Source organism: Mobula hypostoma, chromosome 9 (genome assembly GCF_963921235.1).
Source record: "Mobula hypostoma chromosome 9, sMobHyp1.1, whole genome shotgun sequence".
Taxonomy (NCBI): Eukaryota; Metazoa; Chordata; class Chondrichthyes; order Myliobatiformes; family Myliobatidae; genus Mobula; species Mobula hypostoma.
This window is the reverse complement of record NC_086105.1, coordinates 123,098,457-123,242,635: the sequence shown is the minus strand read 5'-3', so window position 1 is coordinate 123,242,635 and position 144,179 is coordinate 123,098,457. Positions and strand designations below refer to the sequence as shown.

At 41.8% G+C, this 144,179-nt stretch overlaps 1 protein-coding gene across 2 annotated transcripts; it reads right to left on the bottom strand.

Moving 5' to 3' along the window:
* Positions 1-70,298: 70,298 nt before the first annotated feature.
* clec19a (C-type lectin domain containing 19A) lies at positions 70,299-127,964 on the bottom strand. 2 transcript variants are annotated; one of them, XM_063057459.1, is made up of 6 exons: positions 119,875-119,929; positions 110,855-110,936; positions 107,184-107,361; positions 99,594-99,687; positions 95,342-95,474; positions 70,299-73,459 (listed from the first exon to the last, which is right to left on the bottom strand). In XM_063057459.1, the coding sequence occupies exons 2-6, from the start codon at positions 110,880-110,882 to the stop codon at positions 73,380-73,382; spliced, it is 513 nt and encodes a 170-aa protein (XP_062913529.1). In that variant the 5' UTR covers positions 110,883-110,936; positions 119,875-119,929; the 3' UTR covers positions 70,299-73,379. The 2 variants fall into 2 exon arrangements, with proteins under 2 accessions (XP_062913529.1, XP_062913528.1); XM_063057458.1 differs by lacking the exons at positions 110,855-110,936; positions 119,875-119,929 and adding an exon at positions 127,792-127,964.
* Between the last annotated feature and the right edge of the window lie 16,215 nt (positions 127,965-144,179).

Below are 144,179 nucleotides of genomic sequence, written 5' to 3'. Positions count from 1 at the left end.
AATGTATTTCTCAGGTTGTAGATTGGCAATGGGATTTATGCTCATTGCCAGATCCCCTGATAAGGCTTTTGTGTAACTTTCCATACCACTGTATTGCTGAAGTACTGGAAGGAGTGACACATACAGGCCAGACCTGGTAAGATCAATAGCTTTCCCTATCCAAAACACATAAGGAATTTTTTGGGACAATGCAGCATTCTTGGTCACTTTTATTTTTGGATTTGTTAAATACAAATGATCAAGTTTTACCCTGCTAAATAGACTAGAGATATAATCTTGAGTTGTTCATTGTTAAAATTATAGGCTGAAGTTCCAAAGAAACTAGCTCTCCAGTTTGTTAGTAGTCTTTAAATTCTCCGGCAGATTGCTTCATGGGATATTCTGCCTTTGGGGTAAGCGGAGGGGTGAGACAAGATGGAAGAACCTTAAATCAAGTATAGCAGAGACTGTAATTGGTCTTGTTGTGATGTAAGAATCTGATAGTCATTTATACAAGAGTGAGTAGTATACAATATATACTGGCTAAAACAATCATGTTCTATAAAAGATGCTTCAAGCACACTTAACAGCAATTTGACAAAATGGCAAGAAAGGAAAAGGGAATAAAGGAAATGGCCTATTTGCCTACAATTTTCACTGGCTGTCCACGGTTCTGGAGATTCTTTGTTAGCTGCAACTCGTATTTTCACAATTAGTACACAGTTTACTAGATAAGGCAAAAGGAAAAGGAAAGTTGTTTGGTTATCTCAATCAAGAGAAGTCAAATGCAATCAACAGAAAAGGTTTATACGGTCGTTGAAGAGTAGGTAAGGATCAAAATAATTCAAAACTAATTTCTCCTTTTTGTGAATATGGTATTGACAGGAATACAGACAGGAAGTACGTGTGTGAGGCCGGTGTTCTGTGCTGGGTGTCAGATGTGGGAAGTCCTGGAGTCTCCCAGCCTCCCGGATGGCTACATCTGCAACAGGTATGTCGAGCTGCAGCTCCTTAAGGACCACGTTAGGGAACTGGAGATGCAGCTCGATGACTTTTGTCTGGTCAGGGAGAGTAACGAGGTGATAGATAGGACCTATACGCAGGTAGTCACACCGGGGCCTGGGGAGACAGATAAGTGGGTAACATTCAGGGGAGGGAAGAGCAGGAGTCAGATGCTAGAGAATACCCCTGTGGCTGTACCCCTTGACAATAAGTACTCCTGCTTGAGTACTGTTGGCGGGGGGGGGGGACAGCCTACCTGGGGGAAGCAATAGTGGCTGTGCTTCTGGCACAGAGTCTGGCCCTGTGGCTCAGAAGGGTAGGGAAAGGAAGAGGATGGCAGCAGTAATAGGGGACTATAGTCAGGGGGTCAGATAGGTGATTCTGTGGAAAGAAACATGGATGGTAGTTTGCCTCCCAGGTGCCAGGGTTCAAGATGTTTCTAATCGCGTCCACGATATCCTGAAGTGGGAAGGAGAACAGCCAGAGATCGTGGTACATATTAGTACCAACGACATATGTAGGAAAAGGGAGGAGGTCCTGAAAACAGACTACAGGGAGTTAGGAAGGAAGTTGAGAAGCAGGATCACCAAGGTAGTAATCTTGGGATTACTGCCTGTGCCACATGACAGTGTGTGTAGGAATAGAATGAGGTGGAGGATAAATGCGTGGCTGAGGGATTGGAGCAGGAGTCAGGGATTCAGATTCCTGGATCATTGGGACCTCTTCTGGGGCAGGTGTGACCCAGAATTCCACTTGAATTTGAGGGGGACCAATATCCTGGCGGGGAGGATTGCTAAGGCTATTGGGGAGAGATTAAAGTAGAATTGCTGGGGGGTGGGAACCGAACTGAAGAGACGGAGGAAGAGGCGGTTGGCTCACAAATAGGGAAAGCTTGGAGATAGTGCGAGAGAGAGGATAGGTAGGTAATAGAGATGTGACGTGCTCAGACCGATGGTTTGAGATGTGTCTATTTTAATACAAGGAGTATTATGAACAAAGCGGATGAGCTTAGAGCGTGGATCAGTACTTGGAGCTATGATGTGGCCATTACAGAGACTTGGATGGCTCAGGGGCAGGAATGGTTACTTCGAGTGCCAGACTTTAGATGTTTCAGAAAGGACAAGGAGGAAGGCAAAAGAGGTGGGGGCATGGCACTGTTAATCAGAGATAGTGTCACGGCTGCAGAAAAGGAGGAAGACATGGTGGGATTGTCTACTGAGTCTCTGTGGGTGGAAGTTAAGAACAGGAAGGGGTCAATAACTTTACTGGGTGTTTTTTATAGACCACCCAACAGTAACAGGGGCATCGAGGAGCGGATAGGGAGACAGATTCTGGAAAGGTGTAATAATAACAGGGTTGTTGTGATGGGAGATTTTAATTTCCCAAATATCAATTGGCATGTCCTTAGACCGAGGGGTTTAGATGGGGTGGAGTTTGTTAGGTGTATTCAGGAAGGTTTCTTGACACAATATGTAGATAAGCCTACAAGAGGAGAGGCTGTACTTGATTTGGTATTGGGAAATGAACCTGGTCAGGTGTCAGATCTCTCAGTGGGAGAGCATTTTGGAGATGGTGATCACAATTCTATCTCCTTTAACATAGCATTGAAGAGGGATAGGAACAGACCAGTTAGGAAAGCGTTTAATTGAAGTAAGAGGAAATATGAGGCTATCAGGCAGGAACTTGGAAGCATAAACTGGGAACAGATGTTCTCAGGGAAATGTACAGAAGAAATGTGGCAAATGTTCAGGGGATATTGCGTGGAGTTCTGTATAGGTACATTCCAATGAGACGGAAAGGATGGGAGGGTACAGGAACAATGGTGTACAAAGGCTGTTGTAAATCTAGTCAAGAAGAAAAAAAAAGCTTACAAAAGGTTCAAAAATGAAGTAATGATAGAGATCTAGAAGATTATAAGGCTAGCAGGAAGGAGCTTAAGAAAAAAATTAGGAGAGCAGAAGAGGTCATGAGAAGACTTTGGCGGACAGGATTAGGGAAAATCCCAAGGCCTCTACAAGTATGTGAAGAGCAAGAGGATAAGACATGAGAGAATAGGACCGATCAAGTATGACAGTAGAAAAGTGTGTATGGAACCGGAGGAGATAGCAGAGGTACTTAATGAATACTTTGCTTCAGTATTCACTATGGAATAGGATTTTGGCGATTGTAGGGATGACTTACAGCGGACTGAAAAGCTTGAGCATGTACATATTAAGAAAGAGGATGTGCTGGAGCTTTTGGAAAGCATCAAGTTAGATAAGTCACCTGGACGGGATGAGATATACCCCAGGCTATTGTGGGAGGTGAGGGAGGAGATTGCCGAGCCTCTGGCAATGATTTTTGCATCATCAATTGGGATGAGAGAGGTTCCGGAGGATTGGAGGGTTGTGGATGTTGTTCCCTTATTCAAGAAAGGGAGTAGAGACAGTCAAGGAAATTATAGACCAGTGAGTCTTACTTCAGTGGTTGATAAATTGATGGAGAAGATCCTGAAAGGCAGGATTTATGAACATTTGGAGAGGCATAATATGATTGGGAATAGTCAGTATTGCTTTGTCAAAGGCAGGTCATGTCTTATGAGCCTGATTGAATTTTTTGAGGATGTGACTAAACTCACTGATGAAAGAAGAGCAGTAGATGTCGTGTATATGGATTTCAACAAGACATTTGATAAAGTACCCCATGCAAGGCTTATTGAGGAAGTAAGGAGGCATGGGATCCAAGGGGACATTGCTTTGTGGATCCAGAACTAGCTTGCCCACAGAAGGTAGAGAGTGGTTGTAGATGGGTCATATTCTGCATGGAGGCCGGTGACCAGTGGTGTGCCTCAGGGATCTGTTCTAGGACCCCTACTCTTCGTGATTATTATAAATGACCTGGATGAGGAAGTGGAGGGATGGGTTAGTAAATTTGCTGATGACACAAAGATTGGGGGTGTTGTGGATAGTGTGGTGTGCTGTCGGAGGTTACAGTAGGACATAGGATGCAAAACTGGGCTGAGAAGTGACAGATGGAGTTCAACCCAGGTAGGTGTGAGGTGGTTCATTTTGGTAGGTCAAATATGATGGCAGAATATAGCATTAATGGTAAGACTTTTGGCAGTGTGGAGGATCAGGGGGATCTTGGGGTCCGAGTCTACACGGCACTCAAAGCTGCTGCGCAGGTTGACTGTGTGGTTAAGAAGGCATACAGTGCATTGGCCTTCATCAATCATGGGATGGTGTTTTAAGAACCACGAGGTAATGTTGCATCTATATAGCACCTTGGTCAGATCCCACTTGGAGTACTGTACTCAGATCTGGTCACCTCACTGCAGGAAGAATGTGGAAACCATAGAAAGGTTGCAGAGGAGATTTACAGGGATGTTGCCTGGATTGGGGAGCATGCCTTATGAGAATAGGTTGAGTGAACTCGGCCTTTTTTCCTTGGAGTGACGGAGGATGAAAGGTGACCTGATAGAGGTGTAAAAGATGATGAGAGGCATTGATCATGTGGATAGTCAGAGGCTTTTTCCCAGGGCTGAAATAGTTAGCCTGAGAGGGCACAGTTTTAAGGTGCTTTGAAGTAGGTACAGAGGAGATGTCATGGGTAAGTTTTTAATGCAGAGAGTGGTGAGTGCATGGAATGAGCTGCTGGCGACAGTGGTGGAGGCGGATATGATCGAGTCTTTTAAGAGACTCCTGGACAGGTACACGGAGCTCTGAAAAATAGAACCCTATGTAATTTCTAAGGTAAGGACATGTTGGGCACAGCTTTGTGGGCCAAAGGGCCTGTATTGTGCTGCAGGTTTTCTATGTTTCTAAGAACAATGCAATTAAAATACACACTCATTCTGATTCCCAGAATCAAAAATTCGTCAAAATAGCCCTTAATTTACAGCCAGGGGACCAATTTTGAGTCATTTATCGCAAGTGTTTATTGTAGGAGGTTTCTTAGCTGAAGCATAAGCAAAAAAGCATAATTGATTTCCTGTGGTGTACTGAAAGTGCTTAATGACAAGGGGTAGGCTGCCCAAGATGCTTTAGTTAGTTTTTAATGAACTGGAAATTCCAACTGGACCCCTGCTCTCGTCTGTTCGTGAAACAGCTGGGGATTAGACGAGGGCCAAAGGTCTTGGAATTAAAAATTACTGAACAAACTAACTGTAATAACTTCAAAGAAATTGCACATCAAATCTGGCAAGTTCCAAAATAACTACACAAAGGAAAATCAATCATGGAGGTTGAAATACTAAAATAATGTGGATTAGACATAAAAAAATTTATCTTGTATTGATGCCTGAAATGCACATGAATGCCCAAATAGATCAATTGTTGATTTAAGTGATCTGCTTCTACACATTTGTAATACATGCTAGTCTTAGTCAATACCTCACTCCTTTTTAAACATGGTAATATTTGTCTTTGTAAAATAAAGACTGGAAATATTTAGTTTCCATTGAATGGGAGTTTTAATTATGGAGTTAGCATATGTGATTCAAGCAGATGACATCACATAAATTGTAGTGATTGTTGTTTGATTTGAAGAATGTGGAGATGAGATTTTGCTACAAAGTAGATATAAAAGTCAACCCTCAAAGTTTCTGATAGTAATTGTAAAGTCCCAAATACCTGTCAGTTGCCCTTTATTATGTCCTTGTTGAGGAAACATGATTAAAGCAAAGACAAAATATGTAATGATTTTCACAACTTCCTATTTATTCAAAAACACCACTGCTTGTCTTACTTTCAATGGCTACTATCCTCTACTACCAGCACTTGAGATAAATAATTTAATTAGATAATTTGACCTAGTGGACAGCTGAGAGACGAATGTTGCCCAGGATGAGAAATCTTACTTTTTTAACATAATTTAGTATTTTATTTTAAATTTAATCCTGGATTTTTTAAATAATGATCTTTCTAATAGAGAACATCTCTATTGTAATAATCCAAAGTGTTATTTTAAATATTTAATAGCAACGTTCGATAGTTTCATACCTGAAAAGACAAGTGTTCTATCTGTAACCACAATATAAAACTGCTGCTCATTCTCCGAAGCAGTGCAGGCCTTTTGCTTTCAATCATTCAAGAATTTTCCTGTAGTTTTAATTTTTTAGAAATTAAACTGAACAGTGTGGGATTTTTTTGAACTCATTTAAGGTTATTTGACCTTCATTTTTCCCACATATTGTTAACATATTCCCAGCTTTAATCAATTTCAGGGCATAATCATGTGATATGACAGCATCTTTACTCACTTATTAAATCATATTAATAATCTGTGATTCTGCGATGACCACAGTATGGGGTTTAACATACAAAGGGAACTGCAGCTAAGAACTAAAATTCTTTGAGTGAAAGACACGAAGACCTCTGGACTGAGAATGCCGGAAAGGTCAGATTATTACATGCTTTCAGATGTGCTGTCACAGCTCATTGGAAACGCTCCACTGAATCTGTAGAACTGCAGCTTCATTTATTTTAACCTCAGAATAAATTATGGTTCCCTGATAGAATCACGATTTCTTAACTTGTTGATCGCCATGACAAGCATTGATAGTTTCATTATTTTAAATTGCTGTCATTATTTTAAACTCTTTAAAACAAATTCCTGAATTTTGTTTTCATTATAGTGAAGGATATTAACGTCAGTCCTTCTCGTCACAAGAAAACAAGCAGATGATCTTTCGTATCATAATTACGTCTTCTCTGAATTTCTAAAGAAATTCCTGATATGATTTGAAGTGTTCCAGAAATTAAGTAGGCAAGAGACTATAGCTGCTTTGAACATCTTCTGTGCCTGAATGCTTATTTTTTGATATTTGTTCTTTTCAATTGATACAGCTTATTTATAACAGGTGGAAACAGAAACTCTGGGAATGCTCGCAGTTCAGGCAGCATCTGTAGAAAAAGAAATAGAGTTAACATTTCAATTACAGTCAGTGCTGATGAGGGACCTTTGACCTGAGGTGCTGTATGTTTCCAGCTTTTCTGATGTTATTTTAAATTTCTAGCATCTGTAGGTTTTTCAATTTTTGATCACTGTCTGTTTACTCTTGGTTAAGGTATAACAGATTGTTCCTCAATTAGCAGCCAGATGTCATGAGTTAGAATGCAACCATGGCAGACTGTGAAACTGAATTCAATAAATCTGAGAACGTGTGGCAGAATGATTCGCAGAAAGTTTAAGTTGGATAAAGTTTGAATGTAAGAAATAGTTAAGAGACAAAACAGCATAAAAACTAGAAGACATGAACTGCAAATGATTTGTGAGGCACTGCTCTGAAAGCTTGAAGGAGATCTGAGACAGGAATGAAGGAAACAGGAAACCTGTGTAAGGGTTTTTTTCTTTTATGTTACTGCGTAGGCTAATCAAAATATCTCCTTTGTTATGTTCACTGCTGAGAAAGTTCTCTCTCTAGCAGCTTGTTTGGGTTATAAAGAGAATTGTATTCATTTGCTAACCAATTGGGATAGATGTTATTCTTTCTTGTGTGTCTGTGAGCTATTGTGTTGTGCAGGCTTTGGTGCAGAAGGCGCGATGGGGACAGAGAGAGTGGACGCGATGCTGTAAGCTGGCCGATGGGAACGGACCCCGAGCGGGAGTTTGAGGCCCAGGGTCTTCGGCGAGGAGGGGAGACGAAGACAGACTCATGTGGAGCGTCTGGTCGACCACCGTGTTTGGTCCCAGGCAGCGGGTCGAGGTGGTCGAATGGTGGAAAGAAGACTCCGTTAATTGAGCTCCAACTGTTGTGCACGAAGTGGTTGAACTTTGATAAGTTTGGCTCCTTTTACTTTCCTTTTATATTTTATCTCTGTTAATTACATAGTTCCAGTAATATCTATAAATTGTAATCATTTAATCGCATATGGTGTACTGTCTGTTATTTGGCGGGCCGGGTACAGCATCCACACAAACTTGATTATCCAGTTTGGCGGGGCCGAAGGCTGCTCCCCCCTCGACAAAAGCGAGCTGAGAGAGCCTGAGGCTGACTGGAGGGGCTACACCTAGAATCAAATTCAGTGGTCCAAGAGAGGAGATCATCAGACTGACCCTGAACATGTAGAATCACGGAGTCAAGGAAGCATAGCAGAAACAAGCCCTTTGACCGTGCAAGTCATCAAATACCTACCCTCATTTACCAACCCTTCCTCTGTACTATCCATGCCTTGATGACTCGTGCTTATTTAAGTTCTGTTTAAATGTTGTGAGAGCAACCTTTTACGTAAGCAGCACATTCCAGACTTCCGAGTGACACACACAAAATGCTGGAGGAACTCAGCAGATCAGGCAGCATCTGTGGAGAGGAATAAGCTGTCAACATATAGGGCCAATCCCTCTGCCCTCTCCAAACCTCATACTCCTGACCCAAAACCTCAGTCCTTTAGCTTTCAGATCTTTAACTACGGGGAAAAGTTTCCTACTATCCATTCTATCTACGCCCCTCATTATTTTGTACACCTCTATTAGATACTCCATCAGCCTCCTTGACACAAAGGAAAATAAACCCAGTCTTCTCATAAATGAAACACTCCATCCAGCCGTCATCCTGGTTAATCACCTAATCACCTCTGCATCCTCTGCAGTGCAATCACATCCTCCCCACAGCATGGCAACCAGTACCCCAGCTATAACCAAACCAATGTTTTATGAAGTGGGACGATAATGTCCCTGTTCTTATATTTTCAGTTCTGAAAAATGAAAATGTGTATCCTGTATACTTTCATTAACTCTTATCTAGCTGTCTGCCACCTTCAGCTATCCCTGGAATTGTATACAAAGGTGTCTCTACCATTTATTCATTGTGTATGCGGGAGGTCGAAGTGTTCGGCAGAGATGGTGCTTGGTACTCAGTGTCGGAGGGCTGATCAGAGCTTGAAGTTTTCGGACGACTCAGAGTCGGACTGTGGTCGGGCATGGCAGGGAGAGTTTTCTTCCTTCTCTCGTCTGCATGAGATGTTGGACATTCGAGAGACTTTGAACTTTTTTTACTGTGCCATGGCCTGTTCTACATCAAGTTATGGTATTGTTGCACTATTGTAACTATATGTTATAATGTGGTTTTGTCAGTTTTTCAGTCTTGGTCTGTCCTGAGTTTCTGTGTTATCACACTGGAGGAATATTGTACCGTTTCTTAATGCATGCATTACTAAATGACAATAAAAGAGGACTGCGTGTCCTTATAATCTAATCTAATCTACTTTATTATCTGCCAAGCTGGAGCAGGTTTGGGGAAAGAGGGAGAATAGATTTGGGAACATGATTTTGAAACCCACACTAGGAAATTTCTTCCTTCTAGCCTGAGCAAGTAGCTCATCTGAACTTCAATCACTCCACGACATTTTAATACCAGTAAGAAAGAGTGCTGGAAGCCATATGAACTTTCACCCTGCAATGCAGTTAGACCCGGGTGTTAGCAGAAGGAATGTCGGCAGTGGACGGCAGTGAGAACTGATGTCGCCTTTCTTGCTGAACACAGACTTTCATCGAAAAGGATTGTGGATCAGAGAATGTAACTTAAACATCTGTGTTTCCTGTCTCATTAAACTTGCAAGCATCTCTCGACTGCGTGAATATAGTAAATTTTGTTTAATTGGGCAATCGGTTAATTGAGACAGTCGCTTATTTGGGCCAACCCTTAAAGAACAAAAAATAATTGAGAAAATAGCTGAGATTACCTTCATTTATTTGGGACTCCGTGCTGCCTAATTGGGACAGGAGACTTGCTGAGCTGTTTCTAACTAACAACAGTCGCGTGCGCTTGTGTGAGCATTAAACATTACACCATGCTTAGAGCGAACAGTTTTTAAATAGCTTCATTTGCGTGTGTTTGTGGTCAAAAAGCAGTGATATCTGTCACTGATAGTTCGTCAGAAATAATCAGTAAGACAATTCAGGACTGTTTTGCTCACTGTGGTTTCAAGCATTCAGGCTTGGAAATGCCAGAAATGGCTGGGAGAGAAAATGAAATGATTTCTCTACTTAAGATTTCACTTCCCTAGCACCCTGAAGGTTAACTTGCAGGTAGAGTCGGTGGTGAGGAAGGCAAATGCAATGTTAGCATTCATTTCAAGAGACTAGCATGTAAGAATAGAGATGTGATGCTAAGCATTTATTAGACACTGGTGAGGCCTCACCTTGAGTATTGTGAACAGTTTTAGTCTCCTTATCTAAGAAAAGTTGTGCTGGCATTGGAGAGCATCCAAAGGAGGTTCACAAGGATGATACCAGGAATGGAAGGGTTATCATATGAGGAACGTTTGATGGTTCTGGGTTTGTACTCACTGGAATTCAGAAGAATGAGGGGACATCTCATTGAAACCTTTCTAATGTTGAAAGGCCTAAACAGAGGAGAGGTGGAAAGGATGTTTCCCATGGTGGAGGAATCTAGGACAAGGGGGCATAACCTCAGGACGGAGGGTCATCCATTTAAAACAGATGCGGAGAGACTTCTTCAGCCAGAGAATTTGTGGAATTTGTTACCACATGCAGTTGTGGAGGCCAGGTTGTTGGGTGAGATTGATAGGTTCTTGATTGGCCACAACATCAAAAGTTACGGGGAAAAGGTTGGGAAGTGGTATTGAGGAAGGGAGAAAAGGATTAGCCATGACTGAATGGCGGAACAGACTTGATGGGCTATATGGCCTAATTCTGCTCCTATGTCTTATGGTCTTGTATGAATATAGAGTCTTGAAATCATACAACAGTGAGCCAGGTCCTTTGCCACCTTGCCTATGCTAATCATCTAGTACCCATTTACTAGAATTTGGTATGTATTCTTTGGAAGGAGCAAAATAGATGACCTTCAATTGAATCACCTGTGATAACTATCACTATTGACCACAGCCTATCATCATAGTCAGATGTGGGAAGAGATCTGTGAATCCCAAGAAAAATGAAAATGCTGAATGATAATTTTTGGACTTTGATATCAAAGATCTGATGAATTTTGAGGTACTTACATCATTGTGTCTTACACTTAGAGCCACTTAGCATTTCTTTGCATCATGAATCAGATCTGTAAATCAAGCTTTCCATGATCTGTTGAGTTTACATGTTGAATGGATGAATTTTCCAAATAAATGTGTAGAACAGCCTTTGTAAACAGATTGTCAGAGCACACTTCACTGTCTAGTCATATAGTCCTTAATTAATCAAATGAAAATAATAGTGAAGGAAATAATGTGGATGAGGCAATAACTTTAAAACGAATATTTATTAAACGGCCGGAAGATTTTTGGTGTGTAATCTGGACATTGTGATTACAGGTCTGAAATCACTTTTAATTCCAGAAATATTATATGCCAAGGATGTAGTCTAGTGTTCACTTCCCTTCTTTGGTTTTGTTTGGTTGGCATTTGAAAACACAAATGGTCAGGATGCTGTTATATGGACTTGATTTGTATTGACATCCACTTCAATAGATAAATGATCACAATATAATCAAGAGAGGTTTTATTGAATTGCAATCAACCAGTTATAATGAAAGACTGCAATGTAGTCAACAGGTATCTAAAGTAACATGCATAACTATTATTTAGAAACAACATCATAAGTTACATTGAGAAGTGAAACAATTCCACAATGCAAGGCATTCTCAAATTTTTATCACAAAGAAATGTAATGAAATACTTACAATAAGATTTAATGGAATCGTCATAACAGTCCCAATCACAAGGTCTCACATGTCTGGTATTATTGCTGGGAAATCAGTGCTAATTATTTCAGTGCGGAGCAGTGGAAAAACAACTTGTCAGTGGTGGTGACATGACTGCTGCTTCTGTGCAGAGCCATCCAGCAATTAAGATATTTTTAAAGTTTCAAGTTCAAAGTAAATTTATCAGCAAAGTATATACACTGTATGTCACCAGATACCATCCTCGGATTCATTTTCTTGCAAGCATTCACAGTAAATAGAAGAAACTCAATAAAATCAATGAAAACAACTAGGAAGCTGCGTAGCTTGAGTGGTTGATGGTTGGGTTGAATTGTTCTCTGATCTTGGCAATTCACTTGAAAACGTTTTGTCACCATATGAGGAGACATCATCAGTGTGCTGTTAATTTGCGGTGTGTCCTCCGAATGCTTGGCCTTTGTATAGTTATCAATCCGCTAAATGGTCATCATTAGGGAAACTCAATAGTGACGTAGGGAGGAGATCTCATTGCTGATTGGACGCCCACGAGATCAACAACGCACCAACCAAGAAGTGACCAAATGGGTTATCCTTCCATACATTTGAAATATCTTGGAAATGACAGCCCGACTGCTCCAAGAACAAAAGATTTCAGTCACGCATAAGCCAACAGCAACATTGAGGAGAGTACATTGAACAGCAAAAGAACGAACCAAGCTATTGGTCAAGACCAATGTGGTCTACAAAATACAATGATAAGTATACAAAAGCTAAGTATTTGGAGGACACACCACAATTAACAGCACACTGATGATGTCTCCTCCTATGGTGACATAATGCTTGCATATGAATTACCAAGATCGGAGAACAACTCAACTTAACCAGACCCAACAGGAGGGACAAACAACCAATGTGCAAAAGACAACAAATTGAGCAAGATCAAAAATAAAGAAAATAATAATAATAACTTAATTAATAGATATAGCCATTCCAAACACACATAGCTTACAGAAATCAATCAGTAAAAAGCACCAGAAATATGCTGAATTAAAAGAGGAAATTGAAAGACTATGGAATATGAACAAGGTATACATTGTCCCAATAGTAATATCTACAACTGTTGTCATCCCAAAGTCATTAAACCATAGCATTAAACAATTAGGGCTACACAATAATATCTATGTAAATCTTCAGAAAGCCACAATACTAAACACTACTAGTAAAGTCCAGAAGTTCCTAGCGATTGAGGAATGAGCATGTTTGGCTATGCCTGTATCTCAGGTTTTAACAGCTTGAGCTGAGAAAAAATGAATAAAAAAAATAATAATAAATAAGCAATAAATATCAAGAACATGAGATGAAGAGTCCTTGAAGGTGAGTCCATAGATTGTGGGAACTGTTCAGTGAAGGGGGCGAGTGAAGTTGTCCACTTTGGTTCAGGAGACCGATGGTTGAGCGGTAATAACTGTTCCTAAACCTGCTGTGGGAGTTCTGAGGCTCCTGTACCTTCTTCCTGATGTCAGATGTGAGAAGAGAGCATGGCCTGGATGATGGGGGTGTGGGGTCCTGGATGACGGATTCTGTTTTCCTGCGACTGCACTCTGTTTAGCTGTACTCAATGACAGGAGGGCTTTACCCATGATGGACAGGGCCATATCCACTACTTTATGTAGGCTTTTCCGTTCAAGGGATTTTGTGCTTCCATACCAGGCTATGATGCAACCAGTCAATATACTCTCCATCACATATCTATAGAAGTTTGTCAGTGTTTTAGATGACATGCAAAATTTTTGCAGACTTCTAAAAAGTAGAGGCACTGCTGTGCTTTCTTCATAATGGCATTTACGTGCTGGATCCAGGACAGGCCCTCTGAAATGATAACGCCGAAGTATTTAAAGTTGCTGACTCTCTCCACCTCTGATTCCCCGATGAAGTCTGGCTCATGGACCCCCAGTATTGTCCTCCTGAAGTCATCTCATTGGTTTGCTGACATTGTGTAAAAAGAAGGTTGTTGTTGTGGTACCATTCAGCCAGATTTTCAATCTCCCTCCTATATGTTGATTTGTCTTCACCTTTGATTTGGGAAATGATAGTGGTGTCATCAGCAAACTTCAATATGACATTGGAGCTCTGGATAGCCTCACAGTCATAAGTTAAAAGCAAGTAGAGTAAGGGGCTTTATACTTACAAAGTGCTGTTAGAGATTGTGGAAGAGATGTTGTTGCTAATCTGAAATGACAGGGATCTGCAAGTGAGGAAATTGAGGATCCAGTCACACAAGGATGTATTGAGTCCTAGGCAGAAAAAAACTGAACTGCAAAAGGACTTGGGAGTCCTTGTGCAAGATTCCCTAAAGGTTGATCTGCTGGCTGAGTATGTGGTAAAGAAGGTAAGTGCAATGTCAGCATTCATATCAAAAGGACAAGAAAATAAATGCAAAGGTGCAATGTTGATACTTTATAAAACATGGGTGAGGCCTCACTGGGAGTATTGTGAGAAGTTTTGGGCCCCTTAAAAAAAGTTTTTTTCAGAAAAATAAAAAGCGCAAGAGAGGCGAGAGTAAATATTGGAACACTGGAAAATGATGCTGGAGAGATAGCAACAGGAGACAAGGAAATGGCAGAGGTAATGAATAAATATTTTGCAATTTTATTCACTGTGGAAAACTCTAGTAGTATGCCAGAAGTTCGAAAGTATCAAGGGACATAAGTGAGCGGAATTGCTAATATTAAGGAAATGGTGCTTGGGAAACTTAAAGATCTGAAGGTAGATAACTCATCTGGACCATATGGACTACACTTCAGGTTTCAAAAGAGGTAGCTGAAGAGATTGTGGAGGCATTAGTAATGATATTTCAAGAATCAATAGATTCTGGCTTGGTTCCAGAGGACAGGAAAATTGCAAATGGTTCTCCACTGGGAGGGAGGCAAAAGAAAGAAAATTACAGGCCATTTAGCCTGAACTCAGTGGTTGGGAACATGTTGGAGTCAACTGTTAAGGATGTGGATTCAAGGTACTTGGAGGAACATGACAAAAAGGCCAAAGTCAGCATCATTTCCTTAAGGAAAGCCCCTGCCTGATAAATCTGTTGAAATTCTTTGAAGAAATGACAAGCAGTATAGACAAAGGAGAATTGGCAGGTGTTGTGTATTTGAATTTGCAAAAGTCCTTTGATAAGGTGCAGCACATGAGGCTGCTAAACAAGATAAAAGTCTAGAGTATCACAGGAAAGATCAGAGCAATGGCTGATTGGCAAGAGGCAAAGAGTGGGAATAAAGGGATCCTTTTCAGATTGGCTGCCAATGACTCTTGGTGTTTGACTATTGTGTTGGGACTGCTTCATTTTATGTTGAATGTCAATGATTTGGATGCTGAACTTGATGGCCTTGTGGCCACATTTGCAGATAATACAGAGATAGGTGGAGGGACAGGTAGTGTTGAGGAAGTAAAGAGGCTGTTAAAAATACTTAGAGTGATTGAGAGAATGGTGAAAGAGGTGACAGATGGAATACCGTGTTGGGAAGTGTATGGTTATGTACTTTTGTAGAAAGAGTAAAAGTATAGACTATTTTCTAAACGGGCAGAAAATTCAAAAATCTGAGATGTGAAGGGATTTGGCAGTCCTTGTGCAGGATTCCCTAAGGGTTAATTTGCAGGTTGAGTCAGCGGTGAAGAAGGCGAATGCAACATTAGCATTAATTTCAAGAGGACTAGAAAATAAAAGCAAGGGAGGCAATTAAGGACCTAGGGCAGCCCTTGAGATTGCAGGAAGAAAGTGTAAAGTCCTCAAAGATAGCACCAAAGCCAGAATTGAACACAGACTGTTGTAGCTCAGAGGAAGCAGTACTAACTTCTACACCACTGTGCTGCCTTTTATCTCTGACAGTTTCAGAAGCCAAGTAGCACAGATCTGGACAAGTACAAATACAGTTCTAGTTTTGTGGGCCCTGCAGCGGTGCAGAATATATGATGATTTCCTGTAGAGGAAGTTTAGTTTGCAGGTCATATTTCACATTTCAGTGTTGCCTCACAACAAATTGGACAAAGTAACCAAAGCCAAGCCAATCATCATTTGTGGGTTCGTGTTCCAAATGCAAACACGTCCATACATTACTCCAGCTTCAAAACACCTTAATGGAATTGCAGTCAATGAAAATGTAATTTTCATATTAATTTTGAAGTATAAATACCCAGAATTTGTCTGTTGTTTCCAAAGACAAATTGGTTAAACAGCTAAAGTACCAGTAATTCAATAGGTCATGAGACTGTGCACTACTGGGAGGTCCTTGTATACTCAAAGGCTTACCTCATCTGCATGACTAGTGCAGAGTGCACAAAGGAAATTAGATAAGTTTTAGAATTGAACTGGGATTGGGTGTGTAGGGTGGTAGGATTGGATAGGAAGAAATATGGGGAGGTTGGGTTTCATGGTAAGGGTTGGTGATCTGCTCTGGTTAATGCATGGACAAGGTGCTGGGGATTGTAGGATTAGGATCGATAACTGAGTGGAATCTTAAGGTAGACTAGGGGTAGAATCAAAGGTTGGGGTTGTTGAGATTGGTAGCTGGAGGTTGACCATATGCTTGAAGAAGTGAGCGTGATTTGGGGTTGCTATTTCTCGTTGACATTGCATGCTACCAGTGGTGTAGGTGGCGCTGCCAGTGGTCACACAGCCTCTGATAGGCAATTGAGCTCTCTGTTGTTAGCTTGGTGGCACCGGTGGTTTGGTTCAGTCAGTGATTATGATCTTGCCTGAGGCTAGTGGTCTTTGGATGTGTCAGTTGTAGCAGGGAGTGATTAGTAGTCAAGGGGAAGCCCAATTATTCAGCAAGAACTGCAGGTTGTGCTGGAGATCTGTGACTGGAGTGACAGGAGAGTTGAGGATATTAGTTTTAGGGAGGGTGTGCACTAGAGGAGAGTCAGATTAGGACATAACTTAAAGGAGGCCTAAGAAGCCCCTTGACCTCATATAATGCAGAAGGTGCAACTATTTGCAGATTACACACATGACTGAAACCTTTAGCGGTGGGGCCAGGAGTATGTTGTATATTATTGTTCAACACTGTGCATCTCCTTTGGCCCTTCAATCATTGTTATGCCTAGCACATGGAAGGTTCTAGTTAGAATCACAGATATTATACAACTGGCATGAAGTCCTCAATTTTGTATCTTGTTTGCTTTTCCATTGTATAGATTGTATAGCTCACAAAAATATGGAACTGCATGAACCTAATTCTAGGCAGTGAAATCGTGCTCTTGTAAGCTGCATGAAAATGCTTCCCCACTCAAGAATATTCATTGGTGGGATGTTTCCATATCATTGTTCGTCTATAGTCCTACAGACTAAACCTACTCAGAAAGTTAGTTCAGTCCTAGGAATACTCTAAGGTGTGAAAAATATGAACTGCAATCTGCCACTGGAAGTTAACTTTGTCAAGAATGAAATTTCATTCTTTCATATTGTAATTATTGCTGGAGATTAATAAAAGTAAGTTACATATTTATATTTTATATGCTATTTAAAATCTCCTTATTCTTAATCCAGCCATCCATTTCTCCTTATTTTTCTTTTCCTTTATCTGATTTGATGCTGGATACACGGAACTAATTTACACATCCTGATTCAGACACTGTGTTGTTGATTAACAAAACACCACATTAATTGGTTACAAAGACATGGGTGCTTGTCCTGTTCATTTGGTTCTACACAGTATGAATCGCTAAATTGCAGCAGATTTTAGTGCAGAACATCAGAGAAATTAAATAAGAAATACATAGAAAAGTGAGAAATAACTCAAAAATTAGATACAAATTTTGCCTTGAAAAAGTTAAAATGGCACACATACTCCAGGCTGATAATGCATTCCATTGGGCAATGTGAGCAACTCAACAGATAATTGTAATATCTGTGAGTATTAGTCATCCTCTCCTGGCTTTAGTATTGCAGCAAATTACACAATGAGATTTCTAAACTCAATGCAAATCGAAATTATGTTATCTGACCTGTCAAGCAAAAAGAGGCTTAATTAACTATGAAAATTAACCCGGTACTTACAATTATATAGTCAGTATGTTATTTAGAGTATCACCAAACTGCAGGAAGGATATGGAAGTTTTGAGGAGCATGCGGAACAGACTGGCCCGGATTTTGCTTGGACCAGGATGTATTAGCCAGAAGAGAGATTGGATAAGCTTAGATTGCTTTCTCTGGAGCATTAGAAGCTGAGGGCAACCTTGCAGACGTATTTGAAAAGCATAAAAGGCAGAAGTTGAGGTAATAAGCTTTTTTTTTAAACCTAGAATGAAAATATGAAATGCTAGAAGGCAGAGGTTTAAAGAGGATGGGCGAAACATCTAAAGAAGACTTTTTAAGGCAAACCTTTTGATACAGGAAGTGATACGTGGCTGCAGTGTGCTGACGGAGGAGATGGTGGAAGCAAATGCAATAACACTATTTAAGAGGCATTTAGGCAGGCACATGAACAGGCAGGGAATAGAGGGATATCAACATACAGCAGATAGTTTATCAGTAGAATAGTGTCATAAGATATCGGAGCAGAATCAGGCCATTCAGCCCATCGAATCTGTTCCACCATTTCATCATGGCTGATTCATTTCCCTCTCAGCCCCAGTCTCCTGCCTTGTCCCTGTTCATGCCCTGTCTCATCAAGAGCCTACTAACATCCATCTTAAATACACCCAATGACCTGGCTTCCACAGCTGCCTGTGGCAATGAATTCCACAGATTCACCACACTCATGATAAAGAACTTCATCCTTGTCCCCATTCTAAATGAACATCCCTCTATTCTGGGGCTGTGCCCTCTGGTCCTGGACTCCCCCACCATAGGAAACATCCTCTCCACATCCACTCTACCTAGGTCTTTCAACTTTCGATACGTTTCAATGATCTCCCCCACCTCTCCCCACAATTCTCCTAAACTCCAGCAAGGAAAGGCCCAAAGCCATCAGTCGCTTCTCATACGATAAGCTTTTCATTCCAGGAATCATTCTCCTGAACCACCTCTGAAACCTCTCCAATGTCAGCACATCCTTCCTTAAATAAGGGTCCCACAACTGCTTATGATACTCTAAAGGAGGCTTCACCAGTGCCTTAAAAGGCTGCAGCATCTCACCTTCACTCTTATATTCTAGTCCTCTTGAAATGAATGCGAACATTGCACTTGCCTTCCTCACCACCGACTCAACCTGCAAATTCACCTTGAAGGAATCCTGCGGGAGGACTCCCAAGTCCCCTTGCACCACAACTTTTGAATTTTCTCCCCATTTAGAAAATAGCCTATGCTTTTATTCCTATTACCAAAGCGCATGACCATACACTTCCGGGTACTGTATTCCATCTGCCACTTCTTTTCCCATTCTCCCAATCTGTCTGAGTCCTTCTGCAGACTCCCTGTTTCCTCAACACTACCTGCCCCTCCACCTATCTTTGTATCATCTGCAAACTTGGCCACAAAGCCATCAATTCCATCATCCAAATCATTGACATACAACGCAAAATGAAGCGGTCCCAACACTGACCCCCGCATAACAACAGTAGTCACTGGCAGCCAATCAGAAAAGGTTCCCTTTATTCCCACGCTTTGTGTCCTGCCAATCAGCCAATGCTCTATCGTGCTAGTTTCTTTCCTGTAATACCATGGGCTCCAGTCTTGATAAGCTGCCTTATTATGGTCAACACAGACACAGTGGGCAGATAAATGTATTTCTGTGCTATTCTGTGTTCTACAGTGCTGTGCAAAGGTCTGAGGAACTTATATATAGTTAGGGAGCCTAAGACTTTTGCATGGTACTGTAGAAATGTTATGTATTACACTGTACTGCTACTGCAAAAAAACAAATTTCACGACATATGTGCGTGATGTTAAACCTGATTCTGATATGGGTCTTCATTGTGTACTGAGAGTGGGAAGGGAGCAGGGAAAGAGGAATCAAGGATGGGAAAAGGAGAAGGGAGAAGTAAGAGATGGGTGTATCTGCACCCACACCATCCCATGATCCCAGCACTCCTTCTCTGCCATCTGTCCCACACCCCTCCCACGACACTCCACCCTTACCATTCCCAACATCCTTTCCTTCCACCAGATTTACAAACCCACTCTCCACTCCATATGGACAGGTACAGTACTATGCAAAAGTCTTAGGCACTCTAGCAATATATATGTGCCTAAGACTTTTGCACAGTACTGCATATTCTGTGTATTAGTACCGCATGTTTGATACACATGTGGTTTTCACGATAGTCCTGAACAAATTCTTTCCCCAAAGAAAAGGCATAATTGAATGCTATGTAAACAATAATGCACATACACTCAGTGACCACTTTATTAGTTATATCTGTACATCTGGTCATGAATGCAAATGTCTAAGCAGCCAATCACGTGGCCGTAACTCGAAGTATAAATGCATGCAAGCTTGGTCAAGTGGTTCAATTGTTGCTCAGACCAAACTTTCGAATGGGGAAGAAATATGATCTAAGTGATTGTGACTGGAATGATTGTTGGTGCCAGATTGGGTGATTTGAGTATCTCAGAAACTGTTGATTTCCTGGGATTTTCACGCACAGCAGTCTCTAGAGCTTACAGAGAATGGTGGAAAATTTTTTTAAAAATGTCCAGTGAGCAGCAGTACTGTGGGCGGGAACACATTGTTAATGAGAGAGGTCAGAGGAGCATGGCCAGACTGGTTCAAGCTGACAGGAAGGTGACAGTAACTCAAATAACTTTGTGTTACAACAATGGTTTACTGAAGAGCATCTCTGAATGCACAACATGTTGAACCTTGAAGTGGACGGGCTACAGCAACAGAAGACCACAAACATACCTAATAAAGTGGCATTGATTGTATATTCCAGCTGCCTATTTATTAAATCGTCTTCGAGTGGAAATTTCTGCTTCTATGATACGGAGAAGACATTTAAAAAATCCTTCAATTAAAGTAAATGAGAAGCCCAATTTGTCTCGGAAATCAAGACAGTAGAGAACAGTTGATGTTTTGACTATATAAAAGATATAGTTCAGGAAGTCAAAATGCTTCACTAATCTATATTCCCCTGCTAAAACTTAAATGATTTTCTACAATATTAAATTGGAATTTGTGACATGAATGATTAATATTAATTTAGAAAAATAAAGCATGCCTTGTAAATCGTCGTTTTATGTCTGCAGCGATAATGTAGCGCAAGTGTAAGGTAAGTGAAAATGTTGATTCAAAATAAGAATTACCTTTTGTTACTGCTGCGAGACTTGATATTTTCTTTATTGATGAATGTAGACTTTCATCATAAGGGCTGCAGATCCCAACAAAACAATTTTCATCGTTCTTTGAGTTGTAATCAAAACAGCTGTAAGTGAAGAAAGTTCATGAGGGAGCGATCTATGCATTTCCCTCCCAAGTGGGGTAGTATTCCTGTTATATTCATGTTCTGTCTCCTTTAATTGGAATAAGTGCCAGGTTTTAAAAGGAGTGGTATTTCCATAAAACAGAATAATTTGATAGGTTAATACAAAATTATATGTTAAATATTTTTCATTTAAAGGGAATATTGAACAAATTTTAAAAACAGATTTTAAAAAAGTCACAGGTTGACAGGGTCATAAAGAGAGTTTTTGGTATATTTGACTCCATAAGTTGGGAGCGCAGGAGTTGGGATATTGTGTTGAAGTTATATAAGACGGTGATGAGACCTAATTTGGAGTAGCGTGTGCAGTTCTTGTCACCTACCTACAGGAAAGATTTCAATGAGATTGAAAGAAAACAAAGAAAATTTACAAGGATGTTGCCAGGACTTGACATGAGTTGAGGGGAAAGTTTGAGTAGGTTCGGACTTCATTCCCTGGAGCGTAGGAGAATGAGGGGAGATTTCATAGAGGTATACAAATTTGTAGGGTATATAGATAGATAAATGCTAGCAGGCTTTTTCCACTGAGCTTGGGTGAGACTAGAACTAGAGGTGAAATTTTTGAGGGGAACACAAGGGGGAACTTCTTCACTAAGAGGGTGATGAAAGTGTGGAATGAGCTGCCAGTGGAGGTGGTGGATGCGGGTTCGATTTCAAAACTTAAGAGAATTTTTGATAGGTGTATGAATGGGAGGGTTATGGACAGCTATGGTCCTGGTGCGGGTCGATAGGACTACGCAGAATAATAGGTTGGCATGGACTAGATGGGCCAAAAGTCTCTAAATTGCCTTCTTAGATCCATTTGAAATCAGAATGATATTTAAAAACAATAAATAATTTTGATTTACAATGCACAATGAAAGAAAATATGAACTACAAATTCAAAGCGGTGACAAATAATTTGCAAAAAAAATTCAAATCTATTTAAAGGTACAAAGAAAATTATTCCTTAAGTACTGTATAAACAATTTTCATCAACAATTTTGGAGTGTAAATAAATAGTCCAACTTTTCACTACTTCATTGCTTTTTCACTTTTCAATGTGATGGGTGGGTTTGGTGCGATGATATCAGCTTCTCAACATCAGGCTAAATGTCACTCAGAGGGAGTCTCAGATCCCCATGTTCAGTAGTTTGCAATCTGTTCCATTGCTTTAATAGAAGATGGGCAACTGCACTGAAACCATGCTTCACTAAATATGATGTTGGAAAAAATAGCATGGCCATTTTCCACAGTGCAGGATAGTGTTCAAAGATTTCTTTCTGCAAACAAAAGTCTTGAAATGACTTTTTGAACCTCGGCTGCAGCTCAAAGTCATTTTGTAGTGAGATCAGTTCTTCCTTCATCCTTCCTGTAATTCATCATTAAGAGTGTTCAGGAATGGATTTATTATCCAATCTGGAATTTGGATCAAGAGAAGATCCTGAAATCTCTCTGACATGTCTTCATGCAGCTCACACAGGTGGGCACAGTACACTTGTTCATAATTACGTATTCTTTCTTTCTCTTCCAAATCAGAGAGACTCGGAAACTGGTAAGGGCCACAACGGCCAATGTTGCACTTACACAGGGTTAACTTGGACAGAAATGTGGAGATGATTGTTTGACTTTGATAAGATTCACATCATTTCCTTGCAATTGAAGATTGATTTCATTAAACCTTTTGAATAATTCTGACAAATAAGCAATGTCGTACCTAATATTCGTAAGTTGGTTACTGAATGAAGTATTTGAGTCTCCAAATAATTTTCAAAGGTTCAAAGGTCGAATTTAATGTCAGAGAAATGTATACAATATACATCCTGAAATGCTTTCTCTTCATAAACATCCACAAAAACAGAGAAGTGGCCCCAAAGAATGAACGACAGTTAAACGTGAGAACCCCAAAGTCCCCCCAGCTCCCCGCTCCCGCGTGTAAGCGGCAGCAAGCAACGATCCTCCCTGCCCCCACCAGCAAAGAAAAGGCGCAACGCTACCGTCACCGAGCCCAAGCGTGTGCTAAGCAATAGCAAAGACACAGACCAAAGTAACCACAAACGCTTCACATTTCACCCGCCATTCGACAACCACGTAATTTTATCACAGTTTCAAAAAATGCATAAAACATCTCAAGCATTTTCCTTTTGAGAGCCATTTGACTTCTGTGTGCAAAAGCAAGTGTTCAAACATTTCATCATTCACAATTCAAAGCTCTTGAAGTAGTTGAGAATTGAGAGCATGGGACTTGATTTTATTTACCTCTGTGTATTTAATGATTTGTGCAGCTGAACACTTAGGTTTTTTGTGACACGATGTTGTAATAACCCCTTGGTAGTGACCTGTCATTGATGGTGCCCCATCTGTTGCACAAGCAGGAGGGTTGGTGAGCAGAATGTTCTTCTCTTTGAAAGATTTCTTGACAGCCCAAAACATTGACTCTCTCTTCATATTTGCTTCTAGTTCTTTTGCAAATAACAACTCTTGAACCATGCTTTCATCTTTTATGAAGCAAACACAACCAAGAAGCAAAGATTAGTTGCCTAGCAAAGCTGATTCATCCAACTGCTGAGCAAATTTTGTTGTTCTAAATGTGTTACACAATGTATTTTCCACATTCTCAGACATTTCACTGAACAGAGTTGTCGCTGAGTGGAATTGCTTTAATTAATTAGTTGGGGTGACTTATGCAAAACCGTACTCAGAAGCTCCCTTACTGCTGGCAGAATCAGTTCTTCTCTAATTGTATGGGGATCTCCAGATTTAGCAATGAGCAAGTCTTGTATGAAGCATGTAAACCATCACTGTTTTGTTGTGAAGTGCTGTCAAACATGTTTTGAAGTGTTTTCCATTTCTGAAAGTTTTCACAGTGACTGAAAAAAGCCAAGTCTTGTTTGCTTAGGGTGTATTCTCTTCATACGTTCAAGGCCTCATTTGAATAAACCTTTTCACACAACAGAGACATTGGTGCTGGTATCAATCCATATTTCAGATACTCCACACATTATATTGTCCATGCTTATTTTTTGTTTGATCTTCTGCCATTTTCATTATGGATTAACAACCACAGTTTAAGTCCAACCTCAAGTGCTGTGATCAATAAAGGGGAAAGTTATGACGTTATCATAGCTCAGGTAAAACCTGACTCTCTGCCTGTAGGTACATAGAGTGGGGCAGCGATATCTGAGTTGGGCCTTGGGCTAGCGAAATAAGGTCAAAACCATTTGAAAGGGCAGATTCTGAACTGTATTCCATTGAATACCATACCCTTATTCACAGGAAATGAGTCACCCATGATTAGAGCATGGGGATCATACTTGCTAACACTGTACAGGCCCAGAAATAACACAATTTCTTCAGTCCAGATTCTCATGATATACCAAAGACAGAAGTATCACATTGCTTTTCAACAACTATAACATGCTTCAAGCAAGGTCTAAGAGAACAGTGTGTTAGAACGGTAATTATGTAACCATTGTAATCTATTATGAGGCACTGAGGATTAAGTGCTTATAATAAGTAATTCATTTCTTAAATTAAGCTTGTAATCCCTCATGTGCCCCTCCAACCTCAGTGCCCTTCCCCATCCCCCCCCCTTAATCTTTATTGGCCCCTTAGAAACTCCCACCACCCCTAGGGGGGATGATATCACACTCACTTTGGGAACCACTGATTTAAATATAGATAGACTGATAGATTAATTTACAGCTGACACAATAATTGGTGGAGTTGTTGTTAGTAAGGAAGGTTGTCAAAGGATACAGCAAGATGTGGACCAGATGAAAGTATGGGTAAAGAAACAGCAGATGGAGTTTAATCCAGACAAGTCTGAGGTGTTGCACTTTGGGCAGTCAAATGTCAGAGGTATATAGTAACTGGCAGAACCACAGATGTAGAGGAGCATTCACATAAAGAACGATCATGGGGTGCAAGTGCGTAGTCCCTGAAAGCAGCAACATAAGTAGACAGAGTGTTAAAAAAAAAGGCTTATGGCATACTTGCCTTCTTCAGTCAGAGTATTGTGTACAAAACTCAGGAAGTCATGTTGCAGCTGTATGTTTAGGAAACATTTGGTATATTGTGTTCAGTTCTTGCTACTAGATTACAAGAAGAATGTGGAGGCTTTAGAGAGGGTGCTGAAAGTGTTAACCACGATGTTAACTGAAGAAGCTAACTCCTAGCTGATCTCCTACGCCTCCACCAACCTTTTCATTCTGGCATTTTCCCTCTTCCTTCTCAGTCCTGAAGAAGGGTCTTGGCCCAAAATATTGATAGTTTATTCTATTTTGTTATGTCAAATATCTCTGCATAAGTGGGACTTTCTGGTGGCCAAACATTAAATTCTGATCCCTATTCCCATTCCGATGTGTTGGTCCATGGCCTACTCCTGTGCCAAGATGAGGCCGCCCTCAGGGTGGAGTACAAAACCTTATACATTATACCAACACCTTATACCAACATGATGGCACGAACAACAATTTCTCCTTCTGGTAAACAAATCCCCATTCCCCTCCTCCTTCCCTTTCTCCTATGGTCCACTCTCCTCTCCTATCAGAAACCTTCTTCTCTAGCTCTTGACCTTTCCCACTCACTTGGCTTCACCTATCACCTTCTAGCCAGCTTCCTTCCCTCCCTCCCCCCCACCAACCTTTTTATTCTGGCACCTTCCTCTTCCTTCTCAGTCCTGAAGGAGGATCTTGGCCCAAAATGTTGACTGTTTATTAATTTCCACAGATGAACATAGAACATAGAAATCCACAGCACATTACAGGCCCTTCTGCCCACAATGTTTTGTCGACCACGTAACCTACTCTAGAAACTACCTAGAATTTCCCTACCACATAGCCCTCTATTTTTCTAAGCTCCATGTACCTACCTAAGAGTCTCTTAAAAGACCCTATTGTATCTGTCTCTACCACTGTTGTGGGCAGTGTTTTGCATGCGCCCACCACTCTCTGGGTGAAAAACTTACCTCTGACATCCCCCCTTGTACCTACTTCCAAGCACTTTAAAACTATGCCTCCTCTTGTTAGCCCATTTCAGCCCTGGAAAAAAGCCTCTGGCTATCTACACGATCAATGCCCCTCATCATCTTATATGCCTCTATCAGGTCACCTCTCATCCTCCGTCGCTCGAAGGAGAAAAGGCCAAGTTCACTCAACCTATTTTTATAAGGCATGCTCTCCAATCCACGCAACATCTTTGTAAATCTTCTCTGCACTCTCTCTATAGTATCCACATCCTTCCTGCAGTGAGGTGACCAGAACTGAACACCGTACTCCAAATGGGGTCTGCCATGACACCACATGCCTTCTTAACAACCCTGTCAACCTGTACACCAGCTTTGAGTGTCCCATGGACATTAACTCCAAGGTCTCACTGTCCCTCCACGCTACCAAGAGATGCTGCCTGACCTGCTGAGTCATAAGGAGAAGTTGGTCAAACTTGGATGTTTTCTCTGAAGTGTAGACTAATGGGAAACCTGATGAAATATGTAAGTGTAAAATTATAAGAAGCATTGAAAGGGAGGATAGTCAAAGATGTCAATGTCAATAGCAAGAAGGAATAGATTTAAAGTGTGAGTGGGAAGGTTTAAAAGAGATTTTCAAAGTGATTTTTATTTACATAAGGAGTGGTAGATGTCTTGCATCTGTTGCCTGGTATGGAGGTGGAAGCAGATACTTATGAGATATTCAAATAGGCATATGAATGGACATGTAATAGAGGGGAAAAGACCATGTGCACTTCAAATTGGCATCATGCATCATGCTATTCTATTCTATGTTCTATGTTTTAATGTACAATGAATCATTTAAAAAGGGCTATAATCATTTATAGCTATACTGCTTATGCACCACCATATGCTGAACATATGTAAAGGACAAAATATCTTCATTCAGTCATAGAATCTATGGTTGAAAATGTGACCTCATCTTAACATCCATTTCATGCAATAAGAAGAAGCAATAACACTTCTGAAGAGCTGCTTGCTGGACGTCAGCCAATCAAGTCACAACATTTTAAACAGCCCATGGTTTGAGCCAAGAAGTGAAATAGCCTAAATCCCCAAAGTAAATATTGTGAGCTTCAATAGCAATTTAAATATTCAAAGCTAACGAACACATCTGAACTTCATGACACTCACTTAATGTTGTCACTTGAGTTATGGGGCCATGTGATATATTTTCAATCATTCCACAGGATACTCATTAAAATACATATTAATTTTCTAAATTTGTTTGGTCAAATGTGCAAGAAGATTGTACTTAATGAGTAAGTCCAGTAGTAGGGGAATGTTGTATTAGAATTTTGTGTTGGTATTCACAGTCATATAGCGTAATCTGTAAAATAAATTTCCACAGTCAGGTGTGGGTTAAATTTCACCATTAAGTAATACTATTATTGACTGCAAAAGTGTCAGTATTTCTCGAGTCATTCTTATAGCATCAGCAAAAGCATGACTGCAGCTGGTCTCTCCAGGCATTCTTAATTTATTTTCCTTTTGTCTTCCTAAGGAAATATATATAGTTTAAACACAATGAATTTCAAGATCTTCTGTGCCTTGTTGAAATGAAATTGCTGTATGCTTGAGCTGAGTTTGGACTCAACCTCCCTAACTAATACCCTGGTGAATGACATCATCCCAGGGACTTCAGATGCAAAAAAAAATTGGATGACTAGAGAAAATGTATAAGAAAATTAAACAATAGTAATTTTTATTCCACATAGCGTAGTAAGGAAAATGATTTCTGTTTATACGTTCAAGAGGAACAATGAAATTCAGCATTAATTTGATTGTCTCCTAGGGCACAGTGGGATGGATTTAGGTTTGCTGTATCCAACCTCCCTGGGAAATAAATACAAGGCAGCTGGATTGCTAGATTGGAAACTAATAACTTCAGGAGTTCTTGGATGTTACCTAATAAAGCATAAATACATGTGCAGATTGAAGGCTGAGTATAGGATCCCAGCTAATGCTTGTTTCATATAATTATTCTGAGTATTCAGTAAAAGACCTTCAAAAGGCACCTTGAAGAATAGCTAGGAATCTTTTCAAGACTTGAAGCTGCAGTAATCCTTCATGTACAACAAAATGAGTCTTTTTTACTGGTTTGTTCTCATCGGCCTCACACTGCCTCCCACTTCCATTTCCCTTCCCTGACTACTTGTTTGTCAAGTTCAATGCCAAAGGTGAATCTAACTGGCCCCCAAGCCTTTGGGGTCCAGTGTGAACAATCTATAGCTTGATTATGCAAAGAAGCCACATCATTGGGGCCTTTACAGAAACCTGCTGAACTAAAGGACACATAAACTGACAAGGAACGGCCTGATTCACTCCTAGAGTTGTCACTGAAGTGCAGTGACTAAATTGTATATTCTTTGTGCTCCTCAGTTGACCGCAGACCTTCCACAGAACTTTGAATTGCACTTAATACTCCAAATCACTGACTCTTTTGCATCTGCATTCAGAGATTTGGAAACAAAAGTGGTTCACAGCCTGGGAGGATCCAAAGCAGAACTTGAGTTCTGCCAAGTCTCTGTAGTTATTTGGAAGCCAGTTAGCCATTGTGTTTTGGTATTGCAATAGAGCAGGCATTTTGACATGCTGAAGAATCCCTCACAATTAGACTCACAATTAAGTTGGAAGGAAAAAGTCTACAAGAGGACAGGTGTGAAATTTCCTGTTGATATTTTTTAAGTTTGAAAAGCAGGATATTCGATCTTGCCAGCATTAATCTAAACTTCAATCAAACTGCAGGTGATGTGGATTCTGGATTGGAGTTCAGCTGCAGTGTCCACAAAACTGACCAGCTACTCTGTAATTAGACACACTTCCTTGATGTCATGTGTTGGAAATGAACTCCATGTTGTTCCCCTTGATGGTGAGGTTTCCCGAATAATTTCACATATTCACTTATCTGTGCAAAGTCCTCTTTAGCAAAACCTATAGCTTGGCTTTGTAATGACGACCCAGAAAAGAGGAATTCAGAAAATGCAGTATCCATCATCAAGGAACCCCCACCACAGTAGTCATAGTCATAGTCATAATTTATTGATCCCGGGGGAAATTGGTTTTCATTACAGTTGCACCATAAATAATAAATAGTAATAGAACCATAAATAGTTAAATAGTAATATGTAAATTATGCCAGTAAATTATGAAATAAGTCCAGGGCCAGCCTATTGGCTCAGGGTGTCTGACCCTCCAAGGGAGGAGTTGTAAAGTTTGATGGTCACAGGCAGGAATGACTTCCTATGACGCTCTGTGTTGCATCTTGGTGGAATGAGTCTCTGGCTGAATGTACTCCTGTGCCCATCCAGTACATTATGTAGTGGATGGGAGACATTGACCAAGATGGCATGCAACTTAGACAGCGTCCTCTTTTCAGACACCACCGTGAGAGAGTCCAGTTCCATCCCCACTACATCACTGGCCTTATGAATAAATTTGTTGACTCTGTTGGTGTCTGCTACCCTCAGCCTGCTGCCCCAGCACACAACAATAAACATGATCACACTGGCCACCACAGACTCATAGAACATCCTCAGCATTGTCTGGCAGATGTTAAAGGACCTCAGTCTCCTCAGGAAATAGAGACGGCTCTGACCCTTCTTGTAGACAGATAATTCTGCTCACACCATGTTACAAAGTTTCCTACTGTAGCCCTGTACTCAGCCTCATCTCCCTTGCTGATGCATCCAACTATGGCAGAGTCATCCGAAAACTTTTGAAGATGACAAGACTCTGTGCAGTAGTTGAAGTCCGAGGTGTAAATGGTGAAGAGAAAGGGAGACAAGACAGTTCCCTGTGGAGCCCCAGTGCTGCTGATCACTCTGTCGGACACACAGTGTTACAAGCACACGTACTGTGGTCTGCCAGTCAGGTAATCAAGAATCCATGACACCAGGGAAGCATCCACTTGCATCGCTGTCAGCTTCTCCCCCAGCAGAGCAGGGCGGATGGTGTTGAACGCACTGGAGAAGTCAAAAAACATGACCCTCACAGTGCTCGCTGGCTTGTAGACACGGTTCAGCAGGTAGAAGATGGCATCCTCAACTCCTAGTCGGGGCTGGTAGGTGAACTGGAGGGGAACATTGTAGTCATTGAGGCCGCTGGGGCATGGCATCTTCGGCACAGGGACGAGGCAGGACGTCTTCCAAAGTACAGGAACCCTCCGAAGCCTCAGGCTCAGGTTGAAGACATGGCGAAGTACTCCACATAGCTCCACCATCCAGGCCATGCTGTCTTCTGACTATTACCACCAGGCAGGAGGTTCACGAGCCTTAGGTTTCAGGCCACCAGGTTCAGGAACAATTATTATCCTACAGCCATTAAGCTCCTGAACCAGCATGGATAACTCCACTCACCTCAACACTGAACTGATTCCACAGCCTATGGACTTTACAACTCAAGTTCTCGATATTATTTATTATTTTTCTATTTATTCTTATAAATACTTTTTTAAAATTTGCACAATTTGTTGTCCTTTGCACATAGGTTGTTTAGTCTGTCTTGGTGTGTAGTTTTTCAAGGATTCTACTGTATTTCTTTGTATCTACTGTGAATGCCCACAAGAAAATGAATCTCAGGTGGCATATGGTGACATATATGTACTTTGATTACAAGGTTACTTTGAACTTTGAAATTTGAACTGTTAGCTAAACTACCATTGGAGGAAATTAAACTGAACCATCTCACTCATTCTGGGGGAAAATGGATGTTCTGTGATGTTAGTCTAGAAACAGCCTAAATGGCAAACTGTTTTCAGTGATCATCTTGGATTGCTATGACGATTGTGTACAATGGTCATTTTTTAAACAAGTAAAGTAATTTAACTTTTAGCAAAAATTGATCTAATACAATTCACTTCCATAATTTTTATCTCAATATTAACTTATCTGAATATTAATGCAATGCATTACTGATGAAAAAGAACAATTACACATTGCCAAAATGTAGCAGGAGCAAATTAATTTTGTAATATAAATCAAGACTAGTAAATTCAGTCCAATTACTCTCAGGTCTTCAATCTATCAAGTCCAAAGGCAGAATACTAGTGTTTACCACTTGTTAATTTAAATGTTAAAAGCTCATATAGTATAAATCCAGATGATATTTAATTTCCAATTTTTCCAGCAGCAACCTAATGAGTTTTTGTGATGGGATATTTTTTATTCAGATCATGGTTTACATTCTTGTTCTTTAAACGCCTTTTTCAGCAGGTCACAATGAGCTCCAATCTTCATCACTTGTTTATCCGCAATCAAGTTTCCCTCATCAGAAAGCAAAATAATTAAAATCAACAAAGCTCTTTATCCAAATAAATTATTGTACCAAACCACAGCGTTAGCAGCCTTGAGGCTGCAATCAGTCGGTGAAATCATTCAGTCGATACGACCAGAATTACCTATCAGCAGTGAAGATAGAGTAGGTGGAAATACCCAGTTTGAGTCACTTTTAACATTCCATGATAACATCAGTGCTAAAAGGGCACAGCACTTTCCTTTCAATTTTATCTTGAAATAATTCCTCTGAAATATTCCTTTAGTAACCATATGTATGTCAGTCAGTCTTAGAGCAAAACTGATGGGTAAGACCAAAAGACCATAAAACACAGGAGCAGAGTTAGGCCATTCAGCCCATCAAGTCTTCTCTGTTATTCCATCATGGCTGATCCCGGATCCCACTCAACTCCATATATCTGCCTTCTCGCCATTTCCTTTAATGCCCTGACCAATCAGGAAACTATCAACTTCTGCTTTAAGTATACCCACGTACTTGGCTTCCACTGCAGTCTGTGGCTGAGCATTCCACAGATTTACTACACTCTGGCTGAAAAAAAATTACTCCTTACCTCTATTCGAAAAGGTCACCCCTCAATTTTGAGCCTGTGCCTTCTAGTTCTGGATATCTGCACCATAGGAAACATCCTCTCCACATCCACCTTATCTAGTCTTTTCAACGTTTGGTAGGTTTCAATGAAATCCCCTAGCATTCTACTAAATTTCGGAGATTACAAGCCTAAAGATGCCAAATGCTCGTCATATGTTAACCCCTTCATTCCTGGAATCATTCTCATGAACCTCCTCTGGACTCTCTCCAATGACAATGCATCCTTTCTGAGATATGGGGCCCAAAACGGTTGACAATACTCCAAGTGTGGCCTGACTAGTGTCTTGTAAAGCCTCAGCATTATCTCCTTGTAGACTCCAACACTTCCCCAACCACTGAGGTTAGGCCTATAATTTCCTTTCTTTTGCTTTCCTCCCTTCTCAAAGAATGGAGTGACATTTGCAATTTTCCAGTCCTCCAAGACCATGCCAGAATCAAGTGATTCCTGAAAGACCATGACCAATGCATCCATTATCTCTTCAGCAACCTCTCTCAGGACTCTGGGATGTAGTCCATCTAGTCCAGGTGACATATCCACCTTAAGACCTTTGGGCTTGCCTAGCATTTTTTCATTTGTAATAGCAATGGAACTCACTCCTGCTCACTGACACTCATGGACCTCACCACACTACTAGCGTTTTCCACAGTAAAGGCTGATGCAAAGTACTCATTAAGTTCATCTGCCATTTCTTTGTCCCCCATTACTACCTCACCAGCATCATTTTCCAGTGGTCCAATATCAGAATCAGAATCAGGTTTATTATCACCGGCATGTGAAGTGAAACTTGTTAACTTAGCAGCAGCAGTTCAATGCAATACATAATCTAGCAGAGAATAATAATAATAATAATAACTAAAATAAAAATAATAACAAATAAACAAGTAAATCAATTACATATATTGAATAGATTTTTAAAAACGTGCAAAAACAGAAATACTGTATATCTTAAAAAAAGTGAGGTGGTGTCCAAAGATTCAATGTCCATTTAGGAATCAGATGGCAGAGGGGAAGAAGCTGTTCCTGAATCACTGAGTGTGTGCCTTCAGGCTTCTGTACCTCCTACCTGATGGTAACAGTGAGAAAAGGCCATACCCTGGGTGCTGGAGGTCCTTAATAATGGATGCTGCCTTTCTGGGTACTTTGTAGGCTAGTACCCAAGATGGAGCTGACTAGATTTACAACCTTCTGCAGCTTCTTTCAGTCCTGTCCAATATCAATTCTCACCTCCCTTTTACTCCTTATATAACTGAAAAATACCTTTAGTATCCTGCTTTATATTATTGGCGAGGTTGCCCTCATATTTAATCTTTTCCTTTCTTATAGTTGCCTTTTGTTGGATTTTAAAAGCTTCCCAATTATCCAGCTTCCCACTCACTTTTGCTACCTTATATGCCCTTTCCCTGGCTTCTACGCAGTCTTTAACTTCCTTTGTCAACCATGGTTGCCTACCCCTGCCAATTGAGAACTTCTTCCTCTGTGGAACATATCTATCGTGCGCCTTGTGAACTATCCCCAGAAACTTCAACCATCTCTGCTCTGTCATCAACCCCGCCAATATCCTCCTCCAATCCACCTGGGCAAGCTCCTCTCTCATGCCTTTCCAACTCCCTTTATTCCATTGTGATACCGATAATTGTGACTTGTGCTTCTCCCTCTCAAATTGCAGTATGAATTCAATCATATTATGATCACTGCATCTCAAGGGGTTCTTTATGTTAAGCTCCCTAATAAGATCTGGGTTATTACACAACACCCAATCTAAGACAGCCTTTCCCCTCATAGGCTCAAGCACAAACTGCTCTAAAAAGCCATCTTGTAGGCATTTAACAAATTGGTTGAATACAAAGTAAATCTGGCTTCACTGATTAACAGATTAGCATTTTGTCAGTGGATTAAATGTTCAGGATTCAAGATACAAGATTGTTTAATATCATTTGCAGCACTCAAGTGTAAAAGATAGATAGATACTTTATTAATCTCAAAGGAAATTACAGTGTCACAGTAGCATTACAAGTGCACAGATATAAATATTAGAAGAGAAGTAGAAAGAATAAAAAATAAGTTATTACAAACAGTCTAACAGTAGTGGGTCATCACTTCCCCAGCAATAGGTTGATGCATAGATCCTAATGGCTGAGCGTAAGAATGACCTTATAGTGTGCTCTTTTGAGCAAAGAAGTTGTCTTAGTCTATTGCTAAACGTATTCTTCTGTTAAGCCAAGGTGGCATGCAGAGGGTAAGAAATATTGTCCAGAATTACTAGGATTTTCAGTAGGGTCCTTTGTTCTACCACAGCCTCCAGTATGTTCAGTTTGACTCATATAACAGCCAGCCTTTCTGATCAGTTTTATTGAGCCTGTTGGCATCACCTGCATTGATACCACTGCTCCAGTACACCACCGCATAGAAAATTGTACTGTGACAACAGATTGGTAGAACATGTGAAGGAGAGGCCTGCGTACTCCAAAGGACCTCAGTCTCCTCAGGAAGTAGAGGCAACTCTGGTCCTTCTTGTACACGCCCTCTGTGTTGGTGCTCCACTCAAGTCTGTCATCCAGGTTCACCCCCAGGTACTTGTAGGCCCTCGCTACATCCACGTCTTCACCATTAATAGTAACAGGGAGCAATGCAGGTTTAGTCTTCCTAAAGTCCATCATAATCTCCTTTGTCTTACTAATGTTGAACTGCAAATGATTCAGCTTACTCCATTTGACAAAGTCCTCCACCAGGGCCCTGTATTCATGCTCCCATGCAAAACGAATGAAATAATTGAATAAAATTAATGTTGAACCAGATAAGGCAGCATCTGTCTTTCTTTTTGGATCTCAGCCCTTGGTCATTCAACCAGGAAGTTGATAGCAAGGAGTATGAGGAACCAGCACATTATCTTGTCAGTATCTGCAAGAGCAAATTATTCCTGGCTAGGTCAACAGAGCTCTTGACTGCATCTCACTCCTCTGCTCTCACCCCTTCTCTTCCAGGACAGAGCAAGAATAGTCCTCATCCTCTGTCCCACCAGTCTCTACATTTAATGGATCATCCTTTGCAAAGTTCTGCCAACTTCAATGAGATTCTGCCACTAGAAATGTCTTACCACTCCTGTCACCTTTCCGTATTATAACTCCCTGCTCTGATCTTCCACCTCTGTCAAACAGTCAACTGCATACTGCGCTTCTCCAGGAAACTTCAGGAGATGGACCACCTATCCCTTTACCTCTTCCTTTTCCACTGTCTGTGGACCCAAAGATACCCTCAGGTGAAGCTGTGATTTAGTTGCAATTCTTTCAGTCTGTTGTACTACACTCAGGGCTCAAAATATCCATATTGAATATCCAAGCTCAATTATAGGTCTGTTTTGCAGAGTACCCACATGGACAACCCTGACCTTCATGTTGCTTTCAGCATTAGTTTTCCATACCAGTCCATTCTGGCTAATCTGGTTACAGCATCTTGCACTGCTATGGAAAGGCCTATTTAAGTTTGAGGAACAGAACTCGTGGTTCTTCTGGGTGTGGGCAGCCCTACAGACTCAATAGTGAATTTTCAATCTTTGGGTATTTCTTTTCTCTATCTGTATCAGAACTGGCCATTTCTGCTGTAGTTCATCCTTTTGTAATATAGGATCAGTCTCTCTTCACTTGCAGGGCCTGACCTGTGAGCCATCCTTTACATCTTCTGCACTTTACAACTTTTACTTCCCTTTCTTTGAGTTCTCTCTCTCTAACTGCCCTCATTTCACTGTGTTTATGTTCTTCACTCTAGCTTCCCTCACTAACCTATCCACCAGATTACTTTGCATACGGTTTACTCCCACAGCAGCCCTGGCCTTATTCTCTAAGAGATATCCTTTTTGTCTCAGCCATCCCTCCCCCAATCTCTCTGTAATTTAAAGCTAACTTCTTTTCTCTATTTCCCAGTCTGACAAATGTTTACAGTTTCTCTTTCTGCAGATGTTCGACCTGCTGAGCGTTTCGGCATTTTCTGTTCTCCCAACATCTGCAGTTTTTCTGATTTTCACCAATTTGACTCCCTGGGGCAAGAGTGTAGGACATCTATATGCTGGTGATCTATCCTGCTGTGAAAAGTGCAACAGCAATGAGCATGTATGTACATATAAGCAATTGATGCCTGTACATGGTGACTGTTCAAGTTTTAGCAAAGACTTCATTGTACTTACGTGGCAAATACAATTAGAGCAATATTTTCTGCATGATCAAAGACTTGGTCAACTGTACCAATACCAAATACATCAAGGAGACTTATATATTATAATAACTATCATATGTTTGACTAAAGTAATTTTGCAAGGAGTAAATTCTTCTGGTGACCTAATACTTTTTACAGTCTTAAGATCAGTTAATTAAGAAATATCCAGCATTACGTAGCTTTTCACAATGTTCCAAATATTTCATAAAATTTCTCAACTCTCTTGCTGAACAGCATACAAACTTCCTGGAATTTACCAACTATTGCAAAGTTATTCCAATTAAGTGCTAATCAAAATGTCATAACTGCTTCACTCACATAATGACTTTTTGTTCCAGCAAAGCTGGAACTTGCCAATTCTTGAAAATAAAAATGTCAGCATCAATTAATAATCCACAAATTGCCAGAGGTCCAAAAAGAAAAGAACTAGAAATAAAACCAGCTTGGATTCCAAATATTTTAAATACATCATTCCTAAAACTTGTTTTTGCCGATACCAATAGAGAAGTTGTACAGTATTCAGCAAATCTAAAATAATTTTAACTCACTTACAGGAATCTCCCATTTAGGGATATTCACATTTTGCTGCATTTGCTGGATTGCTTGTAAAGCTGGAAACACAAGAGACTGTGGATATTGGATTCTGGAGTAACAAGCAATCTGCTGGAGGAATTCAGTGGGTCAAGCCGCAACTGAGAGGAAAGGAGTTGCCAACATTTTCGAGTCAAAACCCTGCACTGGGACTGAAAGTTCATGATACGCTGGTGGCGGGACTTATCAACAACAACGATGAGTTGGCATAGAGAGAGGAGGTGGAAGAGCTAGAGGTCTATTGCCAGGTAAATAACTTCCTCCTTAATGTCAGCAAGTCAAAGGAGATGGCTATCGACTTCAGGAGAACTCGCACCGCTCACATCCCCCTTTACATTGGCAGCACATTTGTGGAAATTCCAAACAGTTTCAAACTCCTGGGAGTGCTCATCACACGTAACCTCTCATGGTCCCAGAACACATCCTACACAGTCAAGAAAGGTCACCAACACCTCTACCTTCAGAGGAGGCTGAAAGGAGTTGGACTATACACATCTATATTCATGCAACACACATCAAAGTTGCTGGTGAACGCAGTAGGTCAGGCAGCATCTCTAGGAAGAGGTACAGTCATTTTACAGATGCGCAGTAGAGAGAATCCCAATAAGCTGCCTCTCTGCATGGTATAGAAACTGCACTACAGTAGAGAGGAAGGCGCTACAATGGGTAGTCAAAACTACCCAATGCACCACTAGCACCAACCTACCCACCATCAAGGATATATATACAGAAAGGAGCTGGAAAAGGGAGAAGGCTACGTAGCATCCACAACAGGATCATATGACTCAAGAGCAATTACTTCCCCCAAGCAGTAAGGCTGATCAACACCTCGACCTACTAAATCTACCATTACTTTATTATTTCCCATATGTCACCATAATTCACGGTGTGAGCAGAATTATCTGCAGCTTAACGTGAAAAAGACTAAGGAGCTGATGGTAGACCTGAGGAGAGTTAAGGTACCGGTGACCCCTGTTTCCATCCAGGAGGTCAGTGTGGACATGGTGGAGGATTACAAATACCTGGGGATATGAATTGACAATAAACTGGACTGTTCAAAGAACACTGAGGCTGTCTACAAGAAGGGTCAGAGCCGTCTCTATTTCCTGAGGAGACTGAGGTCCTTTAACATCTGCCAGATGATGTTGAGGATGTTCTACGAGTCTGTGGTGGCCAGTGTGATCATGTTTGCTGTTGTGTGCTGGGGCAGCAGGCTGAGGGTAGCAGACACCAACAGAATCAACAAACCCATCCGTAAGGCCAGTGATGTTGTGGGGATGGAACTGGACACTCTCACAGTGGTATCTGAAAAGAGGATGCTGTCTAAGTTGCATACCATCTTGGTCAATGTTTCCCATCCACTACATAATGTACTGGGTGAGCACAGGAGTACATTCAGCCAGAGACTCATTCCTCCAAGATGCAGCACAGAACGTCATAGGAAGTCATTCCTAGCTGTGACCATCAAACTTTACAACTCCTCCCTTGGAGGGTCAGACACACTGAGCCAATAGGCTGGTCCTGGACTTATTTCATAATTTACTGGCATAACTTACATATTACTATTTAACTATTATGGTTCTATTGCTATTTATTATTTATGGTGCAACTGTAATGAAAACTAATTTCCCCCAGGATCAATAAAGTATGACTATGACTATGACCCTATGTACAGCCCAGCATCACTTTATGAACAATCAATCTACATATATATGTTATCTTATATATTTATACTTATTGTTTTTATTGATATCATTATTACTATTATTATTGTGTTCTTTATTTTTTGTGCTTTATCATGCTGTATTAGATCCAGAGTAACAATTATTTCATTCTTCTTACGCTTGTCTACAGGAAATGACATTGAACAATATTGAATCTTGACTGCAGATCTTCTGTGGGACTTGGAACCCATAAGACCATAAGACATAGGAGCAGAATTAGGCCATTCAGCTCATTGAGTCTTCTCCACAGTTCCATCATCTATTATTATCCTTCTCAATCTCACAGGAAACAGATCATCCTTACTAGCGACAATAGTAAAGTTAGCCCGGTTCATGTCTCTGATTGATATGCACGGTCAATAAACATTTCAAATAAAACATTTTGGATTTCTTTTATTAATTACAGATTGAAACTCAATTAATTTGCTTAACTGGAACTAAAACTTACTATGATCTCTACTATCATGTGCCGAAAGAATTAACTAATAAGAATGTTTGTTAAAATATCTAAATTACTTGTCTTTGAGCACTTATTCATGATTTTCCATTTTGCAAAATGGAAGATGTAACGTCAACCATAGTAGGCTACAGGGCTGAAAGGGTGTAGTTCCTTTTGAAGTTGAACTTTATAAATCTACTCCTTTTCATGCACAGATGAAAACGTATAAAGTATCTTGCACCCTGTGGTCATGACCTTTCTGAAAATAACGTGTAACTCACAGGAATTTCAGAGTTAATTGTGGGGCAATAATAGGTTTGCAGAGTCACAATTCTTTACAAAATAGACACATTACATCTGAAACTGTATGTGGCTTTCTATTTCCTACTGTGGGACAAATCTTCAGGTTAGTGTCAGTGCAGGAAGCCGATAGTCTGAGAATCACATGGTTTTCCCAAAGATAAACAAAAGAGGATTAACATAGCACATATACCATAATGGGGAAAGGATTGAAATAGAATATCAAGTGTTAAGTATTCAAAAGCTGGCTAAAAAAAAAAGAATACTCTCTGAATATTTAGCTTGTTCATATGAATTTAATTTACGTATTTAGAGATACAGCATGGAACAGGCCCTTCTGGGCTTTTGAGCCGTATCACCCAGCATCCCACCTATTTAACCTTAGCCTAATGACAGGACAATTTACAATGACCCACAGGACCATAAGACCACCACTAACTGGTATGCCCCTGAATAGTGGAAGGAAGTTGGAGCACCTGGAGGAAGCTCACGCAGTTCATGGGGAGAACATACAAACTCATTACAGATGCCACTGGAATTAAACTCGAAACTTCGATACCCTTCGCTGTCGTAGTGTAGTGCTAACCACTATGCCACTGCGATGCCCTAAATGTGAAATTTCCAATTTAAATCGGTGAGTAGCATCACATTGCACAAAATTAGTACATAGATTTATTGGAAGATCCAACACCTCAGTAGCTTGGTGAGATTTAGAATTTTCTGTGAATTTTCCTTACAGCAAGCAAATTACTGAGTAGCAGTGGGGGAAATATCAGTTAAACAGAAACAAAAAGGAAAAAAGATAAAGAGAAGAAGAGGCACCCATGTTAATATCTCCGAAGGCAAGCTTTCTGCGGGAAATGCCAATTAGGATGTTACAGAGGTGCTGAATATCCTGCTTCAGGTTCTTTTCCATTATCCTGACCTCTTCAAGTGACATGATTAAAGCGACAACAATGTGTAACTCATTCAGAAACAGCTCCGTGGATTAACTCCACCCATAGTCAACGGAATCTCTGTGCTCAAGTTTGTTCACCGTGACCTGTGATGGTAATTAGAGAACACAGACTCGTTTTTTATATAAACGTCATTTCTATTCCCGCACTCAGAATGCAGATTCTCTTTGATTATTTCGCATTAATCCAAGACTGGCAACCGCAGAATTACAAATGCTTGAAATAGAATTGCATGTGGGAAATCTTTACACAAACAAAGTAAGGGCATTTTCATTATAAAAAAGTCCCTAAACAAACTTGATTGAATTTCAAATTTACTTGCAGTGTAGTATTTGTTTTGAAACCTTTTACCGAAAGCTTTCTGGAGGCTTTAAGGCTGCAATCCTACCACACATTAAATTAATTTTTAATATCAGTTAATGAATGAAGGAGAATGCAACTCGCATGAATCATAAAAATAGCAAATGCAAACTTTCTTTGCAAGGAACTTTTTCTCAAAACAGTACACATAAGATGCTGGAGGAACTCAGCAGGTCCGGCAGCATCTATGGAAATTAAAAAAGCAGTCAATGTTTCAGGTCAAGACCCTTCTGAGCCCTGAAGAATGGCCTTGGCCCGAAATGTCGACCGTATATTCATTTCCATAGATGTATCCCGACCTGCTGAGTTCCTCCAGCATTTTGTGTGTGTTGCTTTGGATTTCCAGCATCTGCAGACTCCCTCAGGTTTATAACTATTTCTTAAAATTATTTTTAAGCTCTTGTTTTTTTTTTCTCTCCCAGCCCCATAATCTTACCAATATTCTAAAACACATACACTCTTCCACCTCTGGCCAATATTAATTGTTTCACTACTGGTGTCTGATTCCTAAAGTCTTCATACATCATTTTAGCTCTTTGCCTCTCTTTCTTCCTGAAGATCATCTTAAAACCCACTTTTGTGGCTATGGTTTAGATCGCTGGTCCCATTATCTCCTAATAGCTCAAAGTTAAATTTTGTCACCATTGCTCGTTTGAAGTGTCATGGATTGCTCACTCTATAGAGAACTTGACGTATAAATGAAAGAACTGAAGAGTAAAATTGTCAGTACCAGATTTCTTAATTAAAAACACTCAGAAAACCAGATGAAGCAGCATCTGTGGAGAGAGAGAGAGACAGAGACACACACACACACACAGAGTTAATATTTCATGTCAGTGGCTCTTCATTGGAACTGGAAGTGTCTGAAAATAAACATGTTTTAGGTTACAGAGAGGTGGAGGGGTGCAGAGTACAAAAGAAATGCCTATGTTTGAGTGAAGGTCAAAGTTGTCAAGATGCCATATATTTAATCATGCGTAATCTTTCTGCAGGTGTGTAGGTAGAGGAAATAAACCAATTATGCGCTGGAACTGTGAGATGCAGAACACTTCAAATGCAGGAAACTTAAATGAAAAGAATGTTGGAAATACTCATCAGATCAGGTAGTATCTACAGTGAGAGGAGCTGAACTAATGCCATCAATTTGTAGCATTAATTAAGTTACCAACCGACAGCATTAACTCATTTTTAATTTCCCCAAACACACTACTTAATTGATGAGCATTCCTAGCAATCTCTTACGAACCTTATTTCAGACTCCCTATAACTCAAGGAACGCACAAGAATTTTGGAATGTGCTCACAAGAACAGCAGTGGTAGACACAGCTTAGGCCCTTGGCTCCTTACACAGTTGATCTTGTACCTCAGCAGCACTGTCCCATATGCAGTTCACATCCCTCGATTTCCACTGGATTCACTAAATATTCAATAATCTAGCAATCTCTTTCATGAATGTACTCAGAAATTGAACCTCCACGCCTGTCTGATTGGTGGAGAATTCTGAAGATTTACCCTTTGGGTGGACATTTCTTCTCAACTCAGGTACAAAGGGTGACTGGATTCAGGATGATGAAGGTTAGGGTTGAAGAGGTATGATTAGAGTTGAAACAGATTATGGTTCATAAGGAGGAATTACAATTTATGAAGTTAGAAAACAGTTAATTTGGCTGGATGATGGTTGCTGAGCTGGATTAGGGTTAATGAAATGTTGTTAAGGTTAAATAAAACATGGTTAATATTATAGTGTTCCAGGAATGTGTTCAATTTTCCAGCCACTGACAGTTAATTACCCACACATGGCAATGGTCAGGGGAAAAATCATAACAGGTTCTTTTTCCATTTTCTTTGAATACTTCTGTTTATTTTATGATTTTTTTGGACATAACAGACAAAGCAGTTCTGATGAACAGACACAATTCATCCAAACAATGAAGTAGGTGAAAGTCAAAAGCTGCAGGTGGAGGAAACCTGAAACAAAAGCAGACAATATTGGGAAGGTTGGCAGATGTTCCACGTTGATAACTTTTCATCAAATGCAGCAAAGGTTAGAAGTCAGAGCAACACACACAAAATGCTGGAGGATCTCAGGAGGTCAGGCAGCATCTATGGAAATGACAGCTGACGTTTCGGACTGAGACCCTTCGTTAGGAGGGTCTCAACTAGGTTAGAAATGAAAGAAGTTTAAAGTAAGCAGATGGCAAAAACGAAAGGGAAGTGGTGGAGGTGGAGAGAGATTGAAAGACGGAGAAGCTTATGTCGTTAGTCAGAAGAGAGTAGTGACGGTTTGTTGATCCCATTATCTTATGTGCTTCTATTTACATCTCTTTTGCATGGATCAGGTATGGCTAAAGCCTTCACCACTCTGTCTCAGCTAGTACCACCACATATTGTCTCATTCAGTCCCTTGATTGTTCATACTACTTGTAGAGAGAATTTCCAGTATATCCTGTTTTTAGTTAAGGGAGTATCTATTCACTTCCAATTGGCTAGGAGTTATTACATTGTAAGGAAGGTGGGATTGGTGGATACTGTTAGGAGCACTGGGTGGGGTAGTTAGAAGAAGGTAGTTGAATGATGAAACCTTTCCCCAAGGCCACAGGTTTTGGTGAGGAGCAAATGGATGAGACAGGATTTGAGTGAAAGTGATGAGGTCACTTATTATTTCTGATCAGGCTCCATGAAGATGCAGTTAGACTTTGCAAAGGTGCTCCGAAAATTCTGAGGCTGTGCCTTCTGGGGACCTAGATTCCACCACTATAGGAAACATCCTCTCCACACCCATGCATGGAGGATACAATGCACAGCATTGCAAGAGATTGCAGAGAGTTGTATGCTTCAACACAGGTAGCACACTCCCCACCACTGAGGACAATTTCAAGAGGTGATGCCTCAAGGAGGAGGCATCCATCATTAAGGACCCTCACCATATGTGACATGCCCACTTCTCCTACCATCAGGGAGAAAACACAGGAACCTGAAGATCCACACTCAACATTTTACAGGAATACCTTCTTCCCCTCTGCCATCACATTTCTGAACAGATCATAAACCCAAGAACACTACATCATTATTTCTCTTTTGCACTATTTATCACTTTATTGTAATTTATAGTAATTTGTTATGCCTGCACTGCACTGCTGCCACAGAACAACAAGTTTCACAACATGTGTCAGTGACAATAAACCTGATTCTGATTCACAAGTTGCACTAGCATCTGTCCCCTTTTGGGGACTTCAGTTTAAGTAAGAGCCTATATTGAGTTTGAAGTACATATAGTTTTCTTCACACAAGCTTTAGACAAATACTGTAACTAAATAAGATCTATGCCGTAGAGTCATGGAGTACAGCACAGAAACATCTGGTCCATGCCGAAACCACTTAAACTGCCTACTCCCAGTGACCAAAGCCCTCCATACCCCTACTATCCATGTACCTATCCAACGTTGAAATCAAGGTCACATGCACCACCTGTGCTGGCAACTCATTCCACACTCTCATGACCCTCTGAGTGACTAAGTATCTCCTCATGTTCCCCTTGAACTTCTCAACTGTCATCCTTAACCCATGACCACTGGGTGTAGTCCCACCCAACCCCAGTGGAAAACGCCTGCTTGCATTTACCCAAACTATACCCTTCATAACCCTATGATTAAGTTTTTCACATTTCAAAATCCTATCCATACCATCAATAATTTACAGAATTCTTTTTACAATTTAATTGCTAAAGATAGTGTTTAGTGAAGTATGGATAAATATGAAAATACAGGCTTCATTAAGGAGTGCACTGAAAAATAACTATTTAAATCTATCAATGCTAATTTTGATAAAGTGAAGATATTGTTTTACCAACTGCAAAGGTGCATATCCCGCCTACTCCCACCCACTTCCCTTCTTAGCTCTTCTCAAAAAAAATCCAAAATGTTAGTACCAATTAAAATCTCCATGTGGAAATTCACCTATTTAAATAACAGATAGAGGGTTTTCATGCAAACGTATTAATCATTAATTACTATCCAATGCCTTGATTCCTGAGCTTGTAATATAGGTGATGCTTTGGGGGGGGGGTGCGGGGGATGGGTGGCGTGGTTGACAGCCTGCCCCTGCATTTCTAATGACCAGTACTGCTTATTGTTCTTGCATTAAAATGCTTTTGTGGGAATATAAGACATAGGAGCAGAATCAGGCCATTTGGCCCATCAAGTCTGCTCCACCATTCAGTCATAGCTGATCCTTCTTTTCTCCTCCTCAACCCCATTTCCCAGCCTTTTCCCCGTAACCTTTTGATGCCATGTCCGATCAAGAACCTACCAATCTCCGCCTTAAAATACACCCAATGACCTGCCCTCCGCAGCTGCATGAGGCAACAAATTCACCACCGTCTGGCTAAAGCAATTTCTCCACATCTCTGCTTTGAATGGACACCTCTCCATCCTGAGGCTGTACCCTCTTGTCCTAGACTCTCCCACCATGAGAAACATCCTTTCCACATCTCTGTCTAGGCCCTTCAATATTCGAAAGGTTTCAATGAGTTCCCCCCTCATCCTTCTGAATTCTAGCGAATACTGACCCAGAGCCATCAAACATTCCCCGTATGATAACCCTTTCATTCCTGGAATCGTCCTTGTGAACCTCCTCTGGACCCTCCCCAATCTCTTCTAAGATGAGGAGCCCAAAACAGTACACAGTACTGAAAGTGAGACATCACCAGTGCCTTATAAAACCTCAGCATCACATCCCTGATCTTGTATTCTAGACCTCTTGAAATGAATGCTAACATTGCATTTGCCTTCCTCACCACCGACTCAACCTGCAAGTTAACCTTTAGGGTATTCTGCACAAGGACTCCCAAGTTCCTTTGCATCTCAGATTTTTGGATATTCTCCCCATTCAGAAAATAGTTTGGACATTTATTTCTACTACCAAAGTGCATGACCATGCATTTTCCAACATTATATTTCATTTGCCACTTTCTTGCCCACTCTCCTAATCTGTCTAAGTCCTTCTGCATCCTACTTCTTTCCTCAACACTAACTGCCCCTCCACCAGTCTTCATATCATCTGTAAATTTGGCAACAAAGCCATCTATTTCATCATCTAAATCACTTATATACAACATAAAAAGCAGTGGTCTCAACACCAACCCCTGCGGAACACTACTAGTCACTAGCAGCCAACCAGACAAGGATCCTTTTATTCCCACTCACTGCCTTCTTCCAATCAGCCAATGCCCTAACTATCTTAGTAACTTTCCTGTAATACCTTGGGCTCCTAACTTGGCAAGTAGCCTCATGTGTGGCACCTTGTCAAAGGCCTTCTGGAAGTCCAGATATACAACATCCACTGCATTCCCTTTAGCTATCCTACTTGTAATCTCCTCAACAGGTTCATCAGGCAAGATTTTTCCTTAAGGAAACCATGCTGACTTTGTACTATCTTGTCCTGTGTCACCAAGTACTCCATCACCTCATCCTTAACAATTGACTCTAACATCTTCCCAACCACTGAGGTCAGGCTAACTGGTCTATAATTTCCTTTCTGTTGCCTTCATCCTTTCTTAAAGAGTGGAGTGACATTTGTGATTTTCCAGTCCTCTGGCACCATGCCAAAGTCCAATGATTTTTGAAAGATCATTTCCAATGCTGCCACAATCTCTAATGCTACCTCTTTCAGAACCCTTGGGTGCAGTTCATCTCATCCGGGTGACTTATGTACTTCTAGGTCTTTCAGCTTTTTGACCTTCTCCCTTGTAATATTAACTATCTACTTCTCTTCCTTCACACACTATAACATCTGGCACATTGCTAGTGTCTTCCACAGTGAAGACTGATACCAAATACTCATTTAGTTCACCTGCCATCTCCTTGTCCCTTGTTAGTATTTTTCCAGCCTCACTTTCTAGCCGTCCTATATCCACTCACATTTCTCTTTTATTTTTAACATACTTGAAAAAGCTTTTATATCCACTTTGATATTATTTGCTAGCTTGCTTTCATATTTTATCTTTTTCCTTCTAACGATTCTTTTAGTTGTTTTCTGTAGGTTTTAAAAACTTCCCAATCCTCTATCTTCCCACTAATTTTTGGCTTGTTGTATGCCCTCTCTTGTTTTTACATTAGCTTTGACTTCCCTTGTCAGCCACGGTTGTACAAAGTTTGTACTATTTCGCCATTTGAGTCTTTCTTCATTTTTGGAATACACATGTCCTGCACCTTCCTCATTTTCCCCAGAAACACACACCATTGCTGCTCTGCTGACATCCCTGCCAGCAGCTCCTTCCAATTTACTTTGGCCAACCCCTCTCTTCTATCACAGTAAGTTCCCTTACTCCACTGAAATATTGCTATGTCAAACTTTACTTTCTCCCTATCAATCACATTGTGATCTCTGGTTCCTAAGGGTTCTTTTACCTTAAGCTCACGAATCACCTCCAGTTCATTGCATAACACCCAATCCAGTACAGATGATCCCCTAGTAGGCTCAATGACAAACTGCTCTAGAAAGCCATCTTTTAGGCATTCAACAAACTCACTCTCTTGAGATCCATTACCAACCTGATTTTCCCAATCCACTTATTATGTTCCAGTTCATTTATTGTTACTTCTTAGCTTGGGTTATACAGTTATTTGCTTGTGTATTTGTGGCTCGCCTTAACTGTAACCGGGGTGTGTGATGGTCACCTCCCTGGTCTGCATGACACTGGTTGAGTTCTCTCTCTGGGTGATGGTGCCGAGTCTGTTTTGGTGTGTATCGCAATAAAAACTGTTGTTGAGTTAAAGAGCTTCCTCTTTTGTCATTATGGCCCAAATGCTCACCACATTGGTGTCAGGTGTGAGATCCGAAAATGACAACGAGATTGAAGAACTACGACGTCGGATAGAGCACCTTAAAACTCGGGGAATGAGTTGAGGGACCAAGCAGTATGCCTCCCCCGCACCAGGCTCATGAAGGTGGGACCCGGAGGGAGAACCTGGTAACCGAGCCTGTGCCTTCCCAGGGAAACCGGCCGGGGCGAGTGTACCCAGGATCCCCAACCCAGGGGACACGGCGGAACGTATACTCACACCGGGGAACCCAAGACGCCGCAGGCACGGGAGGATGGGCTCCATGGCAGACGCCGCCGGAGCATGAGGAAGACCTACGGGTTTCGACAATTAGCGCTACCAGGTCCACCTTGAAGTTCCCCAGATACAACGGTACCAGCCGCCTGGGGCAAGTCAACCTTGCCGCATGGCACAACGGATGGGGCCACACCGAGACGGCGGTGCGCCTTTCCCTGGCACTGGAGGGAGATGCCCTGCGCGCCCTCCTCGACCTAACACCGGCGGAGCAGCGTGACTACAGGGCGCTGGAGCGGCGTTTCCAGCGGAGGCCGTGAGCGGAAGCAATGAGGGAAGAACTGTGCAGCAGACGGCGCCGTATGGGAGAAAACTCGAGGGCGCTTGCAGCAGATTTCCGCCACTGTACTCGGCGTGTTCACCCCGAGAACAGCCTGCCCTCCACGCCTTTGTAAAGGCGCTGATGCCGGAGCGCCTTGGGCAACATGTTCGCCTGACGTCGCCATCATCGCTGGCCGAGGCGGAGTGGGCAGAAGCAATTTTAGCCCCCAAAGTGTTCCAGCGTCGCCCCGCACGCAGCGAGCCCAGGCTTGCGTCACCGAAGGTGAGGAGGAGCCCGTGAGGCAGGTCCGACCATCGCCATGCCGACCTTGCCGCGGGCCACGAAACCATCACTGCTAGGGGTGTGGCGAGGCAGGCCATTTGGCCCGGGATTGCCCCGCATCGGCACGGTGGCACCACGCCACAGCTCAGAGCAGCAATCAGGGAACGCTAAGCGGGCAGTGCCACCCGAGGCCTGCAGCAGAATCCCCCCTGTTGTCGTCCCTGCGGGTGGGCCGTTTGGGTGAAGAGCATGGCATCAGTTTCCGTGCGGGAACACAGTGGAGCACGAGGTGTGGCTCGCCGACATCCGAGAGTCGTCCTGCAGCGCTGGGCTAGACCTGCAGTCCCGCTGGGCGGCCCACGTGGAATGCCGGGGGCAACACTCCACCTCGGTGCTGAAGCCTGTGGCTCTCTGGCTGGGCAGCTCCAGAAAGCAGATCAGGCAGAAGCAGCAACAACCACCATCAGTCTCAGAGCAGCCCGCGGCGGCCCAACGCAACACAGCTGAACCACGGGCAAGCGACGGTGACAGCCGGCGACCACCTCCCCACCAGGGACCAGCAGCTGCGCAGCGAACAGGTGGGCGATTGTGTGCTGGCCCGGGTGAGGGAATGGCTGAGTGTGGGGCGACGGTGGGAGTGGGCAGAGGTCTCCGCCCTGGACCCAGAGACCAAGGCCCTATACTCGCAGTGGGCAACGGTGGAGGTGCGCGACGGGTTGCTGATCCGGCGGTGGCAGAATCTCTTGTGGCTGGTGGTCCCCCGGGGGCTCCGCACCACCGTGCTGCGGTCGGTGCACGGCCTGGTGGGGGCCGGCCATCTCCGAGTGGCAAAGACGTTGGGCAGGCTGCCTGAAGGCTTCTACTGGTCTGGGTCCAGGCAGGATGTGGAGCTGTGAAGGAGCAGGGCCGACAGTCTGGGATGCCAATGCAGAAGGACATGGTGGGGGCCTCAGTATGACTCTACCGCTCCTCCCACAAGAAGGGACTATCCCCAGGCTTGGAAGCCACTGGGAGGGGCCAGGAGAGGTGCTAGGCCGCATCTCCGATGTGGTATGTCCAGTGTGGTTGGCTGTGCGGCTGAAGGCAGTCATGTTGCACCGGGACCAGCTGGCACCATGTCAGCCCTTGGCCACCACTAACCCAGAGAGGCTGAGGAAGGAAGTGACACTCTGGGTGCCCTGCCTCGTGCCTCACACAACCAGGCAGCAGTGTCGATGCCCACCATGACTTTTGGACTTTGCTGTGGACTTTGGGCATTGCCTGGGGGCAGTGTGACGCTCTGGGGGTGTGACGTGGTCGACAGCCCTCCCCTGCATTTCTAATGACCGCTACTGTTTGTTGTTCTTGTGTTAAAGTGCTTTTGTAGGATTATGGTGGGAGGTTCCAGTTCATTTATTGTGACATTTTAGCCTGGATTATACAGTTACTTGTGTATTTGTGGGTCACCTTAACTGTAACTGGGGTGTGAGATGGTCAGCTCCCTGGTCTGCATGAGACTGGTTGGGTTCTCTCTCTGGGTGATGGTGCGTGGTCTGTTTTGATACATATCACAATAAAAACTGTTGTTGAGTTAAAGGGCTTCCTTGTCTGTCATTATGGACCAAATGCTCATGACAATATTTTAAGAACGAATGTCAAAGTGCTTTTGAAATCTATTTTATATTTGCTACTTGCCAAAATTTAAAACAAAACACAGATATTAAATGTTACATTGATTCATTGTATATTGTTGATCACTGCCAAAATATCACAATAGCTTCAGAAGTTTAAATTCATGGGATCACAAGGTTTGGTGGGGTTGATTAGAATTCAAATTGGATGTCTGAACTTGCATGTTTCAGCCAATGAAAAATTAATATTCTAATAACCATTCACATTTATTGCTGTAATTGCAATAATCTTCCAAAATCTCACATGCCTTTGCAAGTTATGTGGTACATTCTGGTAATTAGCTTGATAGAACTGGAGTCTGTCTGACCAGAGAAAAGGAGGCTTTGCCCTTGGCCTAAAGCCAAAATACAGAACATCAGTTTCAAAAAGTAAGATAATGCTAAAAGTTATTTTTCATGATAGTCCACCAGCACAGAATACTATAATTTCATTATTTTCATTATACCTGCCAGTTGAAGTGAAACTGTGCTTCAATTACAACTGCCACACTGTGAGTCAGTTCCTCTGGATGATTCATAACTGACCTCAGCTCAGCATGTGTTTGCTCAGTCTGCCTCTGGAGAAATTAAAGAAATGTGTGTGCAAAGGACTAATATCCAGTTCAGATCACAAGGGGATACCATTGTTACCTGACAGCTTATCCAATCTTGCAAGTGGATTCAGGGGAGCATGAGTCATTTCCCATAAAAGTAAGATATTTGAAATCCAAATGTAAGGTATTTGGAATGCCTGGAGAACTGAAACTGATTGACATTGGCAAATTCGGATTTATAGTCCTATCATAAGCCAATGTGTTTTTTTAACTTAACCTCTCCCAGGATAGCCTTTATCTGCTCATTTCACAGTGACAAAGATTGATAGGCTCAGGCAAAAACAAAACTGATCTGTAATACAGAGATAGACAAAACTGAAAAGCGGTATAACAGGGCCATCTCACTGTGGCTCAGTCAGTTCTTTGTGATGAAGTGTGAACTAAGCACTATTTCCTGTCCCTTGAAGTGATTTTGAAGACAATACTATTCTAGTCAATACCCATCTCTCAAAATACACTATTATACCTGACCATTATCATTGTTTTTTTTTCTGGTAGCTTCCTATGTGTAAATTGGCTGCTCTGCTTACCTACATTACACGAGCTATATTTCAAAAGTACTTTATTTAATGTAATACATTTGGAGATGGCTTGGAGCATATAAATGCATATATTTTTGTTGTGCTGCTGCCAGGGTTGAATTTGTCACACTTGAGAACGCTGAGGCTGTCTACAAGAAGGGTCAGAGCCGTCTCTTATTTCCTGAGGAGACTGAGGTCCTTTAACATCTGTCGGACAATGCTGAAGATGTTCTACGAGTCTGTGGTGGCCAGTGCTATCATGTTTGCTGTTGTGTGCTGGGGCAGCAGGCTGAGGGTAGCAGACACCAACAGAATCAACAAACTCATTCGTAAGGCCAGTGATGTTGTGGGGATGGAACTGGACTCTCTCACGGTGGTGTCTGAAAAGAGGATGCTGTCCAAGTTGCTTGCCATCTTGGACGATGTCTCCCATCCACTACATAATGTACTGGTTGGGCACAGGAGTACATTCAGCCAGAGACTCATTCCACCGAGATGCAACACTGAACGTCATAGGAAGTCATTCCTGCCTGTGGCCATCAAACTTTACAACTCCTCCCTTGGAGGATCAGACACCCTGAGCCAATAGGCTGGTCCTGGACTTATTTCCTGGCATAATTTACATATTACTATTTAATTATTTATGGTTTTATATTGATATATTTATACTCTATTCTTGGTTGGGGCAACTGTAATGAAAACCAATTTCCCTCGGGATCAATAAAGTATGATTGCTTATAACTAACTCTTTTGTTTTGACTCCAGTTGACAATGTTCGTACAAGTTCAAAAATTTGCTGTGTGCACTTCACGTTTGTCATAGAGAGACATGGTAATAGTCTACACAGCAAGTTTTTCAAAGTTCAAATTTGAATTTCAACCTTAGCAGGAGCACAACAAACAGCTTGCACTTATTTGTTTATTTTATTTAATGATACAGCACAGAGTAGGCTCCTCCAGCCCTTCAAGCCCTGCTACCGAGCAGACCACCTGTTTTTAAACCTAGTCTAATCACAGGACAATTTACAATGACCAATTACCCTACTAACCGGTGCGTCTTTGGACCGTGGGAGGAAACTGGAGCACCCAGCGGAAACCCACATGCACGCGGGAAGGAATGTATAAACATGCTTACAGGGGAGCCAAATTTGAACTCCGAACTCCAACTACAACTGAAATAGTGTCATGCTAACCACTATGCTACTGCAGTGTCCATCTGTGCTCCAGGACATCACTAACTATATTGCATTTGATAATCTTCCCGCAAAACTTTTTTCCACTTTTAATAAAACCTCATAGAGCAACACATTGTGCGAGTGAAACTTGAACAAACACAAAATACAAAAGATTCTGTGGGAGGATTTTCCTTGGCCACAAAACCCATCAAAATCTTTAATATATCTTTTTAGAATAGCAGTTACACTTTTACTTTTCTCAACATTGGGTTTATTTCAACTACAGCATCAACATCTGATAGCAACCACATAAAATTCTTTACAAAGATATTTAGCGGATCTGAAATCAACCCTAACCTCCTGTGATACTTATAATGAATATACAATAATTAAAAACTTGGAAATCATAAGCACAATAAATTCCACAGATGTTGGAAGTCTTAAGCAACTACCCAAAATGTTGGAAGAAGTGCTGATTTGCTGAGTTCCTCCAGCCTAGAAATTATTTTTGCAGTTTTCACACACCACACTAATATGAGATTATGTAGTTAAAACTGAAGTATTTCCCTATATTTAAAGTATGTGAGTTAATTCCTATGTCAAAAGAGAACACTGTGCAATATTATAGGAAAGCGTTGAGCATTCAAACCTTCCTATAATTACACGCTGTAATGTCAGGGCTCAACTAAAACTATAACTTTAGATGTTACTCTTTACTAAATGTTTTAGCTTAAAATCACATTAGGTAATTAATGTGAAACATAATACTTAAAAATGTTCTACCTGTGCAGAGCTATTGAGCTATTAGCATTAAAATAGTTGACTCAAAAATGGCTCAGCGTTATGGAAATGGAGAACTGCTAACAGAGTTCCTGATGCATCCTGAAAATTGTTCAGCCAAAGCAAGCTGACTGACTCCCTGTCCTTCTAAAGCAGTTCGCTCTAAGGATGGCTTACCTCTTTTCAGTCTTCGTGGGTTCTAACAGGGTTAGAGCTGCTAGTTCTTTCATAGTGAGGGTAGGCAGACACCAACAGGGTTTACGTTTCTGTGTCTTCCTGATACATGGGAGCAAAATCTCCTGCTCCTTTTCCACTTTGAGTAATCATCAGCCAGAGGTTCCTAGAGGTCAGTGGAAATGTTGCAAGCTTTGATAAAACTCATCCTTGAATCCGCTCCTCTGTCCATCAGATAATCTCTTCCATTAGCAGAACTTCAAGGAGGAGACCTGAAGGAGCAGAACTGTGGTATTGAGCAGGCAAATGGTGTGACCTGCCCAACCTAGCTGACTGGATGCAACTAGGGCCCCGATATAGGGAATGTTTAACTTGGAGACGCACTGACATTAGTTTGCTTATTTTTTCATAAAATGTGGAGTATGCGTGGAAAAAGCTTGGTGGTCACTTTCCATTGCCTCAAGATGTAGGTGGTATGGGACTTGGAAGCATGTAGAACAGCCTGATAGGTCTGAGGTCCAGGCAACTGCTGCTGACTGTCAATGTTTCCCATTGAACTCCTTTAAAACTTGCATGCTTGCTTACCCAAATGTGAAAGTCTGAAATGGACAGGAGGTCCATGCCAGCACATCCAACCTCCATCTTGCTATTGGACTTGCTGTTGAAGGCGAAGCAGAGCACTATCAGACTAACGAAAGCAGCTGGATGAGCTTTTGCCAAAGCTGGAAGGATACAGAGAGTAACCCTGTTGATTTGAATGGGCCCACCAACAGTATGAACAAAGCTATAGGCAAAAAAATAGTTGTTATCTTAGTTTATTTTAATTTCAGTGTTTTAATTCTTGATTTAGTGTATTAATAAAATCATAATATAAACATTTAAATTTTTAGCAGGTTTTATATTTCTAATTTAATTCTATTTGGATGTTTTTAGTGCTTTGAACTGTCAAAGATATTAAACATCAAAAAATGTAGTTAGCAGCGGACACTCCTTTGGCAGTAACTCAGACGTACCAGGCATCAGCCCAGCTCTCCTCTCAGAGGTTATTTTTCTTCACAGGGCCCCGCTCGAGCATGAAAAGTTAGGTTGTTTTCCCATCAGTCTTCTGAAGAGGTGGGTGCAGACGGCATGTATGGTGGGCAGCATATGCTGACAGTGCCCAGGGAGCAAGGCAACAAACCCCAAGTATCGGCAGTTCCCAAGTCAGTGAGCAGTACTGATTAGCCAAACTGCTCGCAAGTCAAAAATGAACCAAAACAGTGGGTGGGAGAGGAATACAGACACGCCCATGATGGAATAGTGAGCAGATGTGGAAAGACTGGAGTCTGCAGAAGGACTTAGAAGGATGGAAGAATGGACAAAAAATGGCAGATTGAATATAGTGCAGGCAAGTGTATGGTCATGCATACACTTATAAGGTATAGACTATTTTCTAAACGGGGAGTAAATTCAGAAATTGGAGGAGCCAAGGGACTTGGGAGTTCTAGTACAGGTTTACCTAAAGGTTAACTTGCAGGTTAAGTTGATGGTAAGGAAGGGAAATGCAAGGTTACCATTCATTTTAAGAGGACTAGAATATAAAAGCAAGGATGCAATGCTGAGGATTTATAAGGCATTGGTTAAGACCACAGTTGGGGAATTGTGAGCAATTTTGGCCCCCTTATCTAAGAAAGGATGTGTTGACATTGGAGAGGGTCTCTGACCAATGGTTTCTAAAGCCTTAGCATCACATCCTTGCTTTTATATTCTAGTCCTCTCAAAATGAATGTTAACATTGCATTTGCCTTCCTTACCACTAACTCAACCCGCAAGTTAACCTTTAGGGAAACCTACACAAGGTCTCCCAAGTCCCTTTGCACCTGTGAGTTTTGAATTTTCTCCCTGGCTGGAAAATAGTCTATGCCTTTACTCCTCCTACCTAAGTATATGACCATACACTTCCCTACACTACATTCCATCTGCCACTTCTTTGCCCATTCTCCCAATCTGTCTAAGTCAATGTTTCCCAACTTTTTTAAGCCCAACACCTCCTTAAAGCACTTTCATACTTGCCAATGCCCCTGTTAGGCACAATCTATTTTCCAGTACCCCCATAGTATAAAAAAACAAGTCTACCATATGCTGACATGAGAAAAATGATTCTGCTTTAAATTTTTATTTGTCTTTAAACCTTGCTTACACAGTAACTGTGCACTGTACAGCAGCTTCGATATCAATGTGATCCTTGAGCTTGATGGTCTTTAGCAGAATTGAAATATCTGGTTCAAGTTGTGACAGCAAAAGCCTTAAGTCCCCCTGAGTAACAATGTCCAAGCGATTTCTGTTTTTTGTGAGTATGTGGTTCACTGCACTGAACCCTCTTTCAACAAGGCAGGAGAATGGAAATGCAATGAAAAGCAGTTTGGCTCTTCTCCAAAGACTAGGAAACTTTGTATGACAGTGTAGCCACATACCTCAAAAGATGACACTTTTGAAAAGCATTTCTGCTTCTTCATCAGTCTGAATTTCAATAATTTCTTCTTGCAAGCTCTCTTCCTGTTCTTCCACCTTGCAAAGGAATGGGTTAATTGCCCAGTCCGGAATTTCCAGATCATTCAAATCTGTGAATTGATTCTGAAAATCCCCCTTCAGTGACTGCAGGTGTAAGCAGTACTCCTGCAAATCATGACCTGTGAAAGAGAAACTGTGAAGGGAAACTGTGAGAATATTCTTCTTCTAATGTTTTGCTTATATATTTCCTATTTCCTGATAAAAGTGGACATCGTGATTTTGTTCTGGATTAAATTGAAATTCTCACCCTGCAGTTTCATATTTATAATGTTCATTTTGTCATACAGATCGGCTAAGTATGTCACATCTCCATGTAGAAGTTCAATCTTGTTTCCCAAGCTCTTGTTGATTTTGAGCAAAAATTCAACCCGTGTCAAAAAGATCAAAGGAACATTTTAAGCAACAGCCTTTTGACAGTCAAGACACTTCAATGTCAAGAAGCAAGTTCAAACTCTTCATCGTTACCTTGGCAAAACTGGCGAAATATTCTGCTATTTGATGGATGAGCATTAATTTTGCAAGAATCATACTTGAAAAAAGTTACTGGCTGAGATTTTTGGTTGCAAGATGTTGACGATGAATTACACAGTGGACTGCAAACATTTGGAACTTGTTCCAACTGTTGCACAAGAAATCATATTCCTAGTCAGAATACTTATATCCTCAATACATTTTGAGCTTATCATTGGTTAATTCTCCATTGATAGTTGTTTTTAACTTTTTGCAAAAGAGAACCTCTTCATAAACTTTTCCATTTTTGATAAACCAGACATAAGTCTTGTTCTCTCACAAAGTTGACTCACCCAGTTGTATCCCAAATTCTGTTTGTTGTAGCTCTGCGCATAGCTGATCCTCAGTGTCTTCACTCATTTCTTCAATATGACACGTTACAGAGTTATTACTCAGAGGAATTGAAAATACTGGTATCCATTTTGAGAACAGTGGTGAGCACTTCTGATACAGCAGGCATTAGAAATCTTTCACCAATTGTATGAGATTTTCCACACTTTGCTATCATTTTGGAAATTTTATAAGAAGCAATGAGGCCATTCTTAGCTTTCTTGGCAAATAATAGGAGTGTGCAACACTTTTCAAATGCTTCCATTTTCTGGAACTGAGTAATACCATAAGTGGCCTTTTCAGGGTGTCTATTACAGAAGTGTTCCTGCAATCATGGTGGCTTCAAGACTTTATTAGACAGTACACTATTACAAATAAGACACATGGGGTGTTGCTAATCTGTCAGAATGAAATAAAACCATACTCCAGGTATGTAACATTGTATTGACCCCCTTTCTGTAGTTTCTGTTGATTAGTAGGTTTAGAATTCAAGGCCTCACCACCTTCAGACTCATTGAGATCGCGCCGCACATATTAATCCATCATTAACGGGGCTAAATTAAAATAAAAAATTAACACAAACTGGGAATGCTGGTCGGATATTGATGATGGCAGCGAGTTGACACTGTTGGTCAGGTCTCGTGCCTAAAGTTAGGGTGCCACTTACTGCTTTCCTTCAAAACTCTTGAACACCCCCTCGATGACTTATATTTCCCCTAACGCTCCCTTATGACACGTTACTCCCCTGTTAGGAATCACTGGTCTAAGTCCTTCTGTAAACTCCCTGCTTTTGCAACATTACCTGCACCTCCACTTATCCTTGTATTATCGGAAAACTTGACAACAAAGCCATCAATTCCATTGTCCAAATCATTGACATATAATGAGAAAAGAAGTGGTCCCAATACTGATTCCTGCAGAACACCACTAGTCATCAGCAGCCAACCAGAAAAGACCCCCTTTATTCCTACCCCGCCCGTCAGCCAATCTTCTATAAATGCTAATACCTTTCCTGTAATACAGTACCATGGGCTCTTACGTGCGGCATCTTGTCAAAGGCCTTCTGAAAATACAAGTAAGCAATATCCACGGACTCTCCTTTGTCTATCCTGCCTGTTACTTCTAAACTCAGGTTCACAAGTTTTTCAAGCAGGATTTTCCCTTAAGGAAGCCATCCTGACTTTGGCCTACATTATCATGCACCTCCAAGTAGCCCAAAACCTCATCCTTAATAATGGAATCCACCATCTTTTCTCACAGTGATGTCAGGCTAATTGGCCTATAATTTCCTTTCTTCTGCCCCCCCTCCCTTTTTAAAGAGCAAAATGACATTTGCAATTTTCCAGTCTTCGAGAACCATTCCAGAATCCAGTAATATTTGAAAGGTCATTACTAATGCCTCCACAATCACTTCAGTTACCTCTTACAGAACCGTGGAGTGTAGACCATCTGGTGCAGTTGTCTTATCTACCTTCAGACTTCTCTCTTCTCTTCTTCTCAAGCACCTTCTCCTTAGTAACAGCAACTACACTCACTTCTGCTCCCTGACACACTTGAATTTCTGGCATACTGCCAGTGTCTTCCACAGTGAAGATCGGCACAAAATACTTAATAAGTTCATCTGCCATTTCTTTGTCTTCTGTTACTATCTCTCTAGTACCATTTTCCAGAAGTCCAATATCCACTCTCTCCTCTATTGTACTTTTTATATATCCGAAAAAATTGGTACCCTCTTTTGTATTATTGGCAAGCTTACCTTCATAGTTACACACATCAAAGTTGCTGGTGAACGCAGCAGGCCAAGCAGCATCTATAGGAAGAGGCACAGTCGACGTTTCAGGCCGAGACCCTTCGTCAGGACTAGAGGCGCAGTCGACGTTTCAGGCCGAGGCCCTTCGTCAGGACTATAGATGCTGCTTGGCCTGCTGCGTTCACCAGCAACTTTGATGTGTGTTGCTTGAATTTCCAGCATCTGCAGAATTCCTGTTGTTTACCTTCATAGTTCATCTCTTCTCTCCTTATGGTATTTTTATTGCCTTCTGTTGGTTTTTAAAAGCTTCCCAGTCATCAAACATCCCACTAATTTTTGCTATAATATATACCTTCTCTTTTGCTTTTATACTGTCTTTGACTTCCCTTGTCAGCCGTGGTTGGCTGATACACCCCTTAGAATACTTCATCTTGGGAACCATCTATCCTACACCTTCTGAATTGGTCTCAGAAACTTCAGCCATTGTTGTTCTACTGTCATCCCTGATAGTGTCCCCTTCCAATCAGCTCTGGCCAGCTCCTCTTTCATACCTCTGTAATTCCCTTTACTCCATGTAAAACTGATACATCTGACTTTAAATTCTCCCTCTCAAACTGCAGGGTGAATTCCAACATATTATGATCACTGTCTTCTCAGGGTTACTTTACCAAATGTTATCAAATCTGGTACATTACACTACAACCAATCAAGAATTGCCTTTTCCCTAGTGGACCCAAACATGAGCAGCTCTGAGGGGAAAAAAACAACTCATAGGCATTCTAGAAATTCCTCTCTTGGGATCCAGCACAAACCTGATTTTCCCAATTTACCTGCATATTAAAATGTGCCATGACAATCATTATATTGCCCTTATTACATGCTATTGTAATTATATCCCACATCTTGGCTATTGTTCATGGGCCTGTATCACTCCCATCAGTGTTGTTTTACCCTTGCAGTTTCTTAACCCTACCCACAAGGATGCTACAGCTTCTGATCCTAAGTCATCTCTTTTTAAAGAATTGATTTTATTTCTTACCAAGAGCCATCCCACTCTCCCTGCCTACCTACCTGTCCTTTCAATAAAATGTGTACCCGTGGATGTGAAGCTCCCAGCTATAATTCTTTTTCAGCCATGACTCAATGATGCCTATGACATTATACCTGCCAATCTCTAACTGCACTACAAGATCATCTACCTTATTCCATATACTGTGTGCATGCAAGTATAACGCCCTCAGTCCTGTATTCATCACCCTTTTCTATTCTGCCCCAATGTTCAACTCCTCCCACTGTCTGTAATTTTGCCCTATCACCTTCCCATCCTTCCTCACAGTCTCACTACATAAGGTGTCCACTTCAATACCAACTGCCCCATTTTCAGCCATATCATTCCAGTTCCCATCCCCCTGCCAAATAAGTTTAAACCCTCACGAACAGATGTAGCAATCTACCCACAAGGATATTGGTCCCCCTTGGGTTCAGGTGTTACCCACCCTTATCCCCAGAAGAGATCTCAATTATCCAGAAATCTGAAACTCCGCCCCCTGATCCTCTTCTGCAGCCACTCATTCATCTGTACTCTCTTCCTATTCTTGCTCTCACTAGCATGTGGCATTGGGAGTAATCGGGAGATTACTACCTTGGAGGTCCTGCTCCTCAGCCTCTTCTCAAACTCCCTATACTCACTGCATAGGACCTCTTCCCTCTTTCTACTACTGTATGTCATTGGTGCCAATGTGCACGGTTCACCCTCCTTCTTGAGAATCTTCTGCATCCATTCTGAGGCATCCTGGACCTTAGCATATGGGACCATCCCGGGTCCTTTGTCTGTCCCCCTAACTATTGAATCTCTTATCACAATCACTCTGTCTAACTTTACTCTTCCCTGCTGAGCCTCAGACCCGCCAGAGTGCCGCTGGGCTGGCTGTTACTGCTCTGCCTCGATAGGTCATTACAGCCCCCCCCTCCCCTCAGCGGTATCCAAAGGGTAACCTTGTTGCTGAGGTGAATAACCACAGGGGAACCCTACCATGACTGCTTTACTTCCTTTACTTCATCTGGTGATCACCCACCTACTATCTGAAGACTGCGCTCTGGGTGTGACCACCTCAGTAAAAGTCTCACCTACAAGGTCTACTGCCTTCCAGATGGTCCTGGGTGCATCCAGCTGCAGCTTCAGTTCCTTGATTTTGTCTTTCAGGAGCTGGAGTTGGGTGCACTTCCTATAGATGCAGTCATCAGAGAGACCGTTAGGTATCCTGAATCCCACATCTCACAGGAGGAGCATTCTATTGCCTGATCTACCATCATGTCTACACTTGTTATATCTCTAACTTCTCAAGCTTAAGTTCTAATCTGCACTCGTTCTCATTTAAGCCTGAGGAACCAAAGTCTGACCTCTCTAACATAGGTCCACTCAAACAACGGCCGCTCCGTTTACACCTCGCTTCTTTTTATTGGCCCCTACCAGGTGCCTAAAAGGTAGTGATGTTTTTATCCCAGTGAAAGATTCTGAAAAGCCCCTTGCGATGATTACAACCTAATGATTGATTCCAGGAATGACAGAGTTAATGTATAAGGAGCGCTTGATAATTCTGGGCCAGTACTTACTGGAGTTTAGGAAAATGTGGGGGGATCTCATTGAAACCTATCCATTATTGAAAGGCCCTGATAGAGTGGACATGGAGAAGATGTTTCCCATAGTGGAAAGTCTAGGGATATAATAAATCAGACATGATGGTATGGTGGAGTACACTTCATAGGCCAAATGGCCTAATTCTGCTCCGAAGTTTTGTGTCTTATGGTTAAACTGGTAAGTAAGTAAGTCTGCTCAGTACTCCTAGCTCTGATCAGCTTGACCCAGCCTCCGATTGTTGCAGCCTGGTGTTTGGGGGGGGGGCCGGGGAACTGCCCCATTTCCACTGGGAGAAGATACCTGCAGCCTCACAGCAAAAACTATCCCTATCCATCCTACTGTCTCTAAATGCTCTTTCACATGTATGAGATGTCCATGGAGGAGCTGAAATGAGATGGAGCCAGTTTGCAATGAGATATGTGTAGAATTTACTCAAGATTATAGACTCATATCAAAATTCCAATAGAGTCAATCCTATCCCATATTATTCTACCCTATCCCATATTATTCCACACCACCAAAATCCACCAGCAGTAAGGAGAATGAATGTATGATATTCTCCAGTGATTCACAAATATTTTCAAGGAGTTTGTAAGCATTTGAGGTTTCGTCTTCTTAAGCCCTTAACTCTGAGTGGAGTCAATGGGATGCCGTCATGACAGCGTTTTTTTTTTTAGCAGGCTTTCTTATTTTTAAGAGCACAGATGGAAGGCGTGCAAGGGAGCCGGCTGGATTCGAGCTTGGGAGCCTTCGCTCCAAAGTCCGGCGCTGATCCCACTACGCCACCAGCTGGCATTTGAGGTTTAATGCTGCAATTTTTTTAGATGGACAGCCCATACATCTACCTGTTCTCCAACAATAATTGCAAACAATAATAATAAACAAAACAATGTAAAAATGATCATGCCATTGTTTCTTTTGCTGTTGTGCACATGGACAAGTTTTGTATAATTTACATTAATTTAAGTTTATGACAACTTTTGTATGCTCATATTTTGAATTATATCAGGTTACTGCTGTAAAAAGCTGATGTTCATGGCACGTGTATGCCAATGACAGCAATAAACTTGAATGAAGCTTGAATGTGAACAGTTGTGGGACACAGCAGGATGAAACTGCTGCTCACTGCCATCAGAGCATCTCAAAGGGACAACAAACTTTATTACAATATGGGCAACAATTCAAAAGAAGCAATTAAAAGGCAAAGCCTTACTGCCTTTAAGCAAATTTGCAATTTTTGGGGGGCTCTACATGGAATTTCAATTGCATAAAAAAACACTTTTTCCAGCATGTGCAGCTGAAAATTGTCATTTAGAATCATTGGTAACTCACCAAGTCCATTCCTGGTGTTAGTCATCCTGAAATTGCATATTAGGATGACATCTTGTTTGAGATATGACACACTAGGAAATTTAACTACCTTTCCATGGGGTGCTCTTTTTAATAAGATACCATTTTATTGTGCAGTGAAGTCATATTTTAATTGAAGTATTCAGCAATGCAGAAGTCAACCAAACCGCTTTCTATATTAAATCATGGGAAATAATTTCACGAAGATATATAAGTCTTTGCCTTATGGGAAGAATTGGAGACAAAACCAAGAGTTTGAGAAATTCATTACTGGGCTAAAAATGGAGAATGCAAACCGTGGGCTGAAGAATATAAAGGAGGTGGGAGAGAAGCGAGACAGATCAGGCAAGGGAGAAAACGAGGGAGATGAGGGAAATTGCAACAAGAGACAATATGAAATCAGACATCAGTAAATAAATGTGTTAGCAGGGAAGACTATACTTGAAAGGAGGTTATAGACTATTAACTTTCATCAGCAATAAAATGAAGTATAAGAAAGCTGTTGCTTCTCCTACTAGTGGTTTGACCCATTCTCACGCTCAGCAGCCCATTTCTTCACTAATGGTACCTTTCTGGTATCAGTGTTGAACACAGAAGGACAATAGCAAAGCTTCTGTCTATGCTTAATGCGAGTGAAAATTCCTGGAATCCTCCTGAGTAGGAAAGTTGGGGCCACATTGCTAAAGAGAAACAGCTGTTTGTTAACTGTTGGACTGAGATACTAAAGAAGATGCCAACAGTTGCTAAATGCTCCAGTCGGTTTTTGGGACCATAGTTTGATTTTCAATACACAAACAAATTATAACCAAATAATTTGAGACATATCTGACCCTGACCTGAATGGAAATACTTAGTCCACTACATTTTCCTTGCTAAGCTACTTTAAGATGCTGATTTGAACACTGCAAACATAAAACAAATGTGTAGAAAACTGCAATTACAAAGTGAAATTATTAGTGGTTTAGATATTGAAGGGTGTACAGAGAGAGAGTGGAAAGAGAAAGGAAGAAGGGAGGAACATCTTCAAACTGACGTCATGTATGGTAGCTACCAAGAAGGCAATGTTGCTGCATGAGAAGTTTAAGTGGTGGGTTTGTCACTGATCTAGTCCAGAATGACATTGATGAAATCAGAAATGCAGAATGGTTACAAGAAGCAGAAGGCATGTTTCAAGATGCAATGACCTGGCAACACTACACTGTAGGCAACCATGCTCCCATTATTATAACCAGGGACCCATTTGGCCTTGTAGGCCAGCATGAAAGACTAAATGACACCATTTTAAGAAGAATAACATTGCTGGCAGCATCCTTGGCAATATTGGTCATTGGTTAATTATTATCACATGTACCAAGATACAGCGAGGAACTGTGTTTGGCATTTGGCATGTCATCCATACAGATTATTTCACAACATCAGCACGTCAAGGTAGTGCAACAGAAAAGTAATAACTCAATATAGAATATAGTGTTAGTTACAGGGGAAGTGCAGTGCAGGCAGAAAGTAAGGTGAAAGGCCATAATGAGGTAGTTTGTTAGGTCAAGAGTCCATCTTACAGTACAATGTTTGTCTTGTGAAACGTGCTGTAAGGTTTCACTGCCAATGTAATGGCTTCTCTAATGTTCCACTGTTAGGGTAATGGTTTCTCTGTGGCAGCAACGTTTGGGTCATGACTAGAGATAACGGGGTATGTTAGCCAATGAGTGGGATGTTGTTCTTTCTTGTGTGTCTGGGAGCTGGGAATTCCCGGCTTTTTGCCAGGGAGAGATGAGGAGAGAAGACGCGAATGGAGAGAGTTGGTAGATGGCCGGACAGAGTGGACTTGGATCGAGGGTCTGAAGGTCAGTGACGATCGGAGGAGGTCGATGGTGGACGACTGGCTTATCAGTGAGCTCCAACGTTGCGCATTAGACTGTTTCATGAGAATGGACCCTTTTTCTTTTTTTGTTTTCTTTACTAACCATATAGTCAAATTAAGAATTATAAAGCTCAATCGTTTAATCGCATATTGTGTATTGTTTGTTATTTCGTGGTACTGATTTGTAACAGGGGAACACATCACACAGCATCCACCCAAACGAGATTTCTTAAGTTTGGCCGGGCCAAGGTGGGCTATCATCCCCTAGACTCGCTAGCCGAAGCGAGAGTTACACTTGCAGTGAAGATGATAAACTAAAATACTTTAGCTGGTTGTAATCTCATTGACACTTCCATCTTGGCTTCCAAGTGTCTTAAGTGCGGATAAGCTCGATATAAAATACACGTTCTCTTTTCTTGCTTTGACATGGTTGAATGGGGTCATAAAATGACTGCCATAGTAATGGAGCAGGTAACCACTTATCCTAAGGTTGGTACTGGGAATAGAGATATTCTGTAAGGATGCAATTAGGATGTCACCATGGTAGCTAAATCAGCCTCCTTGCAGTATACCAATAACAGTGAAGGTTCAAGCTCTCCAGATTAGACTGGAGAAAATTGACATTGTTATCTTTTGTAACTGCAAAACATGCAACTAAGATGGGTGTCCGAAATGTGAGTCTAATTTTGTCTTTTACTTTAAGTGTGGTGCACATGGTGGCATGATGATGTATGCTATTTACGTGTAGCCTGCAATGCGTTACTTAAATGAATAAGAATGCTTAATCAAATGATAGAATTACAATATTACTCAAATATTAGATCCACTACCGATATCATAAAAGCAAATCCATCAATTTATGTAAGATGCAGATATCAGGCATCACAATATGGCAGGACTGGATGAAGGACAGGTAATGGTGTTTGGACAATTTAAACGCCGGCCCAGATAAACTGGGAAGGCAGGGTGCCGGGACCAGAGGTGACGGTCAGGCCTATTCCACTCGCTCTCCCGCGATGTTCATTCCACTCTCCACGGTGCTGAAGCCCTGAGTCTGCTCCCGCTGCTACGTGCTTTGGGCCTGTGAATGCAATGTTGGCATTCATTTCTAGAGGAATAGAGTATAGGAGCAGGGATGTGATGTTGAGGCTCTATAAGGCGCTGGTGAGACCTCACTTGGAGTACAGTGGGCAGTTTTGGTCTCCTTATTTAAGAAAGGATGTGCTGACGTTGGAGAGGGTACAGAGAAGATTCACGAGAATGATTCCGGGAATGAGAGGGTTAACATATGAGGAACGTTTGTCCGCTCTTGGACTGTATTCCTTGGAGTTTGGGAGAATGAGGGGAGACCTCATAGAAACATTTCGAATGTTAAAAGGCATGGACAGAGTGGATGTGGCAAAGTTGTTTCCCATGATGGGGGAGTCTAGTACGAGAGGGCATGACTTCAGGATTGAAGGATGCCCTTTCAGAACAGAAATGCGAAGAAATTTTTTTAGTCAGAGGGTGGTGTATCTATGGAATTTGTTGCCACGGGCAGCAGTGGAGGCCAAGTCATTGGGTGTATTTAAGGCAGAGATTGATAGGTATCTGAGTAGCCAGGGCATCAAAGGTTATGGTGAGAAGGCGGGGCAGTGGGACTAAATTGGATAAAATGGATCAGCTCATGATAAAATGGCGGAGCAGACTCGATGGGCCGAATGGCCTACATCTGCTCCTTTGTCTTATGGTCTTATGGTCTTATGTGAGCTTTGTGGTGGATTGCCCTGCTAGTTGATGAACTTTAGACCGAGGCTTTGGGCCTACTCTGGCTGCTCCGGTGATTTGGGTCTACGGACTCAATTTGGTTTGGAATGCTGTTGCTTGCTTCTGCTGTTTGTATGATTTGTGTTTATTTTCTCAGTCGATGTGCATTGGGAGTTGGTATTTCTTTTTTTAATTGGGTTCTTTTGGGGTTCTTGCTTTGTGGCTGCCTGTAAGCAGACAAGTCTCAAGGTTATATAATTTATACATACTTCAATAATAAATATGATTTGAATCTTTAAATCTTTGACTCTTTATATTAATGTTTAAACCTAAGCTTAGGACTGGTCAGAGGCGGGGAGGAGCTGGCTTCCTATTCAGACCTTCGAGATTTTGGTGAAGAAAGGCAAATGTTTGATGGAATGAAACATCCACAAAAAAATGAATTGATCCATGAAAGGATCAAGTGAGAGGTCACCTGACTGTTGTTAGGCTACCTGCTTCCTGTTCCCTGTGGGTCAGAGCTTAGCTTGTACTAACAGTGCCAAAATCAGCCTTCCTGGGAGAACTACAATCAGTTTTCTCATGATTGTGAAATTGCAAATCACATGGAAGGTTACCTCATGCTTATATTTTGTTTTAGGGACTCTTCTATGCATTTTTGTGCTTGTTCCCTCAGCAGTCAAATTCTATCAAGCATGATGCTTTAGCTAAAGGATTTGACCCTTACTGAGACCTTGCTACAGAGGGATAGGGGTGTAATTCCAGTGGATAGGTTTTTTTTTGAAATACTGTATTTCACTCTCACAATGCCTCTGTGGACAATGGCTGATATCATACCTAGCTCACATCAGCCTCCTGTCACCACTATCCATCCTTCCCCATCATCACCACTAGATTATTTGGTGTGGGAGGGTGTGCTAGTACAGGGAGGGGGTCAGACATATGCTTGTGCTAGAGATTAGCCAAACGTAACCAAGGGTTTGAGATATTGGCGGCAGATGAGAGGGTGCACTCAGCAGATGGTTAAGAAGAGCCAGAAGACTCAGACTGAAGATTTCCAACTAATACCAGAGCAAGCCACAATCCTCCAGATAAAGCCTGCTTCAGTGTAGCTGGCTCATGCTCTCAATGAAGCTCTAATGCATACAAAAATATTCCACGTGAGATGAAAATGTGCACTATGTCTCACTCCACATACCCTGGTGTCTCTGCTTATATGCACATCTGCACATGGCAGATTGGATTAGTTATCTGGGTGTGTGCACCATTCACAAAAGGGCCTGGAAGTATTTAGCTATTACAGTTTAGCTTAAGTTCATATAGAACATAGAACAAAAATCGTTGTTCCTTTCTGCACCTTGTGGCGCATTGGATGGTAACCTTGCTATTTATTCAGCAAATAGAACATACAGTTCAAAGTAAATTTATTATCCAAGTACATATATCTCACCATACACAACCCTGAGATTCACTTTCTTGTAGGCATACTCAATAAATCCTTAACAGAGTCAATGAAAGACCGCACCAACTTGGACATTCAACCAGTATGCAAAAGGCAACAAACTATGCAAATACATAAATAAATAAACAAACAAACAAACAATAAATATCAAGAACATAAGATGAAGAGTCCTTGAAAGTGAGTCCATAGGTTGTGGGAACATTTCAATGATGGGGCAAGTGATGTTGAGTGAAGTTATTCCCTTTGGATCAAGAGCTGGGTGTTTGAGCCAGGTATTGGTGAGAGTCCTAAGGTTCCTGTACCTTCTTCCTGATGGCAGCATTCCTGCATCAATGTTATGGTAGATGTGCTTAATGGGGGGGGGAGTGCTTTTTGTAGGATTTTCTGTTCAAGGGGATTGGTGTTTCCATACCAGGCTGTGATGCAGCCAGTCAATATATTCTCCGCTACACATCTATAGAAATTTGCCAAAGTTTTAGAACAGTACAGTGCGGTTATAAGGTCCCTCATTGTTAATATGCATCTATTACAAAATACTTCTGTAAAAGTATTTCTAGCCTGGTTTGTTTAACAGACTAAATGTCTCATTATATTTCAGATTAGAGTTACCTGTCAAAAATGGACAGCATGTTAGAAGAGAAAGATGAAAGGTAACTAAACTCTTGGTGAAGGAGGCAGATTCAAAAATATACTTTATACTTTATTGTCGCCAAACAATTGATACTAGAACGTACAATCATCACAGTGATATCTGATTCTGCGCTTCCCACTCCCTGGATTACAAATATTAAATATTAAAAATAGTAAAAATTAGTAGTAAATATTAAAAATTTAAATTATAAATCATAAATAGAAAATAGAAAAATGGAAAGTAAGGTAGAGCAAAAAACTGAGAGGCAGGTCCAGATATTTGGGGGGTACGGCCCAGATCCGGGTCAGGATCCGTTCGACAGTCTTACCACAGTTGGAAAGAAGCTGTTCCCAAATCTGGTCGTGCGAGTCTTCAAGCTCCTGAGCCTTCTCCCGGAGGGAAGAGGGATGAAAAGTGTTTTGGCTGGGTGGCTCGTGTCCTTGATTACCCTGGCAGCACTGCTCCAACAGCGTGCGGTGTAAATTGAGTCCAAGGACGGAAGATTGGTTTGTGTGATGTGCTGGGCTGTGTTCACGACCTTCTGCAGCTTCTTTCAGTCTTGGACAGGACAACTTCCATACCAAGTTGTGATGCACCCTAGAAGAATGCTTTTTCGGTGCATCTATAAAAATTAGTGAGGGTTTTAGGGGACAGGCCAAATTTCTTTAGTTTTCGCAGGAAGTAAAATATTTATTTAAAGGAAAAGAAGGAAAAATTTAGGGAAGGGTTTCCAGAGCTTTTGACCAATTCACCTAAATGTGAGACTATAAGTGATGTAAATAAGAGATGAACAACATTTTATGTCAAAGGAATATGAGCTGCAGGTCTGAAGGAAGTTAGAGCTGCAAAAGAACCAAAGCCAAGGAGAGATTTGGGGACAAAAGGTAACGTTTACATTGAGGAATGTTTTTAACCATGAGAAAAGCAAGATTTTATGGAGGTGAGGCACTAAGCTATCTGCAGCATGCTTAAGGAGCCTAGCTCATCAATTCAAAGAGCTCAAATAAACACAATTTTTTGGCAAGTATAAGGCTGCAAGCCAAGAACAATCTTTGGACAATTCCAGCTGTATAGAGTACACTCAAATTCACTAAACTGTCACACTCTGGTGAATAGTAGTCTGCATTATACTGAAGAGTACAGTGTATTATTGGCTGATGTAGAGCATGTCCGATAATGTTATAAAAGTTCAGAGCAGGAGAAAATTATCTTCACAATATTGACAGGTAAGTAATTTGGGAACGCAAGATGCAGAAGTGGCTACTTCTTAGTAAGCTCAGTCTCTGGATGCAAGATTTCAAATTATTTTGTGAACACATCCCGATATATAGATTCTGTTGGAATTGTCTGCTCTGGACTGCTTAATTGCTCCAGCTATATTAGCACTTTCTGTTTTTCCACTTATCAGTTCCATTGAATGAAGATTTCCTATTGGAACTGTAGGGCTGTAGACACCATCCTGTCAGATTAGTTGACCAACGTCACTTTACTGGAGTATTTTTGCTTTAATGAACTTGTTCCTCCCAAAGTGAGTCTCTAAAGGACAAATTTGCAAGTGCAGAAAGGAAGGCAATGTTTTGGAATTTACTGTAATGTGGACTGTGCAGCTCCTCCATCTTCAACAGCTGAATATGCATGCTCCTTCAGTACCAAACTATATTCCTTCAGCAGAATATCGTCATGTATTGTCTCTTTCAAGAATGCCTGACCCCAGTTATGTCATAATTATTTTATTCATTGAGATACAGTGAGGAATAGGCCTTTCTAGCCATTCGAGCCACTCCACCCAGCAATCCCTCAATTTACCCCTAGCCTCATCACGGGACAATTTACAATGACCAATTAACCTATCAACTGGTACATCTTTGAACTGTGGGGGAAATCAGAGCACCTAGAAGAGAACGTACAAACTCATTACTGATAGGTTTCACTTCCAAATAAATGCAAATCAGCATGCCCATGCTCTCTAGTCAAATCAGCATATTTCCTTCAACGGATTGGCCTAACAGATTTGTAGGATTATGAACCCATATTACATCAATGCCCCACCATAAGGACATAAACTTAAATACCAAAAAATATACCACTAACTGTACATTTTGTGTTCATGGAAAGAGGACACTGAGGGATGGAGAGAATGGTGGAGCTAGTGACAACTGGGATTTGAGGTGCATTCATTTACATCTACATGGACCAGCACTTCCGCACAATCACATGTTGCCCGTTCACCACTTTTGGCTTTCAAAGGTTGAGTAAACAGAAAGAACATCATTAATCTAAACACTGACACTCAGTCTACAAACATACTGCACCTATAATTCCTTAGAGCAATTTCAGATCTTGGAAATGTGAAGACTGTTGACTCAAAGAATTGAAACATAGCAGAAGAAAATCTGTTTTTTAATTATTTTATGTTAATTAATATAGGGGTTTACTTGTTGGCCACATGGCTATAGAAGCCTTTTAAACAACACACCGCATCTCAATTACTGTAAAACATCTACAAATCACAATGTTCAGTAGCCATATAAACTACAAGTATGGAGTTATACAAAAATGTCATGTCATAGAAAATAAATTAAAAATAACACTATAACAATATTCCCACAAACTGTTTGGTTTTCAATTGTCACAGTTTTTATAACACTGCTTGGCAGCTATTTAACTGTACTTGAAGAGTCTTGGGACCTTCAGCAGCTGGACTTGGGCAGATGACTTAGGATCAGAAGCTTTAGCAACAAAATAGTAATAAGTGCAGCTGAAAGGGGTTGCTGCTGTGGGATGGGTGGGAGGGTGATTCTCCTTTCGCTTGTATTTGGATGGACAACAGAAGTAGATTTTGAACTGTAACAGATGACCATGGCCAGACATACCTCAAAGTACATAGATGCTACCTATAATGGAACAAAAAATTCAGCCCAAAAAAACCTGAATTTATTTCACTACTATGTTCTTTTAACAGTTATGCAATTGCATATTAAGTCAACTGAAAGAATGCCCTGGTCATTTTGTCCTGCGCTTAATAAATTTAAAAAAATTTTTTTTTAGCTTGAATATTTTTGCTATAATAAAATTTACTTGCATTCTGGAAATATTATTGCCTTTCAAAATTATTAGAACTGCATGTTGGTTAATGGTGTTTCAGTTAGTCTACCCAGAAGATTTCTAAATGAATAGTCATGACTTTTATAGAAAACAACCCTTGTGTATGAATCCTTCATTTAAAAAGTACAGTGTAATGAAGCAACATTATAGCTTTTCACTTTTCCTAAAGAATGAAATGATTCAAAACTGCCAAGAATTATATAGTCTACTTTTCAAATGAATGCTGTCAATATAATCTCAAAAAATTATACAATACGTTGATGATTGTCTACGACCTGTTGTAAATATAATTAATGACTCTTAGTGCTTTTTTCATTCTGTTTGTTTATGCTTACCATTGTTTTGTAAAACACTGAAAATTAAAGTCTTTTTTAAAACAATGGTACATAATTCTCCAACGGAATAGTGAATCAAACTAGAATTTTCTTTTGGAACAGATTAAGATTGTTCTATTGGGCAGATAGACAGCTTGTCAATATCTGGCAGCCATCACCAATAAAAGTTCTTGCCAGATTTTTACTTAGAACCCAAGGGTAATATCCATACGGCCTCCCTCTCCATTAAAATACTTTACCTAGTGTTTGAATGGTAAGTGAAAATGTTATGTTTGTTTGTTGTACTAAAGTTAAGTTTCAATATCAGTACATGGAAATAGGACAGCGTTGCCATTACAGAGACCTGGTTTCTTGAGGAACAGGAATGGTGCTCAATGCTCTAGGGGTTTGTCACTTTAGACATGATAGAGAGGGGGTAAAAAAAAAGGGCGGCGTTGCACTACTGATAAGGAAATGGTACTTAGAGAAAACATACCCTAGGGCCCATCCACAGAGACAATTTGTGTGGCGCTCCAAAATTTTTAAAAAGGTGCAATTACTCTGATGGGATTATATGGCAATATAGATAGAAGAACAGATATGTAGGCAGATTATGGAAAGCTGCAGGAACAACAGGGTTATTAAAGAAGGGGATTTTAACTACCATAGTATTGTTTGGAACTTTTTAAAGGCAAAAGGCTTAGATGGGATGGGATCTCTGCAATGTATCTGAGGGACGTTCTTGAAACAGTATGCAGAGAGTCCAACTAGAGGAAAAAATCATACTGGATCTAGTTTTGGGAAATGAGCCAGGCCAGTTGATTGACCTGATAGTGGATGAACATTTTGCAATAGTGACCACAACTCATTTTGTTTTGGGCAGCCCAATAGTGTAGTGGTTAACACAACGCTTTACAGTACAAGTGACCCGGGTTCAATTCCTGCCGCTGTCTGTAAGAAATTTGTATGTTCTCCTCGTGACTTCGTGGGTTTCCCCTGGGTGCTCCAGTTTCCTCCCACAGGCCAAAGGCATACCGGTAGGTTAATTGCTCATTATAAATTGTCCTGTGATTAGGCTAGGATTAAATTGGGGGATTGATGGCTTGAAGGGCTGGTAAGGCCGATTCTGCACTGTATCTCAATAAATAAATTTAAAAAAAAGATAGCTATGAGTAAGGATAAAATCAGATCTTTCAGCAATGTATTAAATTGGGGAGGTAAATTACAACAGGATAAGACAAGAGCTAATGACCATTGACTGGGAATCCACACCTGACATGTGGGAATTGTTTAAGGATCGGCTGAATGTTCTGGTAAGGATGAAGGACCAGGATGTAAGTGAATCTTGAATGACCCAGAAGGTCCTAAATTTAGTTGGCAATAATGCGTAAAAGAATCCTAAAATCAGACGGACCCTTGTGGAGTACAAAGATGGCAAGAAAGAGCTCAAGTAGGCACTTAGGAATGTCAAAAAGAGCCATGAAATATCCTTGGCAAGCAGGATAAAGGAGAATCCCAAAGCATTTTATACTTAAATTAAGCAAAAAGGATAACTAAGGAGAGGATAGATTTACTCCAGGATAAGGGAGGAATTTGTGTCTAGGTCAATGCAAGTGGCTGGTTTGTTGGGATTTAATTACCATGTGAAAATGAATGCATGTATATTTGAGCTGTTTTGATTCAATTTTAATCAAATACATATTTTAGTGGGTTTGTAGCTAAATGACCTAACATAAGATAATGACAATTATCTAACTAATACATACGTGTAAACCAAATTTTACTTACTATTCAAAAATCAAATAGAGTTATTCTAAGAATATTGATGTTTGGTGTTTAGCCATATACAATTTAATCTATTTCATAAGAAAAGTATTACAATATATTGAAGCCTGAAAATAAGTCAAAAAACAGACGATAGACCAAGCTGTTTTGCTACATGGAGCAGACAGTAATGATGTTATAATGGTGTGGCACTTTGATCAGAACCTCAACATTGTTCCTCCCAATTGGCTACAATGTCTTTGAGTCAATGCTGCCGATTCCAAAGAAATCACTTTCAGGATGAATTCCAAACAGCCAAAGCTCCTTATGCTGGTTAGTTGTTCTCCAGAGAGGGTATTTTACAAACGAATGGAAATTCACGGCTGCAACGATTATCATTCCAGGATCTCAGAGCTTGGAATATAAAAAGAGAAAAAAAGGTTGTTGTTTGGTGCTAAATAACAAATAAACTTTAATTGTAATAAAATTTGACCTTTTTATTTAAGAAGAGGATTAGTTGAGGGATAATAGAGTGGAAGAGTTACTGTCCATTATTGTACACGGCATCAGCACCTAATAACGTGTATAACAATTATATTCATTGTTTATATGAAGGAGAACGTTTTCTGTAATTTGGATTGAGTCTTGGGCAGCCCCTGTTTTATGTACAAGTATATGTGATGCTACAAGTCTTAGTACTATCCATTTTATAAAATCCATGCAAGGAACTGCCAAATTAATATTAGATTACGAGGACCCACAGATTTGAAGTTGTTCCAATTTTTTTTTTTGATTACGTTACAGCACGGAATAAGCCCTTTGGCCCTTCGATCCATCCCGCCCAGTAATCCCGAGTTAATCCTAGCCTAACCTCGGGACAATTTACAATGATCAATCAACCCACTAAGGGAGGAAACCAGAGCACCTGAGAGGAAACCCATGCAGTCACAGGGAGAACACACAGACACCTTACAGGCAGTGGCGGGAAATGAACCCGGGTCACCCGTACTATAAAATATTGTTAACCACTATGCCACTCTGCCACTCAGTGATGTCTTAGTGTAAAGCTAAACATTAAACTATAAACAAAGAAATACTTTCATTATTTAACTGAGGCTGGCATTGAACTCAAGTGCTAGGAGAAGCAATGCCCCAACCTAGCTTCATGCTGGTATGTCATTGAGTCAGAGAACACAACGGCACAGAAGCAGGCCCTTCGACCCATCTAGTCTATGATGAACTATTATTCTGCCTAGCCCAATCGACCTGCAACCGGACCATATCCTTTCCATCTATTTAACTATCCAAATTTCTTTTAAATGTTGGAATCGAACCCCACACCCACCAATTCCTCTGGATGCTCATTCCACACTCCCGCCACTCTCTAAGTGAAGAAGTTCACGTTCAAGTTTATTGTCATTCAACTGCATACATGTCCACTGCCAAAAGAAACCATGTTGCATAACACTGTACTTAAAGCTCACACACAACACAAAAATATTACCAATAAATTAACAAGTAATAAAATGTATTCCAGAAGATTGACATTCAAGCAGAAGATGAGATTACAACTCAAGTTAAAAACAGTATAACACGACTGGTGCTTCATCCTTGATGAGACCTCGGTGGTGGCAAGGAGCTCAGTAGTCTCATGGAATGGGGGAAGAAGCTGTTTGCTGTCCTAACAGACCTTATCCTATAGTAGGGTCTTAAAGAAATTGTGGGACAGATCTCAGGGATCCTTTACAAAGCTAAGGGCCTTGCATATGCAGCGCTCCTGATAAATATTTCGGACGGGTAGAAGAGAGACCTCAATGATCCTCTCAGCATTCCTAGCAATCATTTGTGGGGTCTTGCGGACAAATGCCTTGCAATTCTTGTTCCAAATGGTGGTGCAGCTGGTCAGAACGCTCTCAAAGGGTAGTCTTGTCCAGGTTGAGACTCAGGTTGCTGCGCTCACACCAAGCTACAAGCCGCTCGGCCTCCTCTCTCTGCATGCCATCTTCTCAACATTGTTCCTCCTTTATGTTGATGGTTCAGTGTGACGTGGATCTAGCAGTACAGTCATGTGTCAGCAGCGTGAATGGCAGGGGCTGAGCACGCAGCCCTGCAGGGGTATGGGGGGTGGCAGCGCTCGGTGTGATGGAGGGAGAGATGTTACTGCCAACACGGGCTGACTGTGATCTTTCAGTCAAGAAGTCCAAGATCCAGTCACAAGAAGAGGTGTGGTGACCCAGCAAAGACAGTTTACCCACCAGCTACTGAGGGATGAATATATTAAATGTGAAGTCAATAAATAGCATCCTGGTCTATGAAGCACCAATTTTCAGGTCAGGCAGGATGGACTGGAGGGCAGAGGCTATGGCTAAGGGCAGTGGACCAATCTGAGTGATAATCAGACCGGAAAGGGTCAAATGCAGCGGGAGAATGGGATTTAGTGAGATCCATAACCAGCTGCTTAAAGCATTTCATTACTGTTGAGGTCAGTGGCACTGGACAGTAGTGGTTAAGGCAGGTTAAGCTCACAAATCTAGTAAGGTAAACTTGCAGTAGTAGGTGTTCTTAATATCCAGCAATGGATATTAAGAAAAACATGAAGACCATAAGACAAAGGAGCAGAAGTAGGCCATTCGGCTCATCGACTCTGCGTCACCATTTTATCATGAGCTGATCCATTCTCCTATTTAGTCTCGCTCCCCCGCCTTCTCACCATAACCTTTGATGCCCTGGCTACTCAGATACCTATCAATCTCTGCCTTAAATACACCCAATGACTTGGCCTCCACTGCTGCCCGTGGCAACAAATTCCATAGATTCACCACCCTCTGACTAAAAAAATTTCTTCGCATTTCTATTCTGAAAGGGCGCCCTTCAATCCTTAAGTCATGCCCTCTCATACTAGACTCCCCCATCATGGGAAACAACTTTGTCACATCCACTCTGTCCATGCCTTTCAACATTCGAAATGTTTCTATGAGGTCTCCCCTCATTCTTCTAAACTCCAAGGAATACAGTCCAAGAGCAGACAAACGTTCCTCATATGTTAACCCTCTCATTCCCGGAATCATTCAAGTGAATCTTCTCTGTACCCTCTCCAACGTTAGCACATCCTTTCTTAAATAAGGAGACCAAAACTGCCCACAGTACTCCAAGTGAGGTCTCACCAGCGCCTTATAGAGCCTCAACATCACATCCCTGCTCCTATACTCTATTCCTCTAGAAATGAATGCCAACATTGCATTCGCCTTCTTCACTACTGACTCAACCTGGAGGTTAACTTTAAGGGTATCCTGTACGAGGACTCACAAGTCCCGTTGCATCTCAGAACTTTGAATTCTTTCCCCATTTAAATAATAGTCTGCCCATTTATTTTTTCTGCCAAAGTGCATAACCATACACTTTCCAACATTGTACTTCATTTGCCACTTCTCTGCCCATTCTTCCAATCTATCCAAGTCTCTTTGCAGACTCTCCGTTTCCTCAGCATTACCGGCCCCTCCACCTATCTTCATATTGTCAGCAAACTTAGCCACAAACCCATCTATTCCATAATCCAAATCGTTGACGTACAATGTAAAAAGAAGCGGCCCCAACACTGATCCCTGTGAAACACCACTGGTAACCGGCAGCCAACCAGAATAGGATCCCTTTATTCCCACTCTCTGTTTCCTGCCAATCAGCCAACACTCTATCCACGTATGTAACTTTCCCGTAATTCCATAGGCTCTTATCTTGTTAAGTAGCCTCATGTGTGGCACCTTGTCAAAGGCCTTCTGAAAATCCAAATATACAACATCCACTGCATCTCCCTTGTCTAGTCTATTGGTAATTTCCTCAAAAAATTGTAATACGTTTGTCAGGCAGGATTTTCCTTTAAGGAATCCATGCTGAGTTCTGCCTATCTTGTCATATGCCTCCAGGTACTCTGTAACCTCATCCTTGAGAATCAACTCCAACAACTTCCCAACCACCAATGTCAAGCTAACAGGTCTATAATTTCCTTTTTGCTTCCTTGCCCCTTTCTTAAATAGCGGAGTGACATTTGCAATCTTCCAGTCTTCCGGAACCATGCCAGAATCTATCGACTTTTGAAAGATCATCGCTAATGCCTCCGCAATCTCCACAGCTAGTTCCTTCAGAACACGAGGGTGCATTCCATCTGGTCCAGGAGATTTATCTACCTTTAGCCTATTCAGCTTCCTGAGTACTTTCTCTGTCGTAATTGTGACTGTGCACACTTCTCTTCCCTGCCACCCTTGAGTATCCGGTATACTGCTGATGTCTTCCTCAGTGAAGACTGATGCAAAATACTCGTTCAGTTCCTCTGCCATCTCCTTATCTCCCATTACAATTTCTCCAGCATCATTTTCTATCGGTCCTATATCTACTCTCACCTGTCTTTTACTCTTTATATACTTGAAAAAGCTTTTAGTATCCTCTTTGATATTATTTGCTAGCTTCCTTTCATAGTTAATCTTTTCTCTCTTAATGTCCTTCTTGGTTTCCTTTTGTAAGGTTTTAAAAACTTCCCAATCCTCTGTCTTCCCACTGATTTTTGCTTCCTTGTATGCCCTCTCCTTTGCTTTAACTTTGGCTTTGACTTCTCTTGTCAACCATGGTTGCATCCTTTTTCCACTCGAAAATTTCTTCTTTTTTGGAATATACCTGTCTTGCACCTTCCTCATTTCTCGCATAAACTCCAGCAACTGCTGCTCTGCTGTCTTTCCTGCCAGTGTCCCTTTCCAGTCAACTTTGGCCAGTTCCTCTCTTATGCCACTGTAATTTCCTTTACTCCACTGAAATACCGACACATCAGATTTCGGCTTCTCTTTTTCTAATTTCACAGTGAACTCAATCATGTTATGATCACTGCCTCCTAAGGATTCCTTCACCTCAATCTCTCTAATCACCTCCGGTAAAGGAGGACCAATTACATCATTAGTTGGAACTGGAGTCCCCTCCATGTTCCGCTTAAACATTTCACCATTAACCTATGACCTCTAGTTCTAGTCTCAGCCATACTCAGTGGAAAATACCCTGCTTGTATTAACCCTATCTTTCTCTCTCATATGTTTTGTATACCTCTATTAAATTTCTCCTCATTCCCCAGCGTTTTCGGGAATAAAGTCCTAATCTGTTCAAGTTTTTCCTATTATTCAGGCCCTCAAGTCCCAGCAACACCCTTGTAAGTTTTCTCTGCACTCAATCTTGTTGATACCTTTCCTGTTCCATGTAATAATTAATAATCTGAAGAACAGGACAATACACGTCAACACCACAGCTTATAAGCACCATGACAAAAGACTGTGGATTCATGTCTTTCCCCATTTGTTGACTAATTAGTAAAGAACACAGATCAAATCTAGAGGAAAACAAAGATTTTTTTAAAAGAAATAGTTTCATTGCAAACTTCATTCTCCTCCCCATCACAGCCATAATGTTTTAATTACATTATAACTACTTTAGGACATTCTAGGTCAGATTATTTGCTTTGGTTAAAACAAGAATGAATTTCCTGGAGGACTGGTAATCAAAGATGATTTGGGAGTCAAGTCAACTGGCGTTTACAGGATTCCCTGTGAATTATGAGCAGCGTATAATGGGCTAGACGGGACGCACAGTGGAAACCCGCATCAAGGAGCACAGGAGGTGTATCCATTTTGGTTACCCAGAGAAATCGGCGGTAGCAGAATACTGCATTCACAATGGCCATAGGATTGCCTTTGATGGCCAATGGCTTTTGGAACCACCTGGTGAAGAAAGTCATTGAAACAGAACTAGGAAGAAAAGCATTTTAAGAAAGATGAACGTCCAAGTAAGATCTAGAATTAGATTGTAAACAAGGTGAGAGAGTGAAACCTGATTGGATGAGGACTAACCAATCAGGAGGAACAGACTACGGGCGTATAAATACCACTGGACTAGATATACAGTGGCGCTAGAAAGTTTGTAAACCCTATAGAGTTTTCTCTATTTCTGCATAAATTTGACCTAAGATGTGATCAGATCTTCACATAAGTCCTAAAACTAGATAAAGAGAACCCAATTAAATAAATAACACAAAATCACTATACTTGTTCATTTATTTATTGTGAAAATTATCCAATATTACATGTATTTGTTGGAAAAAGAATGTGAACCTCTGGGGTAATGCCTTCTACAAAAACTATTTGGAGTCAAGTGTTCCAATCAGTGAGATGAGATTGGATGTGTGGGTTGTAGAGGTGCCCTGCCCTATAAAAATATACACAAAGTCAGGTTACTGACAGAGCCTGCTCTTCTCAAGAAAGATCTGTTTAAATGCACCATGTCTTGATCAAAACAACTTTCAGGAGTACCTTTAAAGAAGAATTGTAGAGATGCATGAAGCTGGAAAAGGCTACAAAATTATTTCTAAAGTCCTGAGTGTTCATCAGTCCACAGTAAGAGAAATTGACTACAAATGGAGGAAACTCAGTATTGTTGCTCCTCTCCCTTGGAGTGGACGTCCTGCAAAAGGTCACACCAAAGCACAGTATGCAATGCTGAAAGAGGTGAAAAAGAACTCAAGGGTAACAGCAAAAGACCTGCAGTAATCTCTAGAACTTGCTAAAGTCTCTGTTCACGTGTCCATTTAAAAACACTGAACAAGAATGGTGTTCATGAGGAAACCATTGTTCTCCAAAAAAAAAACATTACTGCACATCTCAAGTTTTCAAAAGACCACTTGGATGTTCTACAATGTTTCTGGGACAAGGTTCTGTGGACAAATGGGACAAAAGTTAAACTTTTTGGCAGAAATACACATTGGTATGATTGGGAAAAAAAGGGCACTGCACATCAACATTAAAACCTCATCCCAACTGTGAAGCATGGTGGAAGGAGCATCACGGTTTGGGGCTGCTTGGCTGCCTCAGGGCCTGGACAGCTTACAATTGTTGAGAGAACAATGAATTCAAAATTGTATCAAGATCTTCGATCCCCTTAAACAGGGTAGCAGTCCGTCACCTGGAGCTTAATAGAAATTGGATAATGCAACAAGATAATGATCCAAAAGACAAGAGTAAATCAACAACAGAATCACTCAAAAAGAAGAAAATTCATGTTTTGTCATGACTGAGTCAAAGTCCTGACCTTAATCCTACAGAAGTGTTGTGGAAGGACCTGAAGCAAGCAGTTCATGCAAGGAAGCCCACCAACATCCCAGAGATGAAGCAGGTTTTTAGGGAGAAATGGCCTAAAATTCCTCCAAGCCGATGTGCAGAGCTGATCAACAGTTACTGGAAACATTTGGTTGAAGTTATTGCTGTACAAGGGGGTCACACCAGTTACTGAAAGAAAAGGTTCACATACTGTTTCCAACAAATACATGTAATATTGGATCATTTTTCTCACTAAATAAATGAACAAGTATATATTTTGTGTTATTTAATTGGGTTCTCTATCTAGTTTTAGGCCTTATGTGAAGATCTGATCACATTTTAGGTCATATTTATGCAGAAATGGGGAAAATTCTACAGGGTTCACAAACCTAGGCATTATCACTGAAGATGGTAGAATTTGTCATTGAAACATCAGTTATAATTGATATCTATACCTGGAAGGAAGCCCAAGAAGTGTTTATATGACCAGTAATCATTTACTCTTCAAGTGAAGTTACCATCATAACTCCATACATTCATAATTTTACCTGGGAGGATTCTTTGGAGGATCCGGAATGAGAAGGCATAGTCTCAGATTAAGGGGCTTTAAGATTGAGATAAGGAAAAATTCTTCTCCAAAGAGGGGTGTGAATCTTTGGAAATGCACACTTCAGAAAACTCAGGTGGTGGAATATTTGAACATAATGCAAATATGGATTTTTAATCAATATGGGTATCAGACACTATTGGGATAAGGCAGGTGAATGGATTTGAAGAAAGTTGGATCATATTGAATGGCAGACCATATTTGAAGGGCCAAATGGAGTATTCCTATTTACATGGTCTTATAGGGTCAGCTTTGGATAGTGGTAGTTCTTCACTATCAGCGGAAGAGCCATTGATTACCCGATTTTAAGTTCGCTAATGCATAACGATATCACCCTAACATATAAAATCCACTGTGCTCTAATCAACTGCCCTAAGTATTTTTAAAAATTCAAATATCAGCACAGCAAACTAGGAACAAATCTTAGACATCAGTTGCAGTCAGAGTTGCTATGGAAACATAATGGCTAATGCACAGCATGAGTACTTGCATTCTGTTTCTTCCCTGGCAGCCATATTGTAAATTGTCAGTCCCTACAGAAGGCAAGAGACACCCCCGCCTGGATGATCTGCCACACTTTTGTAATGTTGTTGGTAACATTTTGCTGTAGCCTGTGGTGTTTGCAGACAATTGCTCATTCAAGAGAACAAAATTTAGTGCTGCCTGCTGGGAATGCAATACAAATAAAATATGACATTTTAGAATTTGATCTGGGAAGTGTCAGCACCTACGGCTTTCCTGCCATTTATCCTATCTGAAAATACTAGCCCAATCAATGCTTCTGGCAGCAAGCAGTTTTAGAATAGCTTCACCCACTATTGCCAGTTACAATCTACTGCATTGAGACACCTCATGCTGCTCTAGAATGCCAATGAAAAGTACACTTCCAGGGAAATGGAAATAAGACATTTAGGATGCCACTACAGAAACAACACAGATCTCCGAGTTCCAACAGCATACTTTCTAATATCTGCACTTCATATTTTCTCCAGTTGCCAATCTTTATCATTTGGTACTTCAACAATAAACTCAGGTGTTTGACAATGAAATATTAACTCTGCTTCCAGGCCCACAAATGGTACCAGGCCTGCTGAGTGTTTTCAGCATTTTCTATCTTTACTTCAGATTTTCAGCACTTGCACTTTTTTGATTTTCTTGAGATATTTCATCCTGTCCCTCATAGCTCACCAGGTGAGCCCCCTTGAACAGCAGTCCAAACTAATCCTGTCCACACTCTGTACAGTACATTTGGTCTCTCTTGCTGCATCACTTTAGTTTTAGTGGTTGTTCAGTACAATAATCACTGGCAGGACCTCTGATATTCAGTTGACAACTGGGATATGCTTGCATGTGACATCTAGTATTGGCCTTGTTGGAGTTGGTGTAGTGGGCTCCTGGCCCACAACCCAGGAGACTGTCTAAAGCTCAGCTGGAAGGTTTACGACTTCTGAGTTGCTTTTAACATAGATCTGAGTTTTCATCAACATACTTGCTCCAACACTTGTGGTCAGCCAATGTCCAATTCCTTCCCACCCTGTTACTTGTAAGGATGCCATTCCCTTCTCTCAATTCATCCGTGGCCGCCACATCTGCTCTCAGGATGGGGCTTTTCATTCCAGAACTAAGGAGTCGTCCTCAAAGAAAGGGGCTTCCCTTCCTCCATCATCAATATTACCCACACCGCATCTCTCTTCCATTTTGCACACTTCTGCCCTCACCCCATCCATCCGCCACCCCACATCCTCCACGGGGAGCAGATAATTCTTTAACTTCCGCTATCTCCAATGGGATCCCACCACCTAGCACATCTTCTCCCCCCCCCTCACTTTTCACAGAGATTGCTCCCTACATGAGACTCCCTTGTCCATTCGTCCCTCCCCACTGATCTTCCTCCTGGCACTTATCCTTCCAAGTGGAACTAGTGCTACACTTGCCCCTACACCTCCTCCCTTGCTACCATTCAGGACCCCAAACAGTCCTTCCTGGTGAGGCGAAACTTCACCTGTGAGTCTGTTGGGTTATCTACTGTATCTGGTGCTCCCGGTGTGAACTCCTGTGTATCAGCGAGACCCGATGTCGATTGGGTGACCGCTTCACTGAGCACGTACACTCCACCCACCAGAAAAAAGTGGGATCTCCTGGTGGCCACCCAATTTAATTCTACTTCCCATTCCCATTCTGACTTGCCAGTCCATGGCCTCCTCTACTGCTGTGACGAGGCCACACTCAGGTTGAAGGAGCAACACATTATATTCCATTTGGGTCGCCTCCAACCTGATGGCATGGCCATGAATTTCTTGAGCTTCTGGCATTTGCACCCTCTTCTCCTTCACCACTTGCCATCCTCTTTTCCCTCTCTCACCTTATCTCCGTATCTGCCTATCACCTCCCTTTGGTTCTCTTCCCCCTTCCCTTTCTTCCATGGCCTTCTGTCCTCTCCAATCAGATTCCCCCTTCTCCATCCCTCTCTCTTTTTCACCAATCGACTTCCCAGCTCTCTACTTCACCCCTCCCCATCTCCCGTTTTCACTTATCACCTACTATCTTCTCCCCCCACCTTCTTACGCTTTTTTCTCCAGTCCTGATGAAGGGACTCGACCTGAAACATCGACTGTTTACTCTCTTCCATAGATGCTACCTGACCGACTGAGCTCCTCCAGCATTTTGTGTGTGTTTCTTGGATTTCCAGCATCTGCAGACTTTCTCTTGTTTGTCCATTTCCGTATAAACATTTGATTCCTGTTTCTGCTAAATGGGGCTCCATGCCCTCCTGATGGTTTCGCATCTTCCGTCCTATGAAAACTTCTGCAAACTGAAAATGCCCATGATCCAAGTCGTATTCATTCAAAACACTTGCTGCTTACGCCGGCTTTCACTCTAACAACATTTGAACATGAAACTATTCAGCCTTATTTACAAGCCCTTCTGTCACTTCATTTCTACAACCCCTTCCAGTCCTACAATTTCTCCTGATTCCCAAACTCCTTCAATATTGTCCATTATTCTCAACACTGGTGCCTCTCATAGCTGCATCCTCAGCCCTTTACCTACCCTACTCCCTGTACACTCAACACTGTGTGGCCCGATTCTGCCCCAACTCCAATTACAAGTTTGTAGATGAAACCACTGCAGTGGCCCGTATCTCAAATAACAATGAGTCAGAGTCCAAGAGGGATAGTCTAATGATATGGTGTCAGGACAACAATCTTTTCCATAATGTCAACAAAAGAAACGAGATGCTCATTGATGTTGAGGGGAAGGGTTCGGGGGGGGGCATTGTGCAAATGCTCCTGCACCACAAGTCAATCATTCTGAGGTCAATGGGGTTGACGGCTTCAAAGTCCTAGGACATCACGATTAACCTCTTCTGGTCCAGCAACATTGACACCACAGCCAAGAAAACTCAGCAGCACCTTTGCTTCCTCAGGAGGCTAAAGAAATATGGCTAGTCCCTTTGACTCTCACCATTTGTCATTGATGCACCACATGGGGTTTTCTATCTGGATGCATCTCATCTTAGAATAGCACCTGTTCTCCTCTTCACTGCACCAAACTGCAGAGAATAGTGTACACCGTTCAGTGCGTGTAACATCGGTTACATCTGCTCCTGTTCAATTCCCCTGGGATGCTTCATTATATCAGAGATGTTAGATAAATTCAGGTTCTTGTTATCAAAAATCCAGTAGGGAAATAGGAAATTCCTTCACTCAGACAGTTGCTAGAATGTCTTAACTTCCATTGGAAGAGATCGAGACAGAGAGCATTCAAGTATGACCTGTACCAATTTATAGAACAAATTACATTATTACGATTTGCTGTAAGGTTAGAATAAAGTTAACGATGGTGGTATAAATATGAGCAGCAGCTAATTGAGCTGAATGATCTACTGGCCTGCCAACCCTGCAATATAATTCTTCATGTTCATAAGTACATTAGGGAAAATTGTATCATGATTTATGTACAGAATTACTGAAGAATAAATAGATATGAACATAACTTTTTTACTAACTTATAAGAAGTTACTTTAAAAAAATGCTGCAATTTCTTTTGTGCAAATAAAATTGGGAAGAGAAAAAAATACTTTGTAAATTTTGCCAGTTTGTCAAGGTGAATTATGTTGAACAGAAAGATTGGAAACTTTCCTCATGAATGAATCCACTTGAAATAGAATCCAGTGGGAATTTTGGATGGACAGTGGTGAAAATGAGTGATATCAGATCAGCTATTTGTTGTACCTCTGTCCTGAATTCCATTTCTATACCATTTATTATGAAGTATCCTCCGCCGAGGAAAGAGGACCGGGTCGAGATAACAGAGACTTTTGGAGAAGAGGAGTTCGGTGGGTAATACCGTTCTGCCTGACCGGAAGTGCACCGAGAGCGGTTAGCGGCGTGAAGGAGTGGGGTGCTTACTGTTCTGGCTAACAATGGATGGTGCAATCCGGGGTATATTACGATCGAGGAACGTGTTTGCAGACTGGATATTGAACTTTTTACTGTTGAACTTCGGCCACATTCCACCGTGATACAACACTTGGCAGCACGGGAGGTCGTTCTTGCCTGTGGCCATCGAACGTGCAGCTCCTCCCGTGGAGGGTCAGACACCCTAAGCCAATAGACTGGTCCTGGACTTATTTTCCATCTGGCATAGTTTTGCATTTTGTTGTTTGATTGTTGGGGTTTTTTGTATTGTTATATTTACGCTCTATTCTTGGTTGGTGCAGCTGTAACGAAACCAAATTTCCCTTGGGATTAATAAAGTATATCTATCTATCTATCCATTTCCTATACAGAAGAGAGAAAAAAAACCAGTTTCTTTCGTTTTGTCCTCTTATCACCAATGAAGTCAATAGAAGAGATGTGAAGTGAGGGTCTGAATTGATACTGCTAATTTTACATCATTGTTGAAATTTACATTTATAAAGTCATAGAGAAACAGACCCACCAACGTTTTTGTCAACCACCAGATGCCCATTCACACTAATTCTCCATTTTATTCTCCCCAAATTCCCAGATTCTATCATTCACCTATACGAAAGGACAATTTATTGTGGCCAATTAACCTTACCCAAAGGAACCCCACATAGACACAGGGACAAGGTAGAAACTCCAAAGAGATAATAGCAAATATTAGGTTTGAATCTGGCTCATTTACCGCAGCCGAGTACCAAACAGTAATTCTGAGCTAAACTTCAGAGAGCAAGTGTTCCACTGCTATCTCCTTTTGCTGAAATGCCAGTGATATTTTCACCGTCATTTCTCTGCTCTCTGTTGGCATCAGGTCTCCGAAGTGAATCCTAACCTATGCTGTCAGGAACAATGTTGAACTGATCTACGGTTAGTTTTAAATTCAGCAGGCCTGACAAGATCAGTGAGTAACATGAAGGCATACTTATAACAAATTCTTCTTCCTGCCCTTTTACTGAAAAGTTTTTTTTTAATAGCATCAATGTAAATCTTTCAAGCTCAAAGTCAAGTATGATGCCCATAAACAAGCCCTCGTTATCCTTAGGCAGAAGCAGATCTGAATTTTGTTGATGATGAAATAGGGTCAATGAAAATCAGCAATTGCACAGTTTCTTCATATAGAGTCTTCAGCAAAGAATGATGCAGGGTATTTCACAGGGACATTAATGTACAAAATTCGAAACCAAGCCACTTTAAGGAGACATCAGGGCAAGAGATGAAAGACTAAGTCAAACAGAAAAGCTTCAAGGAGAATCATGTCAAGGAAGGAGAAAAAGAGAAGTGGAAAAGTTTAGGGAGACCTTGGCAGCAGAAAGTACAAGTGTCAATGGTAAAGGGATTAGTAATGGGTGAGTAAGGGTATGAGAGTAGGCAAGTAAGAGGAAGGAGTAAGAGAATTTGAGAGTTGTAGGGGTAGATGAGACAACATGTTAGAGAGGTGCAACGTCATGGAGCAATTTGAAACCATGATGAATATTTGAAAATGGGCAGGTTGCTTCAATGGAACCTAGGATGTTTAACAACCTGAAGCTCATGGAGAATAGAATGAAACAAGACAACCAGTTGCAATAGAATAGCAAGGTGTTGGGGTATCAATGGTGCGGGTAACAGCAGATGAGTTTATCCAGGGGTGAATCAGGAAAAGACAATAGAAGCAATTACGGCAATGGGAACAAAAACTAGACAGCCAGTGTCTACCTTATAATATCTAACAACGTAACACTATAGGAGATGTTACCAGATACCCTGGTACCCAGATCGTCCCAGAGAAGCGACACCAGAAGTTGCCTTACAATAGAGCTATGTATAGACAGCAAGAAGTTGGAATCAATGGAAAGGGTGCTTCCAATGATTGAAACAATTAGATTAATAATATTACTTAATTAAAGCAACAAGAAAATAGTGTTTTTTCCTTATGTTTTCCTTCCGGTGATTTTCTTTTCAAAGAAATGACAGAAAATGAAAACATTTTGGATGTACCTTATCTCTGAATGGTATTCTATAAAAAAACATAGAATCCGAGTTCACCTGTTTTTAAATCAAACTAAACTTCTAATCAAACTTTAACCTTGTCTACAACTCATGCTCTTCTATAGATTCCAGTTAGGTGGAATGAACAGATCAGAGAATCTGGCATGATTACCAGTGCATCTTATTCATCATTTTCTTCATTTGATGGCCATGGATCTGAATATTTTTGCTGCATGACTTCACAGCAGAATCTCTGCTCTATAAACACTATTAAGCAAGATTTCACATCAGCTGGGAATGTCAGTACCATGATGCCAATAGTCAAAATCCAGATGATGCACCCATTATTCTTTTAGCAATTTGAAATGGCCTCCAGCTTGATGATAACATTCAAACATATATTTATGCCTGCCAGGTGCAACTAAAGGATTTAGCTTCTAGTGTGCCCCTGCTTTCTCTAATTGCTAGAAATCACTCTAAAGGCTGATTTATACTTGTGCGTCAAGTCGTCGCCGTAGGTACAGCATAGCCGCAAACCCTACGCAATGCCTACACGGATCCCTACGCTGTATCCTGACGCGCACCTCTCCCAAAATGTAACTACGCATCATGGCAACGCAGACCGCAACAACTGTGATTGGTCCGCTTGGTAGCATCGCATTTCCTCTTACGCTGCAATAGCTTCCCATTGGGTGACTGAAGGGCAGGGAAGGAACTCTGGCTGCAATGCTTTCCATAAAGCTTTACAGACCTCCGAAAGTATGGAGGACGCATTTCGCTTTTACAAAAAAAAAATGCTCGCTTTAAACCTGTTTACCCCGAGAAAGACTACCATGAACATGAAGCCTTGCACGGGCAGGTATGTGTGCACGCGTGATGTACGAATACGTGACGTGCACATGCGTGTACGTGCCTGAATTGCAGAGCGACGCAGACACACCAACGCACAAGTTCAAATGCTCACAACAGCGTAGCCCACTTGCATAGGCTACGGTGCAAGCTAGTGTGCACAAGTATAAATCAGCCTTTACGAGGTACTGCTGTCTCAGAGTTGATGATCTGATTCTTTATATATGTGCTGCACCTGGATACCATCTTCTAGCAAGCTCACTTGTTGCTGGAGGATAGAAGAGAGTTCTTCTGCACTCCCAAGAGCCCTCCAAGAGAAATCTCTAAGCATTTTTTGAACAGACTCTACATTTGTTAGAAACTACCATCACAGCTGGTGATAATATCCTTTAATAGTCTGTTGCTTATTAAACAATTATCTCCTAACGTGGAAAATCTTTCCTCACATAGTTCATGTGTTCAGTGAGGAGCCTCGCCTAGAATGCAAGAGAACTAAAATCCCGTAATGGCAACTCTGAACTGCATGATTCAGCAAACAACAGCACTACCACATGAACTCTCTTGTCCTCTTCAGTGTCTATTTCCCTTCTCATTCCTACCAAGGAACAATACCAAAAGACCAATATTAATTTTGTTTCATCCCTCTAATCAGGGTGAATTAAAATCATCTTGTCACTTCTTCCTTCTGGCATAGTCAATAAATCTCTAAATGCTGCATTAAGCTCCAGTTCTAGATAGAAGTGTGAATGATAATGACGTTCCTCTAGTGGTGCGTGATCTGCTTGACCCATCTGTGAAATGAGCAAAGAAATATTTATAAGTATGTGAAAACTCTTCTTCAATTCACTCATGCCTTGCATGTAATGAGCTGTGTAACTGTTGTATTCAGTCTGTTGACACAGGAGTTTAAATTTTGTATGTATCAGGCAATCTTCAATTGTCCTCTGAATCATAGCAAAATACCTGCTGCAATTTCTTTGTTCATGAGAAACATTATTCAAAGGGTTCTTAAATGTATTAGTACTCTTTAATCCCATTTTAGCAATGACTCCAAGCAATTTTTTTTTGGAGAAGTGACACAATTTGCATTTATTCCTGTTTCCTGCACCACTCAGATGTGATAGAAGTATTTTTGAGTATTTCACCTTCTTACGAATACCAGTTATATTCATGACAGCACCTAACTATGACTTTAAATACATAATACTGGAACGCTAAAGCTTTTTTAACACATTTGCACTGTCAAGGCTATGGGTTGTCAATTTAGTCATTCATTTTAATATGTGGAAAATTATAGGTCAGGGAGTGAAGGTGAAAAATTCCAGTCCATATTTTTCCCCACAGATGTTTACACAAGATTGTAGCAATCATTTTAACTGCAAAGATTTTATCCATTTGAGCTTTGTGGTTTGCCAAAATTCCCACCATTCATTTCCTCACCTACACCACACACATGACTGACAGTGGCCAGTTGGAACGTTGGAGCACCTGAAAGAAACACACAAGGTCACAAAGCAAAGGTGTTAAGTCCACACAGGGACCACTCAAGGTCAGGATTGAACCTGGGTCTCTGTACTGAGAAGCAGCAGCAATATAAAGACCACTGACGTGCCGCCCATTCTGTCTTACAACCTCCTTTCACGAATGTTTGGCTGCACCCAGCAGGTGTCTAATTGGTTATCGTGATGCATCCAGTGTGGTATTGTAGTGGGTAGTGCAGTGGGTAGTGCTTGTCGTTCTCACTTTCAGCTTCCACTGCTGGCTAGCATTCTCACGAAAAGGGGAGCCAAGTGTGTAAGTCCCTCCCTGCCAGTGCCTCTCCAACAGCAAGCTTCATGTAGTGCCTCCTCGCTGGCGACGCACGGAAACTGAACTACAGAGGACGGGGAGGAGGTCTGGCCTCTGTACACACAGCAATCAGGCCCACTGGCATGTGGACACACCCTGGTGCTCATGAACCAGTTCCCCAGCCTTGTGAGGGATGAAGGCTACAGGAGTAAATCCAGAGTGATCTCCTTAAGGTGGTTGGATATCATTGAACATCCCTCCGGCAGCTCCTGCAGCCAAGCTGAAGCCAAACGTACTGCTTCATAAGCTTTCCTTTGGACTACACTGGTGAGGTCGAGAGGGGGATCTTGATGACTGGGCATCTCAGGATCTCCATGCCTTCCGCCCAGGCTTGTGATGATGATCATCTCTCGTCGTCCTTTGAGACAGACTGATGCTAACCACCACCCCTACAGGACGTCCGTTATCTCCCCTTCACCAAGGCCATGCCACATGGGCTATATGCTCACTACTAGTCTTTCAGGAGCACTCTCCCGCCCACCACAGAGACATCCATTTACACAACAGCAACAATCCCTTGTAATTGAAACAGCATTTATTATATTAACATATGTTCTTTTGAGAGCTGGCAACAAGAATCACATCTGCTAGAGAACATAGTGATGAAGACTATTGGATCTTGTAAGGCATTAATATAGAACGCTCTGTCTAGACAGATGATCCCTCTCAGCATGGTGTTAAACAGGGAAGCCCAACAACGCTGTCCTGTAGACTGGAAAATGAAATTCTCACCCTTTATGTGAGCTTCACAAACTGTGTTGATGGCATTTAACACTGCTTTAACACCACAAGTTTGGCGCAAAACAATTTCCAGTCCCAAATGCCCCACTCTTGTAACCAAGACAAGACGAGGAGTCGGCCATCAGAGCCTTATGTTTTATCCCTGATTCAATTAGATTAAAGCTTTGTTTTTCACAGCTCCATATACCAGTCTGGATCTGCAACTCTTAACAAACATGATCCTGTATTCTTCACCATTCCTGCCCATCCCCTCCCTGCTTCCCCTCCCACACCCCTTTATCTTTCCCCTTACTGGTTTTTCACCTGGAACCTACCAGCCTTCTCCTTCCCACCCTCCCCCCACCTTCTTTATAGGGCCTCTGTCCCTTCCCCCTACAGTCCTGACGAAGGGTTCTGGCCCGAAACGTTGACTGGTCGTTTCCACGGATACTGCCCAACCTGCTGAGTTCCTCCAGCATGTTGTGAGTGTTGCCATGATCCTGTATTCTTTGTGCTTGTCATTCTTATGGACGAGGAGATATTGTAGGTTTATCTACTCCAACCTATTAAGTATTCTCTTGACCTCCTCGTGGATACTGAACCACTCCAAAGTAAATTTATTATCAAAGTACTTACATGTCACCATATACAATCCTGAGATTCATTTTCTTGCGGGCATACCCAATAAATCCAATAACCATAATAGAATTAATGAAAAGACCGCAACAACAGGGTGGATAACCAGTGTGCAAATGACAACAAGCTGTGCAAGTACAAAAAGAGATAGATTTATAGGTAGAGAACTTGAGATGGAGCACCCTTGAAGGTGAGCTCATAGGTTGTGGAAACGGTTCCGTTAGGGGAAAAATGAAGTTATCCCCTCTGGTTGATGAGCTTGATGGTTGAGGGGTAATAACTGTCCCTGAACTTGGCAGTGTGAATCCTGATGCTCCTGTACCTTATTCCTGAGGGTGCAGTGAGAAGACAGCATGACCTGAGTAATGGAGGTCCTTGGAGATGGATGCTGCTTTCCAGCTACAATGCTCTATGTAGATATGCTTGATGGTGGGGAGGGCTTTACCAATTTATCTAATCACCACATTTGGTTCAATTTTCTGATAAGGATACTTTTCTCTACACTATCCAAGATCTTTAAAGCCACTTTAGACTCAATGGCCACTTTAATGGGTACATCTTGCTCGACAACACAAAGATTAAATCAGCCAATCATGTCGCAGTAAGTCAATGCATAAAACCATGCAGATGTGGTCAAGCCATTCATTTGTTGCTCAGACCAAACATCAGAACGGGGAAGAAATGTCATCCAAGTGAATTTGACTACGGCATGATTCATGGTGCCTGATGGGGTGATTTGAGTATCCCAAACAGCTGATCTCCTGGGATTTTCATGCACAGAATTCTCTAAAGTTTACAGAGAATGATGCTAAAAAAAAAAATTTCCAGTGAATGGCAGCTCTGTGGGTGAAAATGTCTTGTTAACAAGAGAGGTCAGAGGAGAATGGCCAGATTGGTTCAAGCTGACAAGAAAGCAACAGTAACTCAGATAACTGTGTGTTACAACAGTGGTGTGTAGAAGAGCATCTCTGAAGACCCAGCATATTGAACGTTGAAGCAGATGGCTACAGCAGCAGACGATCATGAACATACACTCAATGGCCACTTTATCAGGTACAGGAGTTACCTAATAAAGTAGACACTGAGTGCACGTTGCGAATGGGAAGACTGCATGCAACATTTCTAAATGAGCCTGATGAGAGCTCTTCAGAAGTTCAGAGAGATTTCTGGAGATTTAATGGTATACAAGCGAATTGGTTGTTCACTGATATTTTTCTCAGACTGGTTAACAAAGGTTATAGTACAACTCTATGGGATAGAAATTTTAAAAACATTCTAACGGTGTTTTTAAAGGAGGGAATTCCAATTTTCCCCACTCATTTGCAATGTAGGAACAGTGAAATATTTTCCTGTTATGATAATGTATACTTGGGAGCTTAATTTAGGGGTAGCGGCATTCCTATCTGACCCTTTGAGTAGCACAGGTTATAGTTTTGGGAGGTATTGTCAAGGAGCATTGGCATAATGCTGCAGTACTTCAAGTTCAAGTTTATTGTCATTCAATCATACACACGTATTCTGCCAAATGAAACAACTTTCCTCTGGATCAAGCTGCACATCACACAAGGCAAAATCTCAGAATCAGAATATCTCCACAAGTATCTGAACAAATAAGCTGCACTTACAACACGTTAAAAAGTAGACAGTATAATGTTATTGGCGCGTCATACGTGACGAAAGCTGGATGGTGACAGGTAGTTCAATAGTCTCAAGACCTGGGGGAATATTTAATATTTCTCATTATTAACAGTCCTTGTCCCAATGGTATGGCACCGCCTGTCTGATCTGCACATGGTACACACTACAGCGTCTCGGGGTGGTGGGGAGGGGGAGAAAGAGGATTAATCTTGACAATAATGAGATTGCCAATCAAGCAGATTGCTTCATTCTGAATGGAGCTGAGATGTTTGAGAGAAGGTGGGAGCTGCACCTCACTTGTGAAATTTTTTCCATTACAATTGTGTTTCCGGGCATCAAATTCCACAACACATGTCAATAATAATGACCCCAATTTTAATTCAATAGTGACACCCATAATCAATGGGGGGATTTGATGATGGCAATGAAAGTTAGGTATTTGTACTGTTACGTACCCCGTAACTGGGTTGCCAAACCAGCAGAAATGGATCACTCAGTTGGAGTCTGGAGTACTAGAACTAAGAAAGTTTTATTAAGGAAACAAGCAACACAGTAATCGAAAGGATAATAAATGCAACAGTTCAGTGATGATAAACACACATGTGCACAGAATTAAGATAACAGCATCAATCAAGCTCTATCGTTGTCTAGGGGTAAATGACCAAATTTCAAAATGACTCAAAGTTCAGTTCGCAGTAATCGTTTCCATGGCGATGGACAACGTGGGGGAAGAGAGACAGAGAGAACAGGAACAACTCATCATTCAGAACGGCTTCACTCACAGACCAGCAAGATGGCTCACAGACCAGCGAGATGGCTCACAAACAGCTTTTGGGCAGGTCCTTGGTGATGTCACCTGAGGTCACCGACTGTGACCCCTCCTCCAGATGCGGTCGATCCTCTGCAGTGAACCCGGCACCCAGGCAAGGGCGGACACACACCGGGTTCCCGCTGATCGTACCTTTCCACCCTTGTCGTTGTCCGGTACTTCTCACCCACTCGTGAGAAGCGCACCGCTTCCAGGGTCTCGTTACCTCGGGTGGCGTGTGTGTCTGTCTTAGCGAACCTGTCCCTTTTTATCCCCCTGCTGGGGTATCGCCTGTCCATCACTTCAAACAGTTCAGGGTTCAAAGGGGGGAGCCGCTCCAGACAGCTCTTCCTCCCACATCCCTTCATTACACATCTCCAGACGCTGCTCCATTGTTCCTTATCTCTCCTTCCCCTGAGGGCAGGTGGCAGACCAACTGCTGATGCCACTGATGCTAGCCCAGGCCAGCAAACATCTTAATTTTATGTTTATTCTCATAACAGTACTCTCTCTAGGAGATGTCGGTAGGGAATACCAGAGTTCCAAATAATATTTGTCATGTACCAGAAAATGCCAATATGCATTGAGATATTGCTTCCTGTAGGAATGGTCTGCGACATTAGGGGTATTGGAAATTGCCCTAAATATGGTGGAATAATCAGCCCTCCTCTGCTTTATGATGGAGAAATAGGAAGCTGCTGAGGAAGTTGGTGTACAGGACGATTTATAATGAGTTTCGAACCAAGCTCCCTTGTCAGGCAATGGTGAACAACTATTGGTTAGCAAGTGCTGGGTGACTGTACTTCCATTGACACAATCCACTATTTGCTGCAGCCCGTGAGTAGTCTGATTGTGTGGTAGTTTTGAGGGCAAGAGATACCTGGATAAAGTCTGAGCCATCTGAGCTCTCTGTCCATTCTAATAAAGAGTAATCTGCAAATTTTATTATCTCAAAGTGGGAATACCAATGTACTGAAACTGTAAGGATTACAGTTTCTATTTCTCTCTGTTTTTAAACCTAAACTTCATCACAATTAATTCCTTCTCCTTTCACCATTTAATGCCCCATATTAATAGTGGAAAATATCTTAAGTGACCTAGAAAAATTGCACATAACATGTTTACAGTGTTTAGATTATCAAAAAGAATACTGATATCTTTTCAATTATTTCAAAGCATGAAAGAGTAGCCTTGAATGTACTGTATATATGGACAACAGATCCCCAGAACTTCATATTCCTGAAATGAAGTACTACTTACTCCTGATTTTCCTTTATCTGTAAGAGTTGTTCTTATATCCTTAAATTCTAAAGCCAAGCTAAATCTAGTAGCAATCTCACCCTACTTTTTTTCCCCCTACAATTAATGGTATAAACTCTGCTTTTGTCTATACATTTGTGACTAATTGCACAGATTCTCTACTGAGAGTGATGTAAATAACAGGTCCATTTTATTCACAGATCCTACCCGCAAGATGCTGGACCTGAGGAGAGTTATTCAATGTTCTTAAAAGGGAAATGCAATAATACAAGATTACAAAAGGCATATTCTGAATGTTGTATCAATTCTTTCCCAGCAGAAGCATGCATCACTATACATATCACAGAAATGCACATATTAGAAATATCATACCACTGTTTTGCCGGAACCATATTTGCACACAATCCTCCTCTTCCTGTATCAGCTGGGTCCCATCATCTGGTTGGTTGCCATCCCAATAATTATAGTCATATGTTGTCCCATCAGTCCACTCAAAACTGCCTTCCTGAATAATTTAACAGAATTTGACAACAAATTAGTTAATTATTAATTAATTAGTGATTAATGATGAAATAAACACCAAAACACATACCACGTTAAGGTAAATGAACAATAAGAACTTTAAAACTATTTTTAAAAATCTGTTATCTGTCAAGTAGGATGCCGTGCACAATTCTGATTTGATGGAGGCAGACATGACAACACAGAGGAACATCTGCTGAAACTTCTGAAATGCCTGTTTCATTGCCACCGCTAAGCTGTGTGATCCAAAATCTCTGGAGGGGAAAGCCCCAAGTCCTCGGCTTTGCTTGTTGCTCGGCGGCCGGGGCGGGGTCGAAGCGCTCGGCAGAGATGGTGCTCGGTGTCGGAGGGCTGGTCAGAGCCTTGAAGTTTTCAGACGGTCTCAGAGTCAGACTGTGGTTGGGTGCTTCCAGGATGCTGCATTGGCAAATTTGCGGCGCTGGAAGCTCATGGCAGGGAGAGTTTCTCCCTTCTACGTGAGATGTTGGGGCTATCGGGACTTCGAGACTTTTTTTTTTACTGTGCCCATAGTCTGCTCTTATCAAATTACGGTATTGCTTTGCACTGTTGTAACTATGTGTTATAATTATGTGGTTTTTGTCAGTTTTAGTCTTGGTCTGTCTTGTGTTTCTGTCATATCATACTGGAGGAACATTGTATCATTTTTTAATGCATGTATTTCTAAATGACAATAAACGAGGACTGAATGTCCTCATAATCTAATCTAAATTAGGTGGGAGGAGAAGATGGCAGCGCGCCTGTGTGTGCGCAGCCCTCCGGTGAAAAATGATATCGTATCTGTTAAATAGGGGCCGGGGACAATTCTGATTTGATGCAGAATGGACGTGAAAGCACAGAGGAACATCTGGAGAAATTTCTGAAACGCCTGTGCGCTGCTGTCGTTACCATGTGGTCGGGAATCTTTCGGAGGGTAGGCCTCAAAATCCCTGGCCTTACCTGCTTTTGGCGACCGAGAAGGAAGTCGAATCGTTCGGACAGAGATGGCACTCAGTACTCGGTGTCGGAGAGCTGATCAGAGCTCGAAGTTTTCGGATGACTCAGAGTCGGATTGTGGTTGGCATGGCAGGGAGAGTTTTTCTTCCTTCTCCCGTCTGCGTGAGATGTGGGACATTTGAGAAACTTTGAACTTTACTGTGCTCATGGACTTCTTCATCAAGTTATGGTATTGTTGCACTGTTTGTAACTATATGTTATAATTATGTGGTTTTGTCAGTTTTTCAGTCTTGGTCTGTCCTGTGTTTCTGTGATATCACACCAGAGGAAATAGTGTATCATTTCTTAATGCATGCATTACTAAATGACAATAAAAGAGGACTACGTGTCTTCATAATCTAATAATTGCTTTAAAATGGGCCAAAAATTCACATTCTTATTTGGTTTCTTTCCAAATCAAGCCAGCAAATATTTCATCCCTACAGTTTAATAAGGTTGTGGTTGATCTAAATGAAACTACATTCCCATCTATGTGCAGTAATATTTCATCTCCCCCTTATCGATTTGTCTCTAAAAATAATGAAAGATTCTGTTTCCATCAGCCTTTGAGAAAGAGGCCGGCCTCAGTAGCTGCCTTAGAACCCACAGAATGGAGCAGGCTCATTCATTGATCCAAAAAGAAAACTCCTATTTAATCAGATTTTTTAAACCCCATTTTCTCTGAAAAGGGGCACTTAAAAGGACAACATTAGTCAGCATTATTTTTCCTTAGAGATTTGTGACCTATTGCACCCTGAAGCATGCCCTCACTCATGAACCTGGGCCAAGTTAAACACTGAGTTCAAGGGGCAAGTAGTTATGTTGCAGCTTTATACAACTCTAGTTCGGTCACATCTGGAGTATTGCATACAGTTCTGACTGTCCCATTATAGGAAGGATGTCAGGGCTTTGGAGAGGATGTAGATCAGATTTACCAGGATGCTGCCTGGATTAGAGAGCATGCGTTATAACAAAAGGTTGCCCAGATTTGGGTTGTTTACTCTGGAGTGGTGAAGGCTGAGGGGAAATCTGATAGATGTTTATAAGATTATGAGAGGCAGACAGTAGACAGACAGTATCTCTCCCCCCCACCCCCAACAAGAGGTGAAATGTTTAATACCAGAGGGCATGTATCCAAGATGAGAGGGGGTAATCATCAAAGAGATGTGAGGGACAAGTTTTTCTCCCCCCATGCAGTGTGCCTGGAATGCACTGCCTGGGCTGGTGCTAGAGGCAGAATGACTAGAGACGTTTAAAACATGTTTAGATAGGTGCACGAATGGAAGGAAAATGGAAGGATATGGATATTGTGTAGTCAGAATAGATTAGTCCTGCAAGGAATTTGTATGTTCTTCTTGGTTTCCTTGCACAGTCTAAAAACGCAAGGGTTGGTAAGTTAATTGGCCATTGTAAATTGTCCCGTGACTAGGCCAGGATTGAATGGGGGGTTGCTGGGCAGCGTGGCTCAAAGGGCCAGAAGGGTCTACTCCACACTGTATCTCAATAAATAAACAAGCAAACAACTCGTTTGACTGGTTCATCACAACATTGTGGGCCAAAAGGTCTCATCTGGTGCTGTACTCTTTGATGTTTTGGAGAAAAGGAGTAATGAAATGGTGTGCACAGGTTCATGAACCAATCATAAACCTGTTTGTAAATTGTCGAGTGTGGGTCTTCAGGCTTCTGTACCAGTACATGACTGTACATTGCTATGTAGCACCTGGCTGGAAAGCTGCTTCTTATGGTTGTTTATTCTTCAGGAGTTCACTGAAAAAGATCGCACCTATTGTGTCACATTGCAGTAACACCCATTTGCATTGCTCTGTGAATCACATACTCAATGTTCTTGTTCCATGTGCGAGTTTCGCAAATGGTGCTAGGGTGATTCACCACATTGCTTGGAGTAATTTCTGGGCCACTGTCAATCAGGCAACTACTAAGGAAGCTAATATAATATTCAACGCTATTCCTCCACCACCAAATCAATCACCTGTCCAACTGTGGTATTAAGAGTTTTGCTACAAACATTTGTCCACATAATGGAATTCACTGGCAGTCTTCTGTGCTCTGCGTTTTGTTTTCAAGGCACGCTGCTTTGGTTGTGAACTTCAGCACTCGATCGCTGTATTATTACTTCTTTGCAGGACATGGACGAATTCAAAATAAAGGAGTACGATCTTCAACTTAGAGCTGGGCATTCATGAATGAAATTAGGAATTAGTTTTGGATACAAGGTGTGTGGAAGTATAGAGGGCCCTTCCCAAAAAGACAGTGCAGATTCAATTGAAAATTTCAAGCCAGATGGTAAGATTTATTTTATTAAGGAACTTGGAATGAAAAAAAAGCAGATTCCATCATCAAGGACCCCCACCATCCAGGCCATGCTCTCTTCTTACTGCTGCTGTCAGGAAAGACGTAAAGAAGCATTAGATCTCACACGGCCAGGTTCAGGAACAGTTATTACCCTTCAACCATTAGGCTCCTGAACCGGCTTGGATAGCTTCAGTCAACTCAACACTGAACCAATTCCACAACCTATGGAGTCACTTTCAAGGACTCTACAACTCACGTTCTCAGTATTATTTATTTATTTATTTATTTATTAGGGGTTTTTTGTGTTTGCATAGTTTGTCTTCATTTGCACATTGGTTGTCAGCCTTTGTGTGTAGTATTTCATTGATTCTATTGTATTTACAAGAAAATGAATGATCTATATGTACTTTGATAATAAATTTACCTTGAAATTTGAAGTCAATTAAACTGTATGGGAAAAGGTGAGTACTGTATAGCGGGCAGCTAGTACTTTCATATCCATTTAGCACCAATTACCAATGACATTTCTTTCCATGTGTTTCCTTTAAAATACTTGCAAGTTTCTATAAGAGGGAAAATATCTCAAGTATTGGTGGACCTATCACTGTCAAAATTAATTAAGATACAAAAACAAACCATTATTGACACTCTACCTCCATTGTAACTTTTGGGTCAATAAGAATAATAGGGAGGCCTCAAGTGTCAATTATTGAAGTTTATATTCCATGATACAATGTTGCAAGATCACCAAGATAACCCGTTGAAATTGCCACATGATATTACAAAATGGACTTACCACTCTTCTGTCATGGAGTCCTATCCAAATATCAGTAGGTATGCCTGGAACCCGACTGTTAACCAAGTCATAAACAAACACGTTCTCTTCCCAGCTAGTGAGAGTAAGGCAAACAGTCAAGTTAAAATAATGTTAGTGTACGTGTAACTGCTTTTGTTTCTTTTTCATCATTATCTTCCCCTGTCGGTGTGGTCCTTTTCTACAGTGGATCTATCGGTGAGCAGGAATGAGCAAGCAGCATTCCTTATGATTAAGGAGGCAGAGAAGATTTAAAGCTTGGTTTTATTTGTCATACGTACAAAATGTACAGTGAAATGCATCATTTTGTCTCCATGGATTGTGCTGGTCACAGCCCACGGTTCTCGCCATCCTTTCGGCATGAACGTCGCTTGCCCACGGCTTACTAACCCTAAACTGTACATCTTTAGAATGTGGGAGGAAACCAGAGCACAGCAAGGAATCTCATGTGGTCAGCAGTACAAACTCCTTTCAAACAGTGGAGGGAATCGAATCCCAATCGGTGATCGTTGGCCTTAAAATGACTGTGATAACCCCCACATTGCTATGTTACCCTAGCTCTTAAGAAGAACTTTTTAAAAACTCAACATTTACCTGGCCTGCTTTTTTAATCCTGAAAATTATCTTGCTGGAGCTGTAATTAACATAGGTGCATTTGTAGGTCTGTGGTGGTTATCTGGGATGTCAGAGAGATGGTACAGTTTCACAATAATCTACCACCAAGATGCAGACAACTTGCATTGCTTGCTGCAAGAAAACCTAAGTGCCTCCCCATGAATTGTCTAGACTTCTTCTCAATGGAATGTGATACAAGATATTTAGAAGGTGGAAAACAACTGCAATTCCTGTACCAAACCGTACATTGGTTCCTAAGGTTGTCATAGCCGGGGTGGTAGTGGGGATAAGCTCCCACTACCTATAAAGTGTTCCAGGTGGCGTGCGTCTCTAACAGCCTCTGACAACCAAGTCCAACTCTTGGCCTTCACGTGTGGCTTAGCTACTGGGCTTGGTGGAACTGTTTCTACTGAAAAGAGAAGGAGCAAAGGCGGACCACTGGCACCTCAAAACCAGTTGCCTCGGGCAGGTGGGGCTTGTCAGCCTTGGACGGCAGCCCGCCTAGGAGAAGAAAAACGCTGATTTTAAACCACCGCTGCCCATGGGAAAGGCTTCAGGAGTAAACCCCAAGGAAGAAATCCAGAGCCACAGTCCCTAAGGCAGTTTGATGTTGCTTACAGCTTCACTGACAGCCTCTGTGACAACACTGGTGCCAAGCTGTATCGGTGTTTGCCTTTCCCTTGGACCACATCAGTGATGTAGAGAGGGGGAACCCACTGCATGGGCAACAGCCGGTTCTTCAAATTGTCCCGCCCAGGCCTGCACCCTGGAGAGGACACAGTCCACCAGAGGTGCAAACCCATGATCCCCTGGGACCGATGGCTGCCTACTAAACTGTGTGTTAACTGAATAACCATAGCATCGATAGATGGGACCCACGTATTGTTTTCATTTACAAGGCCTTGCAATCCTACATTGAAAAAAATACAGTATTTTTGTTTCGCAAAGGGATAAACTAAAATGGAAGACAGAAAACAAGGTTGGACATAGAAATGAAGAAGAGAGCAGTTGCTAGAAATCTGAAATGAAAGGGAATATTCAAGATGTACCAGAATACCAGCCCCAAGAATCCAAGATGAGCTCATCAGATTCAACTTGAGTCCTAACACTGCACAGATCAGAACCCTCCAGTGCATCAGAATCCGATATATTATCACTGCCATTTGCCATGAAATTTGATTTTGTGTTAGCAGTACAGCACAAGACCTTAAAAAAAAATACAGGTTACTATATAAAAAAAATAAATAGAGCAAATGAGGAATAGGGAGTTAGTGCTCATGGGTTTATGGAGCGTTCAGAAATCTGATAGCAGAGATGTAGAAGCTGGTCTTAAAACATTAAGGTGCAGGTACAGGAAAGGTGCACTGTAATGTACTTCGTAGTAATAAGAGGGCATGTCACTGATGGTGAAGGCGCATGGATAGCTGTGTGTGGTTTTCTGTCTAATTACAACAATGCAGCAGTGTCCTGCCGTGAATCAATTTAAGATACCCTGCAGCACGTTTCCCATTCTCACTTCAGCATCCTCCGGGAGTTTTAATCTATTTCAAATAACAAGTTGTGAGGTTTGAGCAGAAAACGTTACATAGCTGCTGGCAGTCTGTTATAGCGAAACTGAAGTCATTAATTGGAAGAAACAAGGCATCTGCAGTATTGGACGGCTTGGTCTGATAACATTAGTTAAGTTGTACAAGCCAGTGGACACACCTTTGTGGGAGAGTACAAGCTGCCTACATTGTCCTGTGAAATTTCTCATCCTTGGGCAACAAGGATGCCCAAGAAAACGCTGAAATTGCTTGTAAAGCATATCAGACTCGAGTAAAAGAAAATAAAGGAAATTAAGCAATCCAACAGCCAAAATGATAAAATGTGCTCAATATATTGTGTACTCACATAATCTGATACTTAATTTCATGCGGAATTCAACTAAGCCCATTTAAAATGACTTTTACACCAAGGGTGCTAAGATACCCAACATTAATTATAGTTCTGACAACATAAAGGACAAAATGCTCAACAAATAAACAGCTTGTTTTTAAAAAGTTCTCATTGAAATTAAAGGTGGTGATCATCAGAATGATAGTGTGTGTTTCAGGGCAAAGTCTTGCTGACGGCAGCTAATCAGTCTTAGGGAGGAGGAAATAGAGGGAATGCGATGTAAAAGAAACTTCTGTTCTGCAAAGCGCAGCAGTTGTGAAGCTAGAATAGGAGAAAATGCTGGGGGGGGGGAGAAAAACACCAGGTTAGGCTGGATCAGTAATGAGAGAAAAACTATATTACATAAGCCTTGACCAGGGATTGAAAAGTAATAACATGCATCACAACAGGCTAGATACAACACAAACAGGAAAGGCAGGCTATCTGAAATTGCTGAGTCAATATTATGCCCCAAGGTCTGCAATGTGCCTAAAGAGCTCTTACGAAGGGTCTCAGCTTGAAACGTCGACTGTTCATTTCCCTCCATGCTCCTGACTTGCTGAGTTTATCCAGCATTTTGTATGTAGTGCAGGGAACACAACGTGCCGTCTCTCAACCTTTGTTGGAACAGCATAGGAGAGAAAGACTGAGGCGCAAGAGTAGGAATGTGATGGAGAATATTTAAAAAGCAGGAGACTGAAAGCTCAGGGTCACCTGTGTCAACTGGACAGAGGAGGTTCTGCAAAGTGTTTACCCAGCCCGTGTTTGTTTTCTCCATTGTAAACAAGATCACATCATGAGCATTGAACGCAGTACACTTAAATAGAAGTAACACATGCATGTCACTGCCTTGACTGTGTGAGCTCCTGGATGGTGAAAAGAAGCAAAAGTCACATTTCCTGTAAATGCGTTGGAAGGTTCCGTGGGAAGGGGAGTTGGAAGATTGACCTACAGCATCATGGATGCAGTGAAAGGCATGGAGAGGAGAAAGTGGGTCTGATAGTCCCATCTCATTCAAATAATGGCAACTGTGGAAGATGATTTACTGAGCGTAGAGACTGGTGGGATGAAAGGTGAGGATGTGAGGAACGATCCTGGTTGTGAGAGGGAAGTGGAGCGAGGACGTGGAGAGTGGAACAGGCAGTTGTGAACAGGCATGTATTGCTGGGGAAAATGACAGTTTCAGAATGGATGCAACTGAGCCAGAGAATTGGGGGCATGGAATAGAGTCCTTACAGGAAGCAGAGTGGAGGAGGTGTTGCAGAGTAACTGTGGGAATCTGTCAGCCTGTCATGGTTATTGGCTGCTAACCTACCTTCAGAAATGGAGGTTAGGGAATCATGAAAAGGAATTTGAGATGGACCATATGAATACAAGAGCCGAGTGGAGGTTGGCAGCAAGACTGATGAAATTTCCAAGTTCTGTAGGTGAGAAGTAGTTGCATCAATGCAGTCAATCGCTGTACTGAAATTGAAGGGGTGGGAAACATTTGTTCTACAAGGTGATCACAACTTAAACTCTTGGATACTTCCACCGCACCCCTGATTTGGAGTAAATGAGTAGTATTGATTAACTATCATTAACATTGTTTAATTACCATTAATAACCACTCAGGACCCTCTCTCAGATGATGTCAATCCATATCATACATTTTCTTTTTACTTTCACCCCTTCACAAATATTGCTTTTGTTCCCAACACAACTCTTCCTCTCCAAGTTAAAATATGTCTATTTTTGACCTTAGACAAGAGCTGACAGAAAGCCATTACCTTGATATCTTAATTCTGTTCCTCTGTCCACATATGCTACCTGACCTGTTGAATAGCTCTAGAATTATCCGTTTTTATTTAACACATTTTAGTTGTTTCATTGATTTGTAGTAGTTTTTGAAAATTTCAGAAATAGTCAGTTTTGGCAGATTTGACATTCAGCTATATTAGCTTAGGCTCCAGTGAAAGTTTCTTCTTCAGCTGTTAATAGCACGACCTGCCCAGTGCTAAACCTCTCCCTCCACAATTCCCTACCTGCCAAAGGCACAGGACCTAAACAGTTATGAATGGGAAACAGAGTCGTCACTGGTGGACCAGCAACTTACTACTGGCAGTGAATTCAAGCCCAATGTTTTGTCAGACATTAAAAGCAGATAAGCCTGACAGAAGGTGGGATGTTGCGATGAAGCAAACCGACACCAAGTGCTGCCAGACACTTGGCTGTCAATAGCATATCTTATGCCAAGATATACAAAAAAGACTCCAGCACCGCCAAATGCTCTCTGAATGTGACAAAATCCTGAATGTTTGGTGAGAGCCCTAGTTTACAGCACCTCAACGGTGAACCAACTATGAACTTGATGGCGCCAGCAGATCTACACAGCCCCATTCATCCTGCTGAAGCCATTACAATGGGCACTAGAGTAAGCCTCGGAAGAGTAGGAGCAACTGTTTGATCAAATGACAAAGCAATGGAGGCTACAGGAAGTTAAAAGTGAATCATCTCACGTAGTTGGATATCATGCATAATCTGTAGTGTACGGAGATGATAAATGAATCATATCACTACTCGTGTTGTGTGGTATGGAAAGCCAGCCATAAGGTGGGGAATCTGAGGAATTTGTTGCCACAGCCAGCTGTGAAGGCCAAGTCAATGGGTATACTAAAGCGCAGTTTGATAATCAGGGTGTCAAAGGTTTGGGGAGAGGGCAGGCGAATGAGGTTGAGAAGGATAATAAGTCAGCCAAAATGGAATGGTAGAGCAGACGCAATGAGATGAATAGCCCAACTCTGCTCCTGTGCCTTATGGTCTTGTGCAAAGAGAAATAACTGACGCAGATAGTCCTTTTAATTAGCATCAATAAATCATGGATCAGCAGGAAGCAGAGAAGCACTTTGTGGATTTTGAGATGGAGGGCAAGTATTCTCGAACACCTTGACTTAAGGTACAGATAGTTCTCAATCTCTGCTGCTGTTACCCACTGCTACAATCTCCACTGAATCAATGTTGGTGTTAATTATAGAGTGAAGGACAGGTTTGGCCGGAAGGTTAGATCTGTGACCATCAATAGTCACAGACAAGCGAATAGACACATTTAAAAAAAAAACAAAATCTGACAGAGAGCCACAAAGATTTTATTGGAAATCAACAAAAGCTGAGGCAAGATTTCAAGACTTGTTCTGAAAGGGGAAAATAAAGTAGATAGGATTAGGGAAGTAATTTCAGAGTTCATAGTCTTGGCAGAGTACAATCATCAATCTGTGAATGTACATCATCATTATCCCGTCTCTCAGCTTTAAATAAAATATTCTACTTTCCTAGTTTGCTTTTGAGCAGAGGAGTCATGACAGAGGTACATCTTCCAAAACCGTACTAGCCGCTCAGCTGCACCTGAAGGACTCAGTCATTCAACATTCAACTGGAGCTAGATTAGTTTTAACAGGATATGTATTTGATCAAAGCAGATCACCTCGTATCTCCACATGATGCTTCAACAGCCGTGATGTTGTCCACTCAGTCAGAATGCCTATATACCCTGGAAGCCTCTTTACCTCCTCACCCATCCTGCTTAATTTGTATCATGAGCAAACAGACCCCAATATTTTCTGATCAACAGACCACAATCAGTGAGGAAAGGCAGCAACATCTCCACTTCGATCATTCTCAACAGTGGTGTCCTACTAGTTTGTGTGCTCAGCCCCCTACTCTACTCCCTATACACTCACAACTTTAAAGCCCGATTCTGCTCAAAGTCCATCTACAAGTTTGCAGAGGATACTACTGTAGTCGGCCATACCTCAAAAAATGATGTCCAGAAGATAGGAAGGAGATAGATTGCTCAGTGATGTGATGTCATGACAATGACGTTTCCCTCAATGTCAGTTAAAAAAGACATAGCTGGCCATTGACTTCAGGAAGGGGGCAGTGCATGTGCTTCTGTTTATATTAGTGGTGTTGAAGTCAAGAGGGTTGAGAGTTTTAAGTTTCTAGGAATGAACGTAACCTGTTTTGGTCCAACTGTGGCCAAGAAAGCTCCCAGTGCCTCTGCTTTCTCAGGAGGCTAAAGAGATTTAGCACGCTGTCTTTGGTCAATGCACCATAAAAAGCATCCTATCCAGATAGAATAGTAAAAATGCTCTGCTCTTGACCACATACAGCATGGGGCGTTCGAGTTTGGAGTTCAATTCCAGTGTCCTCTGTAAGAAGTTCGTACATCCTTCCCATGAGCGTGTGGGTTTCCTCCCATATTCCAAAGACATACCAGTTAATTGATTAATTGGTCTTTGGAAACTGTCTAGTGATTAGGACAGGGTTAAATATACAGGTTGCTAGGCAATGCAGCTTGTTGGGCTGGTAGGGGCTCTTCATGATGTATCCCTAAATAAAATAAAAATAAATGTCTACCTGCCTATGTGGAAGATATCAAGTAGTAACAATCACAGAGAGAGATACACTTACAAGTTGAATGTGCACAACATTCACAAATTCGCCTGTGTTCACTCTGTCTATTTCATAGTTTTGGCACCAAACTTCTAAACTTTAAATATAAAACACTTATGCTTTAGTGTTAGGTCTCAAACATCAGCAATATTTCACTTTTGTGCCACATGTTTATTTCAGCACAAATATAAAGAGAAATAATAGCTGTGACCTTTGCTGTGACACCTTTCACCATCTTTACTTTCGCACACAAAATCTTTTCATGAAGAGAATTCAATTTCCAATGATCCATGTCACCTTCAATTTCGTGGAAACTCTTCAACCCAAATTAAATATACGATATCAAATACTTCTCGGCAGCTCAAAGGAAGCCTGCATGTTGAAGGTTTAAGTAACTCTAGGCACATTTGAATTTTAATTCTTCACAAGCTTATGTCACCACAAATTAATTAATGTCTTTGTTTTTGCCCAGGGGTCAATACAGGAAATAAAGTTTCCTGATGAATTATAGATCATTTTCCTGGTCTTAAATGTTTGATGAAGAACCCTGGATTCAATTTTAAGTGTGTATACTTATCGACATACGCCATCTAAACAGGTGTGATTTACCTATGAATAGATGCTAATTTTGCTGATCTAAGTCCATTTGAAAACTCAGCACAATACAGGTCAGCTTCAGCCCAGTTTTTGGTCTCAGGAAAGAAGCGGAAACAGTATCCATTGAATTCCGTCCAGAAGAGAGGGCAGGAGTAGGCTGGAATGGCTCCTGTCAGACGAAGAGGCAATTCTGCAATAACACAAAGTCACAATCAACAATTCAATCCAAATAATCCAATGCCATGTGATTGTGAGACAAGTCCTTTCCAATACTCTGCATGATTTCCAAAATAACCCACAACAAAATACTGGTTATCATTGGAGCTATTATTGCACTGAAAACTTGCCTGAACCTCAGTCATAAGGAATGGCGTGTGGGATTCAAGCAGACTGAGCCAGCAGTTGTAATGGATAACCTGTATTGCCTCCCCATCATTAGCCATTGGACTTTTCCACATTAGATGGACATGTCATCAAACAAAAGTGATTAAAAACAATGTTTCTGTACAGCACAAGTCATCTTCAAGGATTGAACTTTTAAGAAGGCTGTTGCATGGATGTCACAGAACACAGCACTTACTGATTTTTGCCCATTTTCCCTTAGCTTTAGAAATCAGCCACATTCCTTGGGACTATACAACTGTCTTTAAGATGGAGAGCAGTAATCATCCGAAAACTGATGCCATAGAAGGTGTTTTTGTAATAGGTAAACAAAAATACCTACAGTGGCATGCAAAAGTTTGGGCACCCCGGTCAAAATTTCTGTTACTGTGAATAGCTGAGTAAAAGATGAACTGATTTCCAAAAGGCATGAAGTTAAAGATGACACATTTCTTTAATATTTTAAGCAAGAAAACTTTTTAATTTCCATCTTTTACAGTTTCAAAATAACAAAAAAGAAAAAGGCCCAAAGCAAAAGTTCAGGAACCCTGCATGGCAGTACTTAGTAACACCCCCTTTGGCAAGCATGATCGATCCACCCCCGTGCTTAACAGTTGGACGGGGGTTCTTTTCATGAAATTCTGCCCCCCTTTTTTCTCCAAATATACCTTTGCTCATTGATCATGCTTTGGGCTTGTGTTGCAGCCAGTGGCATGGGGAACATTTACTGGTAGAGGGAAGAATGAATTCAATTAAATACCAGCAAATTCTGGAAGCAAACATCACACCGTCTGTAAAAAAGCCGAAGATGAAAAGAGGATGGCTTCTACAACAGGATAATGAACCTAAACACACCTCAAAATCCACAATGGACTACTTCAAGAGGCGCAAGCTGAAGGGTTTGCAATGGCCCTCACAGTCCCCTGACCTAAGAGGGAGGGAGAAGGAGAAGTGTCCGTATTACAGTTGAACAAAGGGAACTCTGGTGCTATGAGGGAGGAGCTGGCCAAAGTTCAGTGGAACAATACCCTAGCAGGGATGACAGTGGAACAGCAATGGCAAGTGTTTCTGGGAATAATGCGGAAGGTGCAGGATCAGTTCATTCCAAAGAGGAAGGAAGATCCTAAGGGGAGTAAGGGGAGGCTGTGGCTGACAAGGGAAGTAACGGACAGTATAAAAATAAAAGAGAAGTATAACATAGCAAAGACGAGTGGGAAGCCGAAGGATTGGGAAACTTTTAAAGAGCAACAGAAGGTAACTAAAAAGGCAATATGCAGAGAAAAAGTGAGGTACGAAGGTAAACTAGCCAAGAATATAAAGGAGGATAGTAAAACGTTCTTTAGGTATGTGAAAAGGAAAAAAATAGTTAAGACTAAAATTGGGCTCTTGAAGACAGAAACGGGTGAATTTATTATGGGGATCAAGGAAATGGCAGACGAGTTAAACAGGTACTTTGGATCTGTCTTCACTAGGGAAGACACAAAGAATCTCCCAGATATAATAGTGCCCAAAAGACCTAGGGTAATGGATGAACTGAAGGAAATTTATATTAGGCAGGAAATGGTGTTGGATAGACTGTTGGGTCTGAAGGCTGATAAGTCCCCGGGACCTGATGGTCTGCATCCCAGTGTACTTAAGGAGGTGGCTTTAGAAATTGTGGACACATTGGTAATCATTTTCCATTGTTCTATAGATTCAGGATCAGTTCCTGTGGATTGGAGGGTGGCTAATGTTGTCCCTCTCTTCAAGAAGGGAGGAAGAGAGAAAACAGGGAATTATAGACCGGTTATCCTGACGTCGGTGGTGGGAAAGATGCTGGAGTCAATTATAAAAGATGAAATTACGACACATCTGGATAGCAGTAACAGGATCCGTCTGAGTCAGCATGGATTTACGAAGGGGAAATTGTGCTTGACTAATCTTCTGGAATTTTTTGAAGATGTAACAATGAAAATGGACAAGGGAGAGTCAGTGGATGTAGTGTACCTGGACTTTCAGAAAGCCTTTGATAAAGTCTCACATAGGAGATTAGTGGGCAAAATTAGGGCACATGGTATTGGGGGCAGAGTACTGACATGGATTGAAAATTGGCTGGCTGACAGAAAACAAAGAGTAGCGATTAACAGGTCCCTTTCGGAATGACGGGCGGCGACCAGTGGGGTACCGCAGCTGTTTACAATATATATTAATGATTTAGATGAGGGAATTAAAAGTAATATTAGCAAATTTGCCGATGACACAAAGCTGGGTGGCAGTGTGAAATATGAGGAGGATGTTATGAGAATGCAGGGTGACTTGGACAGGCTGGGTGAGTGGGCAGATGCAGTTTAGTGTGGATAAATATGAGGTTATCCACTTTGGTGGTAAGAACAGGAAGGCAGATTATTATCCAAATGGAGTCAAGTTAGGAAAAGGGGAAGCACAACGAGATCTAGGTGTTCTTGTACATCAGTCACTGAAAGCAAGCATGCAAGTACAGCAGGCAGTGAAGAAAGCTAATGGCATGCTGGCCTTCATAACAAGGAGAATTGAGTATAAGAGCAAAGAGGTCCTTCTGCAGCTGTACAGGGCCCTGGTGAGACCACACCTGGAGAACTGTGCACAGTTTTGGTCTCCAAATTTGAGGAAGGACATTCTTGCTATTGAGGGAGTACAGTGTAGGTTCACAAAGTTAATTCCAGGACTGTCATATGTCGAAAGATTGGAGCGACTGGGCTTGTATACTCTGGAATTTAGAAGGCTGAGAGGGGATCTTATTGAAACATATAAGATTATTAAGGGATTGGACACGCTGGAGGCAGGAGGCATGTTCCCGCTGATGGGTGAGTCCAGAACCAGAGGCCCTAGTTTAAGAATAAGGGGTAGGCCATTTAGAATGGAGTTGAGGAAAAACTTTTTCACCCAGAGAGTGGTGGATATATGGAATGCTCTGCCCCAGAAGGCTGTGGGGACCAAGTCTCTGGATGCTTTCAAGAAAGAGATGGATAGAGCTCTTAAAGATAGTGGAATCAAAGGTTATGGGGATAAGGCAGGAACTGGATACTGATTGTGGACGATCAGCCATGATCACAGTGAATGGCGGTGCTGGTTCAAAGAGCCGAATGGCCTACTCCTGCACCTATTGTCTAAACATCATCGAGGATCTGTGGATAGACCTCAAAAGAGCAGTGCATGCAAGACAGCCCAAGAATCTCACAGAACTAGAAGCCTTTTGCAAGGAAGAACGGATGAAAACCCCCCAAACAAGAATTGAAAGACTTTTATCTGGCTACAAAAAAGCATTTACAAGCTGTGATACTTGCCAAAGAGGGTGTTACTAAGTACTGCCATGCAGGGTGCCCAAACTTTTGCTTCGGGCCCTTTTCCTTCTTTGTTATTTTGAAACTGTAAAAGATGGAAATAAAAAAGTTTTCTTGCTTAAAATGTTAAAAATGTGTCATTTTTAACTTTATGCCTTTTGGAAATCAGGTAATCTTTTACTCGCTTAGCTATTCACAGTAACAGAAATTTTGACCAGGGATGCCCAAACTTTTGCATACCACTGTATACCTATTTTGTAATAGGGGCAGGGTGTCGACGGCAGTGTGAAAGAAGGAAATACACACAACAACAGCGGTGTCAGAATAATTGGTAGAACTGGGAGATAGCTGAAGTTTTCAGAAAGGGACAACGGTGGGTATGGGGGGGGAAATTTCATTGTGAAGTTGGGAACTTCAATTAAATGCGATGCATTGAGAAGCTTGTAGTTAATGTAGCTCAGAAAGAATAAATTTGATAGGCAAGAGAAAAATTGTGGGAGTAGATACAGAGAGTAGAACTTTCAGTGGGCTCAAACAGAGCAGGTGAATATTACTGGAATTCAAAGGCAAAACTGCTACCATCAGGAGGGAGGCACACACAAGACCATGTCTATGAACCGTTATTACACCTCAACCATTAGGCTCTTGAACCAGCGTGGAATAGGGGTGGCACAGAAGCATAGTTGGGTTGGCACGGTAGCATAGTGGTTAGCACAATGCTTTTACAGTACAGATGACCTGGGTTCAATTCCCACTATTGCCTGTAAGGAGTTTGTACGTTCTCCCCATAACCATGTGGGTTTCCTCTTTTCTTTCTTTTTCAATCTTTTTATTAATTTCAACATCATATACATTACAAAAGTACAGAGCAATTGGGATTGCATAACATAATTATTATTAATTAATACAAGTATACAGTCAAGTAACACATAGTTAGCAAACCTCCCAAAATCTCACAAATTAGCAATAGAATATATAAGTATACATAAAAATACAAAAATATCATAAAAAAACAGAAAAAGAAAAAAATATCCCATTAGAAAAAAAAACTAATGTACCCAAACTAAAAGAAAACTAAGGAAAAGAAAGAAAGGGCTATTATGATACCTCAGATAGAACCAATAGTGTCACCACTTCCGCTCCTCTCCCCATATATTGAAATCACAAAATAGATTTGGAAAGGGTCAAATTACATCATGTGCAAATATTGAATAAATGGTCTCCAAGTCTTATCGAATTTAATAGATGGGTCATAAATGACACTTCTAATTTTTTCTAGATTTAAACAAGGCATAGTTTGAGAAAACCAATGAAATGTAGTAGGAGTGGGTTTCCCCTGGGTGCTCTGGTTTCCTCCCACAGTCCGAAGTCATAGCAGTTGTTAGGTTAATTCCCATGATTAGTCTAGAGTTAAATTGGGGGGGGGGGGGAACTGCTGACCAGCATGGCTTGAAAGACCAGAAAGGCCTACTCTGCGTTGTCTCTCAAACAACAAATAAACTTCACTCACCTCAACACTGAACTGATTCCACAACCTATGGACTCACTTTCAATGACTCTAACTCACGATCTCAGTATTACTTATTTCTTACTTTTAACCTTCTTTTAAAATTTGCATAGTTTGCTTTTTTGCACATTGACTGTCAATCTTCATTTGTATGCGGTTTTTCATTGATTCTGTGGTATTTCTTTGCTTTACTGTGAATGTCGGCAAGAAATTGAATCTCAAGGTGACATATACATATGTTGATAATAAATTTACTTTGAACTTTGAAACTATATACATCAGCAGGAGATAGGTTCAGATGGGTGACGTAACGGTAAGCAGTTTTACCGAGGACTATTGTCAGATCAACATAGTGGCTCTTTTTGCTGAAGAACATTAATGAGGAATCAGATGAAATTTTACAGAGTTGGTCTCAACCATGTTGAGTTTTAAGTGCTGCACCAGAGTTACCTGTTTTATTGGACTTCAGCTTGCTGTAATTGGATTTGATTTCTTTAATTTCAGGCTGCATGCTATATTTGCGTAATTAGCCTGATACTTTCAAAATAAACCAAGAGTCGGAGATAATAAATTCTTCAATGTAAACTTGTTCCGCTCCAAAACTGTGTATACTTCCATCCCCATGACATTACTTAGCAGAGACCAGCTGCTGCTGAATTTATATCAAGAAATACAACATATCACATTTTAAAAGCAAGTCAAGATTACTTATAGGAAGAGGTACAGTCGACGTTTCAGGCCAAGTCCCTTCGTCAGGACTAATTGAAGGAAGAGCTAGTAAGAGATTTGAAAGTGGGAGGGGGAGGGGGAGATCCGAAATGATAGGAGAAGACAGGAGGGGGAGGGATGGAGCTAAGAGCTGGACAGTTAATTGGCAAAAGGGATATGAGAGTATCATGGGACAGGAGGCCCAGGGAGAAAGGGGAGGGGGGAAAGCCCGGAGGGGAGAGGGGGAGAGGGGGAGAGGGGGAGAGGGGGAGAGAGAATGAGTGTATATAAATAAATAATGGATGGGGTATGAGGGGGAGGTGGGGCATTAACGGAAGTTAGAGAAGTCAATGTTCATGCCATCAGATTGGAGGCTACCCAGACGGAATGTAAGGTGTTGTTCCTCCAACCTGAGTGTGGCTTCATCTTGACAGTAGAGGAGGCCATGGATAGACATATCAGAATGGGAATGGGACGCAGAATTAAAATGTGTGGCCACTGGGAGATTCTGCTTTCTCTGGCGGACAGAGCGTAGGTGTTCAGCGAAACTGTCTCCCAGTCTGCGTTGGGTCTCGCCAATATATAGAAGGCCACATCGGGAGCACTGGACGCAGTATATCACCCCAGCCGACTCACAGGTGAAGTGTCGCCTCACCTGGAAGGACTGTCTGGGGCCCTGAATGGTAGTGAGGGAGGAAGTGTAAGGGCATGTGTAGCACTTGTTCCGCTTACAAGGATAAGATTTAAGTTCCTCGGGGTCAATATCACAAATGACCTGACTTGGTCCAACCAAGCAGAGTCCACTGCCAAGAAGGCCCACCAGTGCCTTTACTTCCTGAGAAAACTAAAGAAATTTGGCCTGTCCCCTAAAACCCTCACTAATTTTTACAGATGCACCGTAGAAAGCATTCTTCTAGGATGCATCACAACCTGGTATGGAAGTTGTCCTGTCCAAGACCGGAAGAAGCTGCAGAAGATCATGAACACAGCGCAGCACATCACACAAACCAATCGTCTGTCCTTGGACTCAGCTTTATACCGCACGCTCTCGGAGAAGTGCTGCCAGGATAATCAAGGACATGACCCACCCAGCCAACACACTTTTCGTCCCTCTTCCCTCTGGGAGAAGGCTCAGGAGCTTGAAGACTGATACGGCCAGATTTGGGAACAGCTTCTTTCCAACTGTGATAAGACTGCTGAATGGATCCTGACCCAGATCTGGGCCGTACTCTCCAAATATCCGGACCCGCATCTTGATTTTTTTGCACTACCTTACTTCCCATTTTTCTATTTAAGATTTATAATTTAAATTTTTAATATTTACTATCGATTTGTAATCCAGGGAGCGGGAAGCGCAGAATCAAATATCGCTGTGATGATTGTATGTTCTAGTATCAATTGTTTGGAGACAATAAAGTATAAAGTATAAGTGCCAGGAGGGAGAACGGTGGGGAGGGATGGGGGGACGAATGGACAATGAAGTCGCATAGGCAGCGATCCCTGCTGAAAGCAGAGAGGCGGGAGGGAAAGTTGTGCTTAGTGGTGGGATCCCCTTGGAGGTGGCGGAAGTTACGGAGAATTATGTGTTGGGCCCGGAGTCTAGTGGGGTGGTAGGTGAGGACCAGGGGAACCCTATTCCTAGTGGGGTGGCGGGAGGATGGGGTGAGAGTGGATGTGCGTGAAATGGGAGAGATGCGTTTGAGAGCAGAGTTGATGGTGGAGGAAGGGAAGCCCTTTTCTTTAAAAAACGAGGACATCTCCTTCGTCCTGGAATGAAAAGCCTCATCCTGAGAGCAGATGCTGTGGAGACAGAGGAATTGCAAGAAGGGGATGGTATTTTTGTAAGAGACAGGGTGAGAAGAGGAATAGTCCAGATAGCTGTGAGAGTCCGTAGGCTTCTCGTAGACATCAGTAGATAAGCTGTCTCCAGAGATAGAGACAGAAAGATCTAGAAAGGGGAGGGAGGTGTCGGAAATGGACCAGGTAAACTTGAGGGCAGGGTGGAAGTTGGAGGCAAAGTTAATGAAGTCAACAAGCTCAGCATGTGTGCAGGAAGCAGCACCAATGCAGTCGTCGATGTGGGGGGCAGATACCAATATAGGTTTGGAACATGGATTGTTCCACAAAGCCAACAAAAAGGAAGGCATAGCTGGGACCCATACGGGTGCCCATGGCTACATCTTTAGTTTGGAGGAAGTAGGAAGAGCCAAAGGAGAAATTATTAAGAGTAAGGACTAATTCCGCTAGATGGAGCAGAGTGGTGGTAGAGGGGAACTGGTTAGGTCTAGAATCCAAAAAGAAGCGTAGAGCTTTGAGACCTTCCTGATGGGGGATGGAAGTATATAAGGACTGGACATCCATGGTGAAAATAAAGCGGTGGGGGCCAGGGAACTTAAAGTCATCAAAAAGTTTAAGAGCGTGAGAAGTGTCACGAACATAGGTCGGAAGGGATTGAACAAGGGGGGATAAAACAGTGTCAAGGTATGCAGAAATGAGTTCAGTGGGGCAGGAGCAAGCTGAGACAATAGGTCGGCCAGGACAGGCAGGTTTGTGGATCTTGGGTAGGAGGTAGAAACGGGAAGTGTGGGGTGTGGGAACTATAAGGTTGGTAGCAGTGGATGGGAGATCCCCTGAGCAGATAAAACTGGTGATAGAATGGGAGACAATGGCCTGGTGCTCCTTAGTGGGGTCGTGATCGAGGGGTAAATAAGAGGAGGTGTCCGCGAGTTCCCCTTGTCCTCACCTACCATCCCACCAGCCTCCGGGTCCAACATATAATTCTCCGTAACTTCCGCCACCTCCAATGGGATTCCACCACTGAGCACATCTTCCACCCCCCCCCCCACCGCTTTCCGCAGGGATCGCTCCCTATGCGACTTCCCTGTCCATTCGTCCCACCGATCTCCCTCCTAGCACTTATCCTTGTAAGCGGAACAAGTGCTACACATGCCCTTATACTTCCTCCCTCACTACCATTCAGGGCCCCAGACAGTCCTTCCAGGTGAGGCAACACTTCACCTGCGAGTTGGCTGGGGTGATATACTGCGTCCGGTGCTCCCGATGTGGCCTTCTATATATTGGCAAGACCCGACGCAGACTGGGAGACCGCTTTGCTGAACACCTACGCTCTGTCTGTCAGAGAAAGCAGGATCTCCCAGTGGCCACACATTTTAATTCCACATCCCATTCCCATTCTGATATGTCTATCCACGGCCTCCTCTACTGTCAAGATGAAGCCACACTCAGGTTGGAGGAACAACACCTTACATTCCGTCTGCGGAGCCTCCAACCTGATGGCATGAATATTGACCTCTAACTTCCGCTAGCGCCCCACCTCCCCCTCGTACCCCATCCATTATTGCCTATCCTCTGGGCTTTCCCCCTCCCCCTTTCTTTCTCCCTAGGCCTCCCGTCCCATGATCCTCTCATATCCCTTTTGCCAGTCAACTGTCCAGCTCTTGGCTCCATCCCTCCCCCTCCTATCTTCTCCTATCATTTTGGATCTCCCCCTCCCACTTTCAAATCTCTTACTAGCTCTTCTTTCAGTTAGTCCTGACGAAGGGTCTCGGCCAGAAACGTCAACTGTACCTCTTCCTAGAGATGCTGCCCGGCCTGCTGCGTTCACTAGCAACTTTTATGTGTGTTGCTTGAAATTCCAGCATCTGCAGTTTTCCTCGTGTCAAGATTACTTGTCATACACATTTCAAGACAACAAGCAACTAGAACCAAAGGATTAAAAAAAACAAATAAATTACTGGTTGGGGAAGTGGATTCTACAATAAACGTATTGATATGGCACGATTTAAGATAACATTGAATTTAATTCTGGCAGCAGAGACAATTCAACCATGATTACTAAGATAAACATTAATGTGTGAACTCAAACATTGTATCCTAATGGGATTCAAGTAGGTAAATTATTGCACTTCATCTTATATTGGGTTGGAAATTATTTTATCCTTTTATGAGTGAAAGGTTAGAAATAGGAGAGACTGGATACAAATTACAAAATTAGCTTTAGCAAGAATTGTGGTCATTTCACTGACATTAGGAAGGCAAGAAGCACTGGAGGATAGCTAGTAACTATTTTACATAAAAGCTATAAATACTGGAAACGCTGAAGCAGGCTGGAGAAAAATGAGCTAGTGTTTCCAGTCAAGGTCCTTTCCTCAGAACTGGGAAATTTCAGAAATGAACAAGTTTCAAGAAGCAGAGAAAATGAGTAGGGCTGAGAGAAGGTCAAAGACAGGGTGGAAGGCCAAAGAGGAACAGTAATACAAGGTGAGAGATGGTAAGCACGCAGTTAAAGAATCAAGCCATTTCAAATCAGTCAAGCCAATCCTGGTGTGGAGTAGCAGAGTGACCTCACAAACACAAGAAAATCTGCAGACACTGGAAATTCAAAGCAATAGACACAAAATGCTTGAGGAACTCAGCAGGGCAAGGCAGCATCTATGGAAAAGAATGAACAGAGACCCTTCATCAGGACCTCCAGCATTTTGTGTGTGTAGTGAACCATCAGTGATAAAGGCAACTGCACCTGATGAAGAATGCTGTTGTGCAATTTCAATTCAGTGCAGAAATATGATAGTTTATTAATTTGCATTAATTTCTGTTCAGTCAGAAATTGTTGTTAAAATTAAGAAATACACATCCAACAGCCAGACTGCAAAGAAAAGTAATGCTGTACGCCATAGCATTACATTGCAATGCAGGACAGTTAAATTAACATCCAGTGACGGAAATGCTCAATACTGATTGTACAAGTAACTGATGCATATGAACCAGAACAGGCATCCAAAACAAACCTATATTGCCAAGATACTGTGTCTGTGAACCAAGAGGTAAATACATCATTTAATTAATTATTTGTTATATAATTCTGCCCCAAACTAACATTCTGAAATACGGTTTACAGACCCACATTGTCCTTGTGATGTTATCAAATGTTACACAACACAAGCTTATACTAAGAAAGAAATCTGTAGGAATAGTTCAAACTCTTGTGAAAAAGAATTCATTATTTTTCTTGTGCATCCAGTTTTGTTTTCTAAAATGTTGTTATTTTAAGTGAAATGCAATTTTGGTCCAGACAAGGAAACTCTAGTAAGTTGCTGGAGGGACATATACGTACTGGCAAGACAGCTGAAGTTCAGGACAGAATGCAGAGCGAGTGTCCTTAAAAGGAGATATACAGTATCTATAGTAGTGGCTGTGAATTGTTGCCATATTTGTTACATTAAGATTGGAATGTAAAGAAACATTCAGTTGTATTGATAAAGGGTTTTTCACTGTCATTGTTGACAGGTGATCTGTCTTTCCTCAGATAGCAAACTCTTTTGAGGAAAGTAGTGTGATATGATGACGACCATTGCCTTGTATGTGGAAAGTACATATAGGAACTAAAAATGGTCATTTCAAATTATAGGCAAGACTAAAAGCTTCAGGTTTACATAGAAAATAGCAGAATTCAGAAACTAATGGAAGAATCCTGAAACTAATGACAGAAATAATATCATAAATGCGTAGAAACTCAGATTTGTAGTTCCTTGTTAAAATCTCACTAATTCTACATGATGCAAAAATGGAATGTGACATAGTTCACTGATATTATGCACTGGCATGGTAACAGTAAGGAATACAAATGTATTGCCAGTCACCACTAATGATTCTGTGGAATTCGTTGCCACAGAGGGCCGTGGAGGCTGTTGTGTCTTTGCAACTACACATCAATGAAATAAAAGCATGCACGGAAAGGCTTTAACTGGTGTATTCACATTGCAGTGAGAGAGAGAGGAAACAATGCGCATGTGTAGACAACAGCACATACATAGACAACAGATATAGATAGTGCTGGGGGGGGGGGAAATCATTGTTATAAAAGAAATAGATCCATACATTACAGAGGCCATGTCAGTGGGTGTATTTAAAGCAGAGGTTGACAGGCTCTTGATTTGTAAGGGTGTCAAAGGTTATGGGAGAAGGCAGGAGAATGGGGCTAAGAAAGATAATAAATCAGCCATTATGGAATAGCAGAGCAGACTTAATAGACCAATTGGCGTAATTCTGCTCCTATGTCTTACGATCTTATAAATCAGCTAATCAGTTATGATCATCCCAATGTACTTAACATCTCTAAAAGAAAGTAATGAACTTAGACAATAGCAGAGCTTCTCATTGAAATATCGGTTATAATCGATACCTGTACCCGGCCTGAAGCCCGAGAGAGCCTATTCATCATATACCGGAAAAGCACAAGATACTTTTTTTAAAGATTTGGAAATATGGTAATTCCCATCTGCAGCTTTTCTACCTCAGCTTCTATGAATCTGCAGTAAAAAGCATCTTTCTTCTGCTGCTCTAAATATGAAGGCATATAGCATAAATGTACCTGCTCTGATCCATAATGAAACCTTTTGAAAATTCTAACCAATGAGCATTATGCAGCCAGTTTTGGTCTTGCATACAACTCAGAAAGTGAACACCTCACAATGATAAAATGATATGTTGTGTAGATTGTATGCAAGACACAACTGGCTGCATTATGCTCATTGGTTAGAGTTTTCAAAAGGTTTCATTTTTGGAGCAAAATGGGATCAACAGAAGAAAGGCACCGTGCTTTTTACTGTGGATGCATAGAAGCTGAGGTAAAAAACAATGTGTTATGAAACGGTGTAAACTGCCTGGAAAGAAGGCCTTCCACACTCATCACTGCTGATCACAAATGTGAACAATTCTTTACAATCGGATCATGCACTATTGGAGTCTGTGATTACCCCACACAGGTGCAAGGGGAATATTGGCTTACCAATTCTCAGGCCAGCGGCTAGCCCTACGATGTCAGGTCGAGGCTTAGACATTCCCTGGAGAGCTTAGTAACTGTCCTCTGGCTCCACCATCTGGTGCCAGCTCTAAATACAACATCAAGGATCAGACATGCCGTCTTGGCTAGCCATGAGTAAATATCATCAGATGTGCATGATAGTGCATATTGATCTGTCATTGCACAACTTTTTCCACCACATATTCCTCCCTTACAGTAGTTTTACTGCCTCTGATCTTACTTTGGGAAACCTTGCTTAAAACATTGATAATTTAAGCAACTTCTGTACCCTAAACAAAATAATATCATCTAATCTAATCTTCTGCAGTACTTTATTGGATTACATGACAGAAAATCTGTGCAAATCTTATTTGCTGAAATGTATTAGAGATTTGGAAACTTCATTTATTCCCAAGTTGTACATGTGCATTACTTTAATAGGTCTCCTACTGCAGCTGTCTGTGTAATTATAAAGCAAAATGTTAGGAAAAAGACTCCTAAAATTATTACAATTAAAAAAAAAAATCCTTAAACTACCTCAGTAGTGATGGATGATGACAAAGTCACAGTTGCAGCAGTTACATATGTAACAGTTGGTCTACAGATAGATTATCCTTTGAGATGGTGGAATTTGCATCTCCCCCAATTTCATTTGGAATTAACTCCCCATCTGGGATTCAGTAAACGGATTTCCAAGTCTATTCTGAGATGAATGAATACTGCTTCTCAGGCACACTCTCAGGATCAAGGATGTGGGCCACGGAGTCATACAGCACAGAAACAAGCCCTTCGCACCAACCGGTCTGTCTGTCCATTCTGGCCCATCGAGCCACACCGCTCAGCAACCTCTGATTTAACCCTAGCCTAATCATGGGACAGTTTACAATGGCCAATTAACCTACTCATTGGTATGTATTTGTACTGTGGGAGGAAACTGGAGCACCTGGAGGAAACAGAGTCATGGGGAGACCATGCAAGTTCCTTACAGACATCGGTGGGAATTGAACCTGGGTGGTTGGTACTACATGGCCACGCCACCCAAGTTAGTCCCATTTACCTATGTTTGGCCCCAGTCCTTCTAATTCTTTCCTTTTTTCCATGTACCTGTCCGACTGTCTTTTAAACTGTGTTATTATACTCATCTGTTCCACTTCCACTGGCAGCCCATTCCATTTGGCATCATCCTAAGTGAAGAACTTGCCCCTCAAGTCCCTTTCAAATCTCTTCACTCTTATCTTATAACTATGCCCCCTACTTTTGGACTCTACCACAGGTTTGAGTACCTCTTATCTGAAAACCCAAAGCCTCCGAAATCTGAATTCTTTTTTTGAGTGCTGACATGATATTGCGAATGGAAACTTCCACAAGGTGCTGGGAAAGTTACCAGGCAATGAGCAGGTCTCTGAGCATAGCAGACCGTTCTGAGAAGTGAGCTCACATGTAATGAACAGAAGTTAATGAAAAATAGAAAAACACTGCAGAAAGTAGAAAATGAAGATCTCGAATGTGTATTGAAAGAGTGGATTTGTCAGCAGAGTGAACATATCTTAGTCAAGAAACAGGCAAAGATCTATCGCGACAAACTGAAAATTGAAGGTAATTGTGAATATTCAGCAGGCTGGTTACAGAAATTTAAGAAAAGATTTGTGGTGATAAAGCATCGTTTGCTGATCATGAAGCAGCAGGGAAATTAATTGATGAGTTTGCCAAGATCGCCACTGATGAAAGTCTAACACTAGAAGTCTACAATGCTGATTGTTTTTATACCCTACATAAAACCTAAGTAACAATACACCGCACCATAACTTTAAAAAAAAATCAAAACACAGCATTGTAGATGGAGACTGAAAGCCTGCCATTGTTTGTTGTTATTCAACTGCTGATTCAGGTATTCTCCCGATCTGTTCTGCTGCTTTTGTTACCCTGAACACATTATATTTTCATTACATTAATGGTATGTAATAATTTTCACTGTTCAGTACATATATGTGATGAACAAATGCAAGACAAATACTGCTTACCAGTAGCACATATATTCAGAGTTGGAAATGATGGCAAATCCCAAGCTATCTCATTATATATTCCAAATTCCAAAAAAATCCAAAATAAAAGCACATCTGGTCCAAAGCATTTTGAATAAGGTGTACTCAATCTGGGGAATAGACTGAACGTATTCACCCTATCTAAGCCCCTCATGATTTTATACCCTTGATTACCTCTTAGTCTCCGACATTCCATGGAAAAAAAAAGTCCAACTGCTCCCTGTAATTTAGTCCACTGAGTCCTAGCAACATCCCTGTAGATCTTTACTCCTCTATTTCCAGTTTATAACCACCTTTCCTACAGCAGCGTGACCAAAACTGAACACAATACACCATGCTGTCTTAGTAAAGCCTTGTACAACTGCAACATAATCTCTCAAATTCAAGTTTAAATTTATTGTCAATCAACCGTACACATTTATACTGCCAAATGAAACAACGTCCCTCGGGACCAAGGTGCAGAACACATTACATACAACTCACAACACAAAAGGTAATATTACCACAAATAAATTAACAAAGGACGAGGTGAATTTATGACACAAGTCAAAAAAGTAAGCAACGTGCTACTGGTGTTTTAAATGTGATAAGACCTAGGTGGTGGCAGGGAGTTCAGTGGTCTCATAGCCTGAAGCTGGTTCACATCCGAACAGTTCTTGTTCTAATGCTATGGTACCTCCTGCCTGATGGTAGGATGTCAGAAGGATTGTTGGATGGATAGGAGGAACTGTTGACAATGCTAAGTGTCCTGGATACACAGCGCTCCTGATAAACATCTTGGATGAGTGGAAGAGACACTAATGATCCTCCCAACAGTCCTCGCAATCCTTTGTAGGGTCTTATGGTCAGATGCCTGGCAATTCCCATATCAGACAGTGATCCAGCTGGTCAGGACATTCTCAAATGTTCTACTGCAACACACACACACACACACACACACAAAACACTGGAGGAGCTCAGCTGGCCTGGCAGCATCTATGGAAAAGAGTAAACAGTCAATATTTTTGGGCTGAGACCCTTCATCAGGACTGGGAAAAATAGATGAGAAGTCAGAGTAAGAAGATGGGGGGGGGGAAGGGGAGGAAAGAGTACAAGGTGGTAGCTGATAGGTGAAACGGGGAGGGGGTGAGGATGAAGTAACTGTGAGGGTAATTCTGAAAGAGATAGAGGGCTGGAGAAGGGGAAGACCATGGAAGAAAGGAACACCAGAGGGAGGGGATGGGCATGTAATGAGATAAGGTGAGGGGGAAAATGGGATGGGGAATGGCGAAGGAGGGAGGGGAAGGGAGAATAATTACTGGAAGTTTTGAAATCGATGCTCGTGCCATCAGGCTACAGGCTGCCCAGACAGAATACAAGGTATTGCTCCTCCAACCAGAGTGTGGCTTCATCGCGGCAGTAGAGGAAGTCATGGACTGACATGTTGGAATGGGAATGGGAAGTAGAAGTAAAATAGGTGGCCACTGGGAGATCACAGTTCTTCTGGCAGATGGAGAGTAGGTGCTCGGCAAAGTGGTCTCCCAAACTATGTGGGGTCTCACTGATGTACAGGAGGCCACACCGGGAGCACTGGATACAATAGATGACCCCAACAGACTCACAGGTGAAGTATCGCTCTCAGGTTGGAGGATCAACACTTTATATTCTGACCGGATAGCCTCTACCTAAAGACTTCACATCTTTTTTTCCCCCCCCAGTCCTGACGAAGGGTCTCAATCAAAATGTCAAATGTTTACTCTTTTCCATTATCTGCTGCCTGGCCTGCTGAGTTCCTTCAGCATTTTGGTGTGTATTGCTTGGATTTCCAGCATCTGCAGATTTTCTTGTGAACGTTCTATTGGGTAAAATGGGGAGAGAGGTGGGGAGGCCTCACTCATCTCAATCTCCCCAGGAAGTTGCTGTGCTTACTTAGCTAAGGAAGTGATAACACGAGACTAGGTAAGGTCATCTGTCATGTGCACTCCCAGAAACTTGGTATTCCTAATTCTTTCCATTTATGTGCAGTAAGGAGTGGTCAACCTACATCTTCCTGAAGTCCACATTCATCTGTTTAGTCTTGTCCAAGTTGAAACTCAAGCTGTTGTGCTCACACCATTCTGCCAGCCACTCTGCTGCCTCTCCGTATGTTATCACGTACAAATTAATCATTATTGTTGATGAGGCTTTTCTATGCTCTATATTCACTGCCCTGACTGATGAAAGCAAGTATACCAAAAGCCTTCTTCGCCACTCTGTGACCCACTTTCAGGGAATCATGTATCTGAACTTCTACAACCATCCCCAGGCTTCGACTGGTTACCATGAAAGTCCTACCTTGATTTAACTTCCCAAAAAGTAAAACCTTGCAGTTATCAGAACTAAACTCAATTTGCCATTCCTCAGCCCACTTACCCAACTCACCAATATATCCTATAGTTTTGTGGGTTCTGAGTTGGCCAATGAGACCAATGTGGGACTGCTCTACAGATGAGGCAGGCAATGGTCTGTTGTAGTCAGTGGGTGATTAGTCTGTGGGCTGACTGCTCATTTTGCCATTTACTCAGAGTTCCTGTGTGCTCCTGATGCAGGGGCTCAAGTTTTGGTAACATCCCAAAAGCTGCTTCTCTACTTTGACTGCTCATGGGCCAGAGATTCCCAGGAGTCTGTTATGTGAAACAATTTTTTTTTAAGGAAGCTTTAAGCCCACCATGTAATCTCTTTCCATGACAAGAGTTGGAGCGCAAATTAATCCATACCTGTTCAATGAACACCTCCTTGTAATTGGTTCCAATTGATCATTATTTCCCCTGTTCAGAAATAGTAAATAATGCAGGAGATGATTCCATTTAAACAACCCTGCCATTCAGCTCATTCCAATCCTAGCTGCTAGGAGAACAACCAACCAATGCCATCACGTCTCCTTATTGAATTCCAGGGCCCCTAGGATACACAAAAGATGCTGGAATTGGGAACAAAAAGACTGAACCAAGGGTCAAACAGCATCTGTGGAAATCGCGCAAAATGACCGAGAGGGAAGAGGAAATATTGCCCATATATTGCTGTAGCAGGGGAGGTGGGATAGAGGAATGTAGGTGATAAGTGGATTCAGGCGGAGAGGAGTTGATGAGCAGGTGGAACCAGTTAGGGGAGGGGGAAAGGGAGAGTGAAAAAAGTGAGGAGAAAAGGGTGGATAGGAGTGTGTGGGAAGAGAATGAGAGGGGGGTGGGTTACTTGAGACTGTAACATTCAGTGTTCGTACTATTGGTTTGTAAGCTAGCTGTAGAGAATACAAGATGTTATTCTAATTTGCATTTGGCCTCTCCATTAAAATGCTACTGGATGTTTGAGTCGGCCATTGCAGACAGAGCCCAGACACTCCACAAAGGAGTCAACTCACCCAAACCTTGTTTCACAAACGTTGTGGAGGCTGTGTCGCAAACTCTGAGTGCGGCAGACCAGCCTGGAAGGGGTGCACGTGCACATCTGCCTCACCTGCGAAGGGTGTTTATGTCCCCTGATGGTGGTGAGGGAGGAGATGAGACGACAGGTGTTACACCTCCTGCGGTTGCAGGGGAAAGTGAACCCGGGACGGGGAGAAGTGCGGAAAGTGAACCCGGGAGCCACAAGAGAGTGCAAGCAGAAGTTGGGGGGGGGGAAGTGAAGAGGGAAAGAGTCGATGGCTGTTTTGATCACATTGGAACTGGCAGAAATAGTGGAGGATGCTGCGCTGGAAGTAGAGGCTGTTGGGGTGGAAGACAGAAACCAAGGGAGCTGTACTGAAGTTCTGTCTAGACGGAGGGGTTGAATGCAGCCCTGCAGGAAATGGAGCAAATGCCCCCAAGGGTTCCATCAACTACGGTCGAGGGGATGCCATGTTCGTGGAAGGAGAAAGACATTTCAGAGGGCCTGGAGTAGAAAACAGGTCTTTGGTGAGATCATTTGCATTGGAAATGGAGCCTTTGGGGGAGAAAGGATCCATTGTAACAGGGGCCTGCTTCATGTGAGTATTCAGCCTTCCAGTCGGCAAACAGTACATCATCCTTTGCCATTTCTGCTAGTTCCAACATAATCAGTCACATCTTCACCCCACAGCCCCACCTTTCTTATTTCCCACAGAGACCACTTCCTTTGGGAGTCCCTGGTCCACTCACCCACCTGCTGGGCACTTGTAAGGGGTACAATACCAGTCACTTTCACCTCCCCCCTCACCCGTCGGTTGAGGCAGAGGTGTACCTCCTCTCCCCATCTGGTTCCACTTATGACCTACCAGCCTTTTGACTGAATCCAACCCCTCCCAATCTTCTATAGCTCCTTACTGACAAACTTTCCTTTCTGCTCTCTGTCCCGATGCAGGGTCTTGACCTGAGACAATAACTCACCAGACGCTGCTTGGCCCGCTAAGTTCTCCAAACATTCTGCTGAGAGAGACCTTAGGCAAACCATTTATCAAGAGTTGTCAATAGGGGATTGTTCCTTTTACTGTTTATGTTCTGACTCACACCTCTCAACCAATTGCCAACCTATGTCAAAAGGTTATCTTGCATTCTGTGAGCTTTCAATTAAATCAGTAATCTTCAGGGCAAATTTTACTGAATCCTTTCTGGGAATCATTGGTGAAAGATAACTCTCAATGAGAATCTCCTGGTTCCCAAGCATCCAACCAGATTAGACAGATGTGACCTGCCCTTCACAAATCTAGGCTGACTTTCTTTGATCAGTTCAAACCTACCAAGTACTCAGTCATTCTGTCTCTGAAAACACATTCCAATAATTTCTCCATGACTAATGTTAAACTGACAGGCTTGTAGTTATCTGGTTCATCCCACCGTCTCTTTGTAAATAATGCAGCCAAATCTCCAATTCTCCCATACAAATATTAATTAATTAATTTTTTTTACTTTATGTCGCATTAAGGCATAGATTAATCACAAATCCATTAGCATTTTTAATTTATAGTAAATCTGATTGACTCACATTTGCAACCTCTATAGCAGTTTAGCGTTACTTAATAGTTTTATATCCTGCTAATTCCATCCATACAGGATCCCTAATTACCCATTAGGAGTTCATCCTAGACAGCAATGATTTCTTACTCCCATGATGCTTGCTGAGTTTTTTTTAACCAACTTGAACAATTTGACTTACTCATTAACAATTCCATGCAAATAGCAGAAGATAACGAAATACTTGCTAACGGAAGATACATACTATAATATGACCAGGAAATGTTAAAAACGCCTTCCACTGCGCATCCTTGCAGGGATGTAACAGTTACATCATTGATCAGCGGACTGTGTGCCTCATTAACTCCCGATTGTGTCAGACCAGAGCATATATAATGCAAAACACCACTTTATTACATTAACGCAAAAATAATGTTCTAATTTCTTGGGCTATTAATCCCCTGTGCACCGTACAGCGTCTTCCCGCCAGGCATTTGCCCAGAAGTGCCACACATCGGAGGCGAGACATTTAAGCCCTGGAAGTTCCCAGTCTGGTCTGGAACATTGTCGACAGGGTGATGTTCTAAATTCTTGGGAAATATTATTCTAATACGTATATGTACAGATTTATCGGCGCTGTTGCCAATAAGTACTCTGCAACGTGTTTCCGAGATAAATCTTCATTCCCCATTTTATCGCGCTTACAAGTTAAGGAAAATGTTGACCAATTTTCCCGTGCAAGTTCGGTCTAGTTTCGTTTTTCTATTTTGATGGGGAATTATTAAAGAACGAAAGAGAATAAATGTCATTATACATTTTTCTTCAGCGCAATGTAATGATAAAGATTTTTAAACATCCTGCATGTGGACTTGACAAAGTCATTAAACTATTCCCATTAAGATGTAACTTCCAGCAGGTTTCCAGAAAGTTTTTCTTACCTTGGCTAATTTGAATTTGTGTCGGGAGGACAGCCGTTTCTGAAATTACCGCAAGAGACAGGACTACCCCTACATTCCAGCTAATCATTGTGATAGCCCTTGGACCGTCTCCCACTCGCAGATCAAACCCAGCGAACCCTCCGCACTTCATTCAGTACAAATTCCTACCGACTGCCGCCGCACTCCACCCTCGCCTTTATGGAAATTAGACACTGGGGTCACGAGGCTGATTTTGCATCCTAAAAAGGTACGTTTGGTTCCAGAGAGGGAAAAAAATAACGTTAGGGATTCGGATAAGGAGTGCCTATTGTGTTAATTTTATTCATAGTCATGAAGTAGAGAGATTTATTAAGTTTGTCTACCACCAGCAACACAGCATAATATATAATAGTGGAGAGACTACATTTTTGAAAGATGGTGAAGAGAAAAAAGTTGAGAATTTCCTCTGATCGCTGCTGTGTTGGGCTAGAGGACAACGTGTACTGTCCATGATGGTAATTGTATATGGTTTAGATTTTGTTCTGAAGCATATTTTCTCCTCACAGATTTTGTCCCAACTGAGGAGCACTTCCTGAATTGTCTGTATTCACTATCCATTTAAGCTAAAGGGGTTACTACCTCTACTGGAATACTCAAAAACAGTAAGAAAGAGAGACGGATACTTTATTGATCCCAAAGGAAATGACAGTGTCACAGTAAAATTACACGTGCACAGATATACAAATGTGCAAATATTAAAAGAGAAGTAAGAAAGAATTTTTAAAAAGTTATCACAAGCTGTCTAACAGGAGGGGGTCATCACTTCCCCTGCTATAGTTTGACTCATTATAGAGCCTAATGGCCGAGGGTAAGAATGGCCTCATATCGTGCTCTTTGGAGCAGCGTAATTGTCTTAGTCTATTACAAAAAGTGCTCCTCTGTTCAGCCAAGGTGGCATGCAGAGGGTGAGAAACGTTGTCCAGAATTGCCAATAAGCAGCCTAAAATAAATAGATTATAGATTAGATTAGATTCAACTTTATAGTCATTGTGCCGAGTTCAGATACAAAGCCAATGAAATGCAATTAGCATCTGACCAGAAATGCAAAGAGTAGTGTTATTTACAAAATAACTGAGAATAAAAAGTAAGTGCTACAGTACACAAATATAAAAGTACTAAGAGAGTCCAATATGGGTGCAATACTGCTTAGCGCTGTGATGAAAGGTTCAGCAGGGTCACAGCCTCAGGGAAGAAGCTCTTCCTGTGCCTGCTGGTGTGGGAGCGGAGGCTCCTGTTAGGCCTACTGGATGGGAGGAGAGTAAAAAGTCCATGGTTAGGGTGAGATGCATCCTTGATAATGCTTTTCACCCTGCCCAGGTAGTTTTTATGGTAAATGTTCTCAATGGTGGGCAATTGGGTGCCGATAATCCGCTGGGCAGTCTTCACCACACGCTGGAGCGCTTTGAGGTCTGATACGGGACATTGCCATACCACACTGAGATGCAGTTGGTGAGTATGCTCTCAATGGTACAGCGGTAAAAGTCCGTCAGTATCCTGGGACAGAGGTGAGCTTTCTTGATGCTCCGCAAGAAATAAAGGCGCTGTTGCACCTTTTTGATCAGGATGGAGGAGTTCAGAGACCAGGTGAGATTCTCAGAAATGTGGATACCAAGGAATTTGAAGCTTGATACACGCTCCACTACAGCTCTATTGATGTAGATGGGGACATGAGTGTGGCTCCTAGCATGCCTGAAGTCTACAATAATCTCCTTGGTCTTCTGGGTGTTAAGGGCCAGGTTGTTACCAGCACACCACACGGCCAGGTGCTGGACCTCATCCCTGTAGGCTGTCTTGTCATCCCCTCTGATCAGGCCAACCACCGTGGTGTCATCTGCGAACTTGATTATGGAGTTAGAACCATGTACAGGAACGCAGTCATAGGTGAAAAGGGAGTACAGAAGAGGGCTCAGCACACAGCCTTGAGGCACGCCAGTATTCAGGGTGAGAATGGAGGAGGAGAGTTTGTCTAACTTAACTGATTGGGGTCTGTTAGTCAGAAAGTCCAAGGTCCAATTGGACAGGGATGAGCTGATACCAAGCTGGCGAAGTTTGGCAATCACTTGGAGGGGATCACAGAATTGAATGCCAAACTAAAATCAAAGAACAGCATTCTGTAATAAAAGTCGAGGCTGTCCAGGTGGATCAGGGCAGAGTGAAGTGCCGTGGAGATGGCATCCTCTGTAGACTTGTTGGTGCGATAGGCAAATTGATGGGAGTCCAGGGTAGTGGGCAGACAGGATTTCAGATGTGATAGAACCAGTCTCTCAAAGCATCTTTCAATGATGTGGGTGAGTACAACTGGGCAAAAGTCATTCAGGCCCGTGGCAGTGGAATGCTTCAGCACTGGCACGATCGTGGCAATCTTGAAGCTCGTAGGGACAATTGCCTGTTCCAGGGACAGATTGAAAATGTCCGTGAAGACCCTGGCCAACTGCCTTGCACAGACTCTGAGCACACGGCCAGGTATTCCAACCGGACCAGCTGCCTTCCGTACATTCACCCTGCTCAGGGTGGAGCAAACATCGGAGGTGGAAAGTGAGAGAAAGTGAAATATTCAAGGCTATACTGATAGTAACACATCTATGGCCATTTGGATAGGGTTAGAATATGGTTAATACGCCTGTCCCATCATTCAGAATGACCAATGACTCTTTCTCTATCTTAATACCAAATTCTATCATTTTCCCCTCAGTCCTTTATGCCTCTACTCTCCAGAAATCTAGCTATCTCTTTTGCAAATGTTTTCAAATGACTTGGCCTCCAGAGGTTTCTGTGACAGGAGATTCTGCAGATTCTTGCCTCTCAAACTGACGAAAGTTTTCCCTATCTCACTCTTAAATACTGCCCCATACTCTGTACCATGATTCTAGATACTTCAGGGAAAACATCCCCCCTTAATCAGTCTGATATGCCCTGTCAGAACTTTGGACATTTCAATTGCATCCTTCTTTCTTCTAGCCTCTGGTGAATACACCCCTAGTTAACCATCCTTATAAAGCATGATCTTGATCCCAAGAAACAGTCTGGTGAACCTTCACCGCACCCGCTCTATGGTAAGCATATCACTTCTTGGGTAAGAAGAACACAACTATCTAGTGGTGTTTGTCCTTAAGGTCCTGTACAGCTGTAGCAAGAGCGATCACTTGGAAATTATTGACCAAGAATTATGTGTACATTTTAGGCACTGCTCTATGGTTTACCTAGAATTGTGAACAGCAAGATAGTAGCCAGCCCCTATTGGTTTCAGTGACAGCATTTAGTACCATTGTAGGCTGAAACAGGTAATGCAACCTGTGGAATAAGCACTTGTGTAGTTAAATGCAGAGATCCAGGAATCACTGTTCATAATTCTCTGCTTCCAGTCATGATATACCATCTTCTCCGGTGTAATCAAAGCAAACCAATGGTCCATGAACAACTGAAAAACACTATAAAACTTCTAGGCTTTGTTACATGAACTGTGCATAAGTTGTTAATTTTTTACTAAGCCGTACTTAGTATTCTGGTACTTAAAAAGTCTAATTTTCATGAAAATATTTTAATGGACTTATTAAATTACGTTGTGTTAGTTTTATATTTCAGCTTCTACATTAATCTCTTGTGTATGTTCCATTGATTTGTAAGCTATTAACAATTCATTAAAATTTGCATTTTTCCTTCCTAGTTTGCTACTTATGAGAATACTGCAATGTGATTGGCTGCTCAGTCGGGTGAATGTCATCACTGTTGATGGACGCCATGGATTCTGTTGGACTGAGCCTGCAGTTACTGATGGTAGGAGAGAGAGCATCACAGAAATCACTGGATTGTATTGGCAGCTTCCATTGATGTCAGTGACAAGTGCCATTCCTTCACCACTGATTGAGAATTCCAGTCATTAATGTGACATGATTCAAAAGGATGCGTACTTCTCCATCACTATATTGGATTCAGCTCTCCACCGTCTTTTTATATCTATCAACCCCACAATATTGGCCAACTCTCAAAGGTGATTCTTCCCAAACTGCACTTGTTTAGGCTGAAACAGGCAATTTTTTTTAAGGGCAATGTTGATAAAAAGTAATTATTTTGCTACTTCATTGCAAAGAAGATCACAGTCTGGACTTTTTAAATATACTTTAATCGAGGTAAATATAAGTCTCATTGAAATTTGATTACTTTCCCACTTAATGCCAAGCAGCATGATGAGCAGAGATCAAAATGCGGATTTGGTGCCTCCCTTGAATCTAGTTTTTGATGTGCACTTGCCCATTTATCTCCATTTTAAGATTGTGCACATTTTAATGCTATTGCTTGTGTTCCAGGGTAGAACTTGGGATCAGTAGAATCACCAGATGATCAGGTTTAATGTCTGGGTTGACCACAGGGAAGAATCTCCAGGCTTTCTACTTTGTTATAAATTTTCAGCCTTTTTAGCACTTGTTGAATATGACTTATGGGTGAACTAATCACAGAAATACATGGATAGCAAATAATGCAATAAACATCATTAGGCAATGTTATATCTAATATTTAAATTAGCAAGTGATTGGCTACACTCCAAAGGGAAGCTGATTTAAAACAATTTGTTATGCAGGAAGAAACCATACAAACAGCACTGGAAGTTTGATGTCCCCTAGTGAGTTGTGAGCTGTGACACCAAGAACTTTAAACTGTGAGACAAAACAAAACCTCATTATAGTTTGTCTACATTTGTTAAAGCAATGCTGAACATTGGGTTTATGTTGATTTCCTTGAAGCGTTTCTGGTTTTTAGTCCTTCAGATTTTTAGTTTTCTTGCTCAATAATTGAGCCAAAAAAGCAAAAAATTTGTAGATCAATCATTTTACAGTAATTTCCCAGACAAACATGCAGAGATCCCTTTCTAAGGTTCATGTGCAAACTCCATTGAATTTTATCAGTTGGACGTAAAAGTCTATTTCAAAAAAGAAATCACAATTAATTTCAGACATTCATCTTCCATGGAACTCAAATCACCATTATTACCGTGTTTCTTGTACAAATGATTTTGCTTGAAAATGGATCTGATTAGAAGTCAGGTATTCAATGGTATTGATTGAGACAATCTGTCTGAGATGGCTGTGTTTCAATGCAGTCAATCGAAAGGTTTCAGAACCATTATTATCATTAACAAAAAAGATCCATAGGGAATAAGGATGCAAGGATGATTCTAACATTAGCGTAGCAATGTTTAAAAAGATATTGTACTTGGGGCGTGATTCATCTAAATCTGTAGATCAAAGAAAAAAACTAAAATAAAGGACAGAAAGCTACAAAATGCTGGAAATGTGAAAGAAAGTAAAAAAAAAATCAGAAAAGGGCAGACAAATCTTGATTCTACAATAAAAGAACAAGGCAAATTAATCTGCAATGCAAAAACGTAGAAAGAAATCACAGCAAGAGAACATTTGAGGGAGATTATCATCACAAATTCATTCATTTTGATTTGGCAGAGATTGCAGGTATACAGTATATTGCTTACAAGTATTAGTAAATAAGTTCCAATTTATCATTGCATAATCAGAACGTTAAACAAAATCTTTATACAACCACTCTTTCAGGATACACCAGGCTATAGCAATTAATTATGATAAACATATTCATTGCCAATGTTACTACAGCAACGTTCAGTTTTATCATACACATACTTGTCAATCTCATGCACTCTTATGTACTCTTCTATTTTGAGTTTGTGTCTCTATCTCTTCCTCATATATTTAAAAACACTCACACATGCAAACACATATTTGCACACACGAAAGGAAATATTATGTGAACCATCACTTACATTCTAGCACACCTAACTATGTAGATGTCCTGTTCAAGATGCATGTCTGCACACTAACAATTAGTCGTGTATTCGCACATGCCCTCCCTCATTCAACCATTTGCTCACACACACGTGGGCATGGGCATTCACAGGCACAATCTTCTTTCCAAACACACATTTGTACAGAAATTCATACCTACTTTAGTATCCTCAGATTTCTTCTTAATAGTCCCCCAGGACCAAGACTCTCCTGTTTTTTCACTCCATACTTAGACGCACCCATGTTTTCACACCATCTCACGCAGACACTCAAAGACTTTCTGTCATGGTTACGTTAATGAATTATCCTGGGACCTTAGCAATTAGCAATCTGTTCCAAGATTCAACACTTCATCCAGCAAGCATATTATATGGAACACCATTTGATTGACGAATAAATTTAGCAACACCTTTGAGGTGGAGAGGGTTCTGGATCTGGTGTATGATTTTTTAAAGGTTAGAATACAAGTACAGTATGTAATTAAGAGGGCAAACAGAATCCTTTATTATTTGAGGATATTTATCAAATGTGGGGAGCTAATGCCTCTGTTATATCTGGCATGCATGTGATCTTTTTATAGTATTTGCCTCCATTTTTAAGGAAGATAGTTTTTTATATATATATATATATATATATATAAGATTGCATGCCATCTTGGACAATGTCACCCATCCACTACATAATGTACTGGGTGGGCACAGGAGTACAGTCAGCCAGAGACTCATTCCACCGAGATGCAACACTGAGCATCATAGGAAGTCATTCCTGCCTGTGGCTATCAAACTTTACAACTCCTCCCTTGGAGGGTCAGACGCCCTGAGCCAATAGGCAGATCCTGGACTTATTTCCTGGCATAATTTACATATTACTATTTAATTGGTTTTTGTTACAGTTATGGTGCAACTGTAACAAAAACCAATTTCCCTCAGGATCAATAAAGTATGACTATGATTACTATGACTATATAATTTTATATATTACACTGTATTACTGTCACACAAAATAAACAAATTTCATGACATATGTGAGTGATGATAAACTTAATTCTGATATGGGTCTCTGTTGTGGACTGAGAGTGGGAGGGGGCAGGGAGAGGGGCATCAATGTTCAAAATTCAAAGTAAAATTTATTATCAGAGTATACACGTTATTACATACAACCCTGAGATTCTTTTTGCGGGTGTACTTGGCAAACCTATAGAACAGTAACAGTAAACAGGATCAATGGGCAACACACTGTGCAAATGCAAGGTATAAATAAATAGCAATAAATAATGAGCATGAAATAAAAAGATAAGAGTCCTTAAATGAGTGTAGCTATCCCCTTTTGTTCAAGAGCCTGATGATTGTGGGGTAGTAACTATTCCTGAACCTGTTGATGCGAGTCCTGAGTCACTTGTACCTTCTACCTGATGGCAGCAGCAAGCAAAGAGCGTGGCCTGGGTGGTGAGGATCTTTGATGATGGATGCTGCTTTCCTATGGCAATGTTTCATGCAGATGTGCTCAATGGTTGGGAGGGTTTTACCCGTGATGTGCTGGGCCGAATCCACTGCCTTTTGTAGGATTTTCTGCTCAAAGGCATTGGTGTTCCCACACCAGGCTGTACAGCAGCCAGTCAGTACACTTTCCACCACATATCTATAGAAGTTTGCCAAGGTTCTTGATGACGTGCTGAGTCTCCGCAGACTCCTGTGAAGTAGAGGTGCTGTTGTGCTTTCTTTGTGTAGCCCCCTGGTAAGCCTCAGGCTCGCTCAACTCGCTTTCGTCTAGGGGGAGCAGCCTTCGGCCCCGCCAATCTGGCAATACACCATATGCGATTAAATGATTACACTTTATAGATCTTGCTGGAACTATGTAATTAATAGAGATAAAATATAAAAGGAAGATAAAAGGCGCCAAACTTATCAAAGTTCAACCACTTCGTGCACAACAGTTGGAGCTCAATTAACGGGATCCTCTTTCCACCATTCGATCCCCTCCGACCCCCTCGACCTGCCACCTGGGACCAACCATGGTGGTCGACCAGACGCTCCACACGAGTCTGTCTTCGTCTCCTCTCCTCACCGAAGACCCTGGGCCTCGGACTCCCGCTCAGGGTCGGTCCCGCTGCCCAGGGTCACAGGATCGCGTCTCCTCTCTCTGTCCCAATCGCGCCTTCTCCCCCAAAGCCCACGAAACACAATAGCTTACAGACACACAAGAAAGAATAACATCTATCCCAATTGGTTCATTCTCCCTCTTATCAATAATATAACCCAAACAAGCAGAGAGAGAGAAAACTCCTTACATTGCAGTTATTATTACAGAAAAGCCATTTTAATTCATCGTTGTGGCTATCTCTCGAGGTCGAGGATTATGGCCTTCATTCTGAAGAAATAGCCCACAGAGTGAAGACGCCTGTGCGTGTATTTGTTTACCGTGTACTTAATGTTGCGCTCCAAGAAGCACACGATACTTCACAAATCAACCAACTGATTCCAATGGCATGGAAACCATGACGACTAGAGCTGATGGATTTGTTGCAGCCTTCATCCACCTTCATAGCCGTTGAATTCGAAGTAACTTCGTCTGCCTGTTCCACCATTGAGGTCTTGGTTGGATTGTTCTTTGTCAGGGACCTCACCCTCAACCTTACCGCCAAGGGTGACCCTACCAGGAGCATAGCTCCAAACAGCATTGCTCTCAGGATCACAGGACCACAAGCTTTTCCACCATGACAAGGTGACAATCCACGGAGAAGCATTTAAACTATAACATAACAAAGAAGCCATTTTGTTAGCCTTGGCAGTAGCATAAAAGAAAAAACCCATAATATCTATATGACAGGTCCAGGACAGGCTTTCTGAGACAGTGACACCCAGGAATTTAAAGTTGCTGACCCTTTCCACCTCTGATCCTCCAATGATTCCTGGCTCATGGACCTCTGGTTCCCCTCTCCTAATGTCTACAATCTGTTCCATGGTCTTATTGACATTGAGTGAGAGGTTGTTGTTATTATGCCACTCAGCTAAATCTTCAATCTCCTTCCTGTATGCTGATTCATCACCCCCTTTGATACAGCCCACAACTTCAGCAAACTTGTATGTGGTGTTGGGGCTGTGCTTAGCCACACAGTCATAGGTGTAAAGTGAGTAGAGAAGGGGGCTAAGTACACATCCACGAGGTACTACTGTGCTGATGGAGATTGTGGAGGAGATGTTTTCGCCAAACCGAACTGACCGGGGTCTACAAGTGAGGAAATCCAGGATCCAGGGGGTATTGAAGCCAGGAATTGGAGTTTACCGATTTGTTTTGAGGGGTTGATGGTGCTAAATGCTGAGCTGTAATCGATAAAGAGCATCCCGATGTGTGCATCGTTGCTGTCCAGATGTTCCAGGGTTATGTGCCAATAAGATAGCATCTGCTGTAGACCTGTTGCTTTGGTAAGCGAATTGGAGCGGATCCAAGTTGCCACTCAGACAGGAGCTGATATGCTTCAACACCAGCCTCTCAAAACATTTTATCACTGTGGACGTGACTGCCACTGGGCGACAGTCATTTAGACAAGTTACCATGCTCTTCTTGGGCACCAGTACGATTGAAGCCTGCTTGAAGCAGGTGGGAACCACACACTGTCAGAGTGAGAGGTTGAAGATATCCATGAATACACCAGCCAGCTGGTCAGCGCAGGTCTTCAGCACTCGGCCAGGTACTCTGCTTTCCTTGGATTCACTCTCTCAAAGGCAGTCCGCACATCATCTTCAGATACTGAGACCAAAGGATCATCGGGAGACATGGAGATGTGTGATGATTCCTCCCTGTTCTGGTGATCAAAGTAAGCATATAAGACATTGAGCTCATCTAGAAACAAAGTTCTGCTGTCCCATATGTCACAAGATTTAACTTTGTGGGAGGTTATGGCATTCAAACCCTGCCACAATTGTCGCACATCCCTCATTGATTCCAGCCTTGTCTGGAATCTCCACTTCGCCTGTGAGATGGCTTTCTGGAGTTCATTGCTGCACCTCTTGTAGCGTTCTTGATCTCCAGGCTTGAATGCCTCTGATCTGGCTCCCAGCAGATTTCAGATTTCATTGTTCTTCCAGGGCTTCTGACTGGGGGAAACCCTGAATGATTTTATGGGGACACACTCATCCACAACTGTTTTAATGAAGTCTGTGACAATATTGGGAAAAGAGGAAGGAAGAGGGGGAGGGGGAGGGAGTGGGAAGCACGAGAGAGACATTCTGCAATGATTAATAAACCAATTGTTTCGAATCAAATGACCTTACCTGGTGTCTCAGGGCTGGATGTGTCTGCACCTACACCACCCTCACCTCTGGTACTCCTTCTCTGCCACCTGTCCCACACCCTTGACATTCCTAACATCCTTTGCTCCTGCCGAATTTACAAACTCGCTCTCCACTCCATGTTGACAAATACAGTATTGTGGAAAAGCCTTAGGCACCCTAGCTATATATGTGTGCTTATGACCTTTGCACAGTACTGTAGTAGGTTTCAATGTGATTCCTCCCTCATCCTTCTGAACTCCAGGTACAGGCCCAGAGATGTCAAACTCTCCTCGTTCATTAAGCTTACTATTTCTGCAATTATTGTTGTGAACCTTCTCTGGTCCCTTTCCAGGCCCTGCACATCTTTCCTTAAATGTGGGTCCTAAAACTGCTCACAATATTCCAAAGGCAGCCTGATGAATGCTTTATTAAGCCTTAGCATTCCACCCTTGATTTTGTATTCTAGTTCTTTGAAATTAATCCTCTCATTATATTTGTGTTCCTTACTATCTACTCAATCTGTAAGTTAGTCTTAAGGGAATCCTGAACCAGGACTGCCAAGTTCCCTTGCACCTCCAATTTTTAAATTCTCTCTCCATTTATGATAGTAGTTTGTAAACTTTATTTTTCCTACCAAAGTTCACAACACTACACTTCCCCTACATCATATTCTATCTGACATTTCTTTGCCCACTTTCCTCATCTGTCTAAGTCCTTCCGCAAACTCACTGCCTCCACCTATGCACCACACATCAAAGTTGCTGGTGAATGCAGCAGGCCAGGCAGCATCTCTAGGAAGAAGCACAGTCGACGTTTCAGGCCGAGACCCTTCGTCAGGAATAACTGAAGGAAGAGTGAGTAAGGGATTTGCCTCCACCTATCTTTGTATTATTTGCAGTTTCGCTTTATGCCAGCTGGTTCTTCATCCAGTTCATTAACATGGACAAAATAGCCTACTTCTATGCTGTTAGGGCTGAATAATATACACAAAATACAGTAAGGTCCCATTAGGAATCTTGCAGTTTCTATTAACACACATCAAAGTTGCTGGTGAACGCAGCAGGCCAGGCAGCATCTCTAGGAAGAAGTGCAGTCGACGTTTCAGGCCGAGACCCTTCGTCAGGACTAACTGAAGGAAGAGTGAGTAAGGGATTTGAAAGTTGGAGGGGGAGGGGGAGATCCAAAATGATAGGAGAAGACAGGAGGGGGAGTGATGGAGCCAAGAGCTGGACAGGTGATAGGCAAAAGGGATACGAGAGGATCATGGGACAGGAGGTCCGGGAAGAAAGACAAGGTGGGGGGAGGGGACCCAGAGGATGGGCAAGGGGTATATTCAGAGGGACAGAGGGAGAAAAAGGAGAGTGAGAGAAAGAATGTGTGTATAAAAATAAGTAACAGATGGGGTACGAGGGGGAGGTGGGGCACCAGCGGAAGTTAGAGAAGTCGATGTTCATGCCATCAGGTTGGAGGCTACCCAGACGGAATATAAGGTGTTGTTCCTCCAACCTGAGTGTGGCTTCATCTTTACAGTAGAGGAGGCCGTGGATAGACATGTCAGAATGGGAATAGGATGTGGAATTAAAATGTGTGGCCACTGGGAGATCCTGCTTTCTCTGGCGGACAGAGCGTAGATGTTCAGCAAAGCGGTCTCCCAGTCCGCGTCGGGTCTCGCCAACATATAAAAGGCCACATCGGGAGCACCGGACGCAGTATATCACCCCAGTCAACTCACAGGTGAAGTGTTGCCTCACCTGGAAGGACTGTTTGGGGCCCTGAATGGTGGTAAGGGAGGAAGTGTAAGGGCATGTGTAACACTTGTTCCGCTTACACGGATAAGTGCCAGGAGGGAGATCAGTGGGGGGGGATGGGGGGCACGAATGGACAAGGGAGTTGTGTAGGGAGCGATCCCTGCGGAATGCAGAGGCGGGGGAGGGAAAGATGTGCTTAGTGGTGGGATCCCGTTGGAGGTGGCGGAAGTTACGGAGAATAATATGTTGGACCCGGAGGCTGGTGGGGTGGTAGGTGAGGACCAGGGGAACCCTATTCCTAGTGGGGTGGCGGGAGGATGGAGTGACAGCAGATGTACATGAAATGGGGGAGATGCATTTAAGAGCAGAGTCGATAGTGGAGGAAGGGAAGCTCCTTTCTTTTAAAAAGGAAGACATCTCCCTCGTCCTAGAATGAAAAGCCTCATCCTGAGAGCAGATGCGGCGGAGACGGAGGAATTGCGAGAAGGGGATGGCGTTTTTGCAAGAGACAGGGTGTGAAGAGGAATAGTCCAGATAGCTGTGAGAGTCAGTAGGCTTATAGTAGACATCAGTGGATAAGCTGTCTCCAGAGACAGAGACGGAAAGATCTAGAAAGGGGAGGGAGGTGTCGGAAATGGACCAGGTAAACTTGAGGGCAGGGTGAAAGTTGGAGGCAAAGTTAATAAAGTCAACGAGTTCTGCATGCGTGCAGGAAGCAGCGCCAATGCAGTCTTCAATATAGCGAAGGAAAAGTGGGGGACAGATACCAGAATAGGCACAGAACATAGATTGTTCCACAAAGCCAACAAAAAGGTAGGCATAGCTAGGACCCATACGGGTGCCCATAGCTACACCTTTAGTTTGGAGGAAGTGGGAGGAGCCAAAGGAGAAATTATTAAGAGTAAGGACTAATTCCACTAGACGGAGCAGAGTGGTGGTAGAGGGGAACTGATTAGGTCTGGAATCCAAAAAGAAGCGTAGAGCTTTGAGACCTTCCTGATGGGGGATGGAAGTATATAGGGACTGGACATCCATGGTGAAAATAAAGCGGTGGGGGCCAGGGAACTTACCACCATTCAGGGCCCCAAACAGTCCTTCCAGGTGAGGCAACACTTCACCTGTGAGTCGGCTGGGGTGATATACTGCGTCCGGTGCTCCCGATGTGGCCTTTTATATATTGGTGAGACCCGACGCAGACTGGGAGACCGCTTTGCTGAACATCTACGCTCTGTCCGCAAGAGAGCGGGATCTCCAAGTGGCCACACATTTTAATTCCACATCCCATTCCCATTCTGACATGTCTATCCACAGCCTCCTCTACTGTAGGAATGAAGCCACACTCGGGTTGGAGGAACAACACCTTATATTCCATCTGGGTAGCCTCCAACCTGATGGCATGAACATCGACTTCTCTAACTTCCGCTGGTGCCCCACCTCCCCCTCGTGCCCCATCTGTTACTTATTTTTATACACACATTCTTTCTCTCACTCTCCTTTTTCTCCCTCTGTCCCTCTGAATATACCCCTTGCCCATCCTCTGGGTCCCCCCCGCCATTGTCTTTCTTCCCGGACCTCCTGTCCCATGATCCCCTCGTATCCCTTTTGTCTATCACCTGTCCAGCTCTCGGCTCTATCCCTCCCCCTCCTGTCTTCTCCTATCATTTTGGATCTCCCCCTCCCCCTCCAACTTTCAAATCCCTTACTCACTCTTCCTTCAGTTAGTCCTGACGAAGGGTCTCGGCCTGAAACGTCGACTGTACCTCTTCCTAGAGATGCTGCCTGGTCTGCTGCGTTCACCAGCAAGTTTTATGTGTGTTGCTTGAATTTCCAGCATCTGCAGAATTCCTGTTGTTTGCAGTTTCTATTTAAGTGATTGGTTCAAAGTATGTAAACCTCCCTGATACTGTTTCACATTGGATTTTTACCCATTTCATAATTTTTGCAACCTCCAAGAGGACCACAACCTTGTGGTTTGGAGGCTTGTGTGCCTCAATGGCCCGGAGACCTATGTTGGCTGGAGTCAGGGCTTTATGCTTTGGCTCTTAGCAGGGTCACCCATGCCAAACAGGGCAAAGGATAGAGGACAGACTAAGAGTTGTCCACCAGTCCTCCAGGTTCAGGGGTTCAGCTCAGAGCTAATAACACTGAATGGTAAAACAAAATTGTTATGGAAACAGCAGTGAAGAAGCCTTCTACATCTGATTGCGACAGTATTCCTGAGTCTCCATCTGGGACTTGCTTGACTGACAGCAGTGAAAACCGCGAGGAAGCTACTGACATGACGAAGGAAATCCTGTACATCGCGGGAGATGGAGACCTTCAATACTGCTCTAAGTGCCAGCGGTGCAACAGACAATAAATAAAATAATTTTGGCAAGAGGCTTGATTAGCAGTAAACTCTGCCATGTTTTGGTGTACCAGTACTGGGTAGAATCCAAGTCCCAGGCAGTTCTGCTTTTTGTGATGACTCCTTTCCTTCCCTTTCCTCTTTCACTTGTATTTTTTTCTACGTTCTATGTTTGGAGGGAATTGGCAACATGGTTGGTGCTTTTTTCACAGTGGTCTTTATTTCTCTTGTTTCATAATGCGCCTTATAAAAGATTTCTTCCTTACCACGAGATAGTGTGATTCTGCAAAACACATGCATAGATAACACATGCTGAATTATAGCTGCCAAAAGTGGGCATTTAATCTGCATTCGCTGAGTTTCAGATTTTTTCCACAATGCCAGATGCTGCTTCAAGACATTTTTATCACAAATTCGTTTAAAATTTATGTAGTTCTTCTGATTACATTTCAAAACAACAATTTAATTGATATTCTAATATTGATATATGAACTGAGCAGTATAATCAGCAGAAAGGCATTTATTTCCAGACAGTCCTGGTTCTATCCAGATAATGCAAGATTGTGGAAATAGAAGAATCCACGATATGAAATCCATATATCAGAGGCTGGGAATTCTGTGGGATGATTCCCATCCTGATGTCCCAAAGTCTTTCCACAATTTGCCAGTGGAAAGTGTGGTGGAATTCTGCCTTTCGCCTTGGCTATGAACTATGACAGAACCTGTTGGCTTTCCCTTTCACATTGACTTCAGCAACAAAGCCCAGTTTTGTTGAATCACCCAGCATTACACTTGGGAATTACTTCCCAGATCGCCTGTTAAATCTGGTGCAGGATACAAGACAATATTCATTTTCTTTAAGGTCATAGGTCAAAGAGTGGGAGGCAGAAAGATAGAGGCTTAACTTTTAAAAATTATTTTACTTTGCATTAATGTTTTTAAATATTGTGGCTTTGTCAACATTTTTAGACATGTTATCAATTAATGATTTTGAAAGAAAAAATACCGCATCTGTAAATGCTTCTGGTTGTCAAAGACACTTAAAAAATGTTTAAATCAATTACAGGTTTATGGCCAGTAAAGATCCACGCCCCACCTGCCCTCCACTTTGTGGCTGCCAGCCGTGTGTTAGGTATGCAACCTCCAAAGTGCACTGCCCATTATCACTCAGAGCATGATGTTGGATTGTGGGATGAGGATCACCAGTGAGATTTGTCTTATTTTCTGGAGTCAAAGTACTAATAACTAGATTTTTACTTAGTTATTCTTATTTAGCGATACAGTGGCATCATAGGCTCAATCAGCTCGCGGCGCCTAATTGCACCAACATGACCAATTAGCTGACTAACCCGCATGTCCTTGGAATGTGGAAGAAACCAGAGCACCCTGAGGAAACCCACGTGGTTCCGGGAAGAAGGTACAAATTCCTTACAGACAGCAGAGGAATTGAACCTGGGTCACTTACTCTGTAATCATTTTACACTAACCGCTAAGCTATTGCACAGACGCATTGCTTTAAGCATTATTGATATTGACACTGATCTACTGAGTAAAGTCATCTGTAGGCCATAGCCACCTATTAAAATTGTTCAGACTTGGAGTACAACTCTTGCTGACCTCCCTCACCTTTAGGTCTATCAGTGTGGTTGGAACCACTATCATTAAAAGCGAGTAAAGTTGAAGTAAATTGAAAAAAATAGGCTATTTAAAATGCCGGATCTGATTGGTAATTCCCTGCGTTCTCCTAGACTAGTAACAGTGCAAACTGATGGGTTTACACCCCCAACCCCACAAATGAATCTGTCAATATATCCCAGACTCACAGTTCGTGTGTGCAAGTGCAGGTTGTAGAACTGCCAGGGCTAACATTCAAATAATTACTCAGATGTAGCCATTACCAGTTTGAGTCCTCATTCCCATCTCACCAAACTGTGAGTTCTTTGACTTTTAATTAACCTTTTTATCATGTGCTTATTAGTACTGAAGAATGGAACCTTTTCTATTTAAAATTCTCAACAGTAAATTTCTGTCTTCACCACTGATGTGCTAACTTGAGAGAGCAGGTAGTTTGCAGTTCCCCGTTTCTTATTCCATTCCCAAAGACTCAATCAAGACTTTCAGGTTGAATATTACACCAGATGCAGAGAGAAGTTCTCTATAGCCTACTCCAACG

Bases quoted from the DNA above. Each gene is read 5' to 3' on its own strand.
- clec19a (XM_063057458.1), bottom strand. From the start codon at position 127,942: ATGAAGTGCGGAGGGTTCGCTGGGTTTGATCTGCGAGTGGGAGACGGT. The intron at 95,475-99,593 runs GTAAGTCCATTT...TAAATTATTCAG, and splicing joins GACTCCATGACAGAAGAGTG to GAAGGCAGTTTTGAGTGGAC. The intron at 73,460-95,341 runs GTATGATATTTC...TTATATTCCAAG, and splicing joins ATGGTTCCGGCAAAACAGTG to CTCTGAGATCCTGGAATGAT.